We start from the raw sequence: 118,777 nt of genomic DNA, 5'->3' as shown, positions 1-118,777 counted from the left end.
TACAGGTTCATTCGATATTAAGAATAGCTCTTCGAGGAAAGGAGCTAATAAGTCATTAAGGTTCCAAACGTATTTTTGAATTTCAGTACTTTTAAGAATGAGCGAAAATTGTTTTCGTGCATTGTTAGAATTTTTTTTTTTCGAAGTCTTGTCAAAGAACACACAAGTCGTCGCCATTTACAAAGAACGTATGAAGATGTAACAAATTCTGTCTTATTTGATTATTGATCCTGAATCTTATTTTAATGCATGCTAAATAGATTCACATTCAAATATGACTAGATTTTTGTTACATTTTTTGTATTCGTCATACACTTGTTATAGTTCAAGTATGTTCACAGCCTAGAAATGATTTGCAACATTGAGATGTTCGGACCTTCAGTTTCTTAAATTATATATAACATTAATTGGATATATTCATCGTCTTCTAGAGTCAACGAACCTAAAAAAAGAGACAAAAATCTAATGGTATTATATATCTCACCCAGTCATGGAATCAGTTACTTGTAAAGGAAAATTTCATGTAGTCATGGATATTCACCTTGATGTTATATTTTGAGTGTAAACTGTACACACACTTTTTAACTACCAATTATGTTGTCGTTTAAGTACGTTGCTTCAATTAGTAAATCAATCACAAATTAAAAAAAAAAAAAAAATGAAGTAAACCAGCAAGGAAGATATTTCAAGAGTGAGAGACTTCACCAGCAAAATCTCGACGTCCCTCGTCAAATCTAGTATCATCATTCGAACCCAATTAATTCCTTACGATTCTCGAGTCTACCGAGCGGTCGAGGCACAGCGTGATGGATTGGGCCGCAAGCAAGACCTCAATAAGCCCTAAGCAAGTTCTTGAGATGGCCTCTATACTCGCTACGTATCGACAATACCCTGATTTGTGCACATCTTCCTCAAACAAGTAGAAGCTTCTCGAGATTCTATTGCGCTGATTGTCGCGGATCAATGTACATTTCTTTGCTTGTGCCTAATGAATTTTGATGTGGATTCTTGATTAGACATTCTATGGCTAATCATCCTTGGCATGTTTAACGGTGGCCAACTAAGGGTTCTTTTGTCTGATTATGGGGATGCTTTAAGTCGTCCGTGTTGTATTAATACTATAAAATGGATCAATTGTTTCTGAATAATGATGTTGGAAAGTAATGAGCTAAAGTAGTACCTTAAAAGCTGAATGCACGAGAAAAGAACTTGTAGAGACGGTATAAAAAAGAGGAACTTTATATGTATCTCAAGTCTCGGACCCTCCACAGTTGAGAACAATCTCTACCAATTGAAGGTTACCACTAAGCCGAGCTGCCTTGTTAGACGGCATGAACGAATAGCCGTCAAGAAGCTTCACACATTTCAGTCCCCATTTCTTCATCGAGAATTCGATAAGACGATGCCCACTGTGTATCGTGAGAAAAGAAAGGACATTATTAGAGGAAACTGAGTAAGACTGAGAAGACAGAGAAGATTGAGAACTACCTTCTATTATGGTACGTTGTTATAAATACAGCGCCAGGAGAGTTTCGGAGCAGGAAAGTCACAGTTGCAAAGAGATTGTCAAATGCTAGGGAAACAAAAAATTAAACTCAAATTACTCATCAGTGTAATTCTAAGGATGGAAACATCTTCTCCAAAAAGAAAATATATATATATATATATATATATATATATATATATATATATATATTAAGTTCATACCAGTAGTGTCGTATAGCACATCTGCCCCAAGAATAATTTTTGGTGATAAACTGAAAATAGATTCATCCCAAACTCCCCAGGTCAATCCTAATATCTACATTTAAAACCAAGATTCTTACAGAGTAAAATAAATAATCTGATAAAATGATAGAGCATAATGAATTTACATTACAATTGAGCTCGTTCAGGTGACAAACGCTTCTCATGTTGCCAAGGACCTGAAAAATCCAGAGCAAAAAGTCATCATAAGCATTCTCAAATATCAGACACCATAGGCCATGTGAACAAAAAAAAAGTTCAAGATGTAGTCGATGAAGAATATAACTGAAATTCTAAATTGGAGAATTTATACCAGCAAATCATTGTCAAATAAATAAACGATTGATCATATTTCATTATAGTTCTATGATTCATAGAATCTTGATCCCCTTGAACCCCCTATTCCAAGCTGCGATTGGATCTATTCATTCAAAATAATTAATTCAATAAATTTCTTATGTACTCATTGGTGCTATATTGGATTTGAATAAGATTTCAGATTTAAAGTTACATAGAATTTTAATAATAATACATTTTCAATAAAACATTGTAATGTGTAGGAGAAAGTCTGACAAAATAAAAAATTCCACCAGACAGAGAGCTAACGTGAATATCTATTTTCATCAGAGACCAAGGTCTAAATGACCAAAGTCAGGTAAAAAAACACAATGGGAAAATTTGATCTGACGGAAGGCAAAAGTATGTCAATACAACCAAAAGAAGACCGAGCTCATAACCTTTGAGACTCGCGTATGATAACTGGCTCAGATAAGGAGTTAGATTCACAAACTAAGAAAACATGACATGGTAATAAACCCAAGTGAATGTCATGTATATTTATTTTAACCAAATACTACATTAACTCCCATATTATCAACTAATATCAATTACCTCCAATCTGGCGGCGTCATCAGTGAGAGTGACATCAGCACCGACTTTTGCCGCGACCAAACCTGGCAATGATGTCCCTGCTCCAAGCTATTATGGATGTTCAACCAAATATATGAAAACATAGACAAATTAATAGATACCCGAGCTACAATGTTGCAATACTTTATTGAAATGTTTTAATTAATCATCCGACTGTATCAGCTTCTGATATTTTTACAGCATTTACAAAATGACACAGCACTCAGTAATTTCTAGGTGAAAGTTGAAAAAGCTTCATTTGTGTCTGTGAGAATATGTAATTTACAAACTAGAAGTCTGCATTATTAATAGCAGAAACAAAGATAATTTTTTTTTAATTTCATCCCTAAACTTTAGGAGAATGAATATGTATATATAGAAACGATTCCCTGTATACATGAAAACCATAATCATTTACAAAGAATTATAATTCACTCGAGCAATGAAAATCACAAATGAGAAGTCACCTCAACCACAGAGGATTTGGAGAAGCGAAATCTTTGTTGCCAAACGTACTCTGCAAGGACTAAGCTACACGGCCAAACAAAGAGTCCGTACTCTTCTTTCATGTTCTGAACCATCAAGAACAAAAATTAATCACCAGAAAAGGTAAGACTGAACAAGCTTTTGACGAAATCGAAAGCACCTCAATAATGGAGAGCGTGAATTCCGGTCTGTCGGCTTCGTCTCCGAAACAATGACGAGATATAGTAGTGGAACTCACCGAGGAAAATGGTTCTTCTTCCATTTCCACTGAGTTGGCTCGTTCACTCCGTATTAGGCCTAATGACTCCTGATTAACATCCCGGCCATAATTATAGATTTGTTATCCATGTTTATCAAAATTCTGATTATGACCACATATTCTGACTAAGACCATTCAACCACAATTTCCAAACGGTTTGGAACGCAATTTCAGATTCTTATACGCTAAATTCGACAAGCAGTAAATATATTAGATTGATTCCATGAACCAAATTGAAATTTGAGTGAACTCACTTCCTTTACGAAGCGGGCGAGTCAACTGAGTTCGGTGAGTTTCTCACGGCGAGGCTGAGTAAGTCACTTCCTATCGGGAACCGGCTCGAGCTCGCGGCGGTCGGGCTCGTTTGGTATGCTCTGACAGCTGAGAGAGAGAGGGTTCAGGGACGAAGAAATGCGACTAAGAAAAAAGCTTATGCTTTTTATGCTTTTCAACGCCGGCTATAGGTTTAATCGGAAAAAGGGAGCTAATTTTTCTCTCAAGTTACAAACGGACCCTAAAGATTTGGTTTCAGGGAACGTTATAAATTTATAAAGGAATATATTAACATCAGTGTTTCAAAAAAAAAAAAAAAAAAACATATTTTCTGGCTTCGTGCTAATAGTGAAACTACTCATGTTAGATAATTGAGCAATGCTATTTAGCACGGGTCACGAACGTGAACGATCCACACATTTTTTGACACGTGACACTTTTTTTAAACACTTTTTGGTGGGAGTCATGTGAATTCGTGACCCGGGTTACAAAGCATTTCCTAGATAATTTTTGTTGTCGAACAAGAAAAAAAAAAGATAAATATGTGTTTCAACTTGTAAATATTCAATATTTGTTCGGCAAATTTCTCATAAAACTATTATCGACTATCAGTCATTAAATGATTAATTAAATAAAAAAAAATTGTTGCAACTAACAAATTCATTAGGTTCTTTAAGATTTTAGCCAAAATTTCATTTTATTAAAAAAAAAATCCATCATTAGGTTCTTTAAGATTTTAGCCAAAATTTCATTTTATTAAAAAAAATAATCCATCAGGCCGAAGTAAATTAAATAAATTGTTTAGTTAATTTAATTTACTTCAACTTAATGGACTATATTTTTAATAAAATGAAACTTTGACTATTTTTTTTAAAAATATGGTTGATTATTAGACTATTAACTTAATTGTCCTTTAAATAAAGAAAAATTAGTCGATCTAAGCCACATCAAACGTTGCAATTGTAATCTATCCAACGTTTCGTTTAATTTTCGAATCTAGCCAAATTTGATGACGTGTCATATTTATGTAAGATGATATTTACTATATTAGCCTTGGTTTGGTTTCAAAAATACTAGCCCACGTTTTGAAACTTGGTTTTGTAGCCGAATTTGTTATATTCGGTTTATATTTCGAATTTTAAAAAAAAATTCTATACTTGGCAAAGTTGGTTATTGAACGTTTTTTTCTTTAATGAACATTATAGCCGTGTAAGCAAATACAGTGTAAATGTTCGTAAATTTTTGTTAATCTCCGTTGCTTTGTTAATTTCTGTTAATTATGATAAATTTACATATGTGCAGGTAGAGCCGATTTCTTTCCTTTCCTTTAATACACATTTAATACGGTATTTTTGTTTTCCAAATTTATTTTCTAATTTTGAACGGGATTTTATCATAATTACGTGTATTCATTATCTTGTTTGACTTATTCAATCAAATAAATATTTCATTTCCTTTTTAATTACATCACCGAATCTCATATTATGAATTCAAAAAGCTGAAATTAAATTGCTGAAATTATAGCCGTGTAAGCAAATACAGTGTAAATGTTTGTAAATTTTTGTTAATCTCCGCTGATTTGTTAATTTCTGTTAATTATGGTAAATTTTTTGTGCATTTATTGCATTAAATTTTCTCTTTTAATTACATCACCGAATCTCCTATTAAATTAGCTAAATATCCAATTAAATTACGAAAAAAATCTGAAATTTATTGGATGTATACAATTCAAACCGGTCAAACGTGGACTAGTGTTTTGATCAAGTAAGTATAAGAAAAATGGTAAATTAGGTATTTTATATCCGTAAATTTCAGTAAATGGCTAGATTGCAAAATTTACCAAACGTTGGTTAGATTCCAAAAACCATGTTTCAAAATGGCTACGTTGTTAGTTTACCCTTAAATAAATACCCCTTGAATTATATCTCTATCTTGTGAAAGTATCATGGGGTTCCATCTCAAAACCAATTGGTAATGAGAGGAGTAACTCATGACATTTATAAGCTCTTGTTAGTTCTCATTCACTTTCGATGTGGGATTCCTAACACGCCCCCTCAAGATGGCGGCTCTTTGCGTTCGCTCATCTTGGGCCGAATCTCAACGATTGGATCGGATACCCGTTTGGGATTAATGGGCTCTGATACCATGTGAAAGTATCATGGGGTTCCATCTCAAAACCAATTGGTAATGAGAGGAGTAATCCATGACCTTTATAAGCTCTTGTTAGTTCTCATTCACTTTCGATGTGAGATTCCTAACATATCTTCAATCTTATCTTTCAATTCGTGTTAGTCTGTATAAGTTTGTTCCACATGGGAGAAAGAAATTTAAGACATGTTTTAGAGTAGCTTGGATTATTAAAAATTATTTAAGCTTATTTGTAGCTCACAAAACTTGTGTACTACTTTCCAAGAGTCCCCACTATATGGAAGACCTGCTATGATTCTTCAGCTTATGTTTCTATATATGGGATTTGGACAACCGAGTTCTATAGGTCGCGTAAGAACACAAATAATGGTGAGCAATCTTTGTTGGATCTACCGACAATATAAAATTATGCATGTCACGCTACTTTGAGTTTATGGTGGTTTTCGGCCTTGAAAATATTATGGTGGGATCTTTGTGCCAATTTTATTTTTTCTTCCTCTATTGGACCTTGTGTTTTTTCCCCTAACAAAATATCTTCAATATGCTCTCTTGGTCTACATATTATTGATTAGTGCTTTAAGTTTTCAATTTTCAATTAGTATCTCCGACAAAAAAAGATGGGGTTATAATTACTAAAATAAAATAAATATGTCGGTTTATACTCATAAAAATATGAAAAAGACTTCTATCATATAAAATTGAAGAATCACCACCTACGGACTTGTAAGATTTCTCTTTCGTGTTTGTAAAAAATTGATTATTTGCAATTTAAAAATATGAGATTCGGACGACATTAAAGTTAAAATAGTGTTGTTGGAAGGACAATCTAGTTATATAACGCTAATAAAAACACTAACCGTGGTAGACTAATCAATAATTCATAAAGATAGACATATATATCAAAGGTTGAAATCTCGCGTCTAACAACTATATCGCACATCTAATTTTGAGGATTTCTCATATCAAAGTATTCTACGATATTTAACGAACGTTTGGAGTATTTTATATCGTGTGGTAAATCGTATTTCGCGGAATATTTGAACAACAAATAAATATAAAAAAAATACTTTCTTATGTACTAGATTTTTTTAAAACTTATTACAAATTGATATATATATATATATATATATATATATATATATATATAATATTAAGATCCAATAAGTAACAAGTTGGGATAATATGCTTATTTATATATCCGTCACTTTGTTACATATTATATAATATGGTATATGTATATATATATATATATACACACACACACAACACTTATGAAATAAATTTGTTATTATACAATACAAAGGTGACACAAACGTACATTTATCATTGTATAATATGCTAATTACTAATGGGAGAGTGAGAATACTAGCCCAATCAATCCATCAATATTAAGAGAATAGCACAAATTTGAATAAATTAAGTGAATAGCCCAATTAATATTTCACTACCTAAATTACCCTCATATATAAGAGCAAAACTCAATTTTCCCAAAATCTAAACCTAAACTCGTTCTTATCTTCGTTCATTTCACGCCACTGATCCACTTCACGCCTCCGATCGCCGCCGATCCATTTCACGCCGCTGCGTCGTCGCAAATCGTCGTCCATCCTCGTTGCTGATCCCTAACGTCGCCGGCGAGATCCGCCATAGACGCCGTCAAGATCCGCCATAGACGGTGTCGATTCCGTCGAGCTCCGGCGGCGGTGATGCTTGGAGAATCGACGGCTCAGATTGACTCGAAAATCGGCGGGATGAGAGGAAAAATCGACGGCGATGGAGGGGATTGATGAGAGGCACTTTGTAAATTCGCGAATCGGTTAATTTAATTAACCTACTGGAGTGAGTTAGGTTAATTAATTAACTGATTCGTGAAGGATTTGAAATTCACAAAAAATTTACAAAAATCATAACTTAAGTCAATTGATATTCAAAGCATTCAATTAATAAACCTAATTCTGAATTCAATCATTTAGTAAATTAACTTTACTCACAAAAAAATCAGAACATAAACTAATATTCAACCAATAAGTTAATTAATTAACCTAACCCACTCCAGTAGGTTAATTAAATTAACATATTCGCGAATTTATCAAGGGCGTTATGGTCTGAGCTGAAAATATGGGTTATTTGCTTAATAAAATGAAACTTGAGCTATTTCCCCAATAAAAATGACAAACTTAGCTAGTTACAACAAATTTCACAATTACTAATTGTATTTAAATTACTCAAGTTTTGAATAGCCCAAAAATCCAAATACGTCAAAACATTTATTAAAAATAACGTTTTGTATTTAAATTACTCAAGTTTTGAATAGCCCAAAAATCCAAATACGTCAAAACATTTATTAAAAATAACGTTAAGGCAGGTGTTTGAACTTCACATGCTATAGTTTTAAGAAGTCCCACGCGAGATATCCTCGTCTCACGGGATTTTAATCTTTGATATCAACATTTAAGAAATAGTGAAAGCAGTCATAAAAAGTTGGTGCTGTAATCAACCACTAAAAAGGGAAGACAATATAGATTCTAGAAGGTAAAACTGTAGTCTGGATGCCTATTTATTCGAATTTTAATTTCTATAGATATAAATGCTTATGGTCAAATTTGTGTTGAAAACTAATGAAATTAAGAAAAAGAAATATAAATATTACTATGGAAATTGAAATTTTGGAATAATACTATATAGATTTGAGAAGAAACGGTATGAAATAGATAAATTATTTAAATATTAAAGAACAATCTAACTCATGTGAACGTCTTCATAGTATAATGCATATGTCTTACTTTAGTTTAAACTATTTTATCAATTTTTAAATAATTCAGCTAAAATTTTAATGTAAAAGATTTAAATACCTAATTTCCTCCCCATGGATTCAATGTAAAAGTACTATAAATCCTACAATATAATAGAGAAATTTCATTTTATAGACCTACAAGTTAACAAAATATCGGGATTAGACCTCATACTTTAAAAATATCTAAAAATGGACTTTTGTCTCAATTTCGGACACAAATACCCTTTTGAATAAATACACTCATTTCACTTTCACTTTCTATCTTTTCAATCCCTATTCGGTCTTTCATGCTCGATTCCGACGAGATATAACTAAATTCAATGAGATACGAGGGAATCCGACGAGCTATGATACATAAAATGACAAAATTTTACGTGAATTTAACTTTTTCCGCGTAAAATGTTCAAAAAGTATGAATTTTATCGTATAGCATCGTACATTATCGTACGGCATCGTACGACATCGTACGTTATAATTATAATGTACATTATAATTTGTATGAATTTTATCGTACATTTTAATTATTATGTATCGTATCTCATCGTACGACATCGTACAGCATCGTACGACATCGTACGTTATAATTATAATGTACATTATAATTTGTGTGAATTTTATTGTACATTATAATTATAATGTATCGTATCTCATCGTACGACATCGTACATTATAAGTATAATGTGTATGAATTTTATCGTACATTATAATTATAATGTATCGTATCTCATCGTATGGCATCGTACGACATCGTACGGCATCGTACGTTATAATTATAATGTACATTATAATTTGTATGAATTTTATCGTACATTATAATTATAATGTATCGTATCTCATCGTACGACATCGTACTACATTGATAATGTACAATGTTATACGATAAAATTCATATTTTTTGGACATTTTAAACGGAAAAAGTCAAATTCACGTAAAATTTTGTCATTCTATGTTATCATAGCTCGTCGGATTCCTTCATATCTCATTGAATTTAGTTATATCTCGTCGGAATCGAGCGTGAAAGATCGAATGAAAGATTGAGAAGATATCTCAAGTGAAATGAGTGTATTTGTTCAAAAGGGTATTTATATCCGAAATTGGGAAAAAAATCCATTTTTAGATATTTTCAAAGTGTGAGATCTAATCCCGATATTTTGTTAACTTGTAGGTGCTATAAAATGAAATTTCTCATATAATATGACGAACCAGGTGTACTATTTAGAAAGCCTAAAAGTTGATAAATTCCATTCCTCAAGTCTTAGCTAATATATATGTACAATAATTGAGCTTCAAAAGTCCCTTTTCAGTCCCCTATGTGTGAATGCTGTCTTATAAGGTCTACTCATCACGCAAAATCATTTATCCAAAACAATTTCAGTTTTACCGCTTTCATTTACAGGCGTTGGCATAAAACTATAAAGATAGATATATGGATATTCATAATATCCATAGTACTAGTTTTACTCTTTTACTAGATTTGCCTGCTGGTTTCTGTTGGAGCGAAAGGGAGAGAAGGAGACTGTGGGGTCCACCTTCGTTGTAAGATGGCTACGGAATTCAATGTCGTCCCACACAACTTGCTCGAGTGTGTATATATGTATATATATATATATATATATATATATATATATATATATATATCTTAAATTCTCATTTATTAATGATATTGTAGATCAAACTACATATTCTTGGTCCATACATTACGCCTACAATCATATAGACGTGACAGCACATATACAGGAATTATATCTTCCTTCTTGTGGTATACTCTCCAAATTCTTCAATTTAATAATTATGTGGTTTTTCTTTTATAATTTCCTTTCTTTGTGCTCACACACAAGAAGAAGAAAAACTATGCATGCGGTTGATTCTATTTGCAAGCAGTAATAATATGAATCTTTGGTTGGGGACCACGAAACAGATATATATATATATATATATATATATATATATATATATATATATAATAGAGAGAGAGAGAGCATTGTTTTGAAATAGAAATTAGTTCATCTACAAAAATGTTATAGCCATGAGCTAATTTTGAAGCAAGAGCATGGGGAAAAACAAATAATTATATGGTGTAAAACATATGTTTCTCGATCTTTTGCCCACACGTAGAAATATCTATGTCAGAAATATATATATATATATATATATATATATATAAATAAACATACATAACGTACATATATATAATCCACTAAGAGACAACAATACGACTTTGAACGAGGTTTTTCTGGGGTGTAATAATGTTACTTTCTGGTGCAATTATATATATACATATATATATCTATATATATATACAATTATGTGGTTTTGAAATAATATATACTATCAAGAACTACGTGACAACAGTTCCAAAGGCCTTTCTGAAGATACGTAAACCTCATAAGTAGGCAAACGTGGGTGTGAAACAGCGAGTTGATAAAGAAGAAGAAAGAAAGAAGAAAACAATGGATCCGAAATCAAACATGAAAGACCACTCAGCTGTGAATCAAGAGAGCACAAAACCAAAAGCATGTAATTATTCAGGGTCACATAGACAATATTGGTGGTCAGAAATATTTGGTTTCCTTATTGATACGTCACTCTTTTTAGTACAAAAATCAAATATCTAGACAAATCAGAATCTCATCCTTTTTATGTTCTTCACCTGTTTTGTCTTTTAATGACACAAATTATATATTGCATGGCCTAAATCTTTACCCTCTCTTGTATAAGCCATATGCAACCATAAATTAGTTATATAAAGATGATAGATTAAAAATAAATAAAAACATTAGTAAATCAACTTTCCAAGCCCAGTATATACAAGGGAACAAAGAAGTATAATACACTAATTAAATATACAATTTGTATTAGTACTAATAATAGTATTAATGATAATATATTGAACGGAAAATGAGCGGAAAATAAAATAATATATATAAATCTCAACACAAGAGATCATATAACTCTTCAATAACCGCGCGAAAACACAAAAATTAAGGGAAACGAAATACAAAGACAGATACACAAACATACATGCACTGATTTACAAGCTAGGGTTTGATTTGATGATGAATAAAAATAATGATTTATTATCACGAGTCTTCTTTGGAATAGACAGTGGTTCTGGAGGCATTCTCGGCGACTCTCACAGACTTCTGAGTCTTGCAGCCCAACATCCCGATCCCGGGCCGCCGCTTCGCCGCCGCCGCCTTGGCGGAGATCTTCTTCTCGTCGTACTGCTCGGGGTCTGCCACGTCAGCGGCGGCGCTGGCGGTGACGACGCTCCAGTCGATGCTGGCCTCGCTGGGCTCGTAGCCGCTGTTCCTCGCCGACACCACCGCGGCGGGCTCCGCGTAGCCCCGCCGGTTCGCCGTTATGTTCTCGATCTCGAACAGATCGGAGCTCGCGTCGCTGTCGATGTCGTCTCCGCCGCCGCCGCGGCTGGTCTTCGGCGAAACCCTACTTCCTCCGCCGTAGCCGGAGGGTTTCTGCGGGACCGAGGCCGGTATGGCGTCCCACGTCAGCACCGAGAGCTTCCTCTCGAGATGCGCCGCCACCTCATCGACCACCCCGAGAGGCCCTTCCTTCGACCCGAAGACCTCCAGAGACATCCGAGGAGGATCGTCCGGCGGCGGCGGCGGCGGCTTTTTGCTCTCGTCGCCGGAGGAGTTGAGGATCGGGAAAGCGAAGTGATCTTCGGCTCGCTTCGTCGACCGAGCCTCGTACCGGAACCGGCGGCTTTGGTGGTGGTTTTGATCTTGCCCTAGGCTGCTTTGTCCTTGGTTCGGATCGGCTACGACGACGGACTTTTCGTCCGTACAGCTTCCGGTACAGCCGAGAGTTGAGAAGAAGCTTCTAGAACCTTCAAGAAGCCACTGCCGTCTCCTCTGCCGGCGGTGGTGGTTTCTCTGGGAGGAGGACAAGGATCGCCGGAGAGCGGCGGAGCTGGACTTCAGAAGCATCGCGGTGCTCCGGCTTCCCTCGGAGCAGGCGCTCGGCGTTCCCGGCCGAACGGTGGCGACGGAGGCTGCGTCGTCGCCGTTACCTTCGCCGGCGCCGCCCTGGGATTCTCGTCTCCGGTCAGAATTACTGTTAGTGTGTAGGGGTTGGAGAGGCGTGTTGAAGTAGCGCTCGGCACCGAAGACGCTGATCTCGGCCTCGCCGGCGACGGCGGTGGCCTTGGAAGTTCGAGCGCTGGCGGTGGGTTTCTGGTCGGACCTCAGGTACGAGAACGACGCGTCTCTGAAGCTCTCGCAGCCGTTGATTTTCCCCTCCATCGATCTTTGTATGATCAATGACCGGAAATATATGTATAATTTTTATTATTATATTTATGGGGAGAGACTTGGATCATATGCGAGTGTATAGGTAGCTATATTGTGTCATGAATTCATGATCGTGGCAATGATAAAGATGAGAGAGAAGAGAGAATAATAATGTGCGATGACTTGGGTTGTTGATTGAAGAAGAAAGCTAAATGTTTAATTTATTTGTTTTTATTTTTTGAGGAAGGAAGAGAGGGAATGTTTTGTTTTAAAAAGTTTATAATTAATTAGTTGAAAATGTGGGTGGGCCCCACGTTCTGTAAAATGACACACTAAATGTTCGAAAAAGTATAGTTGGTCGATGATTTTTATGGGTCTTTCTCACGTCAGGGAAATGTTAACAGTCTTATTGAGTCATGAAAAAGGAAAATGACACGCGTATATACTTTTTTTTAAAAAAAATTTTAATGAAATGTCGAATTTAATCTTTAATTTTCAAAAATATCGAGTTTGTACTATCTTTTTATTAAAATGACGAGATTATACCTTAAAATAGATTTTTTTTTTTTTTAACTTTTCATTGATGTTGATTCGAATATTTATATGTAAATCTCATTTTGCTCATATTCATTCGTACTTTATATGTAATTTATTTCAAAACGAAAAAACAAACAATAATATCTGAATCGTGGAGAATGCAGACATAAGAAAGGGGTGAAAATCAACAGTCGATAGTCATTAAAATCATTTATTTGAGCATGAAATTCAGGTTTTGAAGTTGCAATTCGAACACGGAAGAAAATCATCTCTTGGTAGGTATGAATTTTATTAGTCTACTTCGATTTAGGGCTAATTTTTATTTCAAAATTGGAAATTTGGGAATTAGGATACTACTTTGGAGTTATGTTCGATTTTTTATATCAAAGTCAACATCAATGAAAAATAATAAAAGATAGATTTGTGGCACTGTTATCTATTTTATGGTATAATTTCATCATTTTAAGTCAACAGAAGGAATAAACTCGAATTTTTTTAAAAATTAAAGCTAAACTCGACATTTCACTAAAAATAAAGTATATATGTGTTATTTTTCTCATGGAAAAGTAATTTTACTAAATATTTATTGCATAATACAATGACAAAATGTATACTTGTATATGTGTTCAAAACTTCCAATCAAATGCTTATAGATCAAAGATACCAAAAAAAAAAAAAAAAAATGTTTGTTAGAAGCAAGGTTTGGAAATAAATACATATACTTAGTATACTAAGCTGAGTGAAAAACATATTTTTGGTAATGGATACAAAATTATATCATTCAACTACATGAAAACTAGCATAATATGGAGTCTCATAGTTAAATAAAATTTAAAACTAGAAATCACAGTTATTTTCTAGTAATTTACATAGAATTTGATTGCGATAGAAATTTTATTTTTCTGTCTTTAGTTCTAAACATTAACTATACTACTAAGTTACTAACAGCAAAAAGAAATATAGTCAACGCGATGAAATTGATCGCTGACATATTTGCGTCTTGTTGTACTTGTAGCTTGAATGCTTGATCACTGAACTCAAAATTTAGTACTAATCAAGTATAGCAAAATTATATAGAGAATAAAGCTAGGCCTTCAATTGGGAAATAATTCTTTATCTTTTACAATAACTTTGGTATCTGCTCATGACATAATTAACTACTTTTCTCAAATAAAAAATCGAATTCTTGTTTAGCCGAAAAAAAAAAAAAAATTATTAGTGCAAATGAATTAGATTTTTTTTTCATGTTATTTTATTTTAAGTACTATTATTTATAAATATACAAATAATATAAAACTATAATTTAAAAAAGACAATGCGCATTTTAATCTACTCCCATCATATAGCCGGAAAAGATTTAAAAGTAACTTTAGTAGCAGAAAGTCGTTTCTAATTCTGTTTATACTATATCTATACCAAGAATATATTAAACCGACATGTTACTTCTAAAGTGTCATTTTTAAGAAAATTAGAAGCGGACTTTTAGAAAACACTTTTATTGCTTCTAAATTACTTTTAAAAATGACTTTTGGGATTTTATCATCACAACTGTTTAATATAGAGATATATCAATAACTAAACCACTTCATACGTGTGAATTTCAATCTAGCCATGTTTTATAAAATGTTAAACAAATAGCCAAATAGCTTACGTGGCATATTTTTATACCGTTATTACCCTTTTAATTAGTTAATTACATTTTTTAAAATAAAAAATCCAATTTAAATTCCTTATTCGTAGGATCTCTCACTCATTCTCTCTCTCTTTCTCACTCTCTCTCTCTCTATTCATGCTGATTGAGATTCTATTTTTTAGGAAACAGTTATTTAACTTTACTCTCTCTCTCTCTCTCTCTCTCTCTCTCTCTCTCTCTCTCTCTCTCTCTCTCTCTCTCTCTCTCTCTCTTAACCACGTTCTCTCAAATGCAAAGCCATAAACCACGTCATCTTTTTTCCTCGCGCCATAAGATTTCACGTCGACGACACCAGACTCATTGTCTTCAACCTCTCCGACTCTGCCGTCGCAACCAACTTCAACTACAACCTCGCACGCAACATCGTTCTCCAAAACCGTAACCACAAGATCCACGTCTACTACGACAAAGTCAAGGCTCGAGCCTTCTTTGACGGTAAGCGTTTCAGCAACGAATACCTCAGGAACTTCTACCAAAGCCACGTGAACATGAGCTTCATTGCTGCGGAGTTTAAAGGATCTCAGCCATTGATAGGATTTGACGTCGAGGGACGATCGGATTTTACATAGCAGAAGAACGGGCATCCATCATCGCCACCATGTTCATTAACGCGTCCCATCGGAGACCGCTTGGCAGAACTGGAATTCTAGAGCGGACGCTGATAATACTAACAAGTATTAACTAATATTATTACGTATTAACTATTACTAACAAGTATTAACTAATATTTAACAACTATTTACTAATATTAACAACTATTAACTATTATTAACCTTCAATTTTGAATGTTGATCTATAATTAAAATTTCGGGAAAAAATGATGTTGTATAATTTTACTATGATTCTCTATATTCGTTAATTCAAGTCAAAATAATGGCTTATTTTGAGCATTTAGTTATTCAATGGTCATCAATAAATTGTAGTCATTTAAAAAATTATTTATTTGTAGTTAAAATTGGTCAAAGGGTATTTCTGTCTCTTTTGATTAGTTAATAATTTTAGTGGCTAATTTCCAAATATTAACGAAACGTTGGCTAAAATGAAATTCAACATTTCAAAATGGCTACTAAACTACAATGCCCTTTAATATATAACGACGAGGCTTTACTACAAATTTTGTCGTGGCTAAAGTCAATTTAGCTGCGACTTTACAACTTCACTCGCAACAAATGTCGCGGTTATGAGAGAAGACAGTGGAGAACCAAAGTTGTATTTTTTTTTCAACAATATGGGATGATAAAATTAAAAATATATCGAACTGGAGCTTCAAATACAAACTTAAACCCACAATCAACAATTAAAACATGAAATCAAAGGTAGATAAAAAAATCATCAATAAAAACAAACTAAGACATGATGATATAATCAAATTTAAAAATATAATCAAAGATTATGCTATAAATCAACTTGATAAACCAAAAATTGACCCTAAACATCAAAATTCCTTAAAATTTTTGAGAAAATAAATTAAAACCTTAATTTGACCGAACATAGAAGAACTTACCGTTCATGTCCCGTGGAAAAATACGGTATTGGGGAATATTATAACAAATAATTGGGTACAAACATACCTTTTCTCGTCGATCTTAAACACTAGCAATTTGGTTTTAACCAACCTTTCGTTAATTTTCCGTAAATAGCCATCTTGCTTACGTGTCATCTTATTAATTGAATTAGTTTTACACCTTTGCGCTTATTTATTACGCCCGCTAGTTGAATTAGATAGTTTTTTTTTTAAATTTTGAATCTAACCGATTTGGAAAGATAGTTAACGTGTATTTGGAAATTTTTCAGTTTTTATTTATTTATTTATTTTGAATCTAACCGATTTGGAAAGATTGTTAACGTGTATTTGGAAGTTTTCAGCGTTGACTTTAGCTAATTAGTTTCTATTTTCGTGGCAATTCATTATGGATAAAATCTGTAAATACATTATTCATTTATTGATATTATTTTGTCTTCCATATATTCATAATTTTAGAACGTCCAAAATATTTCCAGAATTTTTTTCAATTTATTTTCACGAATATACTGCAAATATGTTTTGTATTTACAATGAATATACTGTAAATATGTTTTGTATTTACACGAATATATTGTAAATATGTTTTATATTTACACAAATATACACCATCCGAACAAAAAACGAATCATCATATTCTGTACAACTAAATAACCATTGAAACTCATATTTCTCATCACGCAAATCACCGACCCATCTTCCTTGGGCGTCGGAGCCTTCTCGCAGGCCTTTGCAATCCCGGTCATGTAACAACCTCGAATCATGGTGTTCCACATGTAGGCGTTGGGGCTGTGAAGCCACGGGAAGAGAGCGCGCGTGTGAATTAAATCATGTATTCACCAATCTGTATAAACAAATGTTAATATTAAACACATAACAGATTATTAACATGGCTCGGCTAAATCAAACAACACATATCATGTTAATATTTTGATCCGGATTTTATTAACAGAGCATAAAAAATCATACCTGATTCGCTCGAACACCCATTTTTGCCTTCTTCAATTGTTTCGGTCTATTTACACATGCATTCAACAATTTTCGAAACCTAATTTCAACGGAAAAAACCATCTCATACCGAAGAAGAACAACCCATAAACAAAAAAAATAATGTACAAACACACCACTATGAGAAAATCGTGTTAACTGTGAATTAAATCGGGTACAAACATACCTTTTTCTCGTCGATTTCGTCATTCGTTCGTTGTTCGTCCGATGATTCCAATTCTTTCCTCGTCTTCCTCTATCTTTTTCTCTCGGCTTTCAATTTTTTTTTTTTGGTAAACAAAATAAAGAAAAGTGGCGTGTTCAAATGAGTATATTCGGTTAATGAACAGCCTTCCCTCGATTTCCGGGATTTAAAATCAATACCGAATAAAATCCTCCCTCAAATTGTGCGAGTAGTTATGACCGAATATTTGTTTTCCATTTAAATTAATAGGCTGAAAATAATGGGCGGGAATTTGGCTGGGGTTATTTGAGGTCATTTACGTCTTTTAACGTGCTGTAAATAGATTACTGTGGCTATTAACAGAAAATTAACAAAAGATTGGCTAAAACCAAAAACCTCTATAACCGCGTGGCTATATACTTATATAACCCATATTTTAACGTGCGACGACTCAAAAGGTAAAAGAAATTGCGATTTTTTTTTTTGCAATTTAAATGAAGATTTGGGTAGCAAAGTTATGATTTTTTAAGAGAAAAAAATTTATTTTTTATTTTTTGTGGAGCATGCAAAGTATTTGTGATTTTTAAAATATGGGTCAAACGATTTTGGTGGGACGAAATTTGTCCAAACCTTGTGATTTACCTGATGTTTTTTTTAAACTACGCGATTTTTAACGTGTAAGCATAAACTTAAACCATGATTTCAAGTAGCATGTCCATCTAAACCATCATATGTTTTCTTCCAAATTTGAATGATTAAGCTGTCATTTCTAGTGTCATAGATAATAGACCATAGTTGGAGAACAAAGTGACTACTATAATTTATCTTATATATATATATACATATTTATATATGTATATAGATAGATTCTCAAGCTCTGATATATTGATAAAAGTCAAACCCTTAGATTACAAAAACAACGCAAAATAAATTAAAAACTTCTACAATAAGAAAATGAAAAGTCGACCACAAATAATCATAAATACAATAAAATAACATGTGAGTTACCCGTCTATGCAGGTAATCAGTAATTATCAGATTACTACATGAATCGTAAGCGGAAACGTCGGCCTTTGCTTATTGCAGATTGCGGTTTTAGAGATCTTGTCAGATTGAGATCCACGCTTAAAGAAAATTATATTTTAGATCTGAAATTCAGATCTTAAAAAATATTAAAAATCATTATGATTAAAAACCGAGCTATACAAAAGTCAGATCTAATAAGTTTGGATTATTGAAATATACTTAAAAAAAAAAAAAAGTAAAACATGAAGAAAATAATAAAAATAAAAAGTGTATCCACTAGATTGAGATCATCAGTCTTCTATCTCGGAGTGACGACATCAAAAATTAAAAGTCTAAGTTTTGATATGTTTGGGAGAGAAAAGGTGTCTCGTAAAATTTAAGAGAGATTGGGAAAAAAAAACTGAATTCTTATCCACTACTATAATTTATCTCGACTTCATAGACATGAGAACATTTTAATAAATTTATCAAGTAAAATTTAATTTAACTTATGTTGGCACCTTTTTAATTTAGCTATATTCCACTTAGTTTAAGCTAGAGTCCAAAAGGACAACAATAGAAATGTGGATTTCATGGCAACACTCATTATCTTTTTCCTTTAACACTTAATTTTCTAATTTCCAAAAAAGTAGATACCCAACAAGCGTAAGTACGTGTGTTTTTTCTAATTCTACTTTTCTCTGGATTGTGTTAAATCTATTCCGTCTGTGACATGCATACTCCTAAATCCTAAATGTCAACAATTTCGGCTGCTTATTTTTATGCGTATAAATATATAAAGCGTAAGTTAATTAGTATTTAAATTTTTTGCAGATGAGAGTAAAGTAGTAAACCATATATCCATCAATAAAAATTATAATGCCAATTGTGGAACTTGTCAATATTCATATTACAAGTTGACAGGTTTTGTATTCATCCTTGTCAAACTCATACTATTAACTAACATATAAATGAAGAAAGAATGTTTAACTAGGAAGCTGGCCAAAATAAAGAAAAAATATCGGAAGCGTCATAATTTTGAGAGAGGAACCTTCTACTATATATATATAATATATATATAGGAAGATGGCCAAAATCAAGAAAAAATATCGGGATATATATATATATATATATATATATATATATATAAATATGACGTTTCCGATATTTTTTTCTTGATTTTGGCCGTCTTCCTATATATATATATATATATATAGAAGGAAAAATAATACAAAAATAATCCTTTGAATCTAATCTATTATAGCGTTGTCAATTTTTTTTAATTCTGTGATTAATTTTTTTTTATGATTTATTATTTTCAAAATATTTAATTATAAGATCAAAAAATTTATTAAATCATTATATTATACACTTTAACTATTTTATTAATTTTAGACAATGTTTTACGGCTATTTTCACCAAAACACTCATATTTTTATATATATATATATATATATATATATATATATATATATGAATTTTATATATACATGAATTTTATCATCAATTAGACCACTTCAAACGTTAAGATTTTTATATATAGACAATATTTAAAAAATAGTAAACAAATAGTCAACAGACTGACATGACAAATAAACTACACTTTATTTTCGAAATAAAATAATTTAATATATAATTCAAAATCCCTAATTTTAGGATCTCGCGTTATCTCTCCTCCTGCTCTCTTTTTCATGTTCATACTCTCTCTCTATCTCATAGATATTTCGCTATAGAATCGAAGCTATGTTAAAATGTTCATAGGTAGTTTCGTTTCTTATGGTTGTGATAGTCATAGATATTTTAAGTTTTATGCACTTTCATAGAGTCTTTTTATTTATTTATAAATAATCGAGGTTTTTCATTAGAAAATGGGTAGAATACTCACTAGTACACACATCAAACTGCTTTCAACAAGTGAAAATAAGACCTAAACTTGTACAAGATATACGCCATATTCGAAAAGAAACATCAAAATAAATAACAAAAAAGAAAAAAAGCCCTCCCCCCCAGATCAAAGAGAAAAGACCCAGGGGAGGCGGACATTTTTCGAGGGTTTGTTGTTAGAGCGAAAGTCGTAAGAGAGGAAAGAGAAATTGCACTTTCATATAGTTTGATTATATATCATCGATCATTATGTATTTTAAGTTTTATACACTTCAGTCATTGTATACAAACAATTTTATTCTTCTGGGATTTTGATATCAAAAGAGTTTACGATTTTCACTGGTGACACTTGTTTTTTTTTAATACACGAATTCGTATAAATATGACTAATTATTATTAGCTTAGTTCGGATAATTTTTTATTTTTAAATCATCAGTAAATTTTTCGTTAATTGTCGTTAATATGTGCTGATTTTGTATGGTTTCAAGTTTTTAACTTGTATATTGTCAATAAATTTGTGTTAATTAATGTTAATAGCCACTGATTTTGTATAGTTTCAGGTTTTATTTACTTTTTAATCATTAGTAAATTTTCGATAATTTTTTTTAATAAATTATGCGTTTTTCAAATATTGGGGAAGTAATGAATTGTAACGATTTTTTTTTATTTCGAAAAATAATTAATTGCGTGTATTTAGGGAAGTAGTTAAATCATTTGTTGGTTTTAATTATTTTTTTATTTATGAAAATAAATAATTAAAGTATTTGGATAAAACGCTAACATGTCATGACTAATTAATTTAATTTTTTAAACGTTGACGATATTAAAATTATAACGTTTCAAAATGAGTAAATAGGAGGAGTGCATTATTTATATTTGTTATGAAGAGACAACTTCAATATTTATGATAAGATTCCATCTTTCATTTTCCATAGATAATGAATGTGCCTGCATTGTCCGTTCTGGACCATTTTTTTTTAAATATATTCTTATTGGCCAAATATTTGAGGAATGTATGGTCGAGTTGAGATATCTTTATTAATGTCTATTTACTGTACATCAACCGCTTTTATTGGAAGCGAGACCACGGAAGAGAAAGAGATTGAACTTTCTATCTATTTATTTTATATATATCTCTATTGACCTATAAAATTAGTACAACAATATTTCACGAAACACACTGAGTTCCAAGAACAAAAGTCTCGAGAAGGCTAAGTACTTAGGCAAGATTTTTCCAAAATACAGACGAATCTCGTACAAAAAAGTAAGTTATAGGAGATTTAAATAAGTAAAAGCTATGACAAGTTTGCTCGTAAAAATGAAAATCTCCCCTTCTCTTTGAGTTCTCTTGCTATTCATAGGTGTCATGCGTTGATTACGTGGGGTGGTCGGTCCCACGTTTCTGACGGTTACCACTCAATTGCTCTTTGTTTGTGCATTTAGTGGGTAGTTACTTTGCTTTCCTTGGTCGTAATCGTCGAGGTGAGTGTTTCATTTATGTTTATTTACACGTGTTTTCTTTGTTTTGACTAGTCTTTGACCTATCAACTTCTCTTCTCTTCGAAGTTCTGCTCGGTAGGGGCCGTTCTTGACATATCAACGTTTTGTTCCTTATCTTTCACGAGTTCTCGGACCTATTTGACTCGAACTCCAATCTGGATTCCCATTGTTCTCGACACTCTGAGGACTCTTTTGTTCGCTTCGGATTATTTGAGTAACACAGTTTAAATTTTTAAATATCGATTTTATTCCTCAAATACCGTTAAAAAAAAAAGGATTGATCTCAAAACACAAATCATCGTTTGATCCTAAACACAAAATCGGTTAAGCTTTTTATAAAAAGTCGAATACAAGCTTGATAAGCTCTGTCAAACTGGCGCAATGTCACTTTTATTTCTGGCCAAGTAAAAAGCTAAATTTGTAAAAGATGAGAACAGAGTAAAAGGCGTACAATAAGACTTGTGTGCAACCAACTTATTAACTTATGAATCAAATTATAAAATATAAGGCAGAAAGAAGATATTATGTAAAAAAATAATAATATTAAATAAATTAAATTAAATTAAATCAAATACTTATGGGGCGGAGCTACGTGGGGACCAGCGGGTGCACGGGTCCCCACTGGCTCGGGACAAAAAAATATTAATAGGCTTAATTATAATTATTAAAAAAATTAAATAATGCATATTAATAAATATATTAGGTACACTAATAATGTCACAAAGCTGTTGCAGCTCAAATGGTCAAGGCTTAAGGGAAATGTTATCAATGTCCCAAGTTCAAATCCCAGGTTGGACAAAAATTTGCATTTTTTTTATACAAACAGCAGCGTTTTTAAGAGAAAAGTCCAAAAAAATATTCATTAACAAGTCTTCTTTCATCTTCAATGTTAAAAAAAACTCCAAATAGCAACCATACACTTTTTTTTCTAGTTTCTCATTTCAACTCTTCTCTTTTCTTGTTTATCATTAACAAGGTAAATGTTTAATATATGATTCATACGTGCATTGCTCATTTTGTATTTTTATCATTAGAGTTCTCTAATCTTTTAATGCATACTACGTGTTTGATGAAAGTCCCAAATGAATTTTTTTTTCTCTAATCATTTGGTGTTGGTTTTTTTGATGAGTATAGATATGGAGAGATATTTCAAAAGAAAAGTAGACTCAACAACGACATTAATAAAAGAACACGCTAAAAGTGCAAAAAAGAGAAGTGGAGATTTGAAGGTCAACATAGAAGAGCTCGCTACCGATCCGGGGTTAAGGATTCCAATTTTGGGTAAATACTACATTGCTTCTTTGTGTAGCGTGTTTGTATCCCGATAATTTGTTTGTTGCTTTCGAGAAGCAAAAGCTTATTCAACTTGCGGTTATCACCCAAAAGATTTTTTTGAAATTGAGCTCATGGAACTTGATGATCAACTTGAAAACTATATTGTTGATATACACTCAAGTGTAGAGTTTTCATATTTGAACGGGATTAGTGATCTTGCAAAAAAATGGTTGAAATGGGAATAGATAAGGTGTATCATTTAGTCTACCGACTATTGACATTGGCATTGATTTTGCCGGTTGCGACTGCTAACGTTGAAAGAGTGTTTTCTGGAATGCATCTCCTGAAGACCAAGTTACGCAATCGTATTGGAGATCAGTGGTTGAACGACAGTTTAATTATTTATGTTGAGAAAGAAATTTTTTATTGTATTGATAATGAAGTCATTATAGATCGTTTTGATAAATTAAAAACCCGTCGTGGAAATATGTAATATTTTTATCGAATTAGATATTTTTATTATATATTATGTATCTTTAATTTTGTTTAATTTTTTTTTTGTCCCCCCTGAATTCAATTCCTAGCTCCGCCACTGCTTATAAAGTTGCTCATTTGACAAACAATACGTTGATATTTTATCATATTTTGTTAACATAAGATATTAATTTAGACGATATGATTTTACATCAAAATATCAACACGTGGGACGCACGTGACTCGAATTAGTTCAAACACACAATCATACATTTGTGAGCCTATATCAATAGTGTTCTAACTTATTTACAGAGAGCTCAATAACAGTGTTAAAACAATATAGAAGAATACTGCACATATCGTCCCCGGCCTTCTGACTGATAGCCCTGGACGCCAATGAAACATTTAGCAATTTTGAAAAATAACTTCTGCTTATAATAAGAGAAGACGTGTCATTTAGCGGGTAAATTTGAAACGCCTTTTTTTCTTTTTCCTGTTCATCTCTGAGTTCTGCTTAGTCTGAGGACGTGGAATTCTTTTCGCCAATGACCCAATACCTCTTGACAGCAAATAACACCTTTTCTGAAACAAGCGGACCGTCCTCGTGATCCACTAACTTCGTGTTCCACTTCATTCTTCGGGCGATTTTCCTCACATTGATTAGCACATCTGCTTCGTCGCGGAAAATTACAGCCCCTTCGGGTCGCAGAATTCGATCCATTTCGATAAGGATGTGCACCGGATCGCACCTGCATCGTAATTCATGTTCATCACAACAGAGAGATCAAATATCATATTTAGTTTGCGGAGATCGTTGGGATGTTCAAAACGAAGCTGAGCATTACTAACATTTTTTTTTATTTTTAAATCCAAGAAATGAATAACTTACTTATCCTTGTACAAGCTGAAAACACCATTGGCATGGATGAGATCATATGTCCTGGGATATGTAGAGAAGGCTTCACACCTGATGCAAATATAAATATATAAATACAATATACCATGTCAATCCCAGTTCAAATTTCTTCACTTGACAAGTCAAACCGATCATATTTTACTCAAATCCTTCATTCTTGCTAAAGGAACCATTATAAGTGGTATCAATATTCATGAACTTTTTACCATTGAATTTTACTCCCATCTCAATCCATGTGGTCGCCAAAAATAAAAATAAAAACACCTTAATTGTGATACTAATACAGGAAAAAATACTTAAGATGGTATTCAACCACCTGGAAGACAATCACACATATCAAAGCCAGGGTATAATATATGACGTGTGTTTGAGAAGTTTACCAGTCATGATATATCCCGATCAAGCCACGCTCGTAAATCACACCAAGTGTGTCTCTCTCGGCTATTGTGGGCATCACGTTCATGACCCACAGTTTGGGAGATTCAATAGCAGCAGCGAAGCTTCCAAGACCGGCATTCATGTCCATAATGTTCCGATATCGATCCGTGCCGATGAGCTTGTTCACTCTCCCGTAAGCGTTCACATGCTTCTTCCAACTCGTGTTGTCCTCGTGGTAGGTCTCAGCAGATAGTCCCGGCACTGAGCCACTGGAAATTCTGGATGGAACAACATTGAGTCTCTCGGGAAACGGCTTCCATTCCCGTTCTCTAGTCTCGGGATAAGGAGTCACGCAAGATTCCATCTTCTTGTACCTAGAAAAAAAAAAGTTGAGAAATTTAACACATGGGAACAGTCCAAACAAGAACTCATCTGCTTGTGAAAGTCATGTCATGAGATAATTGAGATTTGAGACGCATATATATACCAGACATTAACAGAGTTGTTGGCTTCACACATGGTACGCCGAAAATCCATGTTTCGGCAATCTTCATAGTTCTCTCTTTTCCTCCACATTGCGATATCGCCCTTCTCGTAGATCTTTTCCCAGCAGAGAAGATCAGCGGTCTCTTCAATCTTCTTCTGTTCCGCTTTGACCTCTTCTTCGGGCAGCCCCCACGTTTTGTAGTTGACCCTCCAGTTAATCGGAGGGCCAGAGAGCACCCAATAACCACCAGGTCTAAGAACTCGATCAACTTCCTTCATATACATTCCATCTACAGTAAAAAAAAAAAAAAAAAGTCCATCAACCATATTAATTTTTTTGGGAAGTGGGATCTCAGCTTATCCATAGGATCTACGCTAGCTAATTTCTCACCATTTGCGCTCCATGGAATCAGGCAACGAGAACAGTGGGCCATGTCGAAGGATCTAGAAGGATAAGGCAGCATTATCGTCCCGAAAACGCCAATCACCGCTGGAACGCCTCTTTCCAGCGCAAACTGAACCTGCGCTTCGTGAGAGTCTCTCGGTGCAAACGACATGACAATGACATTCCTTCCGAACAGGTATGCGCCGAAACTCGCAACCTGATAATCGATCGAAAGACAACAAACCAGCCTGTCAAAAGTGGCTACAAGGGATTTGAAATACATTGATCACACCTAGCAACCTTACCGGGCATCATAGAAGCCTAAACATGCTGATACTAAAAGAATCTCCGAAATTATTACATAAACTGGTACAAAATATAATTGAGAAACCCAGAACTCTCCCAAACTGGAATTTCTTACTTTCTGTCTTTCCCTCTATACTCAGTCTCATATAATGTTCATCCTTAATCCCTTCTACTTCTGTCAATTTACAGACTAACGACTACGATCTTATAACATACATTGTAAAAAATGGCGATCATCGCAAAAGATCAAAACTCACCCCACAGCCCGTGTCAAGCACAGTGCGAACCGTTCCATTCTCGATCGGGATCACACTCGCGAGCTTGTCGAGATACGCATCCGCTCCCTCGGGAAACTGGGTCCCGCCACCAGGGAACCTCAGAAAGTCTCCCTCGTACTGAACCCAGTTCTGAACGGCCTTTTCAACGGTCAAGCTCTTATAAGGCACGTTCACGTAAGGAACGAGGTCTCGGCTTCTGGGCCACGGGAACGGGGTTACATAGCCCGCGGGGGACGGGACGAGGCAACCCAGTCTCTCTCCCTCTCCCGGGCAATGCCTTTCCCTGTACATAAAGGTGAACCTTTTAACTGTTTGTTTTGTTTAAAATTAACCAAGCGGTTAAGTTTAACCAATTATTTCATTGTTAATTGTGGCTAAGCAACCACCATGAACAAAATCTTGAGTTCTAAAAGCACCACAGTTAACCGGTTAACCGTTTTGCACACCTTTACCTGTACACCATGTTCTCTCGGGAGAGCCTCATCGCCCGAGCTTGGTCGTGACACGGCGTGTAGTCCACAAGGAGGTCGCTGCAGGGCTTGAACTCGTCGGCTTCTACGGTCTCGACGATTCCGTTCCCGTGGTGGGTCTCGTAGTTCATGCTCAACAGAATGCTGCAATCTGTTTGCTTGTTGATCAGATCCGCGATCCTATCTCCTTTGCCGAAACCACTTTGCTTCCATGTTCCGTACATGTAGAAGCAACAGAACAGGGCAGCGATGCTGTAAAGAATCACTGAATTCCAACTTCTATTCTCGACTCCGTTACTCCTTTTTGCCATGATTCGGCTGAACAAGTTTTTGCATCACAAGTTAGAATTACATACAAAGCTTCTTCTTATTTATTTTGAAAATAATATAAACAAATTTATATTTGATATTGCTAACTGCTTCAAGAGCCACCAAGAAAAGCAAAAGCTTCATTTCCTTTCAACTGTGATTCATCTGAATATGATTTTGCATCAAAAAAAAAAAAAAAAAAATTAAGACCTAACAAAGACGTACAAAAGATTTTTTTTTTTTTTTTTTCTTTCTCTCTTTATAATCATTTGATATTGCATCAGAAATGCCAAAGTCAATACCAAGAAAAGCAAGAATTTTCTTCTTTGCTGGATAATTCGTCAAAGCTCTCCCAATCCCGAAAATGAAACAGGCATTGGTTTTCTAATTCTAATCATATACCATACATCGCCAAAGAAAATCTCTCAAGGTTTTCAAAAAATTATGAACAGAATTGAATTCGTCTGATTTTGGTAAACATGAAAAAAATGCCAAATTTTTGCGCCAGAGATACAGAAAACGAGACACGCATTAAGAAGATCGAATTAATACATGTATATATATATATATATATATATATATATATATATATATATATATATATGTAACGAATCGGAATAAGCGAACAAAATGATAGAGAGTGGACATTACTGATCTCGGAGACTTTGATCCTGTCGAAATTAAACGCAATGCATCTTCTTCAGCGCAAGAAAGAGACGAGAGCGAAGAATCGTGGCGAAGAAAAAGAAAGTGTGTGATTGATTCTAGTCTCCAAGATGCGCGATGAAACTTCTCGTTTGTGATGGGAGTGTTTTTTGCTGTACTGTATTATTCGTATTCGTACTTGTTGGTGGTCTTATTGGTCAACGTTTGGAAAAAAAAATGATTTTATTCAAGAAATCGATTAATAATCATAAACTTTGAGAGATGACTTTATGAGGAAACTTTGAGATGACACTATGTAGGCTTTGACAACTCAATTCCATGATATATAGAGAATAAATTAAATACACCCGACAAAATATAATAACAACTCATTTTTTAAAGAATAGTAGTGTTCTAGTTAGGACTACAATTTTAACATCCACTTTCACATCTAAACCTCATAATAAACCAAAGCAAAGAACAAGTTTTTTTTTTTTTTTTTTTTTTTTTTTTTTTTTTTTTTTTTGTTAGTGAGGACATTATTAGCTAATGAGGAGATATATACAAAGATGAGAACTAGACAAATATGAAAATCTATTATGTTATCACACAAACACACCTCATAAAAATTGGTTACCTAAACCACATAAACTATAAGAATTGTAAATTAGTCGACCTTTGGTAACTACTTTGTAAATAGTCAACTTGCATACGTGGCAGCCTATTAACTACCTTTTTTTACATGTTTGATTGAGTTAAATAAGTCTTTTACTAATTTGTTAATAAGTTAAATTGGTTATTTACAAGAAATTAACCAAAGGTGGGCTATATCTCAATTAACTATAACCGTGTGGCTATATAACTTAATAATATGGGCAATGCGTTCGGCGTGATTCAATCTTGCGTATTATCACTTGTCCTAAGAAAACTTGGATGCAAAGACCAAAATTATCAGCTTCTTTAATTGTTAATTTACCTGAAAGGTTCTGAGCCAGGCACGCGGACAAAATTAGTGAGTTGTTTGTGAATGATGACCCAAACATCTATGCAATTTATAACTTTTGGGGTCGATGTGTTGACGTTGAGCTCGAAGTGATCACAATTAGGTGGTAATAAAGCCAAATTAGGAGTAACTGTCTGCCTAATTTGGACAGAGTAGAATTCTTTGAGATTGATGTATGCGTAGAGATCTAGTGTGATTGCATATTGCCTTGTGCAAAGATTCTCAAATGTAGACACCAAGAAAAAATAAATGGAAGGTTTGAGCATAATACAAGAACAACCACTTCATGTGTGTTTGAATCTTGTTATTCATATGATCAGGAACTAAGCCGATGAATTGTATTTATATTATGGATGTTGCATTACGTGTTTTATGTATTTTTGCATGGTGTCTATATAATCTAATTATCCACTTATTAAGTCATTCGACTCGTAATTATTATCTTGATATTATAAATAAAGACAAAACTAATATATAATAATAGTAAGCTAAATTGGTAAGTAAGAGAAAGGATGTATGTATCGCCTAACGACCTCTAGCATCAAAGCGGGCAAATATATATATATATATATATATATATATATATATATATATATATATATATATATATGTTTAAGAAATGTGTGTACATTAGATATGTTTTGGGAACTGTGTTGTATGTATGGAAAGAGAAACAAGAATTTTGCTAGTACTTTGATACACTTTTAGGGTGTAAAGGTATTAATGTTTCTCGCTTATAAATTATTAACTACGTTTATGGTAAGTATATAATTCAACTATACTTAATTAAGTTCTCAAATATTATTCAATGGAATCCAGTTGTAAGACCAAAAATCTGCATACTATGGGTGGTTACTGGTTAATGTGTGTGGCATAAGTCAAAGTCAAAGCTCTGTTTCTCACTTAATGAATAGAACAAATGCAAACAAGTGTGGGTTTAACTTTAAGGAACCAGAGAATTCTTTAAGGAGGCTTCAATGCCTCATCCTATATTTATTCAAACCTTATATAGGTTTCGGACAGGAAACAGTATGGGCACTCAAACCTTACATTTATTCAACCTTTATTTCATTTATTTATATTATTGTTGGGGTTTATGCTCACACGGAGAGATGTGTAGTAAGACCATTATCACTATTACATTTGTTGAGACTATTATGTCTATAATACAGTAAGACTACTATGCCTAATGGGACTATTTTGTGTATCCTTATCATTAAGACTACTATGTTTATTGTGTATCGAGACTCTTGTGTTTATTGAGACATTTATGTCCCCAAAAAAGCTTATTGAGACTTAGTCTGCCTTGAGACCCTGCACCAACCCAACCGTAGTGATCAAATGAATATACGGGTCAATTTGGCTCAATGATAGAACGGACCAATATGAAGAGTCATTATAGGGTATACCTTTATTTCTATAATGGTTTAGACTTAATCAATGCAGTTTTGTTATATGATCAATGTCATCAAGTTCTATAACGACAGCTCTATCTCTCCATGCTTTAGCTTCATCTCCTCCGTTGATGAATGCCATTTTCCATAAAAAAAAAAACAAAAAACAAAAAACAAAAAAAACAAAAAAACAAAAAAAAAAAAAAAAAAACAAAAAAAAAAAAAAAAACAAAAAAAAAACCTCCTAAATCGCCATCACTCTCGTCTCTGAGTAACGAACTTGATGCATACCGAGATTTCAATTTCATAATGGGAGACGATCTGACAATAATCTCTTGAGTATTCGCTCACTAGTCTTTCCCCTAAACCTAATCTCCCCTAATTTAAAAGAGATTTAAGTTAATTTGGTTTGAAATGTTTTTTAAAAAGACATTTTTATAAACAGGTCTTGTCATTCTAATCCTACTAGGAATCTTAATCCTAATAGGAAATTTAAATTGTTTAGTTCAAATATAGCTGAAAATAAAAGTATGCCCAAAATCCTAACCCGGCCACGTGCTCGCCTTCTTCTCCCTCGGAAGTTACAACTTATCCTTGATTTGGTACTTTTTATTAAAGGTATTCGTAACAAATACGTATTTTAATAACAAAATAATAATCCATTGATGTAAATTGCAACTAAATGTCCGTTGCTGGTACACAAGCTGTATCATTAGCATTTGTATACGATGTAGCCTCTAGTCTTTCCGCGGCAAGAACGTTGGAAGACCAGTACATTACTGGCAAGGAAGAGAAATTAATTAAGCCTTAATCTTTTTGGTTAGACGGTTGAATTTAGATCTCTGGTTTGGTTCCTTGAAGCTGTCTCTTAACCAGTGAAGTATAGACACCGTTTTTGGCGAGAAGATCGTCATGAGTCCCCATTTCAACGATCTCCCCGTCTGAAACAACTGCCACACTATCAGCGGTTTTAACTGTCGATAGCCTATGAGCGATGACAAGAACTGTTCTTCCTTTCATCAGAGAATCCATGGCATCCTAGAAGAAAAATCGTAGCCGAATCATTGTGTATTCGAAAAAGACAATGATTTTGGTCCCCATCAAAATAGACCTCAAACTATAGATTTTGTGGCATGTCTTTTTTAACATTTTTTTTTTCAATGAAATGTATAAATTAAGGAACTTTAAAGATTAATAACTAAAAGAAAGCTAAATCATTTTTGATTGTTAGGGTAAGATTATGTTTTAATAAAAAAAACACTTGCGCTAAACTGCCGAGAAAATAACTTACTATAGAACTCAACTAAAGGGAAAGGGAAAGCCTAGATAAAAAAAAAGCCTTACCTGTACTAAGTACTCGCTCTCGGCATCCAAAGCACTCGTGGCTTCGTCCAAGAGAAGGACTTTCGGGTTCATCAAGAGAGCTCTCGCGATCGCCACTCTCTGCTTCTGACCCCCCGAGAGTCTCACGCCCCGTTCTCCGACGGTCGTTTTGTACCCGTCCGGAAATTTCGATATGAATTCGTGTGCGTTCGCCATTATCTACATCGTTTTGTTTTCCACGTTGAAATGTTTAGAATGTGAATGTCATAGGACCCCGGAATATTAATAACACAAATGGATGCTTTTATTGATATGAAATTCATTGCACCGGATTGGGTTATACTCTTGTAACCATAGTTTCACTTTTTTAATAGTCAAATGAACCCAAACAATAATAATTACTACTACTACGAGACTATCTCCCCGATTAGGAGGTAAATAAATAACCTAGCTAATATAAACAAACAAATAAATCACCTTAAACCCGGCCTAACATGACAGAAAAACATTATGTGAATTTTACCGCGGCGTTTTCCACTTCGGTGGTGTTGATTTTACCATCGAGGCCATAGGCTATGTTCTCCTCTATGGAACAGTTGAAAAGAGTAGGTTCCTGGCTCACTATACTTATCTGTAGATCGGAAAGATAAAAGTACATTCATGCCGAAAGTCATTTTTTATATAGACGGTTTTGTAATACTGCAATCTATTAAGGTTACCTTTCTATGAAGATGTTCATGCGATATCTCGTCCAGAGGAACACCATTCAACACAATCTTCCCTTTAATTGGGTCATAAAACCTCTCAATCAGATTCGCTATGGTGGTCTGAAAACACACAGACACACTATCAACAAGAAACATTTTCTGTTTTAACTCTTCACACAACGTCAATGGAGAGACAGACCAATATGGAAAGTATTTTAAGGAAAGAAAATCTCTACTTTTCCACCGCCGCTGGGTCCGACAAGAGCAACTTTTGAGCCGGGCGTTAGTTTTAGCGTTATTCCCTGAGAGTCGATGTTTGTCCGAAATTATTATCAGAGAACTAGGCTTCACATCATATAAGCCGTCCATGCAAAATGTTTACCTTTAAGACCATGTTATTGGGTCGAGACGGATAAGCAAACCATACATCGTCCATCTCAACTTCACCAACTTCGTCGCTGCAATAATAACAATCATAATGAAAAAAATAAAAATAAAAATAAAAAATCAATCATTTTTCTCTGAATAAAGAATTCATCTTCACATCTGATTTTTCAACAACATATTATCAAGAAAAATCTGCAAAAAAGCATGAGCATGGGAAATGTGAGTCTCATGTATTTAAAGGAGTGGGACCCCGTTATTTGTTTGTCGTTGTCTTTTTGTGGTTTCATTACGTGAAATACACGAGAAGAATAGTAATAGAAACATTGTAAGAGAAAAGAGGGGAAAAACACTTCGAACGTAGAGAGAACAGAGGAAGTTTGTCAAGCTTGAAAATCGTTTGCAATCTCGCATTGATTTATTAGTGGAAGCAATCTCCAAGCAAGACGTAGGACATTTATTCTGTCAGAACCTGGGTAAAATCTCTTCTCAATATTTTATTTTGTGTCGATTATCTGTCAGGAACCGGAGTCACGGAGGCTGTATATGTGTGTATGCTAGTAGTATATTATCCGACCCGAATCGTTTATAGGAAATTTACAGACACGAAGATGTAACGTTACTCACCCGAGTGGACATTTATCTCCGGACTTGGGCATCGGGGAGGTTCGGTCGAGGAGCTGAAAAACACGCCTACTCGCTCCAACAGCTTTCATTGTCACAGTGTATAGGCTCGATAAACCGGACACGGCAGATCCAACTTCAGGCCCAGTACATTCAAAATGAAAATGTTCGCGGGTGAGACAATTTTCGCAAAATAAATTTCAGATTAGAAGAAAGGTTTTTTTTTCTTCTTTTCTTTTGACCTGTGAGACTATATAGAATGAAGGACGTGAGAGCACCGGGGGTCATAAAACCCTTGATCGTCAAATTAGCTCCGTATATCACTACCACGATCACCGATAGCGTTGATGCAGCGTTCAGACTTCCTGAGAATAATCCAACCGCTTTCTACAGAAAAAAAAAAAATAAGGAAAAAGAATAATAGTGTTGAGAGATCGAGGGATCGCTGGAGAGGAAATAGGGAGATAGATTCAACTGAAAACTAAGGAACTCACAGCTTGTTTAAGACCGAGCTTAAGCGTGTCCTCAACTTTCTCGGAGTAGCGTGATATCTCATACCCTTCCTGTGCGAAAGATCTTACAGTCCGGATAGCACCAAAAGATTCCTTAAAAACATTAAAACAAAAAATATCATGCTGGGGAAATGAAAATTGGCAAATAAGAACGGAATTAAAAAAAAAAAAAAAAAAAAAAAAGCTACCTCGGCTATGGAAGCAGATGCAGCCGCAGCCGCTTGAGTCTTGTAAGAAAGTTCACGAAGATAGCGACCAAACTGCCGAACAGCAACCGAAATCAGAGGCACAACAGCCAAAGCCAACACTGAGAAGAAAAAAAAAACAATAATCATTGCACGATTTGATAAGAACTCGTAGCATTTTACTGATAGAAACTATGATAAACAAGATAGAATAATATTTAGAGGAAACTATAATTTTATGGAAATTAAGTGCTTTATGTTGCAGAACTAGAGAGCACTAACACCAATCCCAGACCGAAATCAGACACTGGGACACAGAGAGCCGTGAGGCAGTACTGTGATGAGCTTTGTCTGATTATTCTACATATATAGATTATTAACTAGGTACCAATGGGGCTTCACTGTCAAATGCGCACATGTTAATTTCCATGATGTAGCAAACATGAAGCCGAGCCCGATAAAAGCAGTGGATAGATTTCTTAGGGCTTCAGACAGATTGGTCGTCGCTGCATTTTTTATTATCTGTGTGTCCTCGGAAAGCCTACTCAATAGCTCCCCGGTGCGTGTGATGTCAAAGAAAGCTATCTCCTGCAGAGACATATCGACCGTGTGTTATGGAGAGTCTTTTCTAGTAGACCAAAGAAGAGGCCGGGAGAGAGAGAGAGAGAGAGAGAGAGAGAGAGAGAGAGAGAGATTGAATAAGTACCTGGTTAATAAGGTGACTGAATAAGTTCTTTCTCAGCCGAGCTACGACTCTCTCACTGGCTGAGGAAAACAGCCATGCTCGCAGTGCAGTGCTCAAAGATCTGGAAAGAAATTAAGAGGATTCTCTATGAGGGCTGTTGTGATTCACATTCGATGGCTAGCAAAAATCTCTCAGTAAAGATCATTGCTTTATTACCCAATTATGACAATTAGAAAGATCTCTAATATTGTATTCTTGACTTCACTCAAAGCTTGTTCTTTCGCTTCGGGTGTTCCTGTATCTCCTGACACAATATCTATAATTTTCCCACCAAATTTGGGCTGCAAAATGGAAGCAGTGAAACATTATCGTAAGCTATATACGATAATGGAGCATATTCAAGATTTCACTCGCATACAAGAAACGTGAAAAGGTAAAAGATCCTAACAGAAACTCATTTTTGCCGGTAAATAGTACTTTTTTCTTCCAATTTTTTTTTTTTTTTTTGGTCCTTTGAACCATACACACAAAAAGGTTAAAGTCCATTTTTCCAAATACACCAAACAAAGCCCAAGATAATCATCATTGAATTCGGGACTAGGAATAATAAAAGGGCTAAACATACAATCAATATACTTGACGTGGAAGCAACCAAGAGCGCTACCGTAGCCAATACCAGCTTTCCCGCATCAGGTTTTGCCTAAAACACGAAACCAAACCCTCAAAACTTTTAACATTACCCAAAAAAAAAAGAGAAAAAAAGATACAGTTATATAGCTAAAACCGTGCTTAGCAAGTTAAGGTGGACTTACAAGTGAGAGCACTCTACAAAACCCCACATTTACAGGCTGAAAAGCATTGAAGAGCCCATATCAGAACAAATTTAAAGCAATAAAAATATACATAAAAAAAAACTGTAATTATTTACGAAATGCCGTGATTATAGTTTACCGGTACAGCGTCGCCATGTTCGAGGTCTGTCAAGTGACGATCCGCCGATGGATCGGCTCCCCTTCTTCCACCACCCTAAGAAAGTTTGGAGAGATATAAATCTATATGGACTAATGCCAAAACTAGACCCAATATTCGTAAAATCTATTAGAAACAATATATTAAATCATACAAGCCTTTGAAAATCTATTTGAAACTTGTATTTCCATGTTTTTTTTTTTTTTGGATAAAAAAAATGAATTCAGCTTAGAATTTTGTAAAATTCAGTTTATAAAATTTGGCCTTCAATTAGATATAATAGTGGCTATAGTTTAGAAATCCTGAAAATTACTTCTATATATTAGTCAGCTCTATAAAAGTTGTATACGATTAGTTCATGACATTACTTTGTCTACTGAAGAGAAATTGCAGTTATTGTTTTGAAATTAACTTATAGAGGAACGCAGAGACATAGGTTCCAATTTGGACCCAGAAACAAAATGAAGCACTTTAACAAACACCCAGTCTATCTTAAAAACCTTTCCATGAAATATATATATTTATATATATATGTCAAATTGGAACAACAGTTTTTTTTTTTTTTTTTTTTTATGAGAATCTAAAGATTCAGTACGTAACGTGGAAAACAAAAGGGGGTTTATGGAATTGAGTACGTAATACAAAAGCAGAGAAATGCAAAAGCTTACTCCGTGGCCCAGCAGAGGGACTCTATCACTTCCAGTGCCTCGCATCTTTCAAAGGAGACTTTTCACGAACGAATTATGAGTCTTATTTATTCTTTTCCTTTTAAGGTTTAAGGAAGATTATTATTGCCCAAAATACCCTCTACTTTATTTTGAGGAAATAACGGCACAAAAACTCAATATTTTAGGATTATAATAGTTATAAGTTTCTAATGTTGAAAATTTGTGAGAATAATTTCGAAGATCAATAAAATGTAACTCCGTTGTAACCTCACATATTAAATTTGGATGTCAAGACAATGAACGGCCATGATGTATTACGATTTTTTTAAATCAATTTCAAATCAATTTAATATCAATATTAAAAATAGTAGAATATAACAAATTGAAAGAAAAGCTCGTATCAGCGTAAACTAATACGAATACAAAGCCCCAAATACGAACTCAAAATCCATAATCCCTAATCCCAAATCATCAAATCGCCAAAAATTCGACAGAATAGCTGTCACATGTTCGATAGCATCAAAGAGACGATGTTAAGGCACAAATTTGAGGCGATGAGTGAACAAGAAACTGAAGAGGTGGGGTTTGAACTGTACGAAGAGGAGTACGCAGACGATGGAGATGATGAAAAAATAACTCATCCACAACAATGGTGATCTAACGTGAATGAGGTCTGCAATGAGTAACCTATCGGCGATGAAAGCTCTGATGGTGTACGGTCTAAGAGTGATTTAGATAGCATATGTAGTGATGGTGAAGAGCAAGCCACTAAGAAGAGCAAGAAAGAGTACAACCTACGCTCAAATCACTATGATTTCAAGTTCAAACTCGGAATGAAATTCCCTTCAATGGATGATTTACGAAATGTACTCGGAGAATAGTTCATTAAGGCTGATCGTGAACTCCGATTTGATTACGAGCAGAATATAATGGCGTCGGTTGTCCATGGGTCTTGTCACAAGTCGTTGGTTATCAAAACACTTTCTTGAACAATTTCGACTTAATCCACACATGGAGTATAGCTGCTTAAAGGAGATGACATCATCAACCAAGTACATCCATGTCTCTAACACTCTTTTCTATAAGGCGATGAAGATGACTATAGAGGTATTAGAGTATTAGAGGGCATTGTGAAGGGCCAATTCGATGTTCTTGATGACTATATCCCTGATGTGATTCAAGTCTGACATTTCTTTTCTTTTTTGCTAAATGAAGGTTTCACTTCCCAGAAGAAAAAATAAACTTGGACTCTCAATCAACCCTCAAATCGAATGAGACAATATTAAGCAACTATTTTGAAATGACATCAAATTTTTTTACACATTTCACGAATCATTCCTAAAAACATGACACGCTAAATATTCGGACACAAGTATATTTGAGATTATACTTGATATCTACTACATAAACCTAAAATTTATTTTGTTATCGCGAGTATTCTATTCTTTTAGAGAAGATGAAGACTCGAAATAAATACATAATAGTTAACTAAATAAGGTACTCATCTAAATTCCATATCAATGATATATAGTTTGATCTAGTGTAATTTCACACCACTTCTTAATTGAAAGTCATAGGTTTAATTCTCACCGACAACAAATATCTTTAAAAAAACAAAAAACAAGGGTTGGGCACGCGCTTTATGCACATCCAAGGAATGAGCATTTTGTACGGTTAAAATTTATTGGTCGATTAATTTATATTATAGCCGGTTAAAATTAATCGAACGGTAAATTTTAACCTTCGTTTTGGTCAAGAGTAATCAAGGAGTTAATTTTAACGGATTACTTCATGATTAATCGCGGTTAACTAATTATAAAAAGAATATCTAAACAACAAGGTTAACCGATTAAATCTTTAACGGTTTGAAGTTTGAACCGGTTAATCATTTTGCCCACCTCTATGCACATATCCCTACATTTTATTTATTTATTTTACTTGAGAAACGGTGCGTTTTATTAGGTTTGCAAAATTGCTGTTTTTCTTCACCCTCTGCTTTTCCTTCTGCACTCAACTCTTTCACCACCAAATCGAAATGCCTCCGTCTCTGCAACGCCTTCGGAATCTCACTCTCTCATTCCATGGCCGCCATTTCCGAGCCTTCTCGTCTTCCTCCGCCGTCTCCGCCGATGTCGACGCGGCGACTTCTCTCTCCAAGGAACTCCTCAAGAACCCGGAATCGGAGCCCCTCCCCATCGCCGAGCGCCTCAAGCTCTCCTTCTCCCACGTGTCTCCCACCCCCTCGCTCATCTCCTCAACGCTCAAGCTCTGCCCCGAAGCCGGCCGTACAGTCCTCGCCTTCAACGACTGGCTTCTCTCCGCTCCGGGCTTCGCTCACTCCGACGACACCGTTTCGCTCCTCGTCAACTACCTCGGCCGGAGAAAAGACTTCAAGGCCGTCCACGAGGTAATGATCCAAAACCGCTCTGTTCTCGGTCCCAAAACCCTAAACGCCGCCGTGAGACGCCTCGTCCTCGCCGGCCGCGCCGCGCAGGCCGTCGCGCTCTTCGAGAACATGGAGAGAGACTACGGCCTCGAGAGGAGCCGAGCCTCGCTCAAGCTCGTCGTCGGGAAGCTCTGCGACGGAGGTTTCCCGAGGCACGCCGAGAAGATGGTGAAGAGCCTCGCGGAGCTCATCTTCCCCGACGAGCAGATCTGCGTGGTCCTGATCCGGGGCTGGTGCGCCGCCGGAGAGCTCGACGAGGCGAGGAGGCTCGCCGGAGAGATGCGCCGCGGCGGGTTCGAGATCCGTACGCCGGCGTTCAACGCCATGCTGGACTGCGTCTGCAAGCTCTGCATTGCCAAAGAGCCGTTCCGCCTCGACCGCGAGGTCGAGTCCGCTCTCCTCGAGATGGACCGGAGAGGCGTCCCGAGAAACACCGGAACCTTCCGAGTCTTGATCAGAAGCCTCTGCAAGCTCCGCCGGACCGAGGAGGCTCTGAACCTGTTCCGGCGGATGAGCGAGTGGAACTGCGTCCCCGACGCCAAGATCCACCTGATCCTGATCCGGAGCCTCTACCAAGCGGCTCGGCTCGGCGAGGGAGACGAGATGATCAAGCTCACGAGAGACTCGGGCCACGGGGAAGCTCTGACCGAAGAGGCGTATTTCGGGTTCTTGACGATCCTGTGCGGGGTCGAGAGAGTAGAGCACGCTCTGGCGGTGTTGGAGAAGATGAAGAGGGACAAAGTAGCGGAGCCGAGCGTGAGGATCTACGAGCTGTTGATCGGGAAGCTGTGTGGGCTCGGGCGGGCTAAGAGGGCAAATGTGTTGTTCTCGGAGGCTCGTAAGAGGGGTCTCGTGATCGAGGAAAAGGCGTACCCGTTGGACCCGAGAGTGGTGAAGCTCAGAAAAGAGGCCAGGGAAGCTAAGGAGGCCGAGAAGATGAAGAAGAGAGAGACTCTGCCGGAGAAGACTGCGAGGAAGAAGCTCCGGCTCAAGAGGATTCGACTCAGCTTCGTCAAGAAGCCCAAGAAAGCGATGCGAAGATCGTACTGAGTGAGTGAGCTCTCTCATCATTTGCTTGATTTTTTTTTTTTTGGAAGAGAAAACTTAGCTCAATAAATTTGCATATTGTCAGTGAATTATAGAGATTTAGTTTGTTTATTGGTATGTTGAAGAGAACCCGAGGCATACGGATACCCAGAGCGAAAGTTCTTCAGATTAGTTTTTTAATATTGGCTTCTGGTTTACTCTGAGTTGGGCATGTAGTCTGTTTGTTTGAGGGAAAGTTTTATGTACACACAGTTTTGTCATAAATCCAATGAGCCTTTTCTGTTCCTTTGTGTATCCATGTCTATTCACATATTCAGATTGGAAGTTCTGAGGCTTGTTGTGTGGTAAAATTGGAACCAATCACTCTGAGGAGTGACCTTATAGATTTACCCTTTTGCTCTCAGCAAATATGTGCTCGTTTCTTTCCTCTTTCCATACATATATTCTGTCTAGTGCAGGGACACAAGTGATTAATCTGTTCCACTTTATGATATCTGTTGTTGCAGTGGTTCATATCACAATCGTGTAATATCAAAACAAATTGTGTTCTATGTTTCCCAATCTGACTTCAACCTCATCGTCAAGTTCTCCATTGACTCTGGAAGCACAAACATCACCAATAGGATGTCTTTGCAAGCCAGTCGATATATTAAGCCACATTTCATATTTAACGAACTCCAGAACATCTAGACTGTTATTTGTTTGTACCTAAAAGAGCGTGGAACTCTTCAGAGTGAATGAGAAGAGGATCGCATAACCGATAATTTTGTCAAATAAATCCCTGACGCAAGTTGCTCGCAAAAAAATTCATGTAATATTTAATTAGGGATAAATTTTGCCAAATAAAAGTCTGAGGGTGCTTTTTGCTTCTAAGAAAATTTAAGGGGATCAAAACTTCTGAGACTGCAATAGTTTGTGGATCAATCAAATGAAGCTAAAAGCCATAATTAGACTCATTTATTCATTTATAAATAAAAGTCATTTATTCATTTGGAATATTTATGTGTTGAAACTTCCTAACAAAATATTAAAATCTCGCCGATATCATAGTGTCTCAACGAGATCTCTTTTAACTTTCAACCATAAATGGTAACATTTTGTTTTATAACATCTCACTGTGGAAATATCCTCCGGTAGCCGTTTTCCGTAATTTTTTTCAATATTAACCGTTGAACTTTTTAGTTTTCGTAAATAACTGTTTTAATTTTTTAATTGTCTATTTTACACTTAATAACTGTTAACTAAATTTCAATAACTATTAACCAAATTATAATAAATCAATATTTTGAACTAGATATCAATAACTGTTTTTTAAGCTCAACAAGATTGATAATAGAGAACTGTCATTGTGACAAAGAAAAAATACAAAAACATATGAGCAAAAAAATAAAAAGAACAATAATAACCACTGTAGACGTATTATAACAGGAAAATATTAGTTGAATTAACATCATAAAATAAACTTTACAGATGTCAAAAGGTAAGTAAAAATAAAATAAAAATACAAATGTAATGGAGAGCTAAACAACCCTCTAACAGTTCATCCTAGCTAATCAGATTTAGAGAGTTTCTTTCCAGAAACGGATTGATTTGTCGGTCCCACAGGAAACAAACGATGCCTCGACCGGTGAGTGGTCAAGCCAACGAGGCGCTCCAATGTGATTTGAAGCCCATCGCGCCACCTTCTCCGCTGTTAAAGCATCCCACACTACAATCTGCATTATTTTTTCCCCATTAATATTAAATAATTAGGACATCGTTCAAATCAGAAGCACATCTTAGCACAACAAACTGACCTCGTTCTTCGGCTCATCTATCGATAGTATGAACTCTTCTGTATCATTGAAAACAGCCTGCGAAAAGAAGAAGTGGAACGAAAGAATTGGTCACAAATTATTTTCAAAGGGAAATCCATTATGCTTTATACGCGGCAAGCAACAGTAATAAAATTAGGTCCTAAATAAATACGTGTAAATCAGGCAATCTTGCATTATTACCTGACACCGCAATTGTGTATGTGTAGCTCCAAGGTATTGCTTAACCAATCTTCCAGTTCCAACTTCCCATAGCTTCACTGATGAATCCTTCCCACAAGAGAGAACGAATCTGTAAATGAAAAAAAATCATTCAATCGTCTCAGAAAGGAAAAACTCTCTTTTTTATTTTAATTGGCCTACGAGGTTCGTGGTAACTACAACTAAACAATAAATAAAATAAACGTCGTGATATTAACCTTTGATCCTTGGTAAAGACTGCACTAATGGTTTCTGATGTTCCATGTGCCCCGGATATAGAACGTACACAACTAGCATTTACACCGTCCCAGATTCGAACCGCACCGTCTTTAGAGGCAGTAACGTAAATACCACCAGAAGCTGAATATCTAACCTGATAGCCAATGCAACAAACTGGCCTTACTCGCTATATAGCTAATAAAAATGTATCTAAAAAGAGGAGAGAAACAGAGAAATTTAAACATGCCTGATTTATTGCGCCACTAACACCAATATCCAGAACGTTAGCCGATACGTAACATTGAAAGGTATTCATATCGTACAGATGAGGTATTTGATGATCCGTTCCTGTTAATTCAATTTTGTTTGTTTGCTTGTTTGTTTCAGACATCGTCAATAACTGATTGTTAGAATTAAGTGATGCTTTAATCGATTAGCACTTGCGTAACAATGCCAAGGTTTACCTGCTAAGATAAAATCCCCAGAAGGGTGAAAAGACACGGAGCGGACATTGTGTGTGTCCTGAAAATAGAAAAAATAAAAAGAAAACAATAGTTTAAATGTTTTTAAATCTCTATTGGCAATCGATTCGCCCAACAGCGATGAGAAGGTGTGCAAACCTGGATAACTCGGTATGCTCTCTTTGCACTCGTCTTTGTTAAGTCAAAGAACCTACCAAAATGACGGGCATTTTAATAATACTCCGAATTCTCTCCTTAATTGGAGACACGTACATTTCAGATATCAGTATAGGAAAAGATAGCAATAAGAGCGCAAACTGGATATTGTACTTTATTGTCTGATCTTTAGATCCAGATATTAGAATCGTGTTTTGAGGATGGAAATCCAAGTCATTTATTGCCTGCACGCGAGAGTGAGAGGAAAGAGCACACAAAAGCTTTAGAATTTGCAACACGATTGAGAAGATATTAATATTTCTTTGAAGGGAAACGAGAGACAAAACTAGGAGTGCAAATTTACATCAGTGTGGTCATAAAATGTCCGAATTACAGGTCGCACCGGACCGTCTCTTGCCTCTGGCAGCAACATTTGCTTGATTTTTGCTACCTTTAACAGGAAAAAAAAAAAAAAAAAAAAAAAAAAAGAAAAAGTAACTGGGATTAGTTACACGTTTAACAAGCTCGTGAAACCGACATAAAAATCTTTATATTAAGGAAGGAAAAAAAAGAGAGTTAAAAGATTAAAAAAATGGCACCTCAAAAAGCTTAATCGATGTATCAGTACTTCCAGTGGCGATATACTTTCCATCAGGACTAAACCTTGCACACCTGGCAACATTCTAGAAGATTTGATACGTCAAACCAAACTAACCAAGAAAGTCCCCTAGTAAGTATTTTCTCTTGAAGAACAACCAAAAGACAGGCTATTTTCAATATCATGCGAAATTCTTTAATATACTCTGATCACCTTGTGCTCCGAAAGATGCCTCGTCTCATGCTTCGGAAAAATCTTAGACAAACCTTTTGTACCTTGCACAGAACTGATAAGACAAAGAAATAGACGCATATCAGCATCAAGAGCTCGAAAGCTTCCTTAATCATTACTGAATTATTAGAACCCAATTCTTAACAATACGTTGTCTAAATTAACCCACTCGATTAAGAATGCATTGAAAAAAAACAAAAAACAAAAAACAAAAAATTCAACAGAGCCAATGGAGTGTATTAAAATGTAGTGTAGATTACCTAAAATCAACGGGAGTAGCGTGAGAAGCTGAATTCAAGTCACGCAATACCGATGAAGAAATGCCTCTCAACTTCTCATCCCTTTCAACTGCAAGACCCTGTTCTAGTTTCAGACCCAGCACCAAGGCTGGTCTCGTTTATTTACTCGAAACATAAAATTGAACCACAGACCTTAGCAAAGAGCTCAAGAAGTCTATTAGCCGGGACATCGATATTCAACGGTGTCATCGTTGCAGAAGCGACCGCCGTTGCAGCCTGTAAGAAACTCAGGACCGTCAATAAACACTCCAATCTGATAAATAAAACACTCCATCGAGTTGAAATGAACGCAAAACGCAACGTTTCTTACTTTTTTCTCAAAAATATTACCGGCTCCAATCTTTCCCTATGTCATGTGCTTTCAAGAATTCAATTTGTGAATCTAATGCGTGTGTGTGTTTCACAATACCGAACCACATTTCGAAATACCATTCCACTGAACTATTTATCTGATATAAGAGGACGAGAAAGAACAGACCTGATTGAGATTGTTGTGGCGAAGATGAGCAACGATGAGAGAATTGAGGTGTCGGAAGAGCCTCCCATCCTGAATGTTCTGCTCGAAGCCGTTGCCTTCCATTTCCGAGTCGGTCACGCAACGAAATCCCTAAAACCTCCACACAAAACACAACACTCTCTGTGTGTGAGTCAGACTGTCGAACTTGACCACCGAGTCAAAATTGCCCGTCACGACCCCCCTAAAACACGACTAACCCAAATGGGAACGAAATGAGAAAATCGACTCGACCGCGAAAAATGAAACTTATAGAAGTAGAACCCCGTTCAGGTGGAATACTAGGCTAATAGTCTACCGTTTTTTTTAACATTAAAAAAAAAATTAGTTAAAATTTTATTTTATTAAAAAATGCTTCGCCAAGCCCGTATTAATTAATTTAGTGCGAGTCTGATTGACTATTTTCTAAATAAAATAAAATAAAAAAATTAAGAGTTTGACTAATTGTAACAAACTTTTCGTTTTCATGGTCCCAAAAAATGGAATAGTGGATGAAAAAGTGGTATAACATTAAAAGTGCATAAAAACTCAAACAAACAAACAAAAATGACGTTAAATTAAATTGTTTGATGAAAAAAATGACGACAAAATATTGTAAAATATACAAAACCAAGTCTGGATTTTGACGAGTTACAGGCTCTCTCAATGATGCAAAGAAAAGAAAGATCGAGCCGTCCAAAACGAGGAATGAGAAGAGGACGTCTGATTAAGAGACATGGACGTTCGGGGAAAACGTTGCATCGGGTAACATCCTATCGTTTACATATCTTTTTTCTTTTTTTTAGAAAACTACGCTTCATATGGAGTCGCGTAGAGATTATCAGGGGATAACAGTGGTGCGTCACTTTTTACAAAAGCAACAAATCAATTTTTAGACATCGAGCAAGCGATGATTGCTAATTTTTTTTAAAAAATTCAATATCTTTTATATTGGTACTAAAATTGATTTTTTTATTGTTATTTTAAAAAAAAGTTCAATATCTATTATATTAGTACTAAAATTGATATTAAAAAAAAAAATAAAACAGACCATTTAAACTAAACAATAGAATTCATTCATTCAAAATCGAGTTATGCATATGACGTATTTCAAATTAATTATATATATATATATTAACTTTCATACAGAGAGCCATATATATACATATCTCTATTGCAGCCAATCACCCTTATCCAAGACCCTAACTCATCAACAAAAATCACCAAAAAAAATTCAGCACTTATAGTATAATTACAATATCTAATCCAATAGCCTCCGAGTTTTGCATCAGCCTAAGACGCTTGCATGATTTTGTGAAATTTTTGTTTAAAATCAAATAGAAATTGTGTTTCGCACAATTTTTTTTGCTCGCACAATTTTTTTTGCTAATACTAGAATTTTTATTTATAAATTATTCAATCTATGCAAAGAGATAAGAGTGTCACTACTCATATTGGTTGAAGCATAAAACAAAGATAGTTTATGGATGTTGGCATGTAGGCTCCTTCTCTTCAAAAAATAAAGGGTGAAGAATCATCTAATCCAAATCTCCAAACAACGCTAGAGCTGATCAAAGCATGTCTCTTGAGCCCTTGACAGACAAACCCTATTATTTGGTGAATATGGAGTATAGCACAACCGACTCAGCCACTCCCGTCAACATGACAAAGGAGTTGGAAACCCTCGAGATTGTCTTAGTGGAGTTGCAAAAAGAAGTAGGAGGTCCACTATTACAAAAATGACTTTTAGAAGCGACAATCCGCTTCAAATGTCGCTTCTAAACTTTTTCCGTCATTTCGTGTGAACCATTTTTGGCGTCAAATTTTTGGTTTAGAAGCGACTGACCTTTAGAAGCGAGTCGCTTCTAAAGGTAAGCAATTTTTCGACCTTTAGAAGCGACTAAAGGTCTTTTTTTGTAGTAGTGGACATCGATTTCATGATCAAGCAGATATTCCATATTACCCAACATCATGAGATTTTATGTTGAGGAGGGCCCCTTGATTCCATGGCTTGACGTCTAAGGACTTGTGTGGAAAGAGATGTGGAAGATGATGAAAAAAGCGATATAGATTAAAAGGAGAAATAAGAGGTTGAATTAGACGAAGAAGAACACTTAGTGAATATGACCCTGAAAAAGTGGAATCGAAACCGAGCAATCGATCTTAATCCACCACCTTACCCGATCGATCATGCAGACATAGACCATCCACGTATATGCTATGGATGATGGACGCTATCCAAAATAACCTTATCTATAAATAAGATTGCAATCCCGATAGGTTAGCGGAGTTCGGTAGGGTACATCGTTAAACAAAGTGATCGAAGTCTCTCAAATTTTCTCTATATTCATGTTTGCTTAGTGGATCGTGGATAATTACAATTCATATCGTTTCTAGCTTCCGGTGGTGAAGTATTACAATGAGAGAGCCTAGTCCTTGGTTTTTCTCAACTTACCAACACAGTTCCTAATCATATCTATTTATATGATTTTACACATTTGTGATGTTTTTTTAGCTTCTTTTGACCAAATCTCTTTCAAGAATTTTGGACTTGGGTTAATCCTTGATATTAAGTATTGGTTTGTGGAGTTGGCGTAGTTGTCTTTGTGTCGTTTTATTCCCGATTGCAAAATGACGAATTAATAGTTTCATCCAAAAATATTCTCATTGAACATATATATAAATAGATATGATTAGGAAAAAACCGAGAATTAAAACAATATCATACAAAAAGTTTATAAGACAACTATTTAAAAACATCAATCTGTTAGGAAACAAAATAATCAAGAATCGGGTATACAATAGCTTTCAAAGAAGTTCTGATTATAAAAACCTCGAAGAAAAGAAGTTCTGATTAAAAAAAGGAACCATCCCTTACATGTGAAATCTTAACTACATTAATAGTTGAAAATTTAGAAGGACTGATTTATGTATTATTGTTCATAGACTTTGTAGGTAGCCAAGGAGTTAACAAATCTGAATTTAAAGCTTATTATGTATTTGTAATCCTCTGGGCCCCAATTGAGAAATAAAACTGTCGGTAGGACTATTTTAATGAATACAAATTTCATTACGTAGTCACAATTATAATTTTTGAAAATTATTATAATTAAAATATGTAAGAAATAGAGTCCATATCATTTGTTCATTTGCTGAGTGTAAACGAGAACGCCAAATAATTGGACAAAAGAAAAAATAATGGAACTTGATGATCCAAATAAAATAATTGAATTTGGTGGGTAAGAGTAAGAATAAAAGAGAGATTAGTACATTACATAAAAAGGAGAATTATAAGGCAAAACCCCTAAAACATTATTTGATTTTTTTTGTTTAATATTCTCTTTCTCAAAGAACAAGTCATTGTATTCGATCTCCACCGACAGATAACAAAATGCACGTGGGACCTACATCTTTGCTGTCCGCTCTAACAGTCTCTTACTTATTCTAATTACAATATATAAAGTTTATAAACTACTAAAATTTGATCACGTTCATGACGAATGCCTTTGTTTTCCCAAAATACCCTTCTTTTACGTGCATATTACACGCATGTATTTAAACATTATAAACTGATATATGAATATTACATTATTCACTTAGAAACCCATAATGGAGAATTTTTGTCGAATTGACCAACTACGAAGAGTAAAATGAGATGTAGATGTACAAGTTATGGTCACCTGATTATTAAACCCAATATTTTATGTTAAAAAGTGTTTTTTTTAATTGAATGTTTTAAAATGATACATAGTGTAAAAAAAATATTTTAAACGAATATAAGAATAAAAATATGTAAAATTTGGTCTCCCGAAAGAGGATAAGATTGTGAGTCTTGAAGATGCATGTATTCAAGACAAAAATGAAGATGTCTAGTTAAACCTCGGATGGCTAAACTAGTACGTTTAAATTTTTTCAAGGATCTTTTCGTTTCTCTAAAGAATTTAAAAGCTAAATCGATTTCACTCAATCAGTACCCGATTTTTTTATAATTATTTTAAATTTTAAACAAGATTCAAACAAACCAAAGGTTCTTCCAATGAACTATGACATTTCGTTAAAGCTCTCATAATTTACAAATTTGTATGTTTGATGAAAGGAAAGATGAAGGTTCCTAGTTCTAAAGTTTGTGGCTTCAAATCCACGGCCTCCTAGTTTTTGTCGTGACAGAAGTCATCCATCATTTCTTAGGCAATCAAATTGGTGCATATGTCTGCTTGTTATATGAACGTCACTTCGAATATGTTCCAAGATAAGTATGGACAAAGAGAGATATCATTGTTAGGTCGACTTCAAATATGAAAAGGTTTTGCGTATTTGTTGTGGCCTCGTCTAGCACTCCCTCTAGGATTGTACGTCTTTACCGGATTCTAATCAGAGCAATGCAAAACTTTTTGAAATGTTTCTCTGCCAATTCTGGCCTCTAACTCTTTGCGATCGATGCAATACCTCGACTGTTTATGCTCTTCAACAATGACGTCACAACCTCACTTCGGTGACTAAGTCCTTTGTGCTCATCACATCAACTTGCAATTTTCAAAACCCCACAAATCTTGGAAATGAGTTATATTTTGAAATTTCCAATCACTTCTTTATCCTATAATTTTTTCAAAAGCTTGAGACCAAATCTGACGTCAGGAACCTTACATTTGTAAATCAAGCTCTATGTTGAAGATATCAAGAAAATAAAATTTTCAAAAAATTAGAAAAATAGCCAATTTAAACGTTTGATATTGTCAAATAGCCAAGGTTTGGTAAATATTAAGTAAATAGCCATAAATGATGACGTGGCTTAATATGGCAGTGGCTATTTACTTGATATTTACGTTTGTAAATATATAAAAATGGTTATTTACCTACTATTTACCAAACCTTGGCTATTTAGCAATTCTCAACGTTTAAATTGGCTATTTTGCTAAATTACCCTAAAATTTTTGGGTATGTATAAAGTCCAAAATGCCTTTATTTTTGTGAAAATTTGTTTTGTGCTCATTAGTTTTTTACCAAAAAATTCGAAGTTTTTCACTTTACTTCGAAGATTTTGTTAAAAAGTTCGAAATGACATTGATAAGTTCAAAATTTTGTCTTTTTTTAAAGATAAAAAAATAATAAGAAATTTTAATGATAAACTTTAAATTAATAATAAAGTCTTCGAAATATAGTGTAAAACTTCGAATTCTAAAGCAAAAAATTGAAGAACACAAATAAATTTTCATAATAAAAGTTTGATTTGTATGATCCGTTTAAGATGGAGTTTGTTTTTTAAATGTGAGATTATATAAGACTTGATTTTATCAAATTTCCCTAATATAAGAGATCGAGTAAAGTATTGAAAACTGTAATACTATTTTTGTCGTCCCTCGATACTATGCACGGACATAAGCATGATACGAGCGCAACTGTATCATATGAATATAAAAAAAAAAATTGTTTTTCTATAAGGAAGGGCAAAAGTGTACTTGTAAGTTAAGGAAATAATTAACAACACATGTGAAATTAATATCCATGAAATGAATAATGATTACCGCTAAATCTCTCTCTCTCGTAAGCGAGTGGTGTTTACAGCGAGACGTTGTATAAGTGCCATTGTTCACTTCCACAGGCTTTCACTTTCACTTCCAACTTGCCGTGTTTTGAGGCCTCTCTCTCTCTCTCTCTCTCTCTCTCTCTCTGTCATTCCTATATTATTTGCCTAGTGTATGACAGATCTCACATCTCATCTCAAGCAACTCAGAACTGACGTCGAAACTGAGAGCAACTCAGAACTGAATCTGAGTCGAGCAATGGCGTTCCAGTGCTCATCATCCACTGGATCCATTTCCTCAAACCTCTCAAGCTTCACGATTTTACTTGTCCTTTTCATTTCTTGCCTCACTTTCACTCCCACAGGTCAGTCCACAGATTTCATTTTCCCCAACTGTCTCTCTTCTTTTTCTGTTTTTGGATTCTTGTCAAATGATACATCTGAATTTTTTTAATTTTATTACATTTTCCTGTAATTAAGATTTTCCTCGAGAATTTGAGTGAATTATAGTTTTCAGTTTGTGTTTATTGTGAAATCGATAGTTGAACAGAGTTCTAATCTGTGAATTCTGTTGCGTTGGACAAGTTGAGGAATATGTATCAGAAAAAATATTAGTTCAATTAGCTTAAAGATTCAATTTTCAATCTTCAATATTCGGATTTATCATTTTTTTTTCATGCTCTTCTTTCTTGTTTGTATTGGTACATAGATGCATACGATGCGCTCGATCCAACTGGGAATATCACAATCAAGTGGGACGTTATGAGTTGGAGTCCTGACGGATATGTTGTAAGTATTTGTTCTTTTGTAATTTGCTAATCATTTTAAGTGAAGTGGCTTGAAATCTGTCAAAGTTATCCAAAGCTTCCTTCAAAACAAAACAGAAACAAAAACTAACAAGAAGGAATCAAAGGATTCGATACCGATTCCACACAGAATTCCGAACCTTGTGTTGCGTTCTTAAAGATTCTGTACAAATAAAACAAAAAGAAATTTTGGAGAACAGTCAAGTTGGACAGACGTTTTAGCAAAACGGCCGAGCTTTCCCACTATACAGTGTACTCGTTATTCGAGTGTGTTTAACTGCATATTTGAATTTGAAAGCGGGTGAGTTATATTTGGTTAAAGCTTTGCGGCTCTGGTCACTTCAATTTAAAAACCTCCACTATTTTGCAAAAAACTCAAAATTTTCCCACCTAAGAATGGTTGGTCTAGCCTCTCCAAAGGGTATCCACCGAGCGATTGCTAGTCTTTCAAGTTCCCCAAATGTCTCGAACCCAAACAAAAAATCTACTTAATAATGAATGCAATTGATAAATTAAAGTGTGTTTTAGCTAAATAACCAAATGAAATTAATGGATTTGCAAAATACAAAAGGTTTGTCTAACATTAGGGAAATAGCCAAAATGTGCAAGTACCGGGTTTTAATAATATTTTTGACCCTATGATTAAATTTTTTTAAAAACGGATAAATTGCTTGTGTAAAATCTACAGAATTTAAAAACTTTGGCGATTTTGCTGAAAACTTTAAACTTTGGCTATTTTGCTAATGAATCAACATTTTTTCTGAATGAAAATGATTTGGGTGGTGTGGTTGTTATGATGGAATATCAGGCGGTGGTTACGATGTTCAACTTCCAACAGTATCGGCACATACAGGCGCCGGGTTGGACGATGGGTTGGACTTGGGCGAAGAAGGAGGTGATATGGAGCATGGTCGGGGCTCAGACGACGGAGCAAGGCGATTGCTCGAAGTTCAAAGGGAACACCCCTCATTGCTGCAAGAAAGATCCGACGGTGGTCGACCTCTTGCCCGGGACCCCTTACAACCAGCAGATCGCGAATTGCTGCAAAGGCGGCGTCCTCAACTCGTGGGCCCAGGACCCCTCCAACGCCGCCAGCTCGTTCCAGGTCAGCGTCGGCGGGGCCGGCACCACCAACAAGACCGTCAAGCTTCCCAAGAACTTCACCCTCAGGGCCCCCGGCCCCGGATACACCTGCGGGCCCGCCAAGATCGTCAAGCCCACTCGCTTCAGCACTAATGACAAAAGGCGTTACACCCAAGCTCTGAGTATGTTTGTTTGACACGTTGAAATGTCACTTGCACGAATGTGATTTGAATATTATTATTAATTTTTTTATTTTATTTTTGGGGGGGCCGGGCAGTGACGTGGAATGTGACGTGCACGTACTCGCAATTTCTCGCTCAGAAGACACCGACGTGCTGTGTTTCTCTCTCTTCCTTCTACAACAACACTATAGTGAACTGCCCAACCTGCACATGTGGCTGCCAGAGCAACAGTACAGATGCCGGGGGTTGTGTAGAGTAAGTTCTTGTCTTTTTTTTTTTTTTAAATTTGTTTTTTTATCAATGATTTAATTTAATTTTTTCTAATTTTTTTGGATGATATTGCGTTGCAGTCCGGACACTCCTCATTTAGCTTCGGTCTTGTCGAGCCCTGCGAAAAGCCTCATCAACACACCTCTTGTGCAGTGTACAAGCCATATGTGTCCGATCCGTATCCATTGGCACGTTAAGCTCAACTACAAGGAGTACTGGAGAGTGAAAGTCTCGATCACGAATTTCAATTACAGAATGAATTACACTCAGTGGAATCTGGTTGTGCAACATCCCAACTTCGACAATATCACCCAGATTTTCAGCTTTAATTACAAGCCTCTCACTCCTTATGAAGGCTTAAGTAAGTCATTTAATAATACTAATAATAACAAATAAAAAAAACTTTCTTTCTTCTTCTTCTTCCCTTGGAAGGCTAACAATTTTTTTTTTACTCTTTTGCAGACGACACTGCGATGTTGTGGGGGGTCAAGTTTTACAACGATTTCCTCAACCAAGCCGGCCCGCTCGGAAACGTGCAGTCGGAGCTTCTTTTCAGAAAGGACAAATCAACTTTCACTTTTGAGAAAGGATGGGCTTTTCCGCGGAGGATCTATTTCAACGGAGACAACTGTGTGATGCCTCCTCCGGATTCCTATCCATGGTTGCCCAATTCTAGTCCTCGTCCAATGGCCTCCGTGCTTCGTATAGGCTTGACTCTACTCGCAGCTTTCATGCTCTTACTTTCCAATGCATAAGCTCAGTCACAACTACCAGGGAAAACGTAAGAAAACCGAATCTTCTTTTGGACGAGTATCTCTAAAGAAGCGATTGAGGTCCACTTTCACTAGTAATCTGATGTGCACGAGTTCGACTCTCCCTCCGCGATTTTTATTTTTTGTTTCTTTTGAGGGGGTTTAGATATAGGTTTGTTTGTGGAAATTTTATTTATAATTTATATACAGTTTGCCATATTTATCTGTAGAATATCAACAATTGAAAAAAATGTCATAAGCATTGTAAGAGAATTCTATAAAATCACAGTTTGATAAATGACCACATCTGAGTTCTTTACCAATGTTATTTCATGATATGCCATAAGTAAGAGTATAATGATCACAAAACCCATAAAAACATCATTAGAAGCGGCCCGGCTAGAGCTTTCGAGAAGCTTCTAGACCATGCCAGACTCGGGCCCGAGTTCGGGAGGGACGGGTATTGGTCGGGTTGGGGTAACATACACTCTTCGCCGTTGAAGTAAACTCTCCGGGGAAATCCCCAACCCTGCCTCAGCGTGAACGCTGCCTTGTCTTTCTCCATGAGAAGTTCGGTCTGGACATTCCCGTACGGACCAGCTTCCATTAGGTAGTCGTTGAAGAATTTCATTCCGTAGAACATCCCTGTGTCATCTGTAACAATAATCATTGAGAGTTGAGACCTGGGATTGGAAGGAAATCATTGTGTTTTGGGGTTTTGTGGGAAGAAAAAAAAAAAGAAGATGGCTCACTGATGGCTTGGTAGGGAAGCAGAGACTTGTAGTTGAAGCTGAACACTCGGGTGACATTGTTGAGATTCGGGTGTTGGATAACAAGCGTCCAGTCGCTGTAATTCTTCCGAAAGTCAAAGTTTGTAATGGCGATCTTGACCCTCCAATACGCCTCGTAGTTAAGCTTGAGGTGCCAGTGAATCCTTATAGGGCACATGTGCTTCGTGCATTGTATCAATGGCGAATTATCCTTCTTCGGCGTATTTATTCCCGGCTTTTCTAACAGGGTAGAGTTGTACCTGTTTGTTCAAGTAAATTTCAGAGCTACATTTATTGACAAAAATGTTAAAGACGTTTGTCTCGTTGCGTTTTATATTATACGGGAGACAATTTTGATGCGGTAAATCGAGTCTGTAGGCTCGAGGATTAAAATGTCAGTGGTTGATGATTGGCTAATGGTTTCATTTTATGATAATGTTGGTTTTTTTTTTTTTTTTTTTTTTTTTTTTTTCTGGCTAATGGTATTTAATCCTTACAAGGACTCACATGATGCAAGTGTTGTTGCTTTGACAACCGCAAGCACAACCAGGGCAAGGAACAAGTTTCTCGCTGTAGAACGATGACAGTGAAACACAACAGCTCGGGTTCTTCGTCGCCAAAAACTTCGAGTAAGTGCATGTCACATTCCATGTCACTGAAACACATAGTAGCCTAATTAATTATTGGCAAAGTTGTGCAAAATTAGACCGCAACCGATCATATTATTTATAAACTCACAATTTCGAGAAGTAAATCCCAGTTGTGACTTAAGTCCACGATCTCAAAATGATGTCCGCGACCCAACTAGGTCAACCACTTTTTTTGTTTTGTTTTTTTTAAGGGTATTTGCTGTCGGTCGGTGGGGATTGAATCCACAACCTCCATTTTGAAAGTGCTGTGGAATTACTACTAGATCAAGCTAGTTACCACGACCACTTCTTTTTTGCTACTCCATTGTAACATCATGACTAACTAAATTAAATTACTAATCTATCCCTCCTAATAAGATTAAGATTCAAAGAAAGTCATTGGCATGCGAAAAATCAAAGAACTCACTTAGTGCTTGCGCTTTTCGCCTGCCGTCGGCCGAGAGGAAGTGCGAGGAGGGCACGTGCTTCGCGGGCCCGCAAGTGTAGCCGGGACCCGGGCCGAGCATGGTAAAATTCTTGGGAATCTTAATGGTCTTATTGGAGGTTCCCGAAAGGCCGACCGAGATCTGAAATGCAGAGACCGAGGCTGAAGGGTCCTGGCCCCACGAGGCGAGGACGCCGCTTTTGCAACAATTGCTGAATTGCTGGTTGTAAGGGGTGTCGGGTAAAAGGTCGACCACCATCGGGTTCCTCTTGCAGCTGTGAGGAATCGCCGTTTTGAACTTGGAACAGTCTCCTTGCTCCGTTGCTTGCGCTCCAAGCATCGACCAGATTATCTCCTTCTTCGCCCACGTCCACCCTAGTTTCCACCCGGGGCTCATGAAGTGCCGGAACAGTTGGAAGTTTTGTATCGTTACCGAGGCCTAGTGTCACCATTGTCAAATTTATACATATTTATAAATTGATACTTATCGTCGGTCAGCGGACCGCTGATGTGAGATATGCATGAGTCTCACTTGACAAGTGGATTCCACTTGTTATCTCACATTAGCGGTCCACTAACCGATGATGAATAACAGTTTTCATACACTTATTTGGATAATTGTACATGCCAATTATTTTTTTAATTTTTAATTTTTTTATACTTATTTAGACCTTACCACATAACCATCTGCTGTCCAAGAAATGACATCCCATCTCACTGAAACATTTCCATGTGGGTCCAGAGGGTCATAGGCAGCTTAAAAGAAACAAAAATACATCAATATCAGAACGACAAAAGTATAAGGTGTGCTAATAACAAGAACATCATTTAAAAAAAAAAAAAAAAAAAAATCCAATGGCATGTGATAGTGTTCCATGAAATTAATCGCAAGAATAATGTTTTTATCAAGAAAATAGTGTCTGATAAGTGGTAAAATGATGCTTACGAGTTTTAAAAAACAAAATTTGTCTATTGTTTTGGGTTACATATTGTTTAGTACCGTTTCATTTACAAAGAAAATAATATTAAATAACTGTTTACAATTTGAAAATAATTACTATATTTGAAAGGATTTTTAAGCAACTATTTTTCTTTATAGCATTGTACTTTAAAAACATTATTTTTGTAATTTTCTAAAAAAAAAAAAAAGAGAAGAAGAAGGGAAAATGAGACATTACATGTTGGGGATACTAGTATGAAGCACAATAAGGTCGAGAAAATGAACTTAAGCCCATGAAGTGAATGGCTGTTGTGCAAGATTTTATGAATCATTGTGTCGTTCACTATTATTTTTTTTTTTTTTTTGGTTTTTTTAGAAATCTCTGATCTCGAGCTAATCAGGAGTTGAGAGGTTACAATACGTGCACTACACTTGATCATGTTATATAGAGAGGAAAAACTAGCATACAAAACTGCACTGAAAGTGAATTGATCAAGATATTTCACCTATTAGATTTCAGGTACACTTGCTATTGATATCTCATCTAATCTGATACTCGCATTTCTGCTTTTTGTTTTTCTTCATATATCAATACTGCACTTTATATCTGTCCAAAAAGGATCACATATATAACAGATCTCAATACCACCTTACTATATCTAGTTTTGTTCGGATAATGATGGAAAAGCTCGAGGATGAGAGTGATGTGCAAACGTGAAGCTTATTAATCATAGTTACATTTACATACAGCGGTGAACAGTTTTACATTTTGTGATGAAAAATTATAGTTTCTCCTTTTGATACGTTTGTGATGACACTTAACAGACTGAGCCGCTGGACTATATGCGATCTGATCACAGTAGTTGTTGGAGAAATATGAAATAAAAATTATTTATTTTCATTAATGGGTTGTTTTGTGGCAAACAATTGAGTGAGGTTCACTCTTCGGAACAAATTAATTCATGCAAATTCTTATGTTTGGTTGAGATAGGCAAGAGCGGAGCTACGGAGGACCAATAGATGCACGGGTCCCCAACTAAAAACTAATTAGTATATGTAAATATATAATTATTAAAAAATAAATATATTATATATTAATAAATAAAATAAGTATACTGATATAAACTTAAAGATGTAATAGCTCAATTGATTGGACTTAACTCTAATACCCAAGAGATTAGGGTTCGGAACCCATTGGCAATTTCGCCTTTTTTTAAAATTCAAATATTTATAGTTAAATACCTAATGTGATAAAGATATTGTAGACTATTTTCATTACCTAGGTTTTATAAATATTTTTTCGCTGAATTCAAATACCCAAGAGATTAGGGTTCGGAACCCATTGGCAATTTCGCCTTTTTTTTAAATTCAAATATTTATAGTTAAATACCTAATGTGATGAAGATATTGTAGACTATTTTCATTATGTATGAGCTTTTATAAATATTTTTTTCTCTCAATTCCTTTCAATAAATACGGTAACGATATTTTTCGACAGTAACGATAACTTCAACAACACAGTTTACCTTTTACTTTTCTGTATTCCACAATATATCACTGGTTTACCACCGTATACCAGTAAATCTGAGTTCCGAAACGATAACAATAGCCACAACACGACATGATATTGAGAATCTCTTTAACATAGTCATCCATTATATATATACTAAAATGAAGTAGGAAAATATTGTAGTTTTTACAGTATGTATTTTGCCAAAACTATTTAAATAACGTGATGTTTGGAATGACCTAATAAGTTATAAATTTCATTTACGACAAATGTTGTTTTTCTCCAATTAATGTGACAAAATAAAAATGTTAGTGGGTCTGTCACACTGCAAATTTTTCATTGGCTACATTGGTTCTTCTTGACCCACTAAATATGCAAGCTGAGTTGATTTTTTTATTTTGTGAATATACAAAAAAATTACTCTCTCAAATCTCAAGGTATAGATAAATAATAAGTAATATATTAAATTCGATGAGTCTATTTTTTAAGCTGTTAAAAAAATATTTTTCTATCAAAGAAAATGACATATACATGTTTTAAATAAATCTCCTTGTTTCACATATATATTTAGCTAGATATAACTTATAACTAAAAGATATTAATTACATATTTAAAAAATTATTAACGAATCGCAATATTTTTAGACTAATTATGTCATATAATTTTAATTATGATAAGAATTATGATCGATGATGTGGTAGCTAGCTTGGTCTAGCGGTAATCCCACACACACCTCGACGGAGAGGTCATGGGTTCAAGCCCCCATGGGATGTAGAAATGCATGCCCCGTAGGATTTATTCTAATAAGTATGTAATCTTGGCTAGTAGTGCTACCTACTATGTAATCTTGACCGATAGTGTCACCTACGCTTTGCACTGCTAATATATCATGTAATCCTAACCGATAGTGCCTCTACTAAAAAAAAAAAGAATTATGATCGATGATCATCATCATCATTAATGATATTATTAGTTACCAAAAAAACTTAGCAAAGGTATCATTATAAAACTTCAACAATAACTTTGTCACTTGCATACATAAACAATTTATATACTTTACATGTTCATATTGAGATCAAAATCAACACAAACACGCAAGCATACACACGTGTATAAATACATACAATATTTATAGGTCAACAAAAATATATAGTTTATATTAATTTTGATAAATTACACGCATCTTTATATCTTACATAAAAATAAATATATAAGAATTTAATTTTCCACGGCAACGACGCGGGTCTCTAACTCGTTATCTCTAAATATAAAGGACATTTCTTCTAGAAGACATTACCTAATTTCCCTGTTTCTTAAACTTTAGGGGTGGTTGAAAAAAAAAAAAAAAAATTCACGGGTAGTTGAATACACACGCCTTGTAGACTATAAATATATCACGCAACAGAAAAAGAAAATAAAAGATTCCTGAGAAAGAGAGATTCGAGATGGGAATGATAAATGAGACTTTCTTCATATCACACGGATCACCGACGCTGTCGATTGACGATAGCCTTCCGGCGAGGCACTTTCTGAAGTCGTGGAAGGATACGGTGTACCCTCACACACCCAATTCCATCCTCGTTATCTCCGCTCACTGGGAAACCGATGTTCCCACGGTCAACGCCGTCAAAACTAACGACACCATCTATGACTTCTATAACTTTCCCAAACAAATGTACCAGGTTCGTCCCTATTCATTCCCATTTTTATATATTCCAATTCCATTCGTTATCTAAGGAATTATTTTGGGTTAGACGTTAGAGAGGGGAAAAGGAAAAAAAAAAAAAACAGAGTTCCTTCAGGAAAAAAATGGTAATTTGGCTTTATTGGATGTTTCACCAATTTAAATTTGATGAGTGTATAAAATTATATAAATTTTATATATGTATATCACGAACGGTGAAGAAACCGTGAGACGAAAATAGGACCAACTTAGAAGACCATCGATGGAAGATCTTTAAGATGCTACCACAAAAAATGAGCTTTGAGTCTATGGAATTCTTTGTTCTTCCATGTTCGATGACCGAGAAAACAGTCTCTTAATTAAGCAGTCTGAAGATCAATTGATGGAGCTAGAGCTAACAGCTAAAGAAACAATGTTAGATTATTGCTCTGATACAATATCCTGAACGATCAAATGGTTTAGAAATGTTTTCATTGACTGAAAAAATGAATTACTTAACATACTCCAGCTAACACACGAGGACATATAAGATTGATGGCTAATAAATATGTAATTTTAAATGTTTTCAGTGAGTCACTTTCCTGGCTTTGATGTCTCATTGTCTAGTTATATGAAAGATGTGAAGCATATATACGTCTATTTTGAAAATTTAAAAAATACACAATATATTAAAATTTTACTTTAACTACCTTCCAACAGTAGTAATTTTTTTTTCATCAAACATAGGTTAGACGAAGAAAATCGATTTATTTAGGAGTGCATATCATAAACATATATATATGATTATCCTTACAAAGTGTTAATTATTCATTTGTAATTTTTTTGAAAATAAAAAACCCGAATAGAACGAGACAAAGGGTTTGGTCATATGATTGTGGTTTGTTAGTAAGCTTTTCTAATTAAAGATTATTTCCATGATAAACGGGAATGATAGGTTGGAAAAGAAATAGCCAACTACTACTTTGACAGCTTGTCTTATTTATTCATTTATTTTTATATTGCTGTGTGACCGCACATATTTTCCCACTAGGATTACCGAGTCCACCACTTTACCTTCCTCATTACTTGTATTTTAGAATTGATTTAATTTTAATTTATGTATAATGAAGTAGTTGATACGTGAAACCATGTGAGGTTTCAACAATTATAAGAAGGGGGGATATAAATATATTATTCTTGGGAATCAGTCTAACTATATGATGGTACGACAAATTGATTGGATTACTAACTAGAACGACTTTATTCTAGCTAGTTTTTTTTTTTTTTCTTTAATGAAAAAAAAAACTAATTTGGGTTAATGTTTTAACTGTGAGATTAGCTTAAGTACCCGGCACCGGGGGCTGAGGCATTGGCTAAAAGAGTGAAGGAATTGTTGGTGGCGTCGGGTCACAAGCGGGTCGACGAGGATAAAAAGCGCGGCCTAGACCACGGGGCGTGGGTCCCACTTATGTTGATGTACCCCAAGGCACAAATCCCGGTGTGCCAGCTGTCCGTCCAGACTCGGAAGGACGGCACTTATCATTACAACTTGGGCAAGGCTTTGGCCCCACTAAGAGACGAAGGCGTCCTCATAATCGGCTCCGGAAGTGCCACTCATAATTTGAGGAAGTTGAGCTTCTCGAGTAATTTGGTCCCTACTTGGGCGTCGGAATTCGATAACTGGCTCGAACAAACCCTTATCCAAGGAAGGTAAAACATAAATCCACAACCTATAATACATTTTAGTATACTTCAATTTAAAAAAAATGATACAAAGTAACTTAAAGTTGGAAAATCTTTTTATTAATTTTTTTTTTTTTTAACTTTGCCATGACCAATGGCTTAACGCCTCGGATTTTTAGGAAAAAACAAAGGCATTAGATTTTTGGGAAAACTAGGCCTCATAATTTTATTTATTTGATGATAATGATATTATGCACTATCATTTACATAGGGCCCAAATTTTTTTCTCCGTATATGAAAAAGAAGGCCTAATTTTTTTTTTTTTTTTTGGTAAATAGATCTTTTATAATGTATTATGTGTAAGGTCCAATATATTTTATAATTTATCATATTTTTTATGCTTTAAATGGCCCCATTGTTTTTACTACTCGCCTAAGGCCACCTAAACCTTGGGCTGTCCTGGCCGTGACTCGAACTCATCGCAAAGAAGTAGCGTGAATTTCACATTCAACTTTGACCCGACATATCTTTATATTATAACGTAACTTTGACATTATTATTTTGAGGAGGCTCTAATAATACATTTTTTTTTATAAATAAAATAAATATGAAATCCTAGATATGAAGATGTGAACAAGTATGAAGAGAAGGCGCCGCATTGGAATACGGCGCATCCGGCGCCAGAGCACTTTTATCCGTTGCACGTCGCGATGGGCGCTGCAGGCAATGATGCTAAGGCGGAGTTGATCCACCGCAGCTGGTCCAACGGAAGCCTTTCTTATTCCTCTTATCGCTTCAACACCTCTACCAATCCCGTGCCACAAAACAATTAAATGTTCTCTTCTACTTGTTTTTCTTTTCGTTTTTTTTTTTTTTTAAATTATCCGTGGTCTAATAAATCCTTGCACCGGAGGAGCTTTTGTATCATAAACGTTTATTACAATATTCATGTGTGTTGGAGGAGCTTTTCTTCTTAGAATATAAAGTGTTTTTTTTTCTTATTTATTACTCGAGAGATATTAAAGAAGAAATACACTACACAGAGTCTGTTTTTTTTTTTTTTTTTTTAAACCAATCATATATTTCTTTAAAATTAACCATTTATTTGGTTAGGAGAAATTATGGTGAAAAGAAGTTGTGGTAGTGGTTTTAAGATGGAAATCCTTACTATTCTTGTGGCGAGACGATACCAATATTTACTCGTCACGCCAATGATGGATGTCGGAAAATTAATCATTGATTATTTTGGTTTTCCAATGCTTAAAAATCGACAAGGGGAAATTTTGGTTTGTGAGAAAAATTTAGAGAGAGAAGTAAGAGAGAAGTTTGGCATGGATTTTCCTAGATTTTTATATTCTTCGGAGAGAATGGTGGAATAGGAGGGGTATTTATAGTGTTTTGAAGTTGTATAGGTGAGTTTTGAGTGATTTGTGGGTCCTACTCAAATTTCGGGTGTTTTTATGCTCTTGGGCGACCAAAAACCAAGGTTTGAAATTCCGGGAAAATCGGACGGAAACCAGTCCGGAATTTTTCTTGGATTTCGAGGAAACCAGACCGGTTCCCGGTGTTTTCCGAGGAATCCGTCAACTTTCCGGTTGTCTTAGGCAAATATTCATGCATTCCGACGGAAACTTACCGGTATGTGGTCAAATAACAACAATTCTTAAAATATGATGATATTTAGTGTTCTTCATGAAATTTGTCTTTAGTTTTTGATGATTTAATTCAAATTCTTAGTTTTTAACTTGATTATTGTGTTTAATTGGAGTTTGTATCCAATGTTTTTCAATTTTTTGGTTACATTAGAAAATAGGATTCAGATTTGAATGTGTGTGTGTGTGTGTGTGTTTTTTTTTTTGTTAAATTAGTTGTAGAATATGAAATTTTATGTATAATTAGTTTATTTTTAACATGAATATCATAATTATTTTGATTTTGTATTTTGTATTGAAATATGTCATTAAGTTTGCGTTGGATTTTTGTTGAGCTATTATTGTAGATTTTTTCCATTTTTATCCTATGTTATGTATGAATTTTTTAAAAATATTTACTCACTATATTCCTCTCGGTAAATACGATATTTGGCAGTATTCCCCGACGGTAACAGTATTCTCAACGGTATAGTTTTCCTTTTCCTTTTCTGCTTTCTACGATATTCATTTCGGATACCAGTGATTACCAGTAAATTTTGAATCTCGGAACAATAACGGTAACGATATTTCAATCATTGCCAAAAACACCCTTGGGCATTTGGGTTGATGACGTCATCGGTGGACGGATGACATCATCATGTGGTAATACGGCTGGCGAGAAGGAAAGGAGGTAGCTGGCAGGTCAAAAAAGATATGTTGCGCACATGGGAAAGCTGAAGATAAATAGGAGTTGGGCTATGCTTTTGGATAGGCCCATTTTTGTTGGGTTTGGGAAAATTGAGCCTAGCAACATAGACATAGACTTGAGATTATAGGTAGCCATGTATAATATTAAAACATTAAATAAAATATTGGCAATTAGATAGTAGCCCAATAATCTACCATGCTTTTAAAAAATAGTCAAGTTTCATTTTATTAAAAAAATAGTTTACCAAGAAATAAATAAATTTACTGATTAAGTTAATTTAATTTAATTCGGAAAATAACCTCCTAGACTAAACTCAACTCAGACTTCTCGATCCTTCTATCTTTCTTCTTCATCCCTCTCTCTCGAAACCCTATACGTGCACTTCCGTTGGACCATACTGTGCACTGTAGTAAGACAAGAATCTTCAGGTTCGTCTCTCTCTCAACCTTTTCTCTCTCACGTTGTCTCTTTCTTCCAGTCGGCTTGCTAGCTCTTCGCCATGCCTCCACCGTCTCTCCGCATCCAGGTTCTTGTCTCTCTCACTCATTTTTCTCTTTATGTTGCTCTCTTTCCATCTGTCTTGCATTTTATCTCTCTCTCTATGATCTAAGGTCCCTCTGACCACCACTGGATTTGGGGCTTCCATAATCAGCAAGAAGAATTGGGTTCCATCATGGAGAGCATATACGAAGGCCACCTCATAGAGTATATTCAAGGTTTTAATATAGATGACATGTGTTATGAAATAACTTAATGAAACAAAGAATCTCACGATATCATTTCGTTCTTAAGCCTCGTATAACTTCCTATAGTTTATATCATTATCTTTCTCTTATATGCAAGGTAATCTATTTCAAAATTGATTTTTTCGTCGATGTGGGACAAATAAATGCGAGTTTGGTTTTTTGTTGGTTGTATTTTTTGTTTTCTGTAACATTTTGTTTTTGTTAATACTCTTTTGAGATCACTTCTTGTAAAGGCATCATGGCCAGAATAATTTTTTAACTATTTATTAAAAATAAAAGAAGTGCTAAAATCTAACTTTAAATTTTTTGTCAAAAACTGTCTGCGCACCGTTTTGAAAATAATCAGAAAATATTCTGTATTTGATAAAAATATTTTTTGATTAAAGGGTAAGACAGAAGACATTTAAACCTAAATTTTCCAAAAAGAATCAACGCAAAACCAAATTTGTTGAATCCACAGTAAGCGTTTAAAGTCTGAAAATCGGGAATAGGTCTCAGGTCTGTGCAAAAAAAATTTGTTGATTCAGTAATAAAAAAAATTTGAATCCACAGTAATCCAAATTTGTTGATTCTTTTTTAGTGATTAGTCTATTTTATTACATGTCGCAAAAAAAAAAAAAAAAACACACACACACACACATTATATATATGTATATATTGCTGAGAAGAAAAAATAAAGGTAACACGCATGAATATTTTCTGAATAATCGACTATAAAATTATAACAGCGCTTAATATTTTGTATTAATAATGGACCATAATAATAACAGTTTCCTCACATACCATTTTGGACTATGAATAATAGTTTCTCCACATACCATTTCGGACTGAATAATATTTAGAAAAAATCAATGGGAAATGGACGGATCTATTAGTCCCTAGTCCCTACAAAAGTTTTTATCATAATAAATCAAAATTATAATAGTTAGAGTAGCATACATTTAGGACACCAGACATTTTATAGCGTTAAAAATGTCATGCAACAGATATTCAACGTTGGAAATAAGCCCTTCTTTCTCTTGTGTCAAACTAAGAGAGAAACATAAAAAAAAAACCTACAACCTGAATACATATATAAAAAAAACCATGACAATAAGCAAAAGCAATATTCAGGGAGTCACTATAACAAATATTGTCTTTCGGTGCGGATGAATTTGGGTGCGACTTTTCGCACCTAAAAGTCGCACCCAAAACTACTTTCGGGTGCGATTTTTCGCACCCAAAAGTCACTGAAGTCGCACAAAAAAAATTCGCTGATTTTTTAAATTTGGGTGCGAAAAATCGCACCCAAAAGTCTAGACATACCTTTGGGTGCGACTTTGTCGCACCCAAAAGTCCAACTTCTTTTAAGCGGTCTTTTTTCAATTTTTTCATTTTTGAGCGGTCTTTTTTCATTTTTCCTCATTCCCTCTTCTTCTTTCCTTCTCCATTGCCGCACGCCTCACCTGCAAGAACAAAGAGGAAAAAAAATATTTCAACAACAACAACAACCCATCTCCGGCCGCCACAACCACCATCTCTTCCATTCTTCTTCTTCTTCTTCGCTTGTGCTCGGCCAGCAACTCAACCACCGAGCCCGCGCGCGCGTCTTGGCCGGGGAGAAGAGCCACTGCTGGGAAGTCCGAGAGAGAAAGGGAAAGAGAGAGACCGAGAGAGAGGAAGAGAGCGAGGGAGTGAACGAGGCCGACAGCCACTGGACGCGTGCGCGCGCGGGCTGAGAAGAAGAGAGCGCCGCCGCGAGCCGCTGAGCTCGCCGCCCACGAGGAGACGTCGGAGAGCGAGAGAAGTAACGTCCGGGAGTTGATTTCGCGAGCAAGGTAAGGAGATTTCATTCTCAGCCAAGAATTTCGAAAGTTAGGGTTAAGAGTTTGATTTGGGGGTTTCGATTTCCGAGTGAAATCTAAGGTTTTGGTTTGGTTGAATTTGGTTGATTTTGGTCACTTGGCCGTGTGGTTCATTGGCCGTGTGGTTCATTGTCTGGAGCGACGAGGAGCAGCGACGGAGGCCGGAACCATCTCGGTACGAGTCGCCATTCTTTTTTTATTTTTGGTGACTTTTTTAGGTGCGACTTTAGGTGCGGAAATTCGCACCTAAATGTCGCACCCGAAAGTCTAGACTTTTGGGTGCGAATTTTCGCACCCACAACTTTTAGGTGCGGACTTTCGGGTGCGGAAAAGTCGCACCCAATGTCGCACCTAAAGATATCATTGGGTGCGAAAATTGACTTTCAGGTGTGAAAAAAGTCGCACATGTTGCTATTTTTTGTACTAGTGAGTCAAGAATCAGGGTGGAAAAAATATGGAAGAAAGAAAGTACCCACATTTTGGGTGTAATATATACTTAAAAAAAGACAATCCATGAGATAAATATATATATATATATATATATATATATATATGTATATATATATATAGAATTTTCCTAAAAATAATAATACACTTACATTCCTCTACCAATTTCTACACCTTATCCTTGTGCTTATAGACTATCTTGAGCTGCAACACGATCCTTCTCAGTAAACGCTCTTGTCTTCGACGTCCTTCATCATCCTGGCCAGCTTGAACGAAGGAATAACTCAACTCACTGCTCGATGTCGGATTCGCCAACAGGATTTTCTCTAAATACAGACAAATTTAGTAAAAAAGATAATTTAAATGATGGTGCTTTTTGATACGTGAGACTTCTGGCGTGTGCTTCTTAGTAGTCTTGTTTTTTTGTTGTTTTGCTTCTCTTTTTATAGAGCTGAGTCTGAAGATCATGAGATGATCAAACCCATGTTGTGGTAGTTACTTTGTAGTTTCCCCTTTTTTTGTGGGTGAGTGGTTATTTTGCATAATCACTTAGTAGTTATTTTTACTAAGGTAACCATTGAGCACATGTTCTCATGCGGTTATTATTTAAATTAGAGATTTGTAACTAAATAGGCCACTTTAAACATGCGATTTTGGATCTAGCCTATGTTTGATAATTTTTAGGGATATAGCCAAATGGCTTATGTGGCAATAATTAAGGTCTGATTTGCCTTTATTTATTAACAAATTCGTCACTTTCTCTCTCCTATTTTTTCAAATAATTTTTTTTGCATCAAAACTTCAAAAATTTGTATCTTTCTCATACGAATTCGAAATTGAGTGATTTCATATCCTACAAATTCGTGGCGTCGAGATCTTCAAAAATAGACTCATTGTGTTTGATGAAAAATTATGTTCAATGCATCATAGTTATGCTTCCATTTATTTTTTGATAATTTAAAAAATTTCCAGTTATTTCCATGTTTAAGGTAGTAACGTGATTTTTCTACATCTATGGTATTAAACATGATTTTTCATCAAACACAATGGATTTATTTTTGAAGATCTCGGCGTCACGAATCCGTAGGATTGGGAATCACTCAATTTCGAGTTCATATGAGATAGATATGGTTTTTTGATGCTTTTATGTAAAAAAAAAGTGTAGGAAAAAAATAGGAGAGAGAAAATTACGAATTTGTTAATAAATAAGGGTAAATCAGACCTTAATTATTGCCACATAAACTTGTTGGCTATTTTCCTAAAAGTTGTGAAACATAGGCTAAAAACAAAATTCATAGTTTCATTTTGGTTATTTTGCTACACTGCCCTTTAAATTATGATTTTCATAGTTTGACTAGGAGAGTCCAAGCATGTGCTTGGAGGGTTCGAGAACATGCTCACATTGTGCTAATTATATTAGTAACATCAATCTTCCAGTTTCTTATTATTTTGGTAAAAATGGTAAGGAGCTATATAGTATAATATTCGATTCAATTATAGCTCAAACATTTATACTGAATTTTTTCTCGGGATGTTCCGAGCTTAGCTATTTGTCGGCTTGAAGACCGAGCATTGACTGAGGTGTCTTTAAATTTTTTTATATGTTGTTGTGCTCATACCATCCAAGCACTAACTTGAAATTTCTTTTGTGGTAGCTCTTACCTTATGACTAGTATTTATTCTTTTATGAAATTTTTATCTAAGTCTTTTTGCTCGTTTTATGAGCAAAGCTTTTACATTGTGCTCATACCATCCGAGCACTAACTTGATTTTTTTTTTCGTGTATGCTCATACCCTTTGAACTAACACTTATTTTGTCTATCCAAGTCTTTTTGCTCTTGACTTGTGAGCAAAAACGTGAAATTTGTTTGAAATTTCTTTTATGTTGTGCTCATATCATTTAAGCACTAACTAGAAATTTCTTTCGTATATGCCCATAACCTTTGAGCTAATACTTATTTTAGTTATCCAACTCTTTTTGCTCTTGACTTATGAGCAAATATGAACTCATACCCTTTGAGCTAACACTTATTTTATTTATCTAAGTCTTTTTGCTATTGACTTATGAGCAAAGACTTGATAATTTTTTTAAAGTTTCTTTTATGTTGTGCTCATACCATCCGAGCACGAACTTTAAATTTCTTTTGTGTATGCTCATACTCTTTGAGCTAAAACTTATATTATTTATCTAAGTCTTTTTGTTCTTGACTTATGAGCAAAGACTTGATATTCTTTTTTAAATTTCTTTTACGTTGTGCTCATACCATCCGAGCACTAACTTGAAATTACTTTCGTGTGTGCTCATTGTTAGGAATTCTTGCCCACGAGAAGATACTTATGTAAATTCTCGTTGAAATTATTAATAAAATAAAGTTTGACATTTATTATCTATTTGAATTGAAAGCGTTATTTCTTATTTAATGAGATTTATTAAACATTCATTATTCCATAGCCTCCGTATCTAACTGAGTCACGTGCTGGGCACCTGAGTTCGGGCGGTGTGCTAGAACATGGTCGATGACTGATATACGCCTGGAAAACTATATCCAAAGTCATATATGTGGAACACATGGGTGAAGGCTGATCATTATGTGGGAGCATTCTACACTTGTGGTAAGTGTACGACCTGGACAGGTCTTGGTGTAGATGTGTCGTTTAAGGACCGTTACGAAACACTAACCGAGGCCACTATGATGGTCACAGTGAGACTTGATCTAAATCCTGAAGTGATCATGGACACTGGGTTATGTTACTGAGCTCTTTGACTCATTCGCTAAAAGGCTATTCATGCTAATCACAGCTTATGTCTTGAGAGTTTTCTCAGAGCATAATTCGAGTGGGAAATGATTTACAGATACGGAATCCAGCCTTCCTGAAAGAAGGTTAATGTTCTCTCACCTAAGGGTTGATTCCAGAACCGATAGATTGCGCGCACTTTCGAAGTAAGTAACGTTCGAAAGAATCTTTCGCTGGGGAAGCAACAATGCTTAGGGCTGATATGTATCAAGAGAAGTATAACGGAAAAATTGACTTCTCTTGACACGGGTTGAACCTGGAGGATCTTGATCACGAACTGACTATATCAGTGGACACTCGTCACGATGAGTAAATATAATTCTAGTATAAAGGAGAGTTCAGTCTTGGCTTACAAGGTGGAGTATTTGACCAAGAGTAGACGAATCGATGGACAAAAGAGAAATGACTATTTCGTCTTTTTCATCGGATTTGTTAAGCTTCTATTACTAGGTCCATAGTCCCCGATTCGGCTCTGATAAAGGCGGATAAGAACTTTCGTATAATAATGTTTATCATTATTAATCTCACTTGCTGTAATTGTGATTGACAGCATTAATTCTGGAAAACGGGTATTCGCAGAATTAAATAAATATTTATGGTAGAATTGTTTATTTATTGTTTGATCAAGTAAATAAACAATTATTAATTATTTGTTTATTGTTGGACCAAGTAAATAAATGATTAATTGGGTTTTAAGCAATTGGGCCTTGCACACATGGAAAAATCGAATTGGGAATTTCGGCATAAGGACTTGCGCAAATCCCCTTGGCCGTGTGCCTCCAAATCCGATTTTTTCAATATTGGTATTTACCAATATTTTCTCTTTAGTTGTTTAAATAAAGGAGAGAGAAAAATATAAGATATTGTCCTATATTTTCTCCTTATTTAAAGGAAAGTATTTAGGAGAATATTTAGGAGAATAATATATTCTCCCTTATTATCTCACTAAATAAATTATTCTCTATTTAAATAAAAGAATAATATCCCATAGATATTGATCTGATGGATGAGAGAAAAAGTATGATTCACTTATTGAGATCCAAGGGCCTAGATTAAATCCTCTAGTGTGAACACAATAAAAGTAAATAAAATATTCTGGAAGATTCCATGAATATCTCCATTTTACTACTATAAATAGGGGTTCATGAGAAGACAAAAATAAGCAATTATTTTAAGCAAATTTTGAGAGAAATTTCGTGCAACCTAGCCTCTTCTTGGCCGTGCACTTCTGCCTCCCCTCCCCTCGGAAATTCGTTTCCATTCTTAGTAAAATAAGAGAGAGATCTCGAGACACCTAGTTTCATGATCTAGTGAGATAAAGACTGTGCCCACTCATCTTTCTTATTCGTCTCAGAGATTACGTTTCGGAATACTAAGGTGTCATCACATCGAGTCCTTGAAGAAGGAGTTCTTTGTTGGATGGTGTGGAAGCTTGTACGTTCAAGACGAAGACGGATTGTGAAAGCTTTCAGTTCGTGAACCGAAAATCAATGTAAGTACTTGTTTACTCTTGTTTCGGTTGCTTGACTTATATGCTCTCTTATAATAATTAATTAATGTGAATCTAGATCTTGTCATATAATCATTGAATTAATTAGTTCATGATTAGCGTAATTAATTACTTTTCCGCATTTATATGGTTATATGGGGGAATCATCCCTGACACTCATACCTTTTGAGCTCACACTTATTTTTATTTATCTATGTCTTTTTGCTCATGACTTATGAGCAAAGACTTGATATTTTTTAAAACTTCTTTTATGGTGTGCTCATACCATCCGGGCACTAACTTGAAATTTCTTTCGTGTATGCTCATAATCTTTGAGCTACCACTAATTTTATTTATCTAAGTGTTTTTGTTATTGACTTATGTGCAAAGACGTGATATTTTTTTGAAATTTCTTTTATGTTGTGCTCATACCATCTGAGTGCTAACTTGAAATTTCTTTCGTGTATGCTCATACTCTTTGAGCTACCACTTATTTTATTTATCTAAGTATTTTTGCTCTTGACTTATGAGCAAAGACTTGATAATTTTTTAAATTTCTTTATGTTGTGCTCATTCCATCCGAGCATGAATTTGAAATTTCTTTCGTATATTTGAGATCTATCTCGTCCATACCTACAATTTATACAAATATATATGTAGACTATAGTAAATGAATTAAAGTAGTATTAATGTATTACCTTGCTATGCATATTTCGTGGATTAAAATTTCTTTCTTCATGAGCCTGGAACCTACGCTTGGAACATTTCTTAATGTTTCGTTTTAGAAGCTATGTTTTTTTAATGTCCATCTAGTTATTTTAATGTGCTAGGAGCTTTTCTTGAATATATTCAAGCCTTCTAGCCTTTCAATGTGTGCTAGGCACATTTTTTATACCACCGATGATGCTTTTTTCATAAAATAAGATTTTTTTTCTTGTCATCCAAGCATCTAAACTTGCTAAGAATCCATTTTTTTTGTTGTTGTTGTCGGAGAGACATTTTTTTATTTTTCTCGATGAATCCTCACGGAGAGATATCTTTGAACAAGTTCTATGGTGTTCTTATAGTACTTGCCAATAATCTCAAACCTACTCTTCCTTCTGTCGCCAAACTGTTGACATGCAAAAACTTTAGAACAATTATTATGCGAAGAACACTAGGTTCTGAGCACTAAGTCCCAGGCACATTAAAGTTCCAGGCAGGATTTTCAATTCTTTTATAAAATTGAAAAACCAACCTCTATATGCCCTCATATTATCTATGTCCATTTTTCTAATGAACAATTTGAAATACTAAAGTGTTGGTACGTGAAAAAAGAAGGTGCTATGTGAGTAATTGAGGTGGATCGAAGGCTTTCTGTCCAGATCAAAGTGGAATTGAGGATAGTGAAGACAAAGGCTGTACGTTCGAGAATGAAGTAAGGAGTCATATGGGGATTAAAAAGGATCGCGATGAACCATCTCAGAACGACAGCGTGTAAGTGTTACGATGATCCTTCAATGCTTAAAGTCTTCTTACATTGCGATTTGGAACAATTTGCGATTTGTGAAATTCGTGGCTCCACGTTAATAATTCTTTCTTCACTTAATAAAAAAGTTTGATTATGATATGAATCAGAAGTAATAACACTATAATCGTATTTGGAGGATAAGATTTGTTCCAACAACCAATGTAAGGTCTTTGTGCGTGTTAGACTCGGCCAACACCAGAGAGATAGATTAGATCCACTAATAAGGTAGAATCTACTATCAATAGAGAAATACCGGAGGTCGGGATGTGGACATCAATATTTGAAGCGGCATTTTAGGTGGCGATATTGGCGATGAATATTTTTTCTTGGTATTCTAAAGGCCGACTTCCGGGTTGGGGTTTGGAGAAGCAAGAGGATGGCTTCATGTCTTTCAAAGAAAAAATATTGGGTGTTCAATTGGCGGTACTTCTAGCCAAGTTTCATAGTCATCAATTTATGGATAGTTTCGACTAAGACGCAATTTCCCAATCTAGCTTTGTGTTTCGTATTATGATCGGATCTTAGCTTTTCTCAATGTATTTTCAAATTCACGTTCTCTTCCTGTTGTTACGTTATATGTTGGCTTTATTTTTTAGTGCAAGTTGTTTGGAAAGATGTCGGTCTTCTTCCTCATGTGCGCATACAGTATTTCGGACAAGTTTCCAGTTTTGCCACATTGCCTCGCTGGTGACTTTATTGTGTGTTATTCGTGTGAGGATAGGTAAGGAAACCATAGATACACTTTCAGGCCTGTACAGCTGCTATAAAAGCCATGCGCTTTCACCTTAGCAGCCTTGACGCCTTTGATAAAACACTTAGAGCTCCTAGACATGCAAGACCGGCGGATTGGGAGGCTTTGTGTTTTGTTAAGAGTGGTGTATTCTCTCCAGCACTATTCCAGAAAGATTGAGTGTTTGAGCGATTTGGGTTCTGTGTCTACGTGATTGAAGTCTCACGTGCGTTTGAAGATTGAAGACATCCGAGCATAGGTTGTTGCTCGAAGAGTAGAATTGAGGAGGATCTCAAATTCAGGGGGAGTCCCTGGTCTAGGTATTCACTTGTGGTAATAGTTACTAGGGCCTTGATTTTCCGTTGTAATCATATAAGACCTTGCTTGTATTATTGACTACTATATAGTGAAATCATTTCCACTGACAGAGTGCCCCCAGACGTAGGTGTATTGCACCGAACTGGGTAACCATATTGTGTGTTCTTTCTTATCGCACTTTTGTTGTTTATCCATTATCTGTGTTCAAGCAAGTTGTCGGACACATTGTCAACACTTTGTTTGGGACATCTTGTCTTTGCGACTAATCAGAATTTCACTTCCCTATCCCCCAGATTCTAACAAAAATACTTATTGTATTTGTCAATGGGCTACCACTTCTTCGGAATGGAGTTTTTTTGAAGAAGGACTAGGTTCGGAGGTAAGACAATGATATCGAGTCGACGCGCGAGGCCAACTATAGCTCCAATGAAATTGGGACGACATTGGGACAAACAAGAGGTGGGGACCGTGAACAATAATGTTGATGCGGCATTTTCAATGGCTAGAGGTGATGGATTTTGTTTCAAGGAATTCTGAAGGCCAACTTATGTGGGAAAAGCGAAGGGATGGCTTTGCGGCTTTTGAAGCAAAACTGTTAGATGTTCACTTAGTGGTATTTCTAGAAAATTATGAATAGTTTCAGTTGAAACACGGTTGTCCGATTTGGCTTTATGCTTCGCTCTATGATCGGATCTTAGCTTCTCTTGATAAATTTTCAAGTTTACATTTTTTTTCGTCCACTCTCCGCTTGTAAGAAAAGACTCAATGGGCTACGAATTCTACGGAAGAGAGTTTTTTTTTTTTTTTTTTTTTTTTTTTCTGTCTAAGGGGATTTTCGGCCCTTGTCCGGGACGTTCTTTCGGTTGCTTAATGCCATTTCCTTCCAAAGTTAAATATGGAAAAAAGTGTCTTATCACATCTACTTCTCACGCAAAACAAATAAATAAAAAAAAAAACTATTTAAATATATAGCAGAGATGTGATAAATATGTAGCCCATTTATATTTTATATCACCCCAGCTACATAAAAGTGTCTTACCATTGTAAATACGGAAGGAAGTTAAGACAACTACAAAATAAATGGCTGAGCATTAAACATTTTTTTAGCAGAATAAAAAGAACGTCGAAATCATTAATTTTATTTTAAAAGATTTCAATGATATATTTAATTTTTCCCAAAAAAAAAAAATTATCCAATCAATCTATTTTTTTCCTTCTAAGTATATGAATTAATTAAGTTACCAAAATAGCATTTAAAATCAAACAAGCTGAGCAACGTACAAAAAGAGAAAGAAATAGAAGATATTTATTTTTGGAATGGCATGTAGCTAATTTTCTCCATAAACTGCGGTCTACGGTATCGTCACACTCACATCGTTAGAAAATATTAAAAAAATATAATAAATAAATATAATAACACGCTCAGACAGTACACAAAAATACACGGAAATCCGTTGAATTCACAACTTCACATTTTGAGATCTTCTATTCTGCGATTCAAAAACTCTTCATATAGACCGAAATTACTCGGCTCTTCATTTCTCACACAATCACAAATCTCACCGTTGACATTATACTCTCTCTCTTCTCTCTCTCTCTCTTCCAAGGAACAGAACAGCCATGGCCGGGGAATCGAAGGCCGTCCCGATTCTGAAAGACGAGCTGGACATCGTCATTCCGACGATCCGAAACCTGGATTTCCTCGAGATGTGGAGGCCGTACTTTCAGCCGTACCACCTAATCATCGTCCAAGACGGCGATCCAACGAAGACGATCAGAGTCCCCGAGGGCTTCGACTACGAGCTCTACAACCGGAACGACATCAACAGGATTCTCGGTCCAAAGGCCTCTTGTATCTCCTTCAAGGATTCCGCTTGCCGTTGCTTCGGCTACATGGTCTCCAAGAAGAAGTACATCTTCACCATTGACGACGATTGCTTCGTGAGTCTTTCTCTTTCTTTGTTAATTTTGTGTTTGGATATGTGGATCTTCGATTTGTGTCGGGGATTTTGGTTGTTTGACTGAATCTTTGAATTATACATGTTTGTTGTTGAATCTCCATTTATTTCAATTGTACCTTTCTTTTAATCATTGCGATCTATTTCTTTTCTTGTTGGTTCATTTGATAGCCATGATCAGGTAGGAAATTATATATGATTGGGGAAAAGCTGGTGGAGTTTGTTTGTTTCTTTCTATATTTTATTTTTATTTTTATTTTTTTGCAATATAGATCGAAAGATCTGACTTTTTAAGGTTCATGATGTATTTTATTAGGTAGATTTGCTTGCTATTCAAGCTTGAACCCTGTTTGTGCTGCGTTGACCCAACTTTATGTATTTTTTTCATTGTGACTTCATGATAAACAGAGATCTAACATTATTTTCTATGACGTGAATCCTTTCTTAGGTTGCGAAAGACCCGTCGGGGAAAGAAATCAACGCCCTGGAACAACACATCAAGAACATTCTGAGCCCTTCGACTCCGTACTTCTTCAACACGCTCTACGATCCGTACCGCGAGGGAGCGGATTTCGTGCGAGGCTACCCGTTCAGCCTCCGCGAGGGGGCTCCCACGGCTGTCTCCCACGGCCTCTGGCTCAACATCCCCGACTACGACGCTCCCACTCAGCTCGTCAAGCCTCGCGAGAGAAACACGAGGTACGTTATTAACAAACAAAAGACGTCGATGATTAGTCTAATTGTCCTGAAACATATATTTATGCTCTGTGTGTGTGTGTGTGTGTGTGTGTTTTTTTTTGTAGGTATGTTGATGCTGTGATGACCATTCCCAAGGGCACTCTCTTCCCTATGTGCGGTATGAATTTGACGTTCAACCGCGAGCTGATCGGTCCAGCAATGTATTTCGGACTCATGGGTGATGGTCAGCCAATCGGGCGCTACGATGACATGTGGGCTGGTTGGTGCATTAAGGTAAAGTTTCACATGAATCTCAATGTGCTTTGCTAGACCGATTGAAAACGATCTGTTCCTTAACATTTCCATTGGGTCAAAGTATTTACTGTTTATACCATTCGAATAAATACACGCCGCTCTACTGCCAATTGATAACGGGTTTCTGATCAGTCTGCTCTGCTATTTCTTGATCCATACCTAACGGAACTAAACATAACCTCGTAAATCATATTCCCTTTGTGGCTTTCGAGCCTAAAGGACATTCGAGTTACACCTTTCTTTTTCAAATAGTTTTTAAGGATCTTGTTTTACAAATAATGGTTGGTGCATTAAGGTAAATCTTCACATGAATTTATCTGCTGTGCTTTGTCAAACTCAATTGTAAATGATCTGTGCCTTGGCCTTTCTTTTTCAAGTAGTTTTTTTTAAGGATCTTGTTTATAAATGATAACGAAATGTGGGATTTGAAGGTGATCTGCGACCACATGGGGTGGGGCGTGAAGACGGGTCTGCCGTACATATGGCACAGCAAAGCGAGCAACCCGTTTGTGAACCTCAAGAAAGAGTACAAAGGAATCTACTGGCAAGAGGAGTTGATTCCATTCTTTCAGGCCATCACTCTCCCCAAAGAATGCACCACGGTCCAGCAATGCTACATCGAGCTCTCCAAGAAAGTGAAGGAAAAGCTCGGCAACACCGACGAGTACTTCATCAAGCTCGCCGACGCCATGGTCACCTGGGTCGAGGCCTGGGACGAGCTCAACCCGCCCGCCGCAAAGTGAAAGACAATCGAAATTGAGTATCGTGGTTCATTCGACAGATGAGTTTCAAGTTTTAAATTCTAGTTTTGTTTTTTGTTTTTTTTTTGCTGCTTACTGAATTTTTTGAGAACAATAATAAGCCAGAGAAAATTTCTTTTTTCTTTCAGTATTTTTCCTATAGCGGCTTCAGTCTCATTTTTTGAGTTGTAGCTATTTGTGGTTTCTTTGTTTTTTGAACTAAACGATGAATGATTAGTGTGGTGGTGGGTTCTCTTGAAGCTTTAGTGCACATCTGTATTAATTAGATCAATGGCTTTGTGATCTGATATTTACTGTTTTGACTTTTTTTTATTTTAAACAAAACCATTCACTACAAGTTAACACCTCTACTAGCTTTATTCCGAACGCGTGAGCGATTTACTTTCTTTTTTATTTGGACGCACACGTTTTATTCAATGTTGTTATATTAATTGGCAATGTTGGCAAAATACTTTAAGAATTGTGGAATATAATTTCGGATAGAATTAGACCTCGTTACAATTTTTTTCCGGAAGCGTCACAGCTTTTGTTGTAACAGATTGTGTAATACTTACGGCCTATTCACTTTTGAGTTTTTTTTATTCCGAATTGAAGTAGGATTTAAGTGTGTATTGATGATATAATGGGTTGGTGCTCCTAAGCCGACTGTTAGAATCGTTTTGACTTAATTTTCTATATAAATATGTCAAAACAACGCCGTCGTCACTCACGCATTTTGAGATATTTATTTGAGTGATTAGCTGAGCTTATAACGACCTGTATTTTTAAGGGTCTTTTACCTCTATATTATTGTCTATATTTGAGTGATTGTATTAGAAGCACGATGTTAGGTTTTTTCATTGAAATTTTCGAGAAACACGTTTAGAAGTCTCGGAGAGATATTCTATGGGAATCAAGGGGATCTCGAGTTTAGGGGAGCCTAAGTTACCGTTAAAAAAGATAGAGGTAAATTGGATAACTAGCGAGAGAATATGCGCGTAAATACTTATTAAACCATGTTATCATAGTAAATTGCTTTTCATCGGATAAAAAACCTTCGGACTTAAACATGACTTACAGAATTGGATTACCAACTATGTGTATTTATTATTTTCGTACTCGTATCGTTGATCTTTTGGTTCTCTAAATTTAAGCATTCGTCGTATTTTTTGTTACAATACTTTTTGCAACAGCTGTGCATAATCATTATTTTCCATGTCGTATAGCCGTTGGTCACAGTTGGAAAAGTTATAGGCTTTTGTTGCGAACCCCCTGTCATTAAATTTTATTTTTTATTTTTAAAGAATCGACAGTAGAACAATTCTATTTTCACACGGTAGACGTTTTTGAATTAAAAGCGAATATAAACTCTAGTAGACTTTGAAGTATTCTTGGTAAATGCTGCGAAGCAGAAGGCCAAAATTTCCACAAGCAAAGAGTATGATTACTTTGACTGCTTATATGAACTCAAGGCGAATGGCCTAACCTTACCTTGATATTCACTAAATAAATAAATAAAGGCGAGTGGCCTAACCTATAGCTATAGATAGTCAGTCTAAACTCTAAAGTGGGGGCCAAGGTCAATTGACGGTTTTCAACGGTATAGAAAACTTAATCACCACCGTCGGTTTAAATTAACTGAAAAAAAAAAAATCGAGTTAACCATCAGGTTAGAAACCAGTTTTATTTATTTATTTGTTTAAGTTCTAAAAGTTTTCAATATAAGTAACGGTTAAATGAGTTAACAAAATGAATTAAAGAATGAGTTTACATAAATGGCCTTTTAATCGTTATACTGCTAACAGCTTACCCATTGATTGTTTAAATTTTACAGCGTATTTCCTTGACATTTGGTCGATTTACAACAGTCAATAACTATGTTATCTATTTCAAATACGCGTAACTATGAATGTATTGTTGAGCAAATTTGCTAAAATTCCTTTTACAAATAAGCAAATCACATGTTTAAAAATGAAAAAAGCATGAAAAAGCTCTCCCTCTCTCTATGTCTCTTTATCTTTTCTATGAAACTCGCCCAACTATGAAACCTATCTCTCCGCCTCACCACAAAACTCGTCCATTCATCGGTTGCATTGCCCTTCCACCCTACCACGAAACCCACTCGCTTTGTCAAAGTCGTCCACCACTGCAAAACTTGTCCACAATTGTCAACCTTCACCAATGTCGACGCCACGCCATCGAGGGCAAACTGGGCCACACCCCCTCTGCAAATTTAATATAGTAAACCTTCTAACTTTAGAAATATCTTGAAGAATCTCCTATGTTCAAAATTATCTAAACTGGACTTTTGGTCATTTTTTGACCTCAATGATGTTCAATCACTTCTCAAGAATGTTCTTGTTGCTCTCTCTGTCAAGCAAATACCCTTCAACGAACACTGCGAGGCCAATATCAAAAGCATCATCAGGCTCAGTACAAGTGGAGAACACAAAAAGTAGATCTATATACTTAATCTTATCTTCTTTTGATTCCACAACCTGCTCAAATTGACATTCCATTAAGGAAATCAACAAGGAAGCAAGTTCAACCATCTTATCTCAAGGATTATCACTGTAACCTTATCAACACAGGTCAAAGTTATTCTTCCAAATACACTATTGACACTTATTTATCTTATGAGAACCTGTCTAGTTCTTTCAAAGTGTTTGCTTTGTCTGTTTCAGCCAATCCTGCTCCACAGTATTACCATACAGCAGTCAAATCTGCAGAATGGAAAGCAGCTATGCAGGAAGAGATTGAAGCAATGCACACCAACAAGACCTGGACTGTGATGCCTCTTCCAAAAGAGAAAACTTCGATCGGATGCAGATGGATTTATACTAATAAGATGCATTCAGATGGCACTTTGGCTAGAAGAAAAGCATGCTTGGTAGCTAAGGGATATACTCAGAAACAGGGAGTTGATTTTATAGACATCTTTTCACCTGTTGCTAAGCTTGTAACTGTCAAGTTTTTACTTAGCATTGCTGCTTCTCAAAAATGGTTTCTTTTACAACTAGATATATTAGCAATGCTTTTTTGAATGGTGACCTCTATGAGGAAGTCTATATGGATCTCCCTATGGGTTATGTTCCACAGGTTAAGACGATTAATTGTAAGAATAAGCTTGTATGTAAGTTACATAAGTCCATTTATGGACTGAAACAAGCTTCTAGACAGTGGAATTTAAAATTCACTGAATCTGTCAAGAAAGCTGATTTTACTCAATCTAAGAGTGACTACTTGTTATACACAAGGGGATCTGGTCCCACTTTTGTTGCCATTTTGTTATATGTTGATGATATAATCATTGCAGGTCCTAATGACCAAGTTATCTCTGAGGTCAAACGTTTTTTGAGTGCAGCTTTCAGGTTGAAAGACCTTGGGGATTTGAGATACTTTCTTGGCTTGGAAATTGCAAGGTCCAAAGATGGTATTGTGCTGAACCAACACAGTATGCCCTGCAAATTTTAGAGGATGCAGGTTTCTTGGACTGTAAGCCAGCCAAAACTCTTATGGATCCCAGGGTTACCTTATCTCTAAGTGATGGTGATATTTTAGAGGATGCTTCTCAGTTCAGGAAGTTAATTGGTCGCTTACTTTATTTGACTATTACCAGGCCTGATATCACTTATGCAGTACATACTATGAGTCAATTTGTGCAGGAACCAAGGACAGCTCATTTACAAGCAGTTCATCGCATCTTGCGATATGTGAAGTCTAAACCAGGCTATGGCCTTTTTTACTCCTCAGATTCTTCTACTCAGATCAGAGCATTCTCTGATGCTAATTGGGCCACATGTAATGATACTAGGAGATCCATAACTGGTTATTGTGTATTTATAGGTGAGGCTTTGGTAGCTTGGAAGTCAAAGAAGCAGACCACTATGGCTAGGAGCTCAGCAGAAGCTGAATATAGATCCTTGGCAGCAGCAACAAGTGAAGTCATTTGGATGCAACAACTTATGAAGGACTTTCAGCTGGAATCTGCAGGCTCATCCGTGATTTATTGTGACAATCAAGCAGCATTACACATTGCTTCGAATCCAATATTTCATGAGAGAACAAAACATATCGAGATAGATCTTCATTTCGTTAGGGATCACATGCAGTCTGGTTTGGTTAAGCTACTTCCAATACGCTCACACCATCAGATTGCTGATATCTTCACGAAGCCTTTGGCTTGGCCGGCTATGTCCCACTTGTTATCCAAGATGAACTTGAAGAATCTTTTCAGTCCATCTTGAGGAGGCGTATTGAAGATCGGCAATTCTCTGTGTTTTGACAGATAACTTGTCGTTCAAGTTATTTGCTTGGTTTAAGTTTTTTCTTGTCGTTTTGGTTTGTTTAGAAGAAAAGACTTGTCGTCTGTTTATTTATTTTTTCATTGTCTTTATCTCTTTTGTTTAAAAGGGGTTTTTGTACTGTTTCATTGGATTACGAGACTGAATATTATTCTGAATGAGAAATTCTTCCTGAGCTCGATTCTGAGTCTCAGCTTCTTCTTCGTCTCCAAATCTTCTTTTGCAATAATGATCGCTCACTATGTTCCTCATCCAACGGTCCAGCAGTCATGCTCAATCCAAGGATTTGCGCGACTCGAGCCGCCCAAATCTGACTGCCTCGACCCCAACCCAAAGTTGATTTCACCATGATTCGTTGGCTTCATCTTCCGTATGAGAATATCGTATACGCGTACCGATGAGAAATCAAGCTTGGCACCCGTAAAATGTTGTTCAAATGGAGTCCCAACGAGACGATCCCCGATGTTCAATTCCTTGAATTTTGTCTTTACCAACCTCAGGGTGGTGCTACCACCGTACGCGATCTGCCATTAGAAAACCAAGAGGCTAAAAAATGTTTAAAAAACACAAAAAATTATACATTTTGGAGAGAACATTGCAAAGTGTCTTAAACCATCCCAAACCATCTTAAACCATCGCAAACTGTCTTAAACCATCGCAAACCGTCAAAAAAGTATATACCTCAACTTTTAGGGAAAAAAAATCATACATCCCCACCTTAGAGGATGAGGCGTGGTGGACTGTGATCAGAGGAAGAAAGGCAATATCATAGCACGGTGATAGAGGTGTGGAGGCCGATGCAAAAGTTCAATGAGAGGCGTTGACAATGATTATCAAACGAGGGGGTAGGCTACAACTTGGTCACCGACAGCGTTTCTCCTCGACGACATCGGTGTCCTTAATCTTCAGCAACATGGCCAGTGCAGTATGGCTCCTTGGTGATGGGAGCGGTGTGGCACATGGCTCATCGTATATTGCGGTATGCGATAAGGTGGTGTCGGGACGTGGTTTGTCCCCTTCGTTGGTGGAAGTTTTAGATCTATGGGGTTTGCCCATATGTAGTGTGGGTGGAGCCTTCAAAGATGCAGTAATCCCGTGCTCATCTTCGTCCCGTTATCTCGCTAGTCGCTTTCTCCGTAATTTACTTTGGTAGCAAGATTAGAGCTTATTTTGATTTTTTTTCATTTTTAAAGTGTTTATGAATATATTATTTTGTTGATGTGTTTTGCTCAGTTTGGTTTGTTTTGAAAAAGACATATGTTTGTGTTGGAATCGATCTAGGGTTTGAGAAAATAATTAACGCTTCGGTAAGCGGCGGAATTTTAAAAAATTTCTTTTACAAGTAAAACAGTTTTTACTAACCTAGACAAGTGCAAGTACATGTAATTAAAAACCAATATGAGCTAAAAAATTTACTAACCTTTCTTGAAGCTTGAACTTTGAAGAAGCTTTTGGAAAGTTTGCAACGCTCGTCTCCCCTCGCAGCACGTCTCTCTTTCTTTCCTCGGCACCTCGAGCAACCACGAAAGTTTCTATCACTAAATCACTCGAAAAGAAGGAATCAGTGAGTTGGCACTTTTAAACGCTACGACTTAAGAACGAGTCTCGAAGTCGCAGAGCTAAACACTAGGTCGAGTGAGGACCTAGGTGCCAAGACAAGAAAATATCGAAAGTAAACTAGAGAGAGAGAGAGAGGATTTTCGGCCAAGTTCTAGAGAGAGAGTCTCTCAAATCTCTTAAACTTGGATGAATGAAAAGTGAGGAATGAGGCTCCTATTTATAGGAGGAGGATTACCTTCAAAAGGTAGTTTCCTCTTTTCCTATTGCCTTGCACGTCCAACATGCCTCATGAAGGCTTAGGATTTGTTTCCTCATTTGATTTCCTCTTAGTTGGCCGAAAATGCACTTTCCTTCTTAAGGAAATTTGTTTCCCCTTTTTCTTTTGGCAAATATCTTCATACATCAATGCACAAAATAAACTCTCTTTCCCACTATGGCATGAATGAAATTCAGCCTTATTTTCCTTGGGTTGGACGAAATTTGAGCTTCTAGAAGGAGCTTCTAGATGTTTCTTCATTTGTTCATGACAACATAAGAAAAGCCCATTAAGAATTTTCAAGTAAAATTCTATGAAATGAAATTAATCCTCAAGGCCCAATTACACTAATATGGTTGAGTAATATTTATTTCATTTGTCATCATATGACAATGTCAAAAAAATTTATTGACATTCTTTTCGTCCTATGTCCAAAAAGACAAAAATACCCTTTTGACAATTTTCGTAAAACTGTCTCGTTCTTGTTTTGACTTAGCTTCCAGTTTAACTATTCCTATCGATGTGATTCGTGACAGTGACCTCATGGACTCAAATGAACAAAGCTTGAGCTAAACACTTGGACTCAAAAGTTCACAAACCTTTTCCAAGTTTAGCTTAATGCCAACTGACTCCACTAAAGAGCTGACACTGAAAATCTCTCGGTTCAAATGAATTTGTTTTCTACTCAAGAATTCGACCTAATTATGATGAGCGGATCCACTGAATATTATCTATGTTTACCCTTCATGAATGTCATCAGCTAGTCGGGATTTACTAAATTACCATTTTACCCTTCTAGCTGTTATTTCCTCAACTCCTTTGTCGCTTGTGAATAAGTTAGAAACAATGTATTGACGAGGAGCTAACAAGTCACATTGTTTCATCCAAAAGAGTCAGGACTCAATTTGGACACTGGCCAGTTCATTTATTCACACTCCAAGGAACAAAGCATGAGGTGACATACATTGCATTTCAGCAATCTTGTACATGAATTCCATATCTATGAGAACTTCACAAAGTTACTCATGACAGACTCACAACTTAGTACTTAACCAATAGGCCTTGTTCGGAATCACATAGTGAGTCCGAACTTTGACTTTCTCAAATGAGAATACTAAGGTGTGAAGTGGCATGTCTCATTTCAGGATTAAGGTAAGCATGATGCAATTCATACATAGTGACTTCGAGACATAAGAGGTTAAATGGTTTGTTCTTATATTGTCTCTAGAAGTGCACTGGTCAATTCAGTACCTTCGGAAGATACCTAGAAGAACTATAGAGTCCCCAACTCTCAATGCCTCATAACCAGACATCATAGATTCTTCTAACAATCATACTGAGGTCAATAGTCCTTTGACCCTAAGATTGCGAATATATCGTTTTAAGCAAACTACGAAGAGTTTGTTCATGCAAATCTACATTTGTCTCTTCGTAAGTTGTTAAGTTTGTTTATGGACTAAAAGACTAAGGTTTTATCATAAAGCTTCAAACAAAGAAAGAATGAATGAACGTTTCAACTTTATTAATAATGAATAAGCAATTACAAGCAAGAGTCTTCGTAAGACTATATGACATCAAATGTACATAAATAGATACTACTACTCTTCTTGTGGGCACCATTGACAACAGTTTGCTCAAATTGTATTGTGCTCGTCATTATTTTTCCTTTTCGGAAGTATGCACAAAAAGGATTTACTTTTATTTAGGTTTTTGGTATTCCTTGTGCTTAAATGTTATTATTTGATATCAATGAGTGCTTTACCTATTAGAAATAGAAAATCTGTGCAATTCCTCTCTCTCTCTCTCTCTCTCTTAAATGTTTTGACTAATGAACTTTATATACTGATATCGTATACAAAGTGTACAATCATATCAAATAAGAATATCATAATATCATTCATGTATTGTCAAAAGAGAAGGGTAGATCCAATCCAACTCATTTACATTAAAGTTTATAATTTAATTAATTAAATAAACTATGATTCACATACTAATAAAAAACAGTACAGCAATAGCGTTGTAGTTTATATTATGTACATACTTCGTAGTTGTATAAGTGTTGTAGTTTTCGATAAATCTCTCAAATAATGTGTCCACTTTCTTCGGAAAGACCCACATGATTTTTGACGCTTCAAGTTTACTAGCATGCCCCGGAGAGGATATCCAACAAAGCAGACAAAAAAAAATGCTATAAATGCAACTACCAAACGTATCAATAGATAGTATTAAAAAAAATAAAAAATCTCCCACTCTCCCATCAAACAGCGGGGAAAGAAAAAGAAAACAAATCTCCTCTCTCTCTCTCTCTATCAAACACAAGAGAGATATGATGAGTCCAACACATCAAACCGCAATCCTAGCTCTGGTCCTCACATTCGTGTTCGTAGTCGTCGGACTGATCAAGCGCAAGCCCCGGCGAGAGCTTCCTCCGGGGCCGTGGCCGCTTCCGGTGATCGGAAACCTCCATCAGCTGACGTCACTGCCGCACCGTGGCCTCCACGCGCTGTCACAAAAGCACGGTCCGCTGATGAGCCTCCGGCTGGGCCATGTTCCGGCCATCGTGGCCTCCTCTCCGCGCGCCGCGCGGCTCATACTGAAGGACAACGACGTCGCTTTTGCCAACCGCCCCAGGATCCAGGCAAGGGAAAAACCACACCCCTCTCTCTCCATATGTACATAGTAATAAAAAAAACTCTTACGTCTGTTTAGGAGTGTAATTTAAACAAACACATGTTAAAAAGGGTAGTAATAATTTACTTTGGGTTTATAAAACGAATTTAAAACATTATCGTTTTTAGAACAACTCTCAGATAGACGAAAAACATATATAATATATATATATATATATATATATATATTAGAAAGGGGTATTTAATTTCGAAAATAATTAAATTTAAATAATAATTTATTCTATTATGTTATTTAATAAACAAAAAATTATTGTTATATAACCAACATTTTGTAAATCTTATATAAATAGCCATAATGATGACGTAGTATACCTGGTTTACCCTTTCATTGAAATAAAAACGAGTATTTACGTCAATTTACATATATAAATACATAAACCTGGTTATTTACCTAAGATTTACGAAACGTTAACTATTTACCAATGTCAAACTATAAATATGACTATTTATCTAATGCACCTTTAAATAACGAGATTTGTAACTAACTAGCCCACTTTAAACATATGATTTTTGATCTAGCTTATGTTTGACAATTTTTAGGGATATAACCAAATGACTTATGTGGCAATAATTAAGGTCTGATTTGTCCTTAATTATTAACAAATTCGTTATTTTCTCTCTCCTATTTTTTTCAAATAATTTTTTTTTGCATCGAAACTTCAAAAATTCATATTTTTCTCATACGAACTCAAAATTGAGTGATTTCAAATCCTATAAATTCGTGTCGTCGAGATCTTAAAAAATAGACTCATTGTGTTTGATGAAAAATTATGTTTAATGCATCATATTTACGTTTTCATTTATTTTTTTTATAATTTCAAAAAAATTTAGTTATTTCCATATTTAAGGTAGTAACGTGATTTTTCTACATCTATGATATTAAATATGATTTTTCATCAAACACAATAGATCTATTTTTGAAGATTTCAACGTCACGAATCTGTAGGATTTGGAATCACTCAATTTCGAGTTCATATGAGATAGATATGGTTTTTTTGAAATTTTTATGTAAAAAAAGTGGAGGAAAAAAAGTAAGAGAGAGAAAATGACGAATTTGTTAATAAATAAGGGTAAATCAGACCTTAATTATTGCCACATAAACATGTTGGCTATTTCCCAAAAAGTTGTGAAACGTAGGCTAAAAACAAATTTCATAGTTTTATTTTGACTATTTTGCTACACTGCACAAAAATAAATACCTGTAAATTCTAAAAAAGAGAGCCCCAAAAATGAAAAAGAAATATATATATATAATATATATATATATATATATATACTTATATATATATATATATAAATGGATACTTTTACGAAATAATATATAAATGAGAGAACCACCTGCTTCTATCACATACCTGTTTTTGGTAAGCTTTTAATTTATTTATTTTTACTTTATATAAATCCGCAATCGGTTCCGTCTATTCATGTTTTTATATCTTTCGCAAGTGGTCCTCTTAACATGTGGACGTGATTTTAGTACTAAAATCTAAAATTTAGCAGTAAGAGTAGAATTTTAGATTTTTATATAAGGTATAAAAACATGAATATCTAGCAGTAAGAGTAGAATTTTAGATTTTAGTACTAAAATCACGTATAACACATGTTAAGAGGACCACTGGCGAAAGATATACATACATCTTACTGGATGATATTTTACTAAAATCACGTACCACATGTTTTAGATTTTAGTACTAATTATATGATATTTTACTGGACGTTTATAATAATTAAGAAGATATACATACATCTTACATTTCGTGGATAAGCACCATATGAACTGCTCATCACGGCCACGCATTTTATTGTTAGTGAACTTATAGCCACGAAGAAACGTATACAAAATAAATTGCATGTTTTTAAGCACAAAAACTACACGTTTAAAGTTTTAATTGCGAAAATAGTGTTTTATAAGTTGTAAACATTCAACTTTCCCGATGTTTATAATTTTTTTTCAAAACTTATTAACTATTTTAGATTAAAAAAAAAAATTTCAAATAAATTTTTACAATTTGAAAAAAAAAAATACTATTTAAAAAAAACCACTATTCTAGAAATATTATACATAAAAAAATTATTATTTCTGTAATTTTTCAAGGGAAATGGCCATAAGTACTACTACTTTTCATAATTTGGACCAAAATATGGAAATCCATGTTTTGGACAAAAATAGTAGTTGGTCAGCTGAAGAAGTACAATTTTGCCCTTTTATAAACATATTCACACCACACACACACGTGAAAACTAATAAATTAATAATAAAAAAAACAAATTCTCCCCAGTCTCTCTCTACATTCCCGCTCTCTCTCTCTCTCCTAACTTTCTGGCGAAAATCGACGCTATAACCACCGCCCGAGTTTCTGCAAGTCCGGCCAAAACCCGCTCCGTCGCGAGCCGTCCTCTGCCTCCGACGCACGACTCCGAGCTCAGCCCAGCCCCGAGCCAATCTTCGCGTGAACTCCGACCGGAAAGGGGAGAATCGCGAGCTCCGAGCCTCTCTTTTCTTCGCCGCGTGACTCGGCTGAGACAAAGGAGACGCGAGCTCCACCGACTCCAGACCAAGGAAAAGCCATCAGAGAAGCTTTTGACGAAGCTCCGACGAGCCTGAGAACATCCGCCGAGCCAGAGGAGACCGCCGAACCGAGAGATCGACCGAGAAAGGATTTGAGGAACTCTGAAATGGTTTTTTTTTGTATTGTCGGAGCTGATATACAAGTCTACAACTTCATTTATTGTAGACATGTCTACAATAAATGAAGTTGTAGACTTGTATGTCTACAATTTCAGACGTTGTAAACTTGTTTGTCAGCTCCGACAATACAAAAAAAAAAAAAAAAAATTATCCAAACACACGAACGAACTCATAAATATGAAACCCATAAACACGAATGAAACCCATAAACATGAAACCAGAAATAAACACGAACGAAACACGAAACCCGTACGTCAACAACGAAACTCATACCAAAAAACAAACACGAACGAAACCCACCCAGAAATTCCCAGATTTTGTTCACCAACATGAAGTCTACAACTTCATTTACTGTAGACATAGAAGTCTACAATAAATGAAATTGTAGACTTGTATGTCTACAATAAATGAAATTGTAGACTTGTATGTCAGCTCCGACAATACAAAAAAAAAACCATTTTTTACCCAAACACACGAACGAACCCATAAATAAGAAACCCATAAACACGAATGAAACCCATAAACATGAAACCCAGAAATAAACACGAACGAAACACGAAACCCGTACGTCAACAACGAAACTCATACCAAAAAACAAACACGAACGAAACCCACCCAGAAATTCCCAGATTTCGTTCGCCAACATGAAGAGATAAAGTTTACCTCTTCGGCGACGATGACGACGGACAAACCACTGACGACGACAAACAGAAAAAGGCAAGCTTTTTTTTTTTTACCTTAAATGAACGAGAGAAGAAAAAAGAGGAGAAAGAGAGAGCTCTGAAACAATGAATGAGGAGAGAGAGAGAGCTGAGAACCAGTTTGATGGAAATGAACAAAATAAAAAACCAAATGGCACTTAAGACTTTTCTCACATAGTTACGTAGTATTTTTGTCCAAAAACAATGACCACGACATTTTGGTCAAAAGTATAAAAAAGACTACTAAGGTCATTTCCCATTTTTCAATTACGTTAAAAATTATGGGCCGGTTCAATCACCTTCAGAAAGGAAGGACCGAGCCAAGCTATGCTAATTAACACTTAGTATTCATATGATTAAATGTTTATATATAGTATACGTAAGCTTATAATATTTTTATGTTCCTAACTGTAATTATAATAAGTTTTAATCCAGGCCTCGGACCTGATATCGTACGGCAGCAAAGGGATGGCCTTTCAAGAATACGGGCCGTACTGGCGAAATGTGAGGAAGCTGTGCGTTCTCAACCTTCTCAGCTCCGTCAAGATCGAGTCTTTTGCGGCGCTGAGGAAGGAAGAGATCGACGCTCTCGTCCGTCGGATCGCGAGCTCCGGCGAGCAAGTGGTTGACGTCAGCAAATGGGTCGGAGAGTCCGTGGCCGATATCTCGGCGAGGATGATTCTCGGGCCAAACGTCGAGGATCGGTATAAGATGAAGGAGCTCGTGGAAGAGGGTTTGGGATTGATTGCTTCTTTCAACATCTCCGATTTTGTTCCTTATCTCAAGCCCTTTGATCTTCAGGTTTCTTCTTTTATTTAACTATCATTTTAGCTTACCAGTCAATTGCAAAAAAAAAAAAAAAAAAAAAAAAAAATTTATAATAATAACTTATACTATAAAGCCCTCTTTTAATACTACACTACTTTATGTTGTACTTGTAAGTAACTTCAGTTCTCATCATAAGTACAGCCCGAAGTTCTAGTTTTTTTTCAATATACGTATATTGATATGAATTATTACATAATTTATTTATTTTTTAGTTCCAAATAGGAGTAGAACTTCTTCTTTGTCCGACATCAAAAACAAAAAAAACAAAAAAACAAAAAAAATCAGCGGATGAAGATTTTTCCTATTAATTTTCAAACTATTTGCAGAATTTTCATGATGATGTAGATGCTGTTATCTTTATAACGTAATGATATTATATCACTACTTAATTTATCAATCTTATAATTTATTTTATGTATACTAAAGGGACTAACGAAGGCTATGAAGCAAAACGGCAAGTCCGTTGATGAAGTGCTAGAGAAGATATTCGTGGAGCATGAGAATAATAAATTGGCGGGAAAGCAATCACAGCAACAACAAACCCACACAGATTTCGTGGACGTATTGCTCTCAATGATGGACAAACCACTGAACCCTCAAGACGAAAACCCGAGCATAATCGACCGAACGAACTGCAAGGCGATCATACTCGACATGATCGTGGCCGCTTTCGACACCGCAGCCACGTCCGTGGAGTGGTCTCTCTCGGAGCTCCTGAGGAACCCTAGGGTCATGAAAGAGCTCCAAGCCGAGCTAGAGCGCGTCGTCGGGCTCGATCGAACGGTCGAAGAAAAGGACTTGACCGAACTAGGTTACTTGGATATGGTGGTGAAGGAGGGCTATAGGCTACACCCAGTCGCGCCGCTTTTAGTCCCTCGAGAGGCGAGGCGAGACGTGATCCTCGACGGATATCACGTCCCCGAGAAGTCGAGGATCATAGTGAACACTTGGGCGATAGGACGAGATCCGAATGTGTGGTCGGAGAACGTGGAAGAGTTTTACCCCGAAAGGTTTGTGGAGAAGAATAAGAACGTCGATCTTCGCGGACATGACTTCGAGCTTCTTCCGTTCGGGTCGGGGCGTCGAGGGTGTCCCGGGATGCAATTGGGGTTGACCACTTTTCGGATAATTTTAGCTCAATTGGTCCATTGCTTCTTCTGGGAGCTTCCTGAAGGAACTGAACCCAAGGATTTGGACATGGTTGAGAAGTTTGGCCTGTCAACGGGAAGAGCTCATCCATTGCTTGCCAAACCTACTTATCGACTTTCAACTTTCAAGTAGCCTATTATGAATTTTTTATTATTATTTATTTTTATAAGTAATTCCTTTTATGAAGAGATTTTAAAAATTGATTATTTTTGCAAAATGCTGTTGTGTGGCTGCATTATTTAAAAATAAATAATAAAAAAATCGTTCACTCTTGAGGTTTTTCATAGCTGCATTAGCCCGGAAACTTTGATCATATTTTCTACCCAAAAATGAAAAAGAAAAAGAAAAAAAATGTACAATTTGGCTTCATAAGTAGATTTTTATATCCCTATTTTGCGATAAGTATTTCATAAATTTTACTCAAATAAAAATAAAAAATTAATATTTACATATTTTTTTGTGTTTTACTTATTAAACATAAAAAAAAATTGATATTTACATATATATAATTGGAATAATAATTGCTATGGTTGAAAATTGAAATACTCTTAGGGGATGTTTGGCTAAAAAATGATAATTGGAATTATAATGATGATTATAAATAATGGAATCTAGTTGTTCGATTGAAGAATCTATGCTATTGACTCCTACCTTTTCTTAAAATATTAGTCCAAGAAATTTGTAACTTTCAAACTTAAAGAATTTCATTTTGTCATACGTTTCAGATTTTTTTGATTTCTAGTCATTCTACTTATATGGCACATTGTTTATACCATTTTTACCATTATTAATTAGTTAATCTAATTTATTTTTGAAATTAATAAAATCTAATTTATTATTCTAAATCCATAATTATTAGGATCTCATTTATCTTTCTCTATTTTCATGTTCTCTCTCTCTCTCTCTCTCTCTCTCTCTCTCTCTCTCTCTCTCTCTCTCTCTCTCTCTTTCTCTCTCCCTCGTCACATTTTTTAGTCATAGACAAATATCAAAAACATTAAAAGCGCAATTAATAGTTGTTAATAATTGTTAATAGGTTTCTGCTTTAACTAATAATCGATAATAATTGTTAATAAGTTCTAGAGAAATTGCCCCATTTGCCACCAATTTCATAACATTTTCCCACTTTCCACCAAAACACTAATTTGTCCCAAAATGCCACCATCCATGTCAACAATGTTGACATCTATGTCAACAATGTTGACATCTCATAGTGAAAGGAAAAAATAGATGTCAACATTGTTGACATTGATGGTGGCATTTTGGGACAAATTAGTGTTTTGGTAGAAATTGGGAAAATGTTATGAAATTGGTGGCAAATGGGGCAATTTCTCTAAGTTCTACCAGAAACCTATTAACAGTTATTACCGATTGTTAACTGCGATGTTTTTTTTTACCTCTGTCGTGGGTAAAAATGTAATGAAAAGAGAGAGAGAGAGAGAGAGAGAGAGAGAGAGAGAGAGAGAGAGAGAGAGGAGAGAGAGAGAGAGTATTTAGGTATAGATAAATTATTTTCATTTAATTTATTTTTGGCAAAGAATTAGGGAAAAAAATAAGGGTAATTATGTCTTATTGCATCAAAGATTGACTAATTACAAAATATTACTAAAACGTTGACTATTTCACAATTCTAAGTTTTGAAAAAACTAGTAAGCTAGAGCGCCCAACTTTATTTAATTAGAAAATAATCAATTTTTGAACATTTGGCCGCGAGTTCTTTTGTTCAAATCTAAATATAGGCGTAACTTCAAGTGTCTGAATAATTTAGACTCTCATCACCTTTAAAAATGCGTCGACTAACATCTATTTGATCTTCAGAAGCAAAAATTTTACTTATAAATTTATAATAGAAAATGGTTTTTAATGGCGTTCAAAATCCGCTATTAAAGAGATTTAATGACTTTTTTTAACGCCATGAAAGCATGCACCACTAAAGATTTTTAATGCCGTTTTTTTAACAAAAACGACAATATTAATTACGCAACGTGTGATGCCACGTAACACAGTTTCAAAGGAAACTTTTAATGACATATCTCCATTGCCCGCCATTAAAGTATATTTTCATAGTAGTTAAACACAAATTTTTTCGCGTCTAAAAGCCTGTTTTATTTTAGCGAATAAAAATGAACACAATAATTTATGCGGCAAATTCCAAAACCGTAAAAAAACTACATGCCACCAAAAGGAAACTATACTATTTGAAAAATATTTTTTTTTATTACAATTATACTATTTGAAATGTTGTTACAATAACACAAATATTTCTCTCCCCGACTACAATAAAAAAACTGAACAATTATGTTAGTAACTTAATAGTCCACCATTTTTTTAAAATAGACAAAGTTTTATTTTATTAAAAAAAAATAGTTCATCGGACCCACAGTAAATTTTATAACTAAAGAGTAAATTAAATTTACTTTTTAGTTAATTAATTTACAGCGGGCTGATGGGCTATTATCTTAATAAAATGAAATTTTGGCTATAACCATAAAAAAAGTTAGAGAATTGACTAGTTGCAATAAATTCTTCATAAAAAATGTATGATATCTCAGGCAGCGACATATTCAGGGACCTTTGGTAATGGGTAAATAAGTTTTTTTTTTTAATAATAATAATAAAATTAAAAAATCAACATAAAGATTGTAAGACTATGATATTTTGAAATACTACTACACGCAGAATTACAATGCAGTTAAAGTAATTATAATTAATTGTATTACTAGAAAAATAAGAAACTTTCATTTATTTTTTCTAGTTTCTTCATATCCCTATAGATGTTTTCTATTAGACATATATAATTTTATGTTTTATAATTAAATTAAATTTCCCAATTAAATACTATTTTATCAATTAAAAATAATAATTTGTTACTATTTTAAGATTCTAGATAAAGTTTCATTTTTTTTTAAAATAGCATAGACCGAAGTAAATTAAATTAACTAAAACAGTTAATTTATTTTACTTCGGCCCAGTGGACTATTTTCTTGATAAAATGATTTAAAAAAAAATGGCGAACTATTGGACTACTAATTGTCCCTAAAAAAATACAACCACAAATTTAGTTAAGATAACTAACATATGAAAAAGAAATTATGTTTTTCTTAAACTAACGTGTATCCTTTAAAGTATAGTTTTTTTTTTCTCTCTCAATTCTATTATCGCATTTATTTTAGAAATTTACAACTAATTAAGCCACTTAAAACATACCAATTTCATCGAAATATGTGTGATGAAGAACGACAAACGACAACGATGTTGTATGATTATCTTGAGTCGCTTACGTGGACCTTCTCTAGTTATTGGGCTTTTCGGCCCTATAATGATTATTTCATTAAAGGCCGGACCTTACTCCCCACACTTTTCTTCTTCTAATTTTTTGTCAAAAAACAATAGGAATTAAATATCCTAAAAAATTAGGTGTAAGTCATCAAATCATTCTTTCTCATTTATCGTGGGACACATGGGAGGGGAAATGTTTGGTACTAAAATCATTTTGCACATTTTTTTTTGTCAGCAGACATAACTTTAGAATTTCCATTTACACTATTTTAGGATAAGATCGATCATTGATGTCGATCATCTCAACGTTTTTTGCGCGCTCTCTCAAGAGTTCAATAGTAAGTAGTATAATTCAGTTCTCTCTCTCTCTCTCTCTAAAACGTGCATTAAACTCAAACCGACGTTTACTAAACTCAGCGTTACAAAATTAATTACTACTATCTCTGTATATATATACACTATACAACTGAGTGTCAGAGTCGGACTAAAACATATAATCATCTCCAGAAATGAGTACTATAATTCAAACGGTCATCCTTGCTCTGCTCCTCCTTGCGGCTCTCGTGATCAAACACAAGCTCCGGCGGGGGCTTCCACCCGGGCCGTGGCCACTTCCGGTGATCGGAAACCTCCACCAGCTGACGGCGTTCCCGCACCGTGCCCTGCACGCCCTTTCCCAAAAACACGGACCGCTGATGAGCATCCGACTGGGCCAAGTCCCGGCCATCGTGGCCTCCTCGCCCCTCACCGCCCACCTCTTACTAAAACAACACGATGTCGCCTTCGCCAATCGCCCCAGGTCCCAAGTAAGGAACATAATTACGAACAGGGACGAAGCCAGGAATCTAGATTATGGGGAAACTAATTTGCAACAAAAAATTCAGGAGAGCTGATTTGTAAATTTTGAGAGTAAAAAAATGTAAAAATAAAATAAAATTGGGCAAAAAGTACAAATGTTTTTTTTGAGGTGGTGCTATAGCCCCCTATCACTCCCATGTGGCTTTTGTGCCTGATTAGGAAGAGAAACTATATCAAATAATCAAATGGCTACCCCGTTATAATTATAACTGAACTATTTATATAATTAGAGAAATAGTCCAATTCATACGTACGTTAATATGCATGCGTCATTATGTAGTTTCGGCTTTTTTTATTATAATTTGTTAGATAATTCCGCTAAAATTTTGACACATGAGTTTAAATGAGCTATATGATTGATTCTCCCATTACTTATTGGGAGAACTAGACATGTCTTATTTATATATTTTATGTTTAAATTTTAGTCTAAATATCTAATAATTAATAAAATTATGTAAATTAATACTACAAAAATAAGCGTCATATGATGAGAGAAGTAGGTATAAATTAGATTTTTTGTTTTTTTTTGTTTGTTTTGTATATTAAATAGGCTATAATTTTATCAGAAGTGGTCATTCAGCTATTTCAATAAGTTATCTCTTAATATTCATATGAACGGCTTTATATTTGGGAGAGTAAGAGAAAATCTATTTAGATTTTTTATGTTAAAATTTCAGTTTAAATATCTAATAATTAAGAAGAAAAAAAAATTAATATAAGAAGTACGAGTCATTGCTTTACTATTGAGTATAAATCGGACTTTTATCTATTAAATCAGCTGGGCTATGGTTTAAACGCAGGGTAGTCATTAAGCTATTTCAAAAGGTTTTTCCATGCATATTCATATGAAATGCTTTAATTATAACATGGTATTTCCGAGAAGTTTTATTTTCTATTTGACACGGGCCGTATCGTGTATATATATCCAGGTGTCTGACCTGATCGCGTATGGCACAAAGGGTTTGGCTTTCCAAGAGTACGGGCCGTACTGGCGCAACATGAGAAAGTTGTGCACACTCAACCTCTTCACCGCTGCAAAGATCGAGTCTTTTGGCGCTCTAAGGAAGGAAGAGCTCGGCTCACTCGTCTATCGGATCGCCGAGGCTGCGAGGGCCCACCAGACGGTGGACCTTAGTAAGGGAGTCAAGGATTTGGTGGCGGACATCTCGGCGAAAATGATTCTCGGGCTAGCTGATGTTGGAGATATATGTGAGATGAAGAAGCTTGTAGAGGAGGTTTTGAGTTTGGTTGGTGCTTTTAACATTGCTGATTTTGTTCCTTATCTTAAGCCCTTTGATCTTCAGGTTAGTTAACTTTCATTTCTTAACTTACTATTTTTTTTTTTTTTTTTTTTTTTTACGTTTGTTATTATTTTATTCTTTTAATTAAAACAATTTCACTCTTTTGACATAAAAATAAAGTATATACTTCACTAAATATCTTTTCTACATCACTAATGAGAGCAACTTAAAACACACTCCAATGCGATCAACTTTAAAAATTGTTCGCCCTAATCTCAATAATATTTTAAAATGTATATATATATATATATGTATGTATATATTCATATACTAAAATCATAAGTTACTTCAATTAAAATTAAATATTCCATAATTGAAAATAAAATATATTGTATATTAAAAAACATTGAAATTCATTAAAATCAAACAAATACATAAAACTTAATTGAAAAAATGAATGAGAGGACTATCTTATTTATATAAAAAAAAATATAAATAACAAAAAATTTAAATTTCCCGAAATTGAAGATATGAAAATGTAGAGAATATAAAAATTTGAGAATATACAAATGAATTAAGAATACGGTTATATAATTTAGAAAAAAATGTACAAAATAGTCATTTGAAATTTATTGATTAGCAAAATAGCCAAAGTTTCAACTTTTCAGCAAAATAGCCAAATTTACGATTTCAAATTTTTTTTGATATCCAAGATTAAATTTTTTTTTACGATTATTATAAACAATTTATCACTTAAAAAAAAATTAATTTTGGGGTCAAAAAAATTTTTGATACCAAATTACTGTACATTTTGGCTATTTCACTAAATTAAGATAAATATTGGTTATTTTGCAAATTCATAACTTTAAATTAGCTATTTAGCTACATCACCCTGTAATTTATAGAAATATAGTTAGTTTTTATAGACTTGCTTACTTAATTTATATTTTTAATAATTTATATGGTAAAAAAAGGAGTGGACTAGAAAAGGACACCGATACCCAAATTTGAAGGGCAACAAGAGCTCAAACTCTATTCCTCGTAACATAAGATAAAGTCTCTCTGCGTTGTAGTATTTTTTATAAATTTTTTTATAATAAGTCTCATTTTTTAATCATTTTTTTTAAGTCGCGGCTACATGCAGAACATATTGATTTAGTTGTGGTAGGTGGTGTATAATAACTATACCAATATCTTATATTATAAAAAAAAAAATAAAAAAAAATAAAAAAAAATAAAAAAACTTATCCTCTTTTTTATAAAAATAATACACACACAAATATATATTATAATAAGCTGAGATTGAAGACTTAAAATATAGTATTACCTTTTGTCCAACAAAATATTTTTTCCTTTTTTAACCATTAAATTTGTTCATAGTTTTGTCAGCTAGATTTAGTTTGAAAGTTGAGTGTTTTTTAAAAAGTTTTGGAACAGAATAGATAAGAGGATTTTTTTTAACATCCAAAGAAAATTTCTTAATTTTTAGCTGGATATATAAATACTCAAGACATCACATCAATTTATACCAGTGACATTCATAAAATAATAATCTTGATTGGGCAATCACATTCTCACCTCATGGATTTAGTTAATTCTTTTATTCAATTTTTTTTCATAATTATTAACCCACCATTCTAGTAGGAACTTGCGTAGAAATGATTCTAAATAATCTCTTGAACATGTTTCTAGATCTTACCTTTCGAACTCCAGTTTCTACAGTTTGGGCTTTAAATAACAAGGGCCCAAATGCTAATAAGGGAAAAGGGAAATTTGCGTCAATGTCACAAATTCGTCGAATTTTTGCATTTGTGTCACAAAGTTATCAAAATTGCATTTGTGTCACATATTTACATTCGTGTCACATGTGCAAATTTCAAATTACTCATTCTCATCATTTAATTTTTTTATTAGTTACTTCATGTCTTCTGAATTTTTACAATACCTCATTAAAAATCACTTCATCTTCCTCTAAAACTTTCTAAAATTTGTGTGGGTGACTTATTTGCAATTGGATTGCCAATTTGTGACATAAGATGCAAATACCACAAAAACTTAGTCATGTTTACATATTTGTGGAAGAGAGAGGAACGCCTAGATCACTTTAGTCATAATTCTTTGCTCCCTTGTCTAATTTTGAAAATTGAATTTGTATTGGAAAACTTATGAAAATTTCTAGTTGATTTTGAAAATAAATCTTCAAAAAATATTTCATTTATAAGGAAAAAAAAAATCACGGTTTCGACCATTTGCGACAAGTTATTAATGAATGTGTGTACTACATTAATTTTAATGTAATTTAATTCAAACACTAAATAACAAATAATGAGCATCCTTAATTAAATAAGAATAACTAGTTATTATAACCATACTTCCAAGGCTAGCCTAATATATATCCAGGCATTATACCTTCATTATATGTTTTTATGAATTCAGAATGCATATAATATAACTATTCAATTTTCTTTATATGAAAAGGGGCTAACGAAGGTTATGAAGAAAGTTAGCACATCTGTCGATGTAATGCTAGAGAAGATATTCGTGGATCACGAGACACTTGCCAATGAGAAATCATACAACCAAACTCATACAGATTTCGTGGATGTGTTGCTCTCGGTGATGGATAAACCAATAAATCCTCAAGATGAGCATCCATGTACAATCGACCGTACGAATTGCAAAGCAATTATACTAGACATGATCATAGCTGCTTTCGACACTTCAGCCAAGTCCATTGAATGGGTTTTCTCCGAACTCCTAAGAAACCCGAGAGTAATGAAAAGGCTTCAAGAAGAGATAAAGAGTGTGGTAGGGTTGGATCGGATGGTGGAAGAAAACGACTTGAGCAAACTAGATTACTTGGATATGGTGGTGAAGGAGAGCTATAGGTTACACCCAGTTGCACCGTTTCTACTTCCTCGGGAGTCAAGGGAAGACATAAATATCAATGGTTATTTCATCCCCAAGAAGTCGAGAATTATAGTGAACACTTGGGCGATAGGAAGAGATCCAAGTGTGTGGTCGGAGAACGTAGAAGATTTTTACCCTGAACGGTTTATGGACAAGAACATCGATCTCCGTGGTCATGACTTCGAACTTCTTCCATTTGGGTCGGGTCGTCGAGGGTGTCCTGGCATGCAATTGGGGTTGATTATAGTTCGAGTTTGTTTAGCTCAGTTGCTGCACTGTTTCAACTGGAATCTCCCCAACGGCGTGAAACGTGACGATTTGAACATGGTTGAGAAGTTCGGTCTATCAATGGGAAGATCCTGTCCATTGCTTGCCAACCCTACTTGTCGTCTTTCAAGTAAATTGTATGAATTTTAAAAATAAATTTGTTGCACTAGTGAGTGACACATGTACCCGTTGGAAAATTGTAGACTCTTAAACATTCTTCTTTGTTTTAAATTGGGTTCCCTCCCTGAATTATTTATTTTGGCATTCGCAGTTTCACTAATAGATTTACTACATACTGGGTTCCCTCCCTGAACGACATATTAAAATTAAATTAACTAAATAGTAAATTAAATTAAAATAAGAGTAAATTAAATTAACTAAAAGATTAAATTAAATTAACTCTTCTCCACAAGGGTATTATTGTACCTGGAAAAATATATGGGCTATTTACCTAATACAATGAAACTTAGGCTATATTCTTAAAATTAGGTAGAGAATTGGCTAATTACAACAAATACTTGGTTACTAGATTATTATATTGACTATAGTGGATATAAAGCTAATCATTAAGTTTTAAATTTGAATGAAGTCTAATATACCCCATAAATTTGATGATCGTATACTACTTTAACAACAGACTCCAGTTTTAGACAAAAATGTAGTATTCTTAAAATTAAAGTTTTGTGGTCGTGTCACCACGGCGCGGAGGTCTTCTTTCACCTTGCACGACAGTTTTTTTTGTGTCGTGCAGTATTAAAAATTTACATCTTGCAGGACACTTATTAAATTTTCAGACAAAGTTTCATATTGCACGACAATTAGTAGCTGTTGTACAAGCTTCTGTGACCCAAGCCGTGGCGAGAATAAACCACGCCGCAGCTAGTCATGTTTTGTACGACGGTAAAATTAAGTTTCGTGAAATCAATGTGGTAAAAAAAAAATAAGGATAACCCTACATTTTTAGGCCGGGCCGCAGCGGAAATGATTCATGCCTCGGCGAGAGTCTTTTTTTCGCATAAGAGTAAAATTAAATAGAGAAATTGCCCCATTTGTCATCAATTTTATAATTTTTTCCCACTTTCCACCAAAAGACTAATTTTTCCCAAAGTGCCACCTGAGATGTCAACATTGTTGACATCTATGTCAACAATGTTGACATCTCATAGTTCATAGTGAAGTGGAAAAATAGATGTCAACATTGTTGACATAGATGGTGGTATTTTGAGAAAAATTAGTGTTTTGGTGGAAAGTGGGAAAAAATTATAAAATTAGTAGCAAACAGACAATTTCTCAATTAAATATCATGCAAAGAGACGTATATATAAAAGCTCGGTTTAGATTTCACTTAGTTTTCATTTTCCCTAAATCTATAGTTGCTTCGACCTCTTCTTCTTCACCTTCGTCCTCCATTTTTCTTCTTCTTCACCTTCGATTCCTTTGTAATCGTCATCCGTGCACGACGTCTCACCACCGACCTAGACGAAAGACCTCGATTTTCAGGTTTGCTCTCTCTCTCTCTCTCTCTCTCTCTCTCTCTCTCTCTCTCTCTCTCTCTCTTACCGATTTTGTCTATGGTCATGTTTGCATTTTCCAAGTTTGCCCCCTATTTTCTCGACCAGGCTTGCTCCTTTATCCCTTGAATTAATTTTAATTTAAATCGTTCTTCAGTCTTATCTCTCAATCATGCTTCACTTCAAATTTTTTTTTATTTATTTATAGAAAATCCGTTGTTTACACTTTTGTCTCAATCCGATCTTTACACATTTTGTCTTCTTTTTTTGTGTGAATTGGAATTGAGTGTACATTTTGAATTGGAATTGGGATTGGAATTAGGATGTTTTGTGGAATTTTCTAGCTGAATTTTATATTGGAATTGAATGTGCATTTCGTGAATTGAATTGCAATTGGTATGTTTGATGTGAACTGAATTGTTTGAAGTGGAATTGGAGTTGGAATTGTAGAGAGGAAGTGTACGGCCAATTATAAGTAAAAACTAGTTTGTTTCAGTGTGTGTAGATTAAACAGTTACTTTGAATATTTTATGACGTTTAGAGAATGAGTAAAAATATCAACCCAGGAAGACCAACCTACATGTGAAACTATCCACGTTGCATTCTATTTTTTTCTGTCTTGTATAATCGTGTAGAGATATATGTAATTAGATTGTATGTGATGATTATTTTGTTCTATAGTAGGGATTATTGTGTAAAGATGTGCTTATTTGACATTAAATTTGTTGAATAGATAAAATTGAATATATTTGTAATTTGGATTTTCGGTTTTTAAATGTGATTTCATATGATTAGGTATGCCTCCGAGGAAGAAGCGAGTCGCCAACCATAGGCCCGAGCCGATCTTATATAGAGCGGGGATGGAAGTGGCTGAAGCATTCGGTCCCATAGGTGAAGCTTTCAAAGCGATTGTGGAAAGTCACAAATGAGAGAAATTTCGTGTAAAACCCGAGCATGATGGTAATGTCAACATGACACTTGAGTTTCTCTAACATCCTTGAAAGCGAAGATCAATATGATGAGTTTCTCAATAGCAACATCTACAACGCAGTAGTGGCTCAATCAGTGGCACTTCCCGGGAATGAAATGGATGATGACACTAGGCAAAACGTACAAGCTCCTTAAAGAGCAACTTCAATGGATTTACCCGATTTCCCACTTCACAGACCTTGACGTCGAGTTCATCGGTCTCATGTACGCAATCATCAATGGACTTACCTTTGATATCGGTAAGTTCATCTATGAGAGCATATTGGATATAAAATACGAAAAGGGAAGACATACGTTAGGCCACGCGACGCTCATCACCGCTCTATGCTTAAGCATCGGGGTTGAAAGCTGGGGATATGACACATTTGTTAAGTTTCAAGAGACGATTACCCAAATACCATAAAAACTTGCATGTTTATTCTTTTGTATAGGTTTGACTACGAGAGTAGAAGTACTAAAAAATTATTTATGAAGAAATTGATGTTAAAATCATTTATTTATTTGTTTTAATTTTGTATCTTTTATCTAATTAGAAAAAATAAAGAGAAATTGCTTAATCTGCCACCAATTTCATAACATTTTCCCACTTTTCACAAAAAGGCTAATTTTTCCCAAAATGCCACCTTTATGTCAACAATGTTGACATCTAATAGTGAATGACAAACATAGATGTCAACATTGTTGACATAAATGATGGCATTTTGAGAATAATTAGCATTTTTGTGGAAAATGGGAAAATATTATGAAATTAGTGGCAAATTAGGCGATTTCTCAAAAATAAATTGAAGGTTGTTTGGAAATACATTGAAGACCGCAATGTCAATGTTGAAGGAAATGAGCTATTTCTCGCCGCTACACAACAAGAAATAATTGGAGTAGAAAAGAAGAAACAAGACGTTATTATTCTGCCAAGTGTCAAGTAAGTTGTTAATCTTCATTTTTTTCGTTCGTATTCTTTAGCTCGCGTTCTTTTTATAATGTGTTGGGAGAAATTTTAAAAATATAACATTTGAAGATGGTGATACTCTGAGTACCTTAAATTTTAAAATATTTCATAAAATACTTTATTTTCAAATAATTTTGCTAATATTTGTAATGAAATTGTGAACAACTAATAAAAATTTAAATAAAACTATAAAAATGTTGAAGGAAATGAGCTATTTCTCGCCGCTACACAACAAGAAATAATTGGAGTAGAAAAGAAGAAACAAGACGTTGTTATTATTCTGCCAAGTGTCAAGTAAGTAGTTAATCTTCATTTTTTTCGTTCGTATTCTTTAGCTCGCGTTCTTTTTATAATGTGTTGGGAGAAATTTTAAAAATATAACATTTGAAGATGGTGATACTCTGAGTACCTTAAATTTTAAAATATTTCATAAAATACTTTATTTTCAAATAATTTTGCTAATATTTGTAATGAAATTGTGAACAACTAATATAAATTTAAATAAAACTATAAAAAGTAACACAATAAGTCTAATAAAACTGTTAAAAAAAAAGTATTCTCATAATAAAAATGAGAACAAGATAATCATGAAAAAAGATTATGAAATGAAGCGGCTCGAATAATTTTCAATATGTTAGGCATAAATTATAGGTTCTTCAAGGGTATTCAAGCATTTCTGATCCTAAATAAATATCAAGTTTACTAAATTACTTAATTTAAATTACGAAAAAATCCAATATATAGTTTGAATATAGATCAAACCTTTAAAAATATTTTATTTTTTTATACGATTATTCTCTCATTCTATATAAAATTGTGAACAGAGAAAAAAGAGGGAAAAGGCTTAAGGAACTATGAATAGTAGGACAATAAGTCAAATAAAATTAATATTGTTAACATAAAATAATACTTTTAAATTATAGATAAAAACATCAAATGATATATTTAAGGGATTAAGTTTTCAAATAAGTTATTGGAGTAATTTCGACTTTATCAACTATAGGAGTATAGATGGCCTTACTGTATGCAACTTTAAGCCATATCATATTTTTATGTGGGCCATTTTAATCTTACCCTATAATTCGTAATCCAAGTGGAGAAAATGATCTCTTTACCATACAAGTCTTTTCCAAAATTTTAAAAAGAAATCGTAAAATACAAACCGAATTTTTGGAAAAAGCCCGTGCGATTATGAAATACTAAAAACACAAAAAAGGGAAATTACAAAAATAACACTTTTAAATATAGTAAACAAGTTTTTTAAACAAAATTCTAGACATCAAAGAAATCAAGAAATGTAACCGTTTAGAACTTCAAAAAGTTATTTTCGTAATAAAATCTTTAAATATGCTATTTATACTATAAAGTACAAAAAAGGCTAAAAAAAGAAATTTTCACAAAGAAGAAAGAAAAATAACTAAAAATGTTAATTTTAATTTTTTATAGAAAAGAGCTAAAAATGTTATAAAGGGCAGATAGAAAGTCTAGTGGGGGAGTGAGAGCACAGACAAAAACTGGTTCGTCATTGTACGCTCCACCAATCAAAATTCGACAACGTTCTGACGAAACAACCGTGGTTTTCCAAAACCGCCGATCTGGTCCCCCAGCGGTTTTCGGTTTTTCGACTTTTCTATAAATATTAATCTATTCACCAAAACACAAGAAAATAGGCAAAAAAAAAAAAAAAAACGAAAAAAATAAGGCACAAAAACAAGAGATAGATAGAGATTGTACTACTACTTCCACTTTATTTTATTTTTTCCTTATTTCTCTTCCTGCGATAGAGTCCGAAAGAGGAAAGAGACCGAGGATATATTTCTATTTCCGGCGAGAGAAAATGGGAAGAGGATGTGTTCAGCTGAAGAGGATCGAGAACAAGATCAACAGACAAGTGACTTTCTCGAAGCGCCGAGCCGGACTTTTGAAGAAAGCTCACGAGATCTCCGTTCTCTGCGACGCCGAGGTCGCTCTCATCGTCTTCTCTCCCAAAGGCAAGGTCATTGACTACGCCTCCAATTCCTGGTACGCTTCGCCGCCATTAATTTCCTCGTCTCTCTCTCTCTGAATTGGATTTCGATTTATCATTATTCATGTGTTTAATTATTGCGGTCGCTTTCTCTGGGGATTACCTTAGGGCTTTTCGGATTCCGAGTTTGTTAACTCACGCCATTGCTTGTATTTGTGCTTTCTCTGTGGAATTCATATCATGCGACATTTTCTTTATTATTATTTAGGGAATAGTAATAGATTTAAAAAGTTATTATTACTGTTTTGTGGACGTTAACACTTGTGATTCGTGAACTTCGGAGTATTTTGCAATTACTTCACTCGCTTTAATTCTAGAGGCTACTGTTTACTATTATTATTTGTCTCGAGAATTTTTCTCAACAAACAGTTTTTTTTTTCACTTTCAGCAAAATAAATATTATTATAATATTGAACAAGATGATTTGAGGTTTGGTTTGGCTGACGTAAAGGTACAGACTACATTCGTTTGATTCCTAATTCGTTATCATTTTTCTTAAAACCCGATAAATATTCATACAGTAATAAACATACCTAACAACTCTCTTCTGTTACGGAACGACATTTGACAGTACTTTGTATAGGAAGAACTATATCGTGCTAACTTATATCGCCCTAGTACTTTTAAGTTAAAACTAGTGGATACTTGATTCAGTTTTATATTAGATAACTATTTTGTAACTGTATATAAATAATTAATGATTAATTATAAATAAAGTTATATTGTTAGCTACATATTTTTGTATTTGTTACTTGTTTGATTTTGTTCGCACTTTTTTTTTTTTTTCTTTTTCTTTTCCCTATGTCTCACATATTAGTTGTCGATAAAGACTATGTTGATCATGTTGATCAAATGGAGTTTCAAAATTATTCATGCATCTTAGGAAAATAATATTATTGTACTTTTATTTTATTAACACATATATAAGACTACTAAATACTATATATTTTAAAAGTGATAATAATAATAATAATATTATTATTTTAAAATTGGGAGGAGCTTATGTTGCTTGCGAAAGCAAATAATTTACTGTTTTCTAATTGAGATTGGTGTCCGGATTAACTTAGGCAACTTAAAATTAATTATAAAATGGAATATGTTGGTTCTATATTTATTTAAAGTAGAGCCAATAGTCAAATTGTAATCGCAAATATAGCCCGGTCAAAACAATATTATAATAATAAATTCTGGTTTGCTTTATTGAGTGCTTTATATAATATAAAATTAGTTTGAATTGTATCATCGGTAACATTAAGTTGAGCTTGCATCAGTCACAGGGGTGGCTAGCTCAAAAAAAAATAATAAAAAAAAATAGAGCCATTAGGCGCTAAATAGTTTACAGTTATGTTAATATTAAACTTCGAATCTCTTATTAATATGGAATATGAAATACCTGATTCGTCGTAACTCGTTACAAGGAATCAGTTCTTACAATGCCTATTTGGACAGACGGACCGCGGCAGAATAAATAGTAAATGAATTAGGATCAAAGATAAAGTTGGGTAAAATTTTATTTTTGTAAGGCTTAATGTTAAGTAGCATTAATAGGAAAAGATAAAACATATGTTGAGTAGTGATAGGTTTATTCTCTAGACCTATACATCAACCGCAGTTAACTTTCCATTTTAAACCATTTTTTTTAATGAACATTGCCCAAGTACATAATTTAATGTTTTATTGGTTTATCAAAAGTTAAATTGATCATTTACTCTCAGCTCATTCACAATATATATATATATATATATATATATATATATATATATTAAAAGGCATTAAGTGGAGTATTTTAGTGCGAGTTTTAGTCATTTAAGCTTTAAATCCTATTAAAAAAACATTCTCTTTTAGTTTTTTGGCTTAATTACGTCGGTAGTTTTTTCCTTTCTTTTTCTCGATTCCTCATCGTGCTTCATGAGTCTTTATATTGAAACATCATTTCAACTTGTAATTAACCTACTAATTTTACACACTTTTGGTTTCTACTAGACCTGTCAAACCAAACAACCCGATCATCTAAATCAAATTGCTCTTTCTAATGCACCCCGCTCTTTCTAATGCACCCCATTAAAATCCGAAAACGGTTGGGTTGTGGCCAACCCAAACCGCAAATGTTTCGGATTGATTTGATTTTTGATAGTCATGAGATTGGGTTGAACTATTGTTAGGTTAAGAATTTTTTCTCATGCAAAATGAAAAATGTTATCAAGGGTAAAATAAAAAATATACCATATATGCTACATGATTTCATAATGAAAATATAATTTCATTTTTAAATGTAAAAAAATATTTTGTAGGTGTATCTTTTTGTTCACAAAAGTTGACAATATAAATAATACAAGTAGATTCGGGATGATCATAATCATAAAACCTATTTATATTAACTTCTACAACTCTTTATTTATTTATTATTATTACTTTATGGATTTTTCATGAGATATAGATTTTTTTACGGAGTATGAAATTTTAGATGACACGTGGTTTATTTATTCTTAATATTTGGTTTTTGTTGAATTTGATTCAACAATTCAATTTTGTATCTTTATTGTGATAAATCAATCTGGACAAACCGATTTAAGTTACCCCAAATAAATCAAACTAAACCAACCCAATTATTATTGGTTCAGGTTGATTTGGTTTCGGTACCATCAATGGTTTGAATTGGGTTATAAAAATGACAACTGAAAATTTCGGGTTGGATTCATGAAATGTATGAACCCGAATAATCCAACCCGATGTACATGCCTAGGTGATATTACATTACATTACATTATGATGCATTTTGGTGGGTATTATATATGTCAGGAAACACAATGAATTTACATTTATGCTTGAATATAATATTTTGTAGGGATATATTTAGGAATTAGTTTAGATATGATTTATAAATTAATTTAGTGTTTGAGATTATTTATATATTTATTTAGGAATTTGTTTATGGGACTAATTTATACTATGAGAATTACTTTAAAAGATTAATTTAATAATTTAATTAGAAGTTTGTTATAGTTTTCAAAACTGTCTAATTAATTTTTTTGTTATATTTTTAAAAATTGTATAAGTATTTTAAATCATTTTTTGAAAGAAAAAAAGTATTTTAACTTCATTTTTAGATGGCACCTCTATAAAATCCTAAACTATTTACCATGAATTCTACCATAAATAATGTGGGTGATATAGAATATAGAAGCTCTTTATTATAAAATATTTATCGTCGGTCACGCATCACTTGAATTTCTAGGTTCGACCATTACTCATCCTAATTGGTTCTTTTATTATATAATCGATTATTTATTTGTAAAAATCTTTGTGATGTCATTTATAAAAAAAGAAGCGGCTTAAACATGCAACCTCCAATGCTGTTTGTGTACTAGTGATATGGAAATCAATATTATACTTCATATTCTACTATTATGTAAAAGAACAGATTATTTGCATTAAAGAAATTTAAAGTTTTGAACACAAGAACTCGTAACTCTAAATGATTTTTAACACATGACTAAGGGGTCGCAAAGTACTCGGGTCTTAGACTCCACAAATCATTCTTAATTGGGAAACTATGACATTTAAAAAAATTTGACCAAAATTCATTAATCGTTTCTAATTATTATTATTTAATTTATTGACAAACTTGTCAATAAATAACTGTGTTTACTGACAAACTTGAACATAATTTTAAAATTAGAATCAACTAAAGAATTTTGTTCAACAGAGTCTTTAAATTGTCATAATCTTGAAATTATCCCTTCTTAATTTTCCGCCCTCCTAAGTGTTAAAAATTAACGGAACACACAAACCTCAATGTATGTTTGAATGACCAAATCAAAAATAGCTTTTACTTAAATGATGCCAAAAGCTATTTAATCTTGTTTATTGGGTAAATCATACTTTTTTGTTTTTGTTTTTGATCCTGAAAACTTGGAATGTCTCTTGGCGTGTAATATATTAGAACATTTTTTCGAACAAAATATATAATATAATTTTTCCAAAACACATGGTGCCTCATTTCACAAATTTTGAACCAAACTAAATTTCAAGCAGATAAATAGCAGTGTTTAATGGACACATAGCTGCTTGCCTTAAAGAGTGAACGTTAGTCCTAATTTCAAACTGATTATTCATTTTAATAGAAAAATGATAACTAAGATTTCAAACTAACTTAAGGTATGAGAAACAAATAATTAAAGTATCAAGACCCAAAACAGAAAAAGTTTCTTTATACAAATTCTTGTAGATATAACTAAGTAAAACTTACTAAAAATAAAACAAACGAAACGTAGAGTCTAAGGCAACGCAAAGATAAAAGAATAATATTTTGTTTAACAAAAAGCTCGTAAGAAATCCTACTCAGAAATACTACACCAAAATAAAGACTTTGATTTCTAACAGTAAACATTTTCTTTTGAATTATTGTCCATTTGCCCAGAGAGCTTTTTCAGTGTTATGATATATACATTTTCTATGATGCTTCGTTAACCATAGTAACTTCAATTAATGTCAAGAGTTGAATGAATTATAGTTAAGCTAAAGGATGGTTATGATTGAATTTATAAATTTCCCTATAGGAAAGGAATTTTGAAGAATCCAGATCCTCGGTCTACTTTTGATGTTTACTATGGTCTACTTTCAATCAAAATAAGCTAATTTAATTATTTTAATGTATTTTTAAATAAATAATAAATTAATAATTAAGTAAAATGATGACATGACTTATTTTAATTAGAGGAACACCAAAAGAGACACTAGAAGAGGTCAGAGGATCAGGGTTCAATTTTGAGCTCTAGAATAATTAGACCTGGGAAATTCAGAAATTGGTTTTATTGTAGTGTATTATTATTTTCAATCTCAGTTAAGAGTTACCAAGACTGTATATAAGTTTATCTTTATGACAGCATGGAGAAAATACTGGAACGGTATGAGCGATATTCTTTTGCAGAAAAGAAAGTCTCTACAACTGAGACTGAACTAACTGTAAGTCATATTCTACTCTCCCCAAAAAAAGCCTTACATTTAATGATAGTAATAATAAAGTAGTCTTGATATCGTTTTCCTCTCAAAACCAATTTTGATATGTAATCGCTAAATACTCCTAAAATAGCGGTTATTTTTGTTCCCTTACCTTATATTTTACCCATATTAAATCATGTTAAACGGAGATTCATTTTTAAATTAATTGGAAATAAAATGGGTAACTTATTACACCTAAAGACTCAAATAAGCACCTGGGTAAAACATAATAAAAACTAGTTAGAGATAATTAAGCTGAAATAGCAACCATTTTGAAGAGGCATGTACATGAAACTACGTAATAATGTCATGTGCTGAAATGAAACCGTGATACCAAACCATTCTTGTTGATTTAGTGATATTAATTTGCTTGTACTTAGTGGTGGGGTTAGGATCTGCAGTCAGAGTGGGAAATTTTGATAAAGATAATATTATTCCAAATTTTGTTGCAAGGAAAAGAAATATTATTCAGCGGCATACACGAAAAAATCAAATAGTTTTAAGCTAAAAATATTAAAATCGGTAAACATTAGGAGTAAAAGGTTCAATTGTAGTCCAATTATTATCCCAAATTGGTTTTTTCGCTCTCTCTGTTCCATAAGAAGTTTCTTGTACTCCAAGAAAACATTTGTTACTAAATATTGTTTCTTGTGGTTTAGGGAAACTGGTCGCTTGAACAAGCAAAGCTCCACGCTAGGATTGAGGTCTTACAGAAAACTCAGAAGTAATCTCATCTTGAACGTTAATCATAATTTTCACATACATATAAAAAAAAATACCCGAACTGAGAGATTGGCGTATCATTTTACGTTAATCTGTTTCAGGCATATGATGGGAGAAGAAGTTGAATCCTTGGGTATTAAGGAGCTTCAGAATCTAGAGCACCAGATTGAATCTGCTCTCAAACGCGTGAGGACAAAAAAGGTTAGCCAAAAAAGAAGAAGCAAAAAACATGAATTTTTCATCTCTGTGTACTTGGTCAATGGTACAAATTTGAACGTGCATTTTTCGTCTCTTAGTAATTTCGTTTTTTTATGTGTTGAAGGAATGAAAATTTTATTTCTACATGGTAAATGATATAAATTTAAAATATATGTAAGTATAGTTTAAAAAAAAAATGAGAAATTGTCTCATTTGCCACCAATTTTATAATTTTTTCCCACTTTCCACCAAAAGACTAATTTTTCCCAAAATGTCACCATCTATGTCAACAATGTTGACATCTATTTTTGCACTTCACTATGAGATGTCAACATTGTTGACAAAGATGTCAACAATGTTGACATCTCGGTGACATTTTGGGAAAAATTAGTCATTTGGTGGAAAGTGCGAAAAAATTATAAAATTAGTGACAAATGGGAAATCCCACAAAAAAAATTAAACCTTGAAACTTATTAATTAACTGCAATGTTTTATGGTTGACTGCGGTCAATTGCAGTCGATAACACCGCGGTCAATTTGAGGGAATAGCTTTTTAGTTAAAATGCACATATTTTCCGAATTTATGACACATACCTTTAAAAACTGGATTTTGTGCACCATTACATATATTTTCCAAAATTTCACTATTTCGATTAGCTTATAACCGAAAAGGCATTGATTCGTAACTGATTCATTATGTTGCAGAATCATGTCATGTATGAATCCATTTCTGAGCTACAGAAAAAGGTAAGATTGACACTCTCAATACTCGATTCATCTTAGGAATAACAATCATTTATCGCTTGCCCGTCTTTTTAATGATAGGACAAGGCTTTGCAAGAGCAGAATAACTTGCTCACAAAAAAGGTACTATATTTAACTTGGAATAACTAATGGCCTATCGGTATTCTCTAGAGATCTCAAATCAGTATGGATGGACTCTGAATTTCAGATCAAAGAGAAAGAAAAAGAGATGGCCGAAGAGGCGCCAACAAAGCACCATTGTCTCGATCTAGACGAGTGCTCCCATTTCTCGCGATCAGTGCAGCCTTTGAATGTCAGGTAAGTTTTGATTTCGAACAGGATAAATAAATTTACTAATTAGAAAAAAATTTCGAAATTTTAAGTTTTTGTAATACTTACAATTGACACTGTGTTTGCACATTTTTTAAAATTTGATAACATCACTAATTTAAGGAAAAAAATTGACTGTTTACAAAGCTTAATGGGCCATTTACTTAGAATAATACTCGTGATCTAGTGTTATGTAGTTCCAACGTTATTGTTTGCTTTATAGAACTTAAAATACTAAGATATTTAGGGATTTACCATCTTTAAATGCGTTATTTATGAGATTTTACCCCCTTTTTTTTTTTAAACTATTAAGAACTTCATAACTAAACTACAGCATTTAATGAATATCATCGAGTCCTGGATAATTAAATCATTTTTTTTTCCAAAACAAAAGTGGTTTAGTCATAGCTTTTATGCTTCTTGATGCAATAAAACTAAGAAAAATTAAGTTGAGGGGGTATAGATTTGTTTTTTTTTTTTTTTTTTTTTTTAAAGTGGCACTATTGATCAAAATTACATGATATATTATAGTAGTTCAAACTCATGTGATACTATTGATCAAGATTACCTGATTTAGTATAAGGGGCATTAAATTAAAAGATGATAAATTTTCCACCTGTAAGAAGAAAGGTATAAATTTGTACATAGTCAAACTTATATAATTAATATAGTAAATTGAAGTTTTATTAACATAACGGCTCTAAAAAAGCAAGTAAAATTCAGTACAGAAACTCTGGATTTCATAGATATTTGATGTTTTACAAATCTGATAATATGATCTCTTCTGACATTGGTATAAACCAAGGATGGGTATGCTAATTTGTAGAGAAATGTTTTTGCAGTAGCGTGACATACCAAGAAAGTGATGGTGGAATGATGGAAGAAGACAAAGAATCCACTCCACCCCAAAGTAATGCCAACACATCACTCCTTCCACTTTGGATGCTAAGCAACATATCAACGTAGAACCAGAGAGAACACGTATAATCAAGTATGCATGTATTTATGTATGTATATGTGTATGTATGTGTTTCACACATGTGTTCACATATATATACACAGACGTACATCTGATGACGTTAAACGCTACGTGTATATATAGTATATATGTATTTTTGTTTTTTGGTTTTTGTTTTTTGTTTCTATTTCCCAGTGGGTCAGACATTAAATCTCGTGTACTGGAACAAGCGACTTCAGATCCATCTATACAACGTTTTTTAGTAATAAAAAATTTCTATCGAAGTAAATTTTTTTAAATAAAGCATATATATTTAAGTACTACATGGATCAAAAAATTAGAATCTGTTTAATAATTTTATTTAGAGAGGACTTAAGGAATTGACTAGCCCGCAACAATTTATTTATTTATTATTATTGTTAATCGCGTTTTTGGATTAGCATTAAGAACCGTCCGTGGTTCGATCTAGGGCCGGACCCTATGACCGCACGTAGGTTGGATTTGATGAAGTTCTTATCTTCTCGTCGTGTTCCTGTTCTTCGGATCTTTGGGTCTCCGGGTCCTTGAGTTTCCGGGTCGTTGGATCTTCCGCGTTCACCGTGTTCTTCACGTTCCTTTATTGAGTTCTCGAGTCTTTGTTTCTTTGAGTCTTCAACCCTTTAAATCTTCCACGTTCTCCGTGTTTTTCACGTGTTTGTGTTCTTCGTGTTCATCGTGTTCTTCGGATATTCAAGTGTCCGGGTCTTCGGATCTTCGAGTCCCGGGTCTTTGGATCTTCCACGTTCTTCGTGTTCTTCGCCGGGTCTTCAAATCCTTGCACCTTCACCTAACCATAAGAAAATGTGAATCTAGAGGGACGCGGAGGGTTTTCCCTCGGCGCGTGCTCCGACGCTCAACATTAGTCGTGTTGTATTGTGTTTTTGGTAAACAATTTATACTTGTCTCTATGTTTTCTAGAGAGAGAAAGTGGTGGTGAGATTTTTGTAGAGTTTTGACAAGTTGAGAGAAACTTACATTGTGTTGTGAATGAATGAGGTATTTATAGGGACCAAGGAGTTTGGTGAAAAGTACTTGATTAGGTGGTGGAGATGGCCGGGTGGTCTTGGCTGAGTGAAGACGGCCGGGTGGTCTTGGCCGAGTGAAGACGACCGGGTGATTTTGGCCGAGTGAAGACGACCGGGTGATTTTGGCCGAGTGAAGACGACCGGGTGGTCTTGGCCGGGTAAAGATCTTGGCCGGGTGAAGATGACCAGGTGGTCTTGGCCGGGTGAAGATGACCGGGTGGTCTTGGCCGAGTGAAGACGACCGGGTGATTTTGGCCGAGTGAAGACGACCGGGTGGTCTTGGCCGGGTGAAGATCTTGGCCGGGTGAAGATGACTGGGTGGTCTTGGCCGGGTGAAGATGACCGGGTGGTCTTGGCCGAGTGAAGACGGCCGGGTGGTCTTTTATTTGGCCGACCGGGTGGTTATTTTTGTGGTTTTGTCTTGAAGATTTGTCAAGAAGTCTAGCTTGAAAACATTCTTTGAGAGTCTTCTGAAAGACGTTTCATGAGTGTTGACTCGGAGCTTGATGCGTGAGTTTTCTTGTGGGCTTGTGCCTTGTGTATGGACTTGATGTATTTTTGCTCTCGGGGTGTTATTTATACCATGTGAAAATAACGACATAACATTAACCCCACAGTTTCTTGTGCGATTTGTCGTGCGAGAAACTTGTCTTATGTTCCTTGAGAGCTCTGTTGTCGACGTCTTTTGATCTTGTGACTTGGAGACATACCTCGTACCGGCGCGCTTCGTGGGTTACGGATATGTAAAATGTAACCTCGTGGAGCTTTGCCTCGCAAGACGTGACCTCGTAAGGTTGAATTTGTTGGATTGCTTCTCATCAAATGATATCTCGTACGGATGATCCCGTAGGATTGAGTATCGTGGAACTTGGCATCGTAAGTTTAACCATATGTGGCTGTGTCTCGGAAGGCGTGAGTCTCGGAAGACTTAGATCTCGGAAGATCGTGCCTCGGAAGGCGTGAGTCTCGGAAGACTTAGATCTCGGAAGACCGTGCCTCGGAATGCGTGAGTCTCGAAAGACTTAGATCTCGGAAGATCGTGCCTCGGAAGGCGTGAGTCTCGGAAGACTTAGATCTCGGAAGATCGTGCCTCGGAAGGCGTGAGTCTCGGAAGACTTAGATCTCGGAAGGTTCGTGCCTCGGAAGGCGTGAGTCTCGGAAGACTTAGATCTCGGAAGATCGTGCCTCGGAAGGCGTGAGTCTCGGAAGACTTCGATCTCGGAAGATCGTGCCTCGGAAGGCGTGAGTCTCGGAAGACTTAGATCTCGGAAGATCGTGCCTCGGAAGGCGTGAGTCTCGGAAGACTTAGATCTCGGAAGATCGTGCCTCGGAAAGCGTGAGTCTCGGAAGACTTCAATCTCGGAAGATCGTGCCTCGGAAGGCGTGCGTCTCGGAAGACTTTGATCTCGGAAGATCGTGCCTCGGAAGGCGTGAGTCTCGGAAGACTTTGATCTCGGAAGATCGTGCCTCGAAAGGCGTGCATCTCGGAAGATCGTGCCTCGGAAGGCGTGAGTCTCCGAAGACTTTGATCTCGAAAGATCGTGCCTCGGAAGGCGTGCGTCTTGGTCGTATCCATTATGGGGTCTTGCCGGGACGTCTCGGTCGTCGCCGACTTGGAGTATTTTTTTCTTCGTGTCCGATCGGATCGTCTTGGTCGTATCCGTTCCGGGGTGTTGACTTCGTACCTCACCGGGACGTCTCGGTCGTCGCCGACTTGGAGTTTTTTTTTTCTTTATGCCCGATCGGATCGTCTCAGTCGTATCCGTTCCGGGGTGTTGTTTTGTATCTTGTCGGGGAGTCTCGATCGCCTCCGACATGGAGTATTTTGTTTGTGCCCGGCCGGATCGTCTCGGCCGTATCCATTCCGGGGCCATTGAAGTTTGTTTATGAAAAAGTCTTTGGTCACCAAGGCGAGGCCTTTGAGGTAAGGGCGGAGGTTGGGGCAGAAAGCTCACGTGGAGAGAGCTTTGGCATCAATCTTCGTTGTATTGAAAGGTTTTCCGTAGAGGAAAAGAGTTTGCTGGTGAAGAGCCCGTGGTTGTTCTCGGGAACCCCTCCTTCTAGCGCCAAAATGTTAATCGCGTTTTTGGATTAGCATTAAGAACCGTCCGTGGTTCGATCTAGGGCCGGACCCTATGACCGCACGTAGGTTGGATTTGATGAAGTTCTTATCTTCTCGTCGTGTTCCTGTTCTTCGGATCTTTGGGTCTCCGGGTCCTTGAGTTTCCGGGTCGTTGGATCTTCCGCGTTCACCGTGTTCTTCACGTTCCTTTATTGAGTTCTCGAGTCTTTGTTTCTTTGAGTCTTCAACCCTTTAAATCTTCCACGTTCTCCGTGTTTTTCACGTGTTTGTGTTCTTCGTGTTCATCGTGTTCTTCGGATATTCAAGTGTCCGGGTCTTCGGATCTTCGAGTCCCGGGTCTTTGGATCTTCCACGTTCTTCGTGTTCTTCGCCGGGTCTTCAAATCCTTGCACCTTCACCTAACCATAAGAAAATGTGAATCTAGAGGGACGCGGAGGGTTTTCCCTCGGCGCGTGCTCCGACGCTCAACATTAGTCGTGTTGTATTGTGTTTTTGGTAAACAATTTATACTTGTCTCTATGTTTTCTAGAGAGAGAAAGTGGTGGTGAGATTTTTGTAGAGTTTTGACAAGTTGAGAGAAACTTACATTGTGTTGTGAATGAATGAGGTATTTATAGGGACCAAGGAGTTTGGTGAAAAGTACTTGATTAGGTGGTGGAGATGGCCGGGTGGTCTTGGCTGAGTGAAGACGGCCGGGTGGTCTTGGCCGAGTGAAGACGACCGGGTGATTTTGGCCGAGTGAAGACGACCGGGTGATTTTGGCCGAGTGAAGACGACCGGGTGGTCTTGGCCGGGTAAAGATCTTGGCCGGGTGAAGATGACCAGGTGGTCTTGGCCGGGTGAAGATGACCGGGTGGTCTTGGCCGAGTGAAGACGACCGGGTGATTTTGGCCGAGTGAAGACGACCGGGTGGTCTTGGCCGGGTGAAGATCTTGGCCGGGTGAAGATGACTGGGTGGTCTTGGCCGGGTGAAGATGACCGGGTGGTCTTGGCCGAGTGAAGACGGCCGGGTGGTCTTTTATTTGGCCGACCGGGTGGTTATTTTTGTGGTTTTGTCTTGAAGATTTGTCAAGAAGTCTAGCTTGAAAACATTCTTTGAGAGTCTTCTGAAAGACGTTTCATGAGTGTTGACTCGGAGCTTGATGCGTGAGTTTTCTTGTGGGCTTGTGCCTTGTGTATGGACTTGATGTATTTTTGCTCTCGGGGTGTTATTTATACCATGTGAAAATAACGACATAACAATTATGATAAAATAATGATACAGCACTTTCTCGTAGTAGCTTTGTTACTAAAGATTCTAGATCAAATAATGTTAGATTATCAAAGTTTAATGTTGACTAAACAGCATATCATTGGGCCAAGAGTGCAAAAGAATCAATTGTAGCATTGGTGTTATCTTTTACAAGTCTATCTCAATAAATGGGATGCATTATCTTATATATGATACAGGTTGTTGGCTCAATTCCTCCCGTTTGTTTCTATGGTCAGATTTGGTTCATTACCAGTGATCTTGCATCGAGCATTGAGAAAATTCCAATTTTTCGAAAATTTGTTGAAATTTTATTTTTCAAAAGCTACCACTCTTTGAGAAAATAATAAAATTTTGAAAGATTGTATCTAATCGTTGGACATATTTTTTTTAACGATTCTTTCCACTGTATGCTTATAAAATGAACTCCTTATTCCATAAAAAATTCCACTTTTCCGACATTTTTGTTGAAATTTGACTGTTTAAAGAGCCCTTTTTAGATAATAATTTTTTTTTTCTCGAAAGACCGTATCTAGCTCGTTAATCGTGGGACATTTTTTTTACGATTCTTTTCACTGTATGATGCTTATAGAATGAACATCTTTTATCCATAAAATCTCCAATTTTCTGACAGTTAGTTGAAATTCGAATGTTCAAAGGAAAAATACCCTTTGAGAGAATAATGAAATTTTGAAGGATCGTATCTCGTTTATCGTGGGAAAGTTTTTGACAATTTTATCCACCGTATGATTCGTACAGAATGAACTCCTTCTACCCATAAAAACTCCAATTTTACGAGTCTATTAAAATTTTACTATTCAAAGGCTACCCTTTTGAGAATATCATCAAATTTTGGAAGATCATATCTCGATAATCATTGGACATTTTTTTACGATGATTTTTCTATCGTATGATGGTTATAGAATGAACTCTTTATACCCGTAGAAAAATTTCCATTTTGTGACATTTTTTGAAATTCGACGGTTCAAAAGCTCCCCCCCCTTTGAGAAAATAAAAAAATTTCAAAAGATCGTATAACGATAATTATCGGATATTTTTTTATGACTCTTTCCACCGGGCGAGATGCTTATAGAATGAACACCTAATACCCATAAAAAAATTTCCAATTTTCTGACCAATTTTTTTTTTTTTAATTTGACTGTTCAAATGCTAACACTTTTAAGAAAATAATGAAATTTAAAAAGATTTTTTCTCGTTGAAATATCACAATTATCATTATTTATTTTGCAAGGTAGTTCAATTATTCTTGAGAAATAAATTTTATTTACACTAATATTTCTAACAAATTATTCCAATACAGAAAAAAAAACTGCAACTTAATTTTTATTGTTTTTACAAAAGAATTTGATACTGTTTTGCTATTCAATTAGTTTTAATTAACTATTTTGTATAATATTTATAAACACTTGTTTACTTACATATAACTAACCTTTGAGCATATATGCAGTGCAGGGGTGCATATATGTATAGGGCAGATAATCTTTCAAGTAAAACTGACCCATCTAATGTTCTAAT

At 35.0% G+C, this 118,777-nt stretch overlaps 12 protein-coding genes, 1 long non-coding RNA gene and 1 pseudogene across 15 annotated transcripts; 8 read left to right on the top strand and 6 right to left on the bottom strand.

The window, feature by feature from the left end:
• Positions 1-526: 526 nt before the first annotated feature.
• Positions 527-3,934, bottom strand: LOC149384196 (Putative methyltransferase family protein). Of its 2 annotated transcripts, XR_016301784.1 has the most exons (9): positions 3,655-3,934; positions 3,302-3,448; positions 3,123-3,227; positions 2,638-2,724; positions 1,875-1,925; positions 1,708-1,801; positions 1,489-1,573; positions 1,181-1,409; positions 527-985 (listed from the first exon to the last, which is right to left on the bottom strand). XR_016301784.1 is itself a non-coding variant. In XM_089629053.1 (8 exons), the coding sequence occupies exons 2-8, from the start codon at positions 3,401-3,403 to the stop codon at positions 1,250-1,252; spliced, it is 684 nt and encodes a 227-aa protein (XP_089485179.1). In that variant the 5' UTR covers positions 3,404-3,448; positions 3,655-3,934; the 3' UTR covers positions 1,090-1,249. The 2 variants fall into 2 exon arrangements, 1 of the variants encoding a protein (XP_089485179.1); XM_089629053.1 differs by lacking the exon at positions 527-985 and having other exon boundaries at positions 1,090-1,409.
• A 7,558-nt stretch (positions 3,935-11,492) lies between these two features.
• Positions 11,493-13,082, bottom strand: LOC149384195 (protein PHYTOCHROME KINASE SUBSTRATE 1-like). The gene has a single exon (XM_089629096.1). The coding sequence runs from the start codon at positions 12,878-12,880 to the stop codon at positions 11,696-11,698; it is 1,185 nt and encodes a 394-aa protein (XP_089485222.1). The 5' UTR covers positions 12,881-13,082; the 3' UTR covers positions 11,493-11,695.
• An 11,106-nt stretch (positions 13,083-24,188) lies between these two features.
• On the bottom strand, positions 24,189-28,397 carry LOC149384194 (putative methyltransferase PMT2). The gene is made up of 8 exons (XM_089628858.1): positions 28,109-28,397; positions 27,131-27,466; positions 26,658-26,961; positions 26,101-26,311; positions 25,711-25,999; positions 25,226-25,597; positions 24,819-24,896; positions 24,189-24,678 (listed from the first exon to the last, which is right to left on the bottom strand). Exons 2-8 carry the CDS (start codon positions 27,457-27,459, stop codon positions 24,444-24,446), a joined length of 1,818 nt encoding a protein of 605 aa, XP_089484984.1. The 5' UTR covers positions 27,460-27,466; positions 28,109-28,397; the 3' UTR covers positions 24,189-24,443.
• A 2,727-nt stretch (positions 28,398-31,124) lies between these two features.
• On the bottom strand, positions 31,125-36,633 carry LOC149384193 (ABC transporter B family member 25-like). The gene is made up of 17 exons (XM_089629393.1): positions 36,557-36,633; positions 35,871-35,945; positions 35,732-35,767; positions 35,545-35,619; positions 35,136-35,260; positions 34,941-35,040; positions 34,651-34,822; positions 34,238-34,356; positions 34,032-34,142; positions 33,780-33,924; positions 33,541-33,673; positions 32,912-32,987; positions 32,766-32,831; positions 32,542-32,649; positions 32,346-32,453; positions 31,844-32,041; positions 31,125-31,537 (listed from the first exon to the last, which is right to left on the bottom strand). Exons 1-17 carry the CDS (start codon positions 36,599-36,601, stop codon positions 31,334-31,336), a joined length of 1,896 nt encoding a protein of 631 aa, XP_089485519.1. The 5' UTR covers positions 36,602-36,633; the 3' UTR covers positions 31,125-31,333.
• Positions 36,634-38,519: 1,886 nt separating this feature from the next.
• Positions 38,520-40,483, top strand: PNM1 (Pentatricopeptide repeat (PPR) superfamily protein). The gene has a single exon (XM_089629555.1). It carries the CDS (start codon positions 38,592-38,594, stop codon positions 40,050-40,052), a length of 1,461 nt encoding a protein of 486 aa, XP_089485681.1. The 5' UTR covers positions 38,520-38,591; the 3' UTR covers positions 40,053-40,483.
• A 985-nt stretch (positions 40,484-41,468) lies between these two features.
• LOC149384191 (Transducin/WD40 repeat-like superfamily protein) lies at positions 41,469-44,711 on the bottom strand. The gene is made up of 14 exons (XM_089628953.1): positions 44,507-44,711; positions 44,161-44,244; positions 43,990-44,087; positions 43,712-43,784; positions 43,500-43,583; positions 43,265-43,351; positions 43,075-43,145; positions 42,904-42,955; positions 42,748-42,805; positions 42,531-42,631; positions 42,283-42,437; positions 42,047-42,155; positions 41,846-41,902; positions 41,469-41,764 (listed from the first exon to the last, which is right to left on the bottom strand). Exons 1-14 carry the CDS (start codon positions 44,606-44,608, stop codon positions 41,609-41,611), a joined length of 1,287 nt encoding a protein of 428 aa, XP_089485079.1. The 5' UTR covers positions 44,609-44,711; the 3' UTR covers positions 41,469-41,608.
• Positions 44,712-50,097: 5,386 nt separating this feature from the next.
• On the top strand, positions 50,098-53,439 carry LOC149384190 (protein COBRA-like). Its single transcript, XM_089628813.1, has 6 exons — positions 50,098-50,407; positions 50,752-50,831; positions 51,657-52,113; positions 52,209-52,368; positions 52,464-52,744; positions 52,846-53,439. The coding sequence occupies exons 1-6, from the start codon at positions 50,218-50,220 to the stop codon at positions 53,136-53,138; spliced, it is 1,461 nt and encodes a 486-aa protein (XP_089484939.1). The 5' UTR covers positions 50,098-50,217; the 3' UTR covers positions 53,139-53,439.
• LOC149384189 (COBRA-like protein 4) lies at positions 53,435-60,175 on the bottom strand. The gene is made up of 7 exons (XM_089627998.1): positions 60,167-60,175; positions 59,339-59,384; positions 55,656-55,735; positions 54,962-55,418; positions 54,413-54,560; positions 53,888-54,165; positions 53,435-53,789 (listed from the first exon to the last, which is right to left on the bottom strand). The coding sequence occupies exons 1-7, from the start codon at positions 60,173-60,175 to the stop codon at positions 53,497-53,499; spliced, it is 1,311 nt and encodes a 436-aa protein (XP_089484124.1). The 3' UTR covers positions 53,435-53,496.
• Positions 60,176-60,309: 134 nt separating this feature from the next.
• On the top strand, positions 60,310-61,608 carry LOC149384188 (extradiol ring-cleavage dioxygenase pseudogene; annotated as a pseudogene).
• A 12,799-nt stretch (positions 61,609-74,407) lies between these two features.
• Positions 74,408-76,946, top strand: LOC149384187 (putative UDP-arabinopyranose mutase 2). The gene is made up of 4 exons (XM_089628688.1): positions 74,408-74,936; positions 75,402-75,652; positions 75,757-75,925; positions 76,378-76,946. The coding sequence occupies exons 1-4, from the start codon at positions 74,616-74,618 to the stop codon at positions 76,687-76,689; spliced, it is 1,053 nt and encodes a 350-aa protein (XP_089484814.1). The 5' UTR covers positions 74,408-74,615; the 3' UTR covers positions 76,690-76,946.
• A 7,958-nt stretch (positions 76,947-84,904) lies between these two features.
• On the top strand, positions 84,905-91,135 carry LOC149384186 (cytochrome P450 CYP736A12-like). The gene is made up of 3 exons (XM_089628933.1): positions 84,905-85,444; positions 89,322-89,687; positions 90,141-91,135. The coding sequence occupies exons 1-3, from the start codon at positions 85,001-85,003 to the stop codon at positions 90,993-90,995; spliced, it is 1,665 nt and encodes a 554-aa protein (XP_089485059.1). The 5' UTR covers positions 84,905-85,000; the 3' UTR covers positions 90,996-91,135.
• A 3,509-nt stretch (positions 91,136-94,644) lies between these two features.
• On the top strand, positions 94,645-99,601 carry LOC149384185 (cytochrome P450 CYP736A12-like). The gene is made up of 3 exons (XM_089628778.1): positions 94,645-94,948; positions 95,930-96,304; positions 98,720-99,601. The coding sequence occupies exons 1-3, from the start codon at positions 94,652-94,654 to the stop codon at positions 99,566-99,568; spliced, it is 1,521 nt and encodes a 506-aa protein (XP_089484904.1). The 5' UTR covers positions 94,645-94,651; the 3' UTR covers positions 99,569-99,601.
• A 1,127-nt stretch (positions 99,602-100,728) lies between these two features.
• LOC149384184 (uncharacterized) lies at positions 100,729-101,923 on the top strand. The gene is made up of 2 exons (XR_016301851.1): positions 100,729-100,918; positions 101,725-101,923. It is a non-coding gene; the product is annotated as an uncharacterized LOC149384184 (long non-coding RNA).
• Positions 101,924-104,512: 2,589 nt separating this feature from the next.
• AGL8 (AGAMOUS-like 8) lies at positions 104,513-113,044 on the top strand. Of its 2 annotated transcripts, none has more exons than XM_089628777.1 (8): positions 104,513-104,887; positions 109,778-109,856; positions 110,552-110,616; positions 110,717-110,816; positions 111,519-111,560; positions 111,639-111,680; positions 111,766-111,875; positions 112,733-113,044. In XM_089628777.1, the coding sequence occupies exons 1-8, from the start codon at positions 104,703-104,705 to the stop codon at positions 112,851-112,853; spliced, it is 744 nt and encodes a 247-aa protein (XP_089484903.1). In that variant the 5' UTR covers positions 104,513-104,702; the 3' UTR covers positions 112,854-113,044. The 2 variants fall into 2 exon arrangements, with proteins under 2 accessions (XP_089484903.1, XP_089484902.1); XM_089628776.1 differs by having other exon boundaries at positions 104,516-104,887; positions 112,730-113,044.
• Positions 113,045-118,777: the final 5,733 nt, after the last annotated feature.

The sequence above is a fragment of the Urtica dioica genome, chromosome 10 (genome assembly GCF_054948205.1).
Source record: "Urtica dioica subsp. dioica isolate 48M chromosome 10, U.dioica_male_clone48M_v1_H2, whole genome shotgun sequence".
NCBI classification, from domain to species: Eukaryota; Viridiplantae; Streptophyta; class Magnoliopsida; order Rosales; family Urticaceae; genus Urtica; species Urtica dioica.
Note: the sequence above shows the minus strand (reverse complement) of the source record. Positions and strands in the feature narration are given on the sequence as shown.

Excerpts from the sequence above, each read along its gene's own strand:
- LOC149384193 (XM_089629393.1), bottom strand. The coding sequence starts at position 36,601 with ATGCGAGGCACTGGAAGTGATAGAGTCCCTCTGCTGGGCCACGGA. Across the intron at positions 35,041-35,135 it reads TTTCTAATTGTCATAATTGG|ATCTTTGAGCACTGCACTGC; the intron begins GTAATAAAGCAA and ends ATTTCTTTCCAG. Across the intron at positions 33,925-34,031 it reads AGCTCGGTCTTAAACAAGCT|AAAGCGGTTGGATTATTCTC; the intron begins GTGAGTTCCTTA and ends TTTTTTCTGTAG.
- LOC149384191 (XM_089628953.1), bottom strand. The coding sequence starts at position 44,608 with ATGGAAGGCAACGGCTTCGAGCAGAACATTCAGGATGGGAGGCTCTTC. Across the intron at positions 42,156-42,282 it reads GTCTTTACCAAGGATCAAAG|ATTCGTTCTCTCTTGTGGGA; the intron begins GTTAATATCACG and ends TTTCATTTACAG. Across the intron at positions 41,903-42,046 it reads ATACACAATTGCGGTGTCAG|GCTGTTTTCAATGATACAGA; the intron begins GTAATAATGCAA and ends TTCTTTTCGCAG.
- LOC149384196 (XM_089629053.1), bottom strand. The coding sequence starts at position 3,403 with ATGGAAGAAGAACCATTTTCCTCGGTGAGTTCCACTACTATATCTCGT. Across the intron at positions 3,228-3,301 it reads TCACGCTCTCCATTATTGAG|AACATGAAAGAAGAGTACGG; the intron begins GTGCTTTCGATT and ends TTGATGGTTCAG. Across the intron at positions 1,410-1,488 it reads ACAACGTACCATAATAGAAG|TGGGCATCGTCTTATCGAAT; the intron begins GTAGTTCTCAAT and ends CACGATACACAG.
- LOC149384195 (XM_089629096.1), bottom strand. The coding sequence starts at position 12,880 with ATGGAGGGGAAAATCAACGGCTGCGAGAGCTTCAGAGACGCGTCGTTC.
- LOC149384194 (XM_089628858.1), bottom strand. The coding sequence starts at position 27,459 with ATGGCAAAAAGGAGTAACGGAGTCGAGAATAGAAGTTGGAATTCAGTG. Across the intron at positions 26,312-26,657 it reads TGCTTGACACGGGCTGTGGG|GTTGCGAGTTTCGGCGCATA; the intron begins GTGAGTTTTGAT and ends ATCGATTATCAG. Across the intron at positions 24,679-24,818 it reads TTCAGCTTGTACAAGGATAA|GTGCGATCCGGTGCACATCC; the intron begins GTAAGTTATTCA and ends ATTACGATGCAG.
- LOC149384186 (XM_089628933.1), top strand. The coding sequence starts at position 85,001 with ATGCAACTACCAAACGTATCAATAGATAGTATTAAAAAAAATAAAAAA. Across the intron at positions 85,445-89,321 it reads CCAACCGCCCCAGGATCCAG|GCCTCGGACCTGATATCGTA; the intron begins GCAAGGGAAAAA and ends GTTTTAATCCAG. Across the intron at positions 89,688-90,140 it reads TCAAGCCCTTTGATCTTCAG|GGACTAACGAAGGCTATGAA; the intron begins GTTTCTTCTTTT and ends TGTATACTAAAG.
- AGL8 (XM_089628776.1), top strand. The coding sequence starts at position 104,703 with ATGGGAAGAGGATGTGTTCAGCTGAAGAGGATCGAGAACAAGATCAAC. Across the intron at positions 104,888-109,777 it reads GACTACGCCTCCAATTCCTG|CATGGAGAAAATACTGGAAC; the intron begins GTACGCTTCGCC and ends TCTTTATGACAG. Across the intron at positions 110,617-110,716 it reads GTCTTACAGAAAACTCAGAA|GCATATGATGGGAGAAGAAG; the intron begins GTAATCTCATCT and ends AATCTGTTTCAG.
- PNM1 (XM_089629555.1), top strand. The coding sequence starts at position 38,592 with ATGCCTCCGTCTCTGCAACGCCTTCGGAATCTCACTCTCTCATTCCAT.
- LOC149384189 (XM_089627998.1), bottom strand. Across the intron at positions 55,419-55,655 it reads GGACAGCAGATGGTTATGTG|GCCTCGGTAACGATACAAAA; the intron begins GTAAGGTCTAAA and ends TGGTGACACTAG. Across the intron at positions 54,166-54,412 it reads AGCAACAACACTTGCATCAT|GTACAACTCTACCCTGTTAG; the intron begins GTGAGTCCTTGT and ends TTGAACAAACAG.
- LOC149384187 (XM_089628688.1), top strand. The coding sequence starts at position 74,616 with ATGGCCGGGGAATCGAAGGCCGTCCCGATTCTGAAAGACGAGCTGGAC. Across the intron at positions 74,937-75,401 it reads CCATTGACGACGATTGCTTC|GTTGCGAAAGACCCGTCGGG; the intron begins GTGAGTCTTTCT and ends ATCCTTTCTTAG. Across the intron at positions 75,653-75,756 it reads CCTCGCGAGAGAAACACGAG|GTATGTTGATGCTGTGATGA; the intron begins GTACGTTATTAA and ends TTTTTTTTGTAG.
- LOC149384190 (XM_089628813.1), top strand. The coding sequence starts at position 50,218 with ATGACAGATCTCACATCTCATCTCAAGCAACTCAGAACTGACGTCGAA. Across the intron at positions 50,408-50,751 it reads CCTCACTTTCACTCCCACAG|ATGCATACGATGCGCTCGAT; the intron begins GTCAGTCCACAG and ends ATTGGTACATAG. Across the intron at positions 50,832-51,656 it reads GGAGTCCTGACGGATATGTT|GCGGTGGTTACGATGTTCAA; the intron begins GTAAGTATTTGT and ends ATGGAATATCAG.
- LOC149384185 (XM_089628778.1), top strand. The coding sequence starts at position 94,652 with ATGAGTACTATAATTCAAACGGTCATCCTTGCTCTGCTCCTCCTTGCG. Across the intron at positions 94,949-95,929 it reads CCAATCGCCCCAGGTCCCAA|GTGTCTGACCTGATCGCGTA; the intron begins GTAAGGAACATA and ends ATATATATCCAG. Across the intron at positions 96,305-98,719 it reads TTAAGCCCTTTGATCTTCAG|GGGCTAACGAAGGTTATGAA; the intron begins GTTAGTTAACTT and ends TTATATGAAAAG.